The sequence below is a fragment of the Patella vulgata genome, chromosome 5 (assembly GCF_932274485.2).
Source record: "Patella vulgata chromosome 5, xgPatVulg1.2, whole genome shotgun sequence".
Lineage (NCBI taxonomy): Eukaryota > Metazoa > Mollusca > Gastropoda > Patellidae > Patella > Patella vulgata.
Genome location: NC_065883.2, coordinates 71011841 through 71156019, shown reverse-complemented (window position 1 = coordinate 71156019; position 144179 = coordinate 71011841). Strand labels below are relative to the sequence as shown.

The 144179-nt window shown below is 36.4% G+C and overlaps 4 long non-coding RNA genes across 4 annotated transcripts; 2 read left to right on the top strand and 2 right to left on the bottom strand.

Moving 5' to 3' along the window:
- The first annotated feature begins 27775 nt into the window (after nt 1-27775).
- On the top strand, nt 27776-31657 carry LOC126820640 (uncharacterized). Its single transcript, XR_007680044.2, has 2 exons — nt 27776-27825; nt 28491-31657. It is a non-coding gene; the product is annotated as an uncharacterized LOC126820640 (long non-coding RNA).
- Nucleotides 31658-59173: 27516 nt separating this feature from the next.
- On the top strand, nt 59174-103936 carry LOC126820631 (uncharacterized). The gene is made up of 3 exons (XR_007680029.2): nt 59174-59351; nt 101983-102138; nt 102949-103936. It is a non-coding gene; the product is annotated as an uncharacterized LOC126820631 (long non-coding RNA).
- LOC126820644 (uncharacterized) lies at nt 61319-63276 on the bottom strand. The gene is made up of 3 exons (XR_007680048.2): nt 63160-63276; nt 62041-62160; nt 61319-61540 (listed from the first exon to the last, which is right to left on the bottom strand). It is a non-coding gene; the product is annotated as an uncharacterized LOC126820644 (long non-coding RNA).
- A 33661-nt stretch (nt 103937-137597) lies between the features above and the next one.
- On the bottom strand, nt 137598-139172 carry LOC126820634 (uncharacterized). Its single transcript, XR_007680035.2, has 3 exons — nt 139083-139172; nt 138258-138317; nt 137598-137724 (listed from the first exon to the last, which is right to left on the bottom strand). It is a non-coding gene; the product is annotated as an uncharacterized LOC126820634 (long non-coding RNA).
- Nucleotides 139173-144179: the final 5007 nt, after the last annotated feature.

The window sequence follows — 144179 nt, the reverse complement described above, 5'->3', positions numbered from 1 at the left end:
TGCACGGAATAACTTGCGGTCTGAAAGTCGGTGGCGGTTTTGGATATATACAGGGAACTCGGGAGTTATTCTTAAAACCTGTAACGGGTTATTCTTACACCTGTAAACACACAATGTTAACACCTTTTAGACTTGCAAATGTTGAACACCCGGCCAAACTTTAACTTAGACCACCCTACTCCTTGTCGTCGGATCGACCCATTTGACTCATGATATACCGTGCAATTTATTAGACCGCAATGAATTGAATAATAGTAAAATAATAAGACTTACCGTGTTCGACATAATGTGATAGTTAGATCCTATATAAAATCTAGTTGATATTATTGCTATAGTTGTTTGTATTACGACTTAAAGCTATGATAGTTAACTCGCAGATCGGTTTCCATCCTTTTAAACAACTCTTAGTTCCCCATAGTGGAACGCCCATATTTAACAGCGGGAGGAGCCTACTTCAGATTTTTGTCGCGCGTTATCATGATGCCTGTCTGTCATTGGTCGTCACACTATGATTGACAGTTGTATTTCTTTAATCGCAACTGTTTTATATCTAGCTGAACAGGCAAAACATTAAGCCATGTAAATGTTGATTTAATTAAATTATATTTTTCTAACATGGATAAAATCTCACAAAGTTAATCCGCAACTAACCAATGAACAAATCTTCAAGATTAATTTGTTATTGGTTTTGTTTGTATAATTTTGTGGGGAAGTATATTTTAGATATTTTACATAGGAGTACGCGACTGTTCGGTTGAAGTGGGTATAAGGAACATAAGGAACGAAGGTCTGGGTGCCCGAATCTCTCTATTTTCCTGGAATATCCCCCATACCGATTTTGCCGAATATATTTATTTAAAGAATGACTTTTACTATAGGGTTTATTTCTGAAGGATATGAATATTAATAATATAAATGAAATGAAATGAAAAAAGGTTTAACGTCCTACTGTTCTGCTCCACATGGGCTAATGAAGACGAGCATACGCCATACAGTGTGCCATGAGGGAAATGTTGCCCGGGCAGCGGCGCTACCACATACTCTTATATCGAATTCCAACTGCCAAGGGATATTTTACGAGTACCCCAATGTGTGCTACAGTTGAAAGTTTGACCAGACAGGGAATCACGTGGCTAAGTGGGTAAGACGCTAGCTCGCTAGGCTGGAGGTCGGGTGTTCGATCCCTGCATTGGCCGAGAAAGTTCATCCAGATTTTCCGGCGTGGTTCTCCCTTGTCAGTGATGCAGGACGGGGGGGGGGGGGCTGACAAGGAAAGCTGTCTAGTCGTTCGGATGGGACGAAAAACCGAGGTCCCGTGTACACATTGGCATGCACGTAAAAGATCCCTTGGCAGTTGGAATTCAATATAAGTGTAGGCCGTAGTGCCGCTGTCCGGGCAAAATTTCCCTCATAGCACACTGTATGGCGTATGCCCGTCTTCATTAGCCCAGGTTAGGAGCAGAACAGTAGGACGTTAAACTCTATTTCATTTCATTTGACCAGACAACGGCACTATGGCCTACATCGAATTCCAACTACCAGGGTATTATTTTACATGCAAGCCAATGTGTACACGGGACCTCGGTTTTTCGTACACTTATTGTAAATTTATACAACAATACAAGTCAAGATTTTCTAGAGCTAGAACTTTTCAAATTTTACCCATTCAGTCACGTGTATACGCGCCTTTTTCCATTTGCAAGATTAAATTGTATAACCACTGTTAAAGGAGATGTGTTTTAATGCTAAATTGTTTATCCTACTGTACACAAATTTTGTACATTGAACAATAAGATAACACTACACACGCGTGGACAAGTTCGACTCGTCCCACTTCCTAGACTAGGCCCTCAAAATAATAAAATAAAAACAGATCGATTTACGTGGGTCTATTTTTTTCAGCCAGATACAATAAAAACAGATCGATATTTACTTGGGTCTATTTTTTTTCAGCCAGATATCTGTAATTATGTTGAGGCCGTTACAATCCCTGTAGGACGTTAAACCCCATTTCATTTCATTTCATTTACAATCCCTGTACAGTTGTATTATGTCGGCTGCTAAAATATTTTTGTGATCATCGCTGTCTTTTTCAACATTATATCATTATTCTTGAATGAACAACGCCCCGAAAACCAAATGGTGGTGGACCTTGAAAGTGTAGAAGAGCTAAACAAATAGCTATTACAAACGAAAAACAAAGCATCAATCAATAATAATTCAATTTGTGTTGCTACATTTATGTATTCACCAGTTTCAATGAAATGAAATGGAGTTTAACGTCTTACTGTTCTGCTCCGAACTGGGCATACAGGGTGCTATGAGGGTAACTTGGCACAGTGGCACTACGGCCTACTCTTATATCGAATTCCAACTGTCAAGGGATTTTTTACGTGCACGGGACCTCGGTTTTTCGTCCCATCCGAACGACTAGACAGCTGTCCTTGTCAGGCCCTCCGCCCTGCATCGCTGACAAGGGGGAACCACGCCGGAACATCTAGATGAACTTTCACGGCCAGTTTCTAAGATCCCAATACTGATAGGTATGTCACACGGTTCAATGACCATGTGGGTCGTTTTTGGTGTCACTGGTGCTGATTTACTTACTATAAATAATAATGAATTAATTTTGATTCAGTCAAAATGTGATTTGACTACATCGTTTGCTCGTACAGCTCGATAGTCACAAACATTGTACGACCTATTAGGTAGAACTTAATAGCCATTAAAAACTCACACTCTTTGGCGGGTCAATTTTGCCAAGCCTTTTATTAAAGGATTACACTATCTAGGTATAATACGAAAGTTTAAGACAACCTTGCCAAAGTTGTTTAGTGAGTTCTCCGTAACTGAACCAATAAAGACGCACATCTCGGTTTTTAATGTGTATGCACAAAATCAGTATTGTATTACTCGCAATGGAACAGTCAAATGTAAAAAGAATGTGTTATGGTTAGTATATGGTTTATGCCTTCCCTTAAATTCATATTGTGACCCAGAACGTAAATCAATGCTAAACTGTCTTTGTCAAGAATGTGAGTACTATTAGTATGCTGTTTGGAAATACGATGGTATATGTTTTGTTTGGTTGTGATAAATAACTAGTAAAAATACATTTTATAGATTAATTACGATTAAAATGAATCTGTCTGCCTGTCACACTTTCTGGGAAACAAAAACCCTCACTTCTAATTGTGCTAGGCTAAGCAGAGATACATATATAAATCTCCCTCTCTCTCTCTCTCTCTCTCTAACAAAAAATATCTTAAAGTGTAAATGGGCACAGCTCACCAAATATTCCTACTTTTTGGTGTAGAATCGAAGAAAAGGGTTTGAAAATACATTTTCTGCCAGGTTGTGGTGAATATTCATGATTTTGAGGCGGAAGGATGCGAGAGTTAAAGAGGTTGGAAAGGTTGAAATATAGGGTGGAAAATGGCATGGTTAATTGTCTTTACTATCAGTTTGTTTATCTCAAGTTTTCCATGGTGAACCTCATACGTGCCTTTGAGCGTTCTAACCAACGAAAATTTGGGAAAAAGTTAGAGTCGGTCTACGAGACGGTGCCTGACATGAGGATATAATAAGCAGGCGCACAAGTTACCCAATCCCGACACGAGCGCAGTTTAAAACAATGTATGGATAGCTATTTTCAGCCATGCGTAGTACAAGCAGCCGCGGTAATTACAGCTTGGACTAAACAGCTCGGCGTTTAGTCCAACCGATAATACCTCGGCTATCCCTAATTTCACGATTCTGCCTCGTTTTTCTCATTGACGGGAGAGAACCCGTCTGTTCCCACAAAACAATTCTACAGGTAAACGACAAAGACTGCCCGATTATTCGTTGCCTAATATCTCAGATATAATAAATTCAGTAAATGAGTCATTGTGTATCCCTATACCAGTGTGAAAAAAAAACCCGACTGTCTGTGATAACTCAATTTTAGATGATGTTTGTGCTGAAAAAAATAAACGAAATGAATGGGGATTTAAAATCTGATGTTCTGTCCCGACTGGGCTAATGAAGACGGCCATACGCCATGCACTGTGGAAATTCTGCGAGGACAACAGCGTTACGGTCTACTCTTCATCAGGGTTTTTAACAAAGTCGCTAAGTAATAAAACAGTACTAAAGCTACTACTTACTAAAAGGTAAAGTTCTACATTATGATCTCTGTTACACCTGTAACAACCACACACAACTGTTATACTTGCTAATACGCCCGGAAGTGCAATACACAAAAGGTATTATCACGTGATTGTTCATTGTGTGCGTAAATATTCCCATAAATATTCCCCGTCTAATATTTGTGACGTGCCACAAAACTCAATTCGATTGTCAAGTCTTTCTTTAAATTAGGAATACACTATCCAGGTATGCCATGAAAGTTTTTGACTGATTACTGGAAAGTAAGACAACCTTGTCAAAGTTGTCAGTGATAAAGAAGCGGGAGACATTCTCAGCGATCTCTACAGTGACCTCTGACCCCAACTCTGGGCCCCGTTTCTCGAAATCTTAACTAAAGATAAAATCCAATTTTAGTAGATACTTCGATTTTGATTGGCTAAGCACTAAAATCAATCTAATATTATCCAATCAAATTACTAAAATTTGGATTTTATCTTAGTTAAAATTTCGTGAAACAGGCCCCTGGTCCCAATAGTTCTCCTTTATTAAACCAATAAGACGCAGGGCTCGTTTTTTTTTTTTGCTTACCTCTTAGCTTACCTGAATCACCTCACAGAAGACACGGTGATAATTTTTAAAAATGTGTATGCACAAAAGGAGTATTGTATCACTGGCATCCAAACAGTATCTATCAATTTCCTTAGAGTAAAATATTAAAAGAATGCATTATTTTTTTGTATCGATTTTATTCGCCGGTTAAATTCTTGCTTTTAATTTATATTATCACTGAAAACGAAATCAATGATAAACAGCCTTTGTCAAGAATGTGAGTACTATGAAATGAAATGAAATGGGATTTAACGCCCCACTGTTCTGCTCCGAACTGGGCTTATGAAGACGGGCATACGGCATACAGTGTGCTATGAGGGATCTTTTACGCGCACGCCAATGTCTACAAGGGACCGCGGGTTTCCGGCCCATCAGAACGACTAGACAGCTGTCCTTGTCAGGGATCGAACATCCGACCTCCAGACTAGCGAGCCAGCGTCTTTTTTTTAAAATTAAAATCCAGATACATACATTCAAATGTTTACAATATAAAAATAAAACATTAAAAGACAATTATATCACAGATTGTAAATAAACGGTATACATGTAATTATAAGTAATTAATTAGTAAATAAATTGTCTAAAACATTTTCTGAAATAAATTCATTATGATAAGTATCTGGTCGTTACAGAAGTATTTTAAACCATGCAGGTGTAAGTTCATTAATAATTATATAAATAAGTGTCAGTTTCCTGTACCATTATAATCCCGGTTGCGTTTATTCCTGGTACCCCTTTACAGTCCCACATATCGCTATTAAGTATATCTAATTGTAAGTTTTCTACGTTATTAGTATTGTCATCGGTGTACCCAAGTTTGCGGAGATTTTATATTAAGCCTATATTCTAATGACCGTAAGCAGTTAATTGTTTGCTTTTTTCCCCGCCTTTCGAAGAAAGCAGGGGGCTATTAATGTGATTAATTAATATGTGTCATCTATTTATTTTGTGATTTAAGCCGGGAACATCCAGCTCACTGTTGGCTTGTTTTAATAGAGGACGGAAATGACATTTGCAGTTTGAATGAAGGATGAAATGAAATGAAATCGAGTTTAACGTCCTACTGTTCTGCTCCTAACCTGGGCTAATGAAGACGGGCATACGCCATACAGTGTGCTGTGAGGGAAATTTTGCCCGGACAGCGGCACTACGGCCTACTCTTATATCGAATTCCAACTGCCAAGGGATCTGTTACGTGCACGCCAATTTGTACACGGGACCTCGGTTTTTCGTCCCATCCGAACGACTAGACAGATTTCCTTGTCAGCCCCTCCGTCCTGCATCACTGACAAGGGAGAACCACGCCGGAAAATCTGGATGAACTTTCTCGGCCAATGCAGGGATCGAACACCCGACCTCCAGGCTAGCGAGCTAGCGTCTTACCCACTTAGCCACGTGATCCCCTGAATGAAGGATGAAACCGAGATGTTTATGTTCATTGACTTCTTTTATAGGAATTTGGTCAAATTTCTCTAGTTGATTAGTCCCGCTTTTGAGGGGTTAAAGGATATCAGCCTTTTTTAGTCCATCTATTTAGTTTTTCTAGGTCATTATATGGTATCGGCATTAGCAGTTGGATCATCAATTTTTAGATATAGTGTAGTGCGGTCGGCAAATACGCGAATTTTTGAATTTATATTATTTATGATATCATGTATGTAGATTAGAAACAGGTCATGTAGTGACTGGCAACGGTAGTTGTTTTCCCTATAACGATCAAAGAAGCTTGCTGCCAGTACTCACATTCTGGATGAAGTTCGTGCTTAATTGCTGAACATTTTGCAACAAATTTCATGCCGTTAGTAAATGAGCTAGTCTAACTTAGCTTTTGGGTTGGGGCAATTAAGAGCATCTGGCAGGGATACCCCACCATGGAAAATGTCTGGCATCGGCGATTTTCGACACATGTGGATATGCTGAATATTTTGCAACAAGTTTCATGTGGTTAGTAAATGAAAATGGGCAATAACTACAGATAAAACAATTAATTATATTGCCATATTATTGTGTATATAAAATTATTATTCTGATAAGATTACACATTAAAAACATTACACAATTACTGTTAAATATTGTCACTATTTTTTATCACAAAAAAATATTCGTGGACAATGGACGGCATGTGGCCGTAAAAAAAGGGATTACGTTTATTTGGCTCTTGTAAGTGATATAATGGCGCTGCAAGCGATATTAAATTTTCATAAGGCGTTACCCACGTGATCTCAAATTTGACCCATATAGCAACGTTACGTCATTATAATGAGCAAGGTTTTCATGACATTAATTCTCGCTCGGCATAAATCGACGCAATGTTTAAAGTAAAACTATTTGAATTAATAATATCAGTTCTAACGTTTATGGATTACTTGGATCACTTAAGATATTCTTTTGGATTAAGTTTGTATCATGAATTCTCAAACAAAGGTAAGCAGTTATACATGATAAAGTGAGCTATATAACAATTTTAAATATGGCCGTTGCACTTGTATTCTTTCCGGAAGGATTTAATCAATTTCAGCATACCACTATCGAGCCTACGTGAAATTCTAATACACTGTATTATATAATAGTATCTGGACAGACATCTGTATATAAACTACAGTAAATGAGTTACAGCTTCTACAAATTATGTCTGTAAACTATGGGTGGAGTTCGATCTTTCTAGTTATGAATACGTTTCATCTACCCGTCTTTATCTTCCCGGTTAGTGCAGAAAAGTAGAACGTAAAACTTAATTGTCTTATTTAAATTGACATAGGAATGACAAATAAATTATGTGTAGTCGTTTCTAACTTATACTTTGTATAGAAACACAAAATATAGGATGTATAGCGAGGCATGACAGGTAAAAGGGGCACGGCCCTATAAACAAAATAATATATAGGCCGTAGAACCAGTTCTAACTATATATAGAAACACAACCTTGACACAAAATATGAGAAGAACAGTCAGCCATTAAATATTAAATAGAAATCCAACCCTACAATATATAGTAGTCCAAAATGTGTTTAATAATTATTTATTTACAAATCAGTACACTGTACGTGGTTATGACAATTTTTATAATTTTAATTAATATATGTCATGGTTTACTGAAAACAAAAATAAATTGATAACAAGCGGTTAAATATTTATCAAAAATATGAAATTGTGGTTATCTCCCCTAGATTATATTTATTAGCTTTAAGATACTATACGATTTTACAAATGAAATGAACTGGAGTTTAGCGTCCTATTTTTCTGCACCGATTGGACAAATGAAAACGGGACAATTTTACAACAATAAGGCATATATATAAATAACATTGACCAACAATAATTTATCTACGTACAGTATACCAATAGATGTCAATGTTTATATAATAATGGAATGAACTAAATATGAAAGACATATATAACTAGGTCATCATGCCCGATCCCTGAGAGTATAATATTTCTAATGACTATATTGTAGATTGTAATCGGAGCTTCGATGTGGAACCAACACATTTTCATGGTAGATTGGCTGATATATTTAACAAAAAGTAGGATAAATTCAAAAGATCAAAAGTTCTATTAGATTATAATTTAGATTTAAAAATCTAAAGGTCATTCTCTGGGCGCTCATTTGGTCCACAATAGGGGACCCATTTTAACTCCTGGCTGTGGCATTCGATAGGGCTTAGTGTACACCCAGAATCGAGCCTTGTGTGTAATTTTGACGTTGACTTGAACTCAGCTTCTACGAGTCTTTTTTGATACCAAAAAATATCAACACAAGTCGATATGAAAGTTATCAATCACAATATCTACTGTAGACGGCTATAAGGTGTTCAATATTAATAGTGCCGGTAGTTCGTCAGAAAATGTAAAATCATTTATATATTAGTTATAATACTGGTGAGCCGTGGGTCGTAAACAAGGCGAGTTTTTCCTGTATCACCGGTGATTCAATATCAACAATAACAACACAATATTATTTTCGAACTATAGTGTATTACGAAATGTTATAGAAAACTGGAAAGTGGCCACGGTTTGATTACATGACACATATTTGATTTGGTCACATCACATATATTTGATCAAGTTTAAGTCAAAATTCAACAGATTCACCATATTAATTCAATCAGAATACATAATTATTTAGTTCACAATTAACCATAATAATAACATCAAATTCATGGTGCAAAACGATATCCTAAACCCCAAAACACACATACCCGAGGGTTTGGATCACCGTTCACCATGCGGCCGTTTTCACATCTCAGCAACAATATTCAATCTGCAAGCAACACGCGCTTTCATTCTCTTTCATCCAGACATACTCTTATATCCAGACGCTCGTTAACCGATGTTTTAAACTGGACTGGCTGGTATATTAACCTTGATTAAAGTTTCAAACTTATGTTCTAATACACTAATACAAAACATACACCTCGAAATGCATCAAATCCAATATATTTTTCACACTGCACCCCCACCCCCCTCTCCTAACACACAAGGTTAATCCAGCCCTGAAGGCAAATAACTGCACCAAGAGGGAGTGAATGGGGTTTAACGCTTATTTAACATACAACAGAACCAATTTACCACATTCACAATTGTTGTGTTCGTCGGATTATTCTTGCCACAGATACAAACGATGTATTCCGAATTCTTGAATGTTCCAATTCCACACGGCGAGTAACAGAAAACTCACGGATCGTAACAGAAAATGATCGAATTTCTATTTGGTTAATTACCATCTGACAGTTGTTTCCGGTGGGCATCTGGCTCTCCTGGCAACCGGAATAATTTTCAGGAATTGCCATATTGTCTGTAAATATAATAAAACAAAACTTACAAATTGAAGATGGGGGTAAAACACTGTATTTATTTGTAACCGTGAGATGAGATTAGCTAATTGACTTTAGTTTTAAACGGTACAAAATCCCCGCATTATAGGTGCACCTAGGAAGTAATCCGGGGCGGACGGCTGCGCTCTCTTGTTACCCTCATCGGTTTTTAGATGACGTTTATGCTGAAACAAAATGAAAGGGGTTTAAAGTCCTGCTCCGACTGCGCTAATGAAAACGGACGTACGCCATACAGTGTGCTATGGGGGAGAGTTTGACCAGACAATGGCACTATATCGAATTCCAACTGCCAGGGTATTTTTTTACCTGCACGCCAATGTGTACACGGGACCTTCGTTTTTTTTGTCGTTCAATCCGAACGACTGTACGCTGTGAAAAATAAAACCTCGCGACGAATTACCCGTTAAAACAAACCCCTCGGCCTACTGACTTGATTCATCAGCAGCGTTTAACTTTTTCCAACAAATTCCTGAGCAATAAAAGAATACAAAGGTTATACTTACTAAAGTAAAAGTAAAGTTCTGGTAATGATATTATACTTTACACGTTCAAAACACGACACTATGATATCGGTAACACTTGTAACCACACAAAGGTAACAACTGTTATATTTGCTATATATACAATCCGTGCATATATTAACACTGTCATTCATTTACGGGCTATCTATCTACTTATACCACACGAGTCATAGCGAGGCAAATAGCTTTTATCATGTGGGATGTGTAAGTTATTGACTGTTAAGACGTGTTCGCTAAAAGTGTTCAGTGATAGAGAAGCGGAAGATATTCACAGCGATCCATACAGTGTCCTCTGCCCCCCCCCCCCGCTCCGGTACCTATAGGTCTCCGTAATTGAACCAATAAGACGCAGGGCTCGTTTTTTTGTGCTTACCTTATAGTATAGATAAATTTCTGAATTACCTCACAGAAGATAAGGTAAAAGTTTAACAATTTGTATCCACAAATTAGTATTGTATCACTCGCATCCACAAATTAGTATTGTATCACTCGCATCCAAACAGTATACTATCAATATCCTGAAAGTCAAATGTAAAAAGAATGTGTTACGGATTTTATATCGTTTTTTTTTTGGTCAATTAAATTGTATGCTTTCAATTTATATTATCATTGAAAACACAAATCAATGCTCAGCTGTCTTTTGTCAAGAATGTGAGTACTGTATTAGTATGCTGGTTGAAAATAGGATGGTATATGTTTTGCGTGGTTATGATAAATAACTAGTCAATTTACTGTTTATATCCCAACCATTTTCGAAACATATTAACATTTTATACATTAATAACTATTACAATGGATCCGTCTGTAATGGCTGATTCTCAAACAACAAAATAATAATTTTTAAAAAACGGATAGAATAAAATAAGAAGACGTAAACGACTGTTGTTCAATTTGGACTGCTCATGTATTGATTAGATATTACAATCATTGTTTTAATAATTGAATATACATTCATATTACATTAATGTGATTTTAGATCAGTTTCACCTATTCTAAGATTTCAAAGTTAAAGGAGTACATACATTTCCTAATTACCCACAGCTTTTCAGATTTGACCCATTCAGTCACGTGTATACGCGCCTTTGTCCATTTGCAAATTAATATGTATAACCACTGTTTAAAGGCTCAATACCACTCTTGTTGTAACTGAATAATATGTCCCAAGCTTTATTCTGGTCAACAAATTGTACTATTTTAGAATATTTCAATTAATTGATGATACAAATTTCATCTTAACACACCTTATTTAAAAATTTTGAAAAATTCAACATAATGGTTTGAAACGTCTAACGTAAACCTTTTCAAATGAAACTTCGATTTAAAAATATTTTCGAACCCTCTGGACAAGTAAAATAGGATGTAATGGATAATTTACACAACAGGTAGGACACTTAAATATCTAATACAAAGATAGAGATATTATTTATTTTCTGGAGCTTTAAAGCCAGCAAGAGTGTTATTGTCCCTTTAAGGAGATGTGTTTTAATGCTAAATCGTTTACACTACTAACACGGAAATATAGCTAAGGCTATATCAAACGACATGATATTAAAGGTTCAATACCACTCTTGTTGTAACTGAATAATATGTCCCAATCGTTATTCTGGTCAACAAATTATACTATTTTACAATATTCTAATTAATTAATGATACAAATTTCAGCTTAAGCACCTAATTTAAAAAATTGGAAAAATTCAACTAAATGATTTGAAAAGCCTGACGTAAAGCTTTTCAAATGTGACTTGGATTTAAAAATATTTTTGAACCCTCTTGACAAGTAAAATAGGATTTAATGGATAATTTACACAACAGGTAGGACACTAACACATCTAGTACTTAGAATAAGGCTATTTTTTATTTTCTGGAGCTGTCAAGCCAGTATGAGTGTTATTGTCCCTTTAAAGGAAATAGGTTTAAAGACCCTCTTTCTTAACCAACCGGGATAATTAAGATGGACAGTGTGTGACTTCGAAACAGTTATAAAATAAACGAATATATACCATTTCACAACAAAACATTGCAAGCAACCTCGTGTGAATCCAAATACAAAACCCGTTGACACTATCTACATCTTCAAATATATTCCAAGGCGAAAATAAAATTTCACTGAGAATATAAAACTATAATATAATCCGATATAAAACTATAATAATAATCCATAGAAGAGTCCTGTTCTTTACGTCAGCTAGAGCACGACTATTTCAGTATAAAAATGTCTGAATTAGTTGTATTTTACGTCCGCTGCCACCGAGGTGATATCGCAGACAAGCAATATAAAAACGCACCAACACGGGTGCGACGATTTACCCAATACTACTGTATTTTATATATATCTTACCACTACACTCCAAGAAACGTATATATGCTTGTAACTGACTGTCTATGCATAATATGTCCACTGTAAACGTAAGATAACTATAAATATTTGGTGAGAAAGTATATAGATTTTTGCCTGTGCAATCCAATTCAGTTTACTGAATAAAATATTGTTTAAACTACAACACCAGACTATGATCTCTGTAACAATTAAACGCCAAGTTTCACTAACTTGCTTTATCACACCAACCAGCTCTAAAGTGACAAACTATACTACAAGTGACGTCACTACAACCCCAGACTATGATCTCTGTAACAATTAAACGCCAAGTTTCACTAACTTACTTATCACGCACCCCTCTCTAAAGTGACACACTTTACATCCCACTTCTACCCGTTGCCACTGGCAAAATTTGATAAAACTGTCCTGTTTAGTTTCAATACATGCTTAAAAGTATCCGTGTATCAGAAATATACAGAAAGAGTACTGTTCATTTCTGATACACCGATACTTTTATACTGTTTTAGATACCTATCAAGCAATAAGTAGCGGACGTTTAGTCCGATCCAGATCGCAACTGATAACGATGGCTCTATACAATGCACAAGAATATTGTACATGCAACAACTAGTCAAAATCATAGTAACAAAACAAACCGGGGGGAACTACATGGCAGTTCAAAAACATACACAATGACATTAAATTAACATAACAACATATTACAAAAATCAATTATTATACATATCAATTGGCATCTATTTCATTTTTGGTTTGATTTATATTAATATGCAAAATATATAAATTAGAATATCGAATAATTATTTTAATTAATTGTGATGATAGAAGGCGCAGTTCTCTTGCTGGACACTTCACAGGCATTGAAAATAAGCAGGGTGAAAAAAAACGCCTAGAAAGTCATAAACTTTATTACAAATAAATTTCAACGGAAGAACCATCCGCCGATGCATACTTTCAACAGGAATGACCCACGTTTCGCATTTCCTTTACACTACATTTAATAATATCGCAGCCCTCTACGGCATAGACAAGTTGTTTTGACGATGTGGTCTAAACAAACACGTGATTGTTTTACGCTCAGAGTATCATAGCAAGACGCACGTGTAAATACTACTCAGGTCGTCTCTCCACTGCGAAATCATTCTACCATGAAATGTAACGTGAGGCTCAGAAAGGGATAAATGAAAGAGCAGAAAGTATTTGTCACTTTTCGGTTGAAACGACTCGATAATAAATACTATTTTTCACATTTTGCTTCACAATACTCGATAAAATGTGATGTCAGTAACTTATTAGCACCTTTCCTCGGTGTATCGGTGAATATCAGGCCAGTTTTGGTCGGGAGCCGCCTCGGCTCCGCCTCGGCGGGGCCCCTCGACCAAAACTGTCCTGATATTCACCGATACACCTCGGAAAGTGTGCTAATAACTATTACATACTACACGGGACGTCAACATAAAGCTTCTGCTTTACAAGCTACTAGGGAGATATTGATATGACATTTAGTAACCACTTTATATACAGGGTAACACAAAACTAGCGTTGTATGTAAAAAATCAATGAGTTTATTTCACACTACGTTTAAACAAGTTCCTCTTGTCGTTCTCAAGTAATGACAGTATATAATAGCAAGAAATCAAATTATATACAACAAGGTAACAAAAACAATAACTAGAAATCAAATTATATTCAACAAGGTAACAAAAACAATAACTAATATGAAAGCTATTAGGGGTGACTTTTCATCGCAAAATAACTTTTATATCACATAGTGAAAATGCTCAAAACATTAATTCACAATCATTATTTGTTATCGAGCCCTATTGTAAAATGTCATATTTTATTAAAGGACGTTATTAAAAGGGGTGTTGTAACATTTATTGCTAGTATACAATTACACTGGGCCGTTGTTTTTTTATGTGGTTAATTGTACAGTAAATTTCGCCAAATGTTGATAACCGACCCTGACCCTCCCTCCATACGTTGACGACTAGAATATTCTGGGCGACCTTCGGTTGCACGGATTTTCGTACTGTAGCCGAGCCATCTGCATGCGAATAACATTTAGTTCATCCAGTGGTCGTGAGCAGCTGAACCATGCGATAAAACACGGTCGGGATAGTTCAAAGATGGCTGACAAAACTGATACTTGAGAAGATTTTCTGAAAAATATAATAAAATTGTCGATGCGTTATTTACACCTTGGTCGGTATTATAGGGCCCATGTTAACACCTGAATAGGAGGGAATGGGCATTGTAGTATAGATGTTACATTTGATTTTTTTTGACTTTTTTTCATGCATTTGACGGATTAGAATCTTCGTATTCGAATATATATAGGCACATAGGCACATAGACTAATCCTATTTGTAAGCTTGCTTTCACATCGCAGTGTGGAAAATTGACCAGTTTTTAAAAATACATGAGTAAATAGGAGAAAATATAGCAGGCGGAACAACTGACATCTAGGGCCATTTGCGTTTGGGTGCTGGTTCAGGCTGTAGTCGCGACTATAGTCTACATCCGAAGGTCACCCAGGGTGGCCGTGACTATTGTCAATGATGTAAGCGTCTGACAATAAACACGTGGTCAGCAATCTTTGTATAATTTACAATACATTACATGGTGTCAGAAAATCAAACCTGAAAAATAACCGATGTTTCCATCAGACAATTCAGATAAATACCATGTTTACCTGGGACAACCCATTTTACTCCCGTTTGTAATGTGCAACCAGGTCACAAAGCGATGTGATATTATTTTATTTTCTTGTTTTATTTACATTATTGTTTTCATTTCATGTATGAAAGACCAAAGGTCAATAGTGCAAAATGTCATCACAATTTTGAGAATAAACGAGATGAATTCAGGTTATCTTAAGAAATTACTCTAATAATTACAAAAAAATTGACTGTTAGAGGGAATATAAATATGATTGTAATTTACAAAAAACGATTTGATATGGCTGAATGGTTAGCATGTGCGCGCTGTATCATAAAGTCTGTCATCGAGTCAACTGTCGTGGTTTCGCTTTCTTGTACATGACAAGGAGTAGGGTCGCCTGTCCAACCTCGCGGGTTTTCTCCGGGTCCTCCGGTTTCCTCCCACTGCTAAAGACCCCTCCGCGCAAGCGAATTATTGAAATAAAATATAACCATATATAAGTCCCGTATTGACCTAGTTTGTGTCGAGTGGACGTTAAACCCCATCTCTCTCTCTCTCTTACAACATAATGTATCTTTAATGGGTAAATCCGGTTTCCCCCCACTGCTAAACACCTCTACGCGCACGCGAATTATTGAAATAAAATTGGACCATGTGTAAGTCCCGAAATGACCTAGTTTGTGTCGAGTGGACGTTAAACCCCATTTCACTCTCTCTTCATGGGTAAAATTTCAGCTTTTTTTGCCAAGTAATCCATATTTGTATCATATAAAGTGGTACTAGCTGATGGTGGTCGGAATAACTAAAATTAAACCATATGTTAGTCCCGAAATGACCTAGTTTGTGTCGAGTGGACGTTAAACCCCATCTCTCTCTCTCTCTATATATATATATATATAACTATATATATATATAGTATAAGGTTATATATATATATATATATATATATATATAACTATATATATATATAGTATAAGGTTATAGTTATAGCTACTCTTAGGTGTTAGATGTTCGAAATAAAGATTTTCAGGAAGAAAAAAACTAGGTTTTTGCGAGTACTTTCCACTTTATGAAGCTTCTTCAGGCAATACGTACTCGCAAAAACCTAGTTTTTTCTTCCTGAAACATCTTTATTTCGAATATATATATATATATATATATATAATGAATGAAATGTGGTTTTATGGCACGTCAGCTCCAACCGGGCTATATTGCGCCAAACATATGGTGAAAAATTCAAGACAAAATAAAGGAAATCACAGAAATATATTTATATCCATAAATAAAAACAAATATCACAGATAATATATAAAGTTAAAAATAAATATCAAATACTTTATGAATATAAACAATTAAAATGAAAGAAGATAGGATACATATATATATATACAGTTAAAACTTATAATAAAATTTTGTCTTTTTTAAAAAGTTTAGTATCTCACAATATAGCTCCGGTTGAGCAAATAATTGATGTAATGTCTGGCAACGGTAAAATTTAGATCTAATATTTCCAAGATACTTGCACTCGATCAAAATGTGCTTCACTGTCAAAGGAATATGACAGTGTTCACATTCTGGTTGAGGCTCTCGTTTCAAGATGAAAAAGTGAGTTAAAAAAGTATGACCAATGCGAGAGCGACACAAAACAACTTCATCCCTCCTGTTGGTTCTATAGGAACTTGGCCAGTCTCCTAAGAGAGGCTTGATATGATGAAGTTTATTTGTGCCTGCAAGATCCCAAGACCGTTGCCAGCGGTCATAAATAAAATGATTTATACATGCTTTAAAATCTTTATATGGTATTAAAAAAGGTGATTGGGGAAGATCTAAAGCAGCTTTGGCAGCAAAATCTGCTTGATCATTCCCCCTTATATCAACGTGACTGGGGAGCCAGCAAAAGACAATGTCCTTGCTGCTCAACTCGTAAGATAGTAGCAGACGATAAACATCTGCTACTAATGGGTGTTCAAGCTGTTTATTGTTAATTGCTTGAAGCGAGGACAGAGAATCAGTAAAGATGATGTGCTGTAGTAAATGTGATGATTGAATGAACTCCAAAGCCTGAAGAATGGCCTGGAGCTCAGCTGTAAATATTGAAGCAGCAGGTGGAAGACACACAGAAATGGTCTCAGTTGGCGTCACTGTAGCCGAAGCCACCCGATCACCATCTTTAGAGCCATCTGTGTAAATAGGAGCATAATCACCATATTTAGACCTTAGCTCTCTAAAAAGAGATTGGAACACCGTCGAGCTAGTATCTCTCTTCTTATGTTGAGTAAGATCGAAATCGATCTTTGGGAGAGATATAGCCCACGGCGGAGACCTAAAGAAAGGGGTATTCGCAATACTGTCAAGGCTGATACCAGCCTCCGACATGAGGGGTTGTATGCGAATACCGAATGATGGAATAACCTTAGTCTTTCGCAGATATAAATGCTCATGATAAGGTCTAAATATGGTATTATATGAAATATGATTTGGAAGTGATGCAATTTTCGTAGCATACTGCAGGGCAAGCTTATCACGTCTGTTGTGCAATGAGAGCTCGTGCGCCTCGACGTATAAACTTTCCACTGGAGATGTACGAAATGCTCCTAAACTGATTCTAAGTCCCTGGTTGTGTATGGTGTCGAGCTCTTTGAGATAAGACTCGCGGGCAGACCCATACACAATACACCCATAATCGAGTTTTGATCTTATTAATGCTCGATATAATCTGAGCAAGACCTTACGGTCTGCTCCCCAGTCAGTATTTGATAAGACTCTCAATATGTTGAGGGCTTTCAGACATTTCTTTTTTAGGTTTTTAATGTGGGGGATAAATGACAATTTCTTATCAAATATCAGCCCCAGAAATTTGGTTTCATCCACAACTGGAAGGCGGTTGCCATCCAAATAAAGTTCTGGATCTGGATGCAAACCTCGTTTCTGACAGAAATGCATGCAGACAGTCTTGGATTTCGAAAAACGAAATCCATTTTCGGTTGCCCATTGTTGAAGTGAATTCAAACAAAGCTGCAACTTACGTTCGACTATCCGCATGTCTGTAGAACCATAGCACATCTGAAAGTCATCAACATAAAGAGCGCCGTTTGTACCTGGTTTAAGGCACGCTGGGATAGTATTAATTTTTATCGCAAATAATGTTGGAGATAAAATACTTCCCTGGGGAACCCCCATTTCCTGAGAAAATGGGTCAGAGAATATTGGTCCCAGTCGTACCTTAAATGACCTATCTTCCAGGAAATTTTTAATGAAGACAGGTAAGCGACCTCGTAGGCCGAGGTTATGGAGGTCGCGCATGATACCGTGTTTCCACGTTGTATCATATGCTTTCTCCAGATCAAAAAATATTGCAACTAAATGTTGCTTCTGGATGAAAGCGTCCCTGACAAACGTTTCAAATCTAACGAGATGATCAAGAGTGCTCCTTTGGGACCGAAATCCACATTGGAGGTCTGTAATGAGGTTGTTGGACTCAAGGTACCAAACAAGCCTTCGATTGATCAATCTCTCCATGGTTTTGCAAATACAGCTTGTTAAAGCGATCGGACGATAATTGGTAGGATTCGTATGATCTTTACCGGGTTTAGGGATGGGAATTATTGTGGCTTCATGCCACGAAGGGGGGAATTTCCCATCAACCCAAATCCGGTTAAAAAGATCCAGTAAAATTAATAGAGTGGAAAAAGGTAGATGTTTTAGAATTTGGTAGTGTATTTCATCTGGACCAGTTGCAGTGTCCCGAGCTCGCTTTAGCGAATCCCGAAGCTCTGCAATGGAAAAAGTATCATTATAGCATTCATCATTACGGGACTTGAAATTAAGTCGCCTTTTCTCCTGCTGTTGTTTAATGCCTAGAAAGGCATTGGAGGAGAAATTGGATGATGAATTGTATGAAAATGTACTGGCCAGAGAATTAGCAATATCAGGAAATGTTGTTAAGGTGGTATTATCAACATTTAGATGGTTAACTGATAATGCACTACTTTTACCTTTAATCCTACGAATCCTATCCCATACCGATTTTGATGTTGTACGGGAATTGATCCTAGAGACGTAACCTTCCCATGAAGACTTCTTTGCTTGACGTATGGTTCTACGGGCCTTCGCCCGGACCATCTGGTATGCCGCAATATTCTCCATGGAAGGATGGTTCTTTAGTCGTCTTAGGATACGATCACGCTCTTTTAGAGCGGATTTGCAATCGTCATTATACCATGGTTTATTGAAACGTTTTGGTTCAGTCGTGGTTTTTGGAATCGCCTGCTCAGCTACATCTTGAAGAATTGAAGTGAATAAGGCCATGGGCTCAACTGCATATTCTAACTCCTTTATATCAAAAGAGAAGAGACACAAAGATTCAAACAGAGCCCAATCAGCCTTATGCAACTTCCACCTCTGGGGTCTTTCGACCGGAGAGGGGCCATTATTATCAATCAAGATAGGAAAGTGGTCACTACCACACAGATCTTCATTTACTTTCCATGTAAAATCCTGAAACAGGACCGGAGAGCAAATGGTGAGATCTAGGGAAGAAAAAGAAGCTGTGGCAGGATGTAGATAAGTAGGCGAGTCGTCATTTAATAAACACAAATTATTAAGGTTAATGAAGTCCGCTATTTGTTTACCTCTGTTGTTATCATTTGGACTACCCCAGAGCGAATGGTGACCATTGAAATCTCCCGTAATAATAAATGGGAGAGGAAGTTGTGCAACAAGGTCATCAAGATCTCTGGGATTAAGATGTAAACTTGGTGGAAGATATACAGAGCAGAGTGTTATAGGAATATGCAAAGTCACCCTTACTGCAACTGCCTGTAAAGGCGAGTTGAGTGTGACTTTACTTTGAGGGATATCTCCATTAAGAATAATAGAGACACCCCCATGTGCTCTACCATCACCAGCTGAATGATGATGGTAACCAACAAATTGTCTAAAAGACAAAGTGTCAGAATTCCGTAAAAAAGTTTCCTGTAAACAAATAGCTAAAGGATTGTGCTTTTGAATTAATAATTGGACTTCATTAAAATTTGGTTTTAAACCACGACAATTCCATTGAATAATGGAATTTACCATTGTCAGGGAATTTTATTTTTTGACGGCTTACCATGTGGGTCCGTATGGACATCCACGACGGCAATACCGTCCATCAGATCATCCCCATATCTATTATAGAGAGAGATTGGGTCTTTTGAACCCTTCTTCCCTCCCTCACGAAACTTTGCTAATTTATCTTTCTTTGAAGAATTACCCTTTAACTGCGATCCAGATCCAGTAGAACTGGAATCAAGGATAACAGCTTCAAGGGGAGGCGAGGGAGATGACCCCTTGCCATTCTGAGAGGAAGTGTTAGGAATGATCCCAACAACTTCGGATTGAGGCAAGGAGGATGAACCCTCGCCAGTCAAAGAAATAATAGTTTCGGTCGAGCTCTCATTTGTTTGAGAGGAGCTCGATACCCCTTTATTATGATCTGATGTTATTGTTCTAGGCATTTTCTCTTTTCTAGGCCAGGTTATATCTGTCTGAACAGAAATAGATTTTGTAGATGCTTTGACTGCACTTGAGAAAGTTTTCCCTTGTGGTGCAATGGGAAAAGGTGCAGTAAGTTCTACCTGTTTCTTGGCATCGAAGTATGATATCTTCCGCTCAGACATAATCTGTTGAATTTTCTTCTCTTTCTGCCATACTGGACACTCGCGGGAATAAGCAAAATGCTTACCCTTGCAATTTACGCAACAAAACTCAGCCTGACAGGTAGCGCTCTCGTGGCCATCATGGCCACAACGAGCGCAGGTGTCCTTACCTCTGCAGACAGTTTTGCTGTGTCCAAACTTTTGGCATTTATAGCAGCGAAGAGGATTAGCTATATAAGCATCAACAGGAATATTCAAATAACCTGCCTTGAGAGTCTTTGGAATGTCGGGACGATTAAAAGTGAGGATGTAGGTGCTGGTTGCAATCACCTTGTCTCCTCGGCGTACACTTATTCTTTTAACATGTTGGACGCCTTGAGATGAAAGGTATTCCACCATTTCATCCTCACTGCTGCCTTCAAGATCCCGACAACGAATAACTCCTCTACTTGAATTCAATGACCTATGTGGAGACACCTTGATAGGGATGTCTGCCAAAGATGTTGATTTAAGCAGCATGGTAGCATGCTGCTCCTTGGCACATTCTATCAATAATGTTCCATTCTTAAGTTTTTTGATAGCCTTGGGTTCACCGGCCAAGCCAGCGATACCCTTGGTTATCAAAAATGGGGAAACTTTAGAAAGGTCGGTAGAGGGACTCTCAATCAAGAGAAACCTCGGCCATGCCTTTGATATTTTTAATTTATTTGTAAATAAGTCAGAAACGTCCTCAGTATTAGGACGTTTCTGTTTTATTTTATTTTGTTTATTAATAGGTGGTGTGGGGGGGATTGGGGAATCCATGTATAATATGTTTTTGTTTCACCCCTCGTCGTCCCCCAGGTTACTGCCCTGCCTACTAAGGGGAGGACTAGCGCGGACATCCGGCGCATGGCCTCAGGGCTCGACGAGGGGTATACTCAAGCCAGAAAGTAAAAATACTTGTCTAACCTGATTGACCCAAGCCGCCGCTCTGTAGAATGTACTCAGGACACAAAGGTAAACTTGCTGAGTGAAAACAACAAAGCAATGAAATTGGAAAAATATACATTCTACAGAGCTAAAAACGACCAAAGCCGATTGATCAGAGTGGGCCACTCTGACCTCCCGTCTAGGTGAACCATGGGCCAAAGTAATGTGTTGCAGAGAAAGGGCTCGCAAGCCAAATCCCCACTCAATTACCAGGATTCCACTCTCCACCGACACGGGTCGCAACGCACGGCAAACACGTTGCCCCATTACATGGATCCTTTTAGTCGCCTTTTACGACACGCAGGACATACGAAGGGTATATTCTTATCACCCCCTACACCCCAGGGGGGTATATATATATATATATAATTCATTGACAGATAGATATAATATTCCAGGTCTGAATTTGATATTAAGTGGTGTAAATAATTAGGTATTTAATATAAATGTCCAAATTATCAATTATCACAGTATGTATATAATGATCTCTTGGAAACAAAAGAAAGCAACTTTATCGCTAAATATAACCCAATTTTGAATGCTAAGGGGTGATTATTTTAATTATGTTTGATATTTAATTAATGTTATTTCGTTTTAATTTTTATATTCCACATAGTCATTGTCCTCTGTTATGACGCAACGTTATTGTAACAGCATAGTAACGCATTAAAATGGCCTGACGATTCGTTTGATAACGATGAACGTACTAGCCAAAATTTAATTTTTAGCGTTTTTTCTCTAATACTTGAATTTTACTTATATATATAAATATACATCTATTTTTTACATTGATCATTGATAACTATTATGTAAACGTATGTACAATATACAAAATGGATATTAGTAAATTATTCAATTAGAATGTTTAGTTAATTAATAATTTAATACGTTTAAATTTACAATAAATACAAATGTACAAAGATATACTTAATAATTTAATATATCGAAGCTTCTTTTCATCCATTAAAGTATTCCTGTGACAAAAGGAATGGTAGACAAATTTTGATAGATTGATAATTGTTTCGGGATTTTTAAAGGACATAACATTCACATAGTTCGGGAGGTAATGTTAACAATATATTGGTTTAAATATATGAATTACAAAATTCGTTATAAGCAGTACAAGTAATTACAAAGTAACATTCGTCATTGATGGTATTAATATTGCATGACTTACAAAGTCGTTGTTCGTATGGAATGTGTTTCCATTTACCCTGCAGAATCATAAACATAATTTATTCTAAGTCTACATAGAGATTTTACATATTTTTGGTCGATTTTTAAATTAATTAGGTACATTTCCACCTCTAGAGTTAATTTATAAGTTGAAAAGTATTGCAATCTGCTATTATTTGAATATTACACTGTCATTCTTGTTGTCCAGCATCCTGTAGTCTTTGTTTGAACATATATAAAAAGACTTTGGAATTACCAACTGATTGAGACGGCCAAACATACCCAAATCCGTAGCGAAATAATAAATTTTTTATGTATGATGCCCAATTCTGTCCACCATTATGATCAATATTATTCAATATATTGAAATTGCCACACCATTCATGTACATCATCTGTATTAAGAGAAACTGGGCGTTATATACTATATACTCTGTTAAATGTATCAAATACTGGCTAAAATTATTGACTATCAAGACACCAGATTACGTAAACTGTTTTATAATATTGATCAAAATTTTCAGAAATCCGACATACATTTCGTTTTATGGATTATAGTGTGAAAAAGAAAACTCGGTATTGTCTTTCTGATCTTTTCTTTTCTAATATACGCATTAATCAATCTTTGATATAAAATTCTGTGTCAGTATTTAGCGTTGATTATCTGTTCTTTTCCTTATTTCTAAGCATAACATTCGTCAGGCTTGAGAAAAGTATTTGTTATAATACTTTCCGAATAATACGCCGAGAGGTTTCAATCATATAGGTGCGGGTGTGTGAACCTTCGTCGTCGTGTCTATTATACCACTATATGTAAATATGTAAGTATATGTAGATGTATATAAAAATACATTAATACATAGTCTCTGTCTGGCATATTATACTGTCACTTTGTAAAGTGCTCCTGATCTTCGCCGTGCTCCACTAACAGGTGTGGTATCACATTAACCAGCATGACCCCGTGAACGTTTTAGGCCATCAAATGTAGGTATACTTAAATGAAACAGGATGAGTACAATGTACTTCCTCATAATTTTTTTGATGTGTCTATGCTGTGTGGGGGGGTTGGATGGCTGAATGGTTAGCGTGCGCGCGCTGTATCATACAGTCTGTCATTGAGTCGACTGGCGTGGTATCGAATCCCCGGTTGTACGTGGCAAGGAGTAGGGTCGCCTGTCCAACCTCGTGGGTTTTCTCCGGGTTCTCCGGTTTCCTCCCACTGCTAAAGACCCCTACGCGCAAGCGTATTATGTAAATAAAATTAAACCATATGTTAGTCCCGAAATGACCTAGTTTGTGTCGATTGGACGTTAAACCCCATTTCTCTCTCTATGCTGTGTACATACATGTAACACCATTAATGAAATTCAATTCAGAAAAGGCGAAGCTGAAAACAACACAATAATGGACGAAATTCCTTTTCGTTTTAAATTTACATGGTTTCCAAGCTAGTGACAATTATGAAAATATTATATTTTTCTCCTGGAATGGGGTTAATATATCGGCCATCTTGAGACTCATAGATGTTAGTTTTATTTAAATTTATGGTTACGTGTGCAAAACTAGGTAGAATAATTTTGCCCGGGCAACGACGTTTCCGCAGGTCTCGAGCCGTGAATGTTTCTTTTACGCACACGCCAATGTATATGGACCTACTTACCGTGTCAGCCTCGCAAACACCAACCCTGACAATTGACGATCGTAGGCACAGATTACAATTATATCTTTTGTCAAATATGTGAAATTGAGAAAAAATTATCAATCTCACAAAATCTGTAGTAAATCTTTTAAGGTACCGATCAGTTTGTATCCATTTACTGGCCTTTATTTACAGGTGATGTCTTCAGAAAAGAAAAACATTTAATATTACAACCCAGAATGAATTGTACTTAGACCTTTGTTTAAGACACCTAAAAAACCTGATAACAACATTGTATATAATACAGACTGATAAATGTGTATCCTAAAATAGAACATTATATAAAAAGAAAAATTATTCCCTGGTCGGAATTATTCTTTCCGTATTTTTGGTACAGGACGAAGAGTCGGGATTATGATATGAAGTCAAAGGAACACAAATGTCTAGTGTATCTGCCCAGATCAATAACAGTGTCTGAAATGAAATGAAATGGGGTTTAACGACCTACTGTTCCGTTCCAACTGGGCTAATGAAGACGGACATACGTCATAGAGTACTATGAGGGACATTTTGCTCAGACGGCGGCGATACGACCTACTCTTATATCGAATTCCAACTGCCAAGGGATCTTTTACGTGCACGCCCATGTCTTCACGGGACCTCGGTTGTTCTTCCCATCCGAATGACTAGACAGCTGTCTTTGTCAGGCCCTCCGTCCTGTACCACTAACATGGGAAACCATGATGGAAAATCCCGATGAACTTTCCCGGCCACCAACGTGATCGAGCCCGCGACCTTCAGCGAACCAGCGTCGTACTCGCTTACTCATGGTGTCTACCAAAGATGACGGTATTACGTGAAGTCAGTAGTCGAGAAAATACGATATTTGACAATGATTTCACCCACAGTAACAATAATTCACGGGACCTTTCAATAGTTTGTAACACATACAGGTCACGTTTTCAGGTTAATGATAAATATCCGTTCGTTCGTTTCTGGGGTTTTACGTCCACTTCCACCTAAGGTGATATCGTAGACAAGATAAATATCCGTTCGTTCGTTTCTGGGGTTTTACGTCCACTTCCACCTAAGGTGATATATGGTTACCCATTCTGTCATAGGTTTTAATCAATTTAAAGCAGTGTGGCCTGTTTTCTAATTAAATGCTTATAATTCTTATTTTATTTTGAATAACCCTATTAGTTGGCATGGTGGGTTGAAGGTGTTGTCTCTATTATTTGAAACATATTATATTTTCGGTATTACTGCCTAGTTCTAAGTTAATAATAATTATTAAGTTGTGATTATTAATGTTGGTCTGATTAAGATGTTATATGGGGAAACCCTATTAAGGCTGACCTTTGATCTCTAGCACTGATTATCTGTGAATATCTAACTCAAGGGTCAGTCAATATTATTTGTATTATTTATTGTTATTGTAGGTGCTTTTAATTATTTTAATGGTTTCGTCTGATTATTAATTAAAGATACATTATGGGAGATTCGATAACGAGTTGACAGTTCTCACTATAATAGTTAAAACTAGATAATGTAAAGGCAATTTGCTGCAAATTTCAGTCAAATTGATCCACTATGAACCCAGAAATAAAGAGATCGAAAGTTCCGCATAGCCTCGGTCATCATTACTAAAGTCGGTACTTCAAAAATCATAGTCTCGATTATCCATTTAATCGTTAAATCGAGAAGGACAGTTATGCAGCAAATCGGATCATAATCCAACAAAATTATCTTAAGATAGCGCTGACATCGAGAGTTGATTATCTTCTGGATACGTTAATTAATGTCTAATAGTTTATATAACATTTCAGGCCTAAAGAAAGATCTGCAATAGACAGATTTAGCTCTTGCATAATGCATGTTTAAGTTGGTGAAAGCTACAATATGTATAAATAGGATGACTAGATGGATATTTATCATTAACTTGAAAACGTGACCTGTATGTGTTACGAAACGTCGTTATTAAATAACAGAGAAGTAGTTATATCCGTATATACCTTGTGTTGTGTTTTGTTATGAATAGTTAAACCGTGCTTCTAGGTGTCATTTCAAGAATTAATATAATATATTGACAAGTTAATTGCATATTTCTTGTGTTCCAACAGGTCCATCCTAGATAGTATATAAAAGTACCATTACTGATCACCCCCCCCCCTCCCAAACCCAAATAGAAGGGGAAAGTTTAAGATTAGGATAACCCTACAACAGTATACATAAATGAAGAATGGGGATATTTAAAACTACAGAGAATTAAAATGACAAACAAAAGTATATTAATGTGCATAATATCGTAAATAATGTTAATCCCGAGAGGCGTATTTATTGTAGGGAAGTTATAAATAAAAACAAAACCTATGTCAATAGAAAAGTATGATTAGGTCATCGGCTGTCTTAATATTTATATACTGTAAACTGAGCTTCAAGTGTCCTTTCATCTAATAGGGATGGATATCTAGTCTCTATCATCCAGAAAATTACTTTACGAATATTAGTCTGGATGCGTTGTCAACATTTGAGAAAATATTATGTCATTGGCTAGAGTATCTAGTATTTTAAATTATCATAAACAAAGTCTTCGGGAGGTAACTAGTCCTAAAACAAGATGTCGACGCAACTTGAAATTAATTTAAGAATGACATTTCAGAAAATCCATTTGATTGCATTGCCAGTTAAACATCCAACACTCTTGCCTTTTTATTGTAAAATTTCTCTTTTTATGGGCCATGTTTATGCTTTTTTTTATTTAATTTATCCTAATTCACGATTCATGTTAATTTATATTAATGCAAGAATTATGACATTTATTGCGGAAGGGGTGGAATCCTTACTTGATTTGAGCAAAGATACCGGATAATCAACCACATAAAAAAACAAACTCCCGGTTACGCATGAGCAATATTGACAACGGTCCCAGACCCTCCTCCGTACGTTGAAGACTAGGAGGTTCTGAGTGACCGAGACAAATAGCTACCATATCATTTGTCTTTGTACGCATATCCGCCACATAAGGAGACAAGAGACATATTATGTCTATTTTGAGTTGAAACCACGCGGAGGCCTCCCTTCCGATTCAACCACATATATTCTTGGTTCATTTTTGTTTTAGCACATTTACATATTTCTATTATTTCAGGTATGGGATTACGGTTGAAAGAGTGGAATGATGAACATGATATTATACAAGGACACGGTTGAAAGAGTGGAATGATGAACATGATATTATACAAGGACACGGTTGAAAGAGTGGAATGACTAAACTAGACAACAATTACTATGTAAAGGGCACGGTGTGTATTTATTATTATACATATATGCACAAGGCCCTTGCGTCTTATTATTTAGTGTAGCTGTTCTAAATGCCCCGTTTCATTTATCGTCAGGGAATAAACTTTAATTGAGTCCAGGTACATAGAACGATTACATCAATCATTTGCCTGTCTAGCAGTTACCATCGTAACACATTACAGTGGATTCTAAGACCTTGATTAACTTTTACATCGTGGCTCAGTATATCTTCTTCATATTGCCCTTCATCAGTCTGGTTTTACCAGGAAACATCTCATCGCGGAATTGGGCATTACAACGATGTCTAAACTGAGTAGCATCAAGGTGGTATGAGGTGGGGGTCAAGTAATCTCTCCAAACTGCACACTGGATATCAAACTACGCCTCATTCTGTCAGATCACAGAAAACCCTTTCCCTTAAGTCATACACTAAGCCGGCATAGTTTGTTTGGCGTCACTGCACTCAAGATATTTGCGTGGGATTTATGTCACATGCGATTCAAGTGGCTTGCAAGGCTGCTTAAATTACCCAAGCTATTTAAGTAATCTATCAACAGCAGCATTTATTAAATTGTGGTTAACCGTTCAGTGAATGTTTTGTTTTACGGATTCAGATTATTTCAATCTTGTCGGGAGGTGGAATATCCAAAATGTCTTAACATTCCAGATTGTCGGATCAGGTAAACAGCAGCGACCTTTCTTCCTGATTTGTCCGTTACCAACTCTTCATAGAACTTGAATACATGTGAGGTAATGTACATTTCACACACCTGTCGGAGTACATCCATCTGCACCGGCCACCCCTTCCACAAGAGCAATTAAGCGAATGACAGAATTACAAATATCCACACAGAGCCTCGTCTAAGGATTTGGTCGTGCGCGGCAATGTCGGGCGAATCCCGACCCGCGAGCACCGTAGGTGCAAGCCGCGCGAACACCGCAAGTGAGAGCCCGCGCGGGGGATCTGGGGGGCCCTGCCCCAGAAAATTTTGAAAATTGACTCCCTCAGACTCGATTTCTGAGCACTTAAAATAGTTTCGGAGATTTGATACACTATTAGTTTTGGCATCTTGTTGAACCATGGATTGATTAATACCCTGTAAAATCGAGATCAAAACACTGCTGCGTCTGACCCGCAGACAGAAATATACCCATAAAACAATCAGAAAAACGGTTTTGTAAACCTTAGCACCATGATATAGTATTGGCACATGGGAAAAACCTTGTCAGCGATTTTCAAAATGTATGTATGTTGCCGCCCAGTCTTCAACTTTTGGGCTCAGTTGGCGGCACAGATTGGCCAGTGCGCGGCGGCGGCGCCGCCTTGTCACCATGTTAAAGGAGGCTTTGTATCCACATTTTTTTAATGTCTACGATTCTATTTCCCTGGGTAGTATATTAATCCAAGAATTCTCATCTTAATTTAATTTTTCAGGTCTAGATTTCAAATCTTGATGACTCCAAGGACCGGCTTGAGTCGAAAGACGGTGGCATATAAATGTCATCCCTAATTTCTGTGACACCTTTTGAAATTAAGGGCATATCTTATTTTGTTTGGGTTTTAACTGAAGACCCCAATCGTGCGTTATAGTGGTGATTGAAAAAAAAACATTCTTCCGTATACTGTGAACTCTCGTGTGGAAGATAACATGTTTCGTTCTGTTATCTTGTGTTTATGTTTATAATAAGATAGGATGGGGAGGGGGAGAAAGGTTTGCACATGCGCGTTGCACCTAAGTCTATCTTTGAGTCAAGTGGTGTGGTTTTGATTCATCGGTTGTACGTAAAAAGGAGTAGGGTCGCCTGTTCAGCCTCGTGGGTTTTCTCCGGTTGAACTAAAATTGAACCATATATAGTCTTGCGAATCACAAATTTTTAATCTATTTGATCACGTTTTGTCATTTAAAACTGCTGCATCAACAGATCAAAACGGCCGACGAAAGTGTTCAAAATATAATATTACACCGAAATTACTAACGTATTCTCTTGTTCGATTTATATTGCATTTATATTATCTTTTTTACAGAATGCATTTATGGTAAAAAAAATCTTTCATCAAGAGTCATGTGCTTTTATCACTGACAAGGGGGAACCACGCCGGAAATTCTGGATGAACTTTCTCGGCCTGTTTCTGAGATCCTAATACTCATAGGTATGCCACACGGTTCAATGACCATGTGGGTCGTGATTTGATTTTGATTCAGTCACAATGCGAGTTGACTACATCGTTTGCTCGTACTGCTCAATAGTCACAAACACTGTACGACCTATTAGGTAGAACTTAATAGCCATTAAAAACCCACCCTTTTATTAAAGGATTGCACTATCCAGGTATAATACGAAAGTTTAAAACAACCTTGCCAAAGCCGTTTCGTGTGTTCTCCGTAATTGAACCATTAAGACGCAGGGCTCGGTTTTTGTGCTTACCTCTTAATATAGATACATCTCTGAATCACCTCACAGATGATCTGGTGATAATTTATAACAATTTGTATGTACAAATCAGAATTGTTATTAATTTCCTGAAAGTAAAATGTAAGAAGAATGCATTGTACTTTCGTATCAATTTTATTTGTCAATTAAATTCTTGCTTTCACTTTATATGATCACTGAAAACGTAAATTAATGCTAAACTGTCTTTTGTCAAGAATGTGAGTACTATTAGTATGCTGGTTGGAAATACGATGGTATAGGTTTTGTCGTAAATACCTAGCCAATTTGTTGTTGATATTCCAATGATATTAACATTTATAGATTAATTACGTCACACTTTCTGGTCCCGCGTGGTTCCCTATTTTCAGTGGTGTAGGACGGAGGGCCTGGCAAGGGACAACATATAGTCGTTCGGATGGGGCAAACAACCGAGTCCCCATGTACACAGATCCCTAAATAGTTTGAATTCGATATAAGAGTACACCGCAGGGAAAATTTCCCCTCATAGCACACTGTATGGCACATTGCCGAGTCGGAACAAAACAGTAGGACGTTAAACCTAATTTCATTTTTATGTCACCATAGAGGAAAATGCTGACTGGTTACTTGATGTTGGCTGATAAATCATGACATTACAATAAGCCGTTTAAATTCACTATTAAAAATTATAAAAGAAACATAAGGCTTAGTGTACCTAGCCTTCTATTCCTAAAGGTTTTAAATATCTAACCCCTCATACAAGATATGGGTGGTTTGACGCTTTCGTAATTCGTCACAGAATTTGTATAGCTCAAATAATACATAGATAATGTTTTTTAGTGTTTATTTTGTGTTTTTGAGCGTGACTTGATTATAGTTAGATAAAAGATTGTAGCAAGATTGTCGTTGCGACATTGTTTTCAATTTATAGGCAAGGAATAGAGAAATAAGATGACTTTATATTTCATTAATTAATGTATTTGGCAAATTAATAGTTTCACACATATTCACATATATATTATATATAGTGTGTACTTAAATCAACTTAGGGTATAAATGACATATTGTTATATAAAAAAGAATTATTTAGCCAAAACATGTGTCTATAAAATACCACGAGATATCGCGTGCATGGAAATTTGCCATTGCATCATTTGGCTTAATTTAACCAATCATATCGTTAATTGCACAGGTTCAGGGCCATGATGAAACTTGATTGTGCATGATATCCACAAGTCTTATAAAAGAAATCATAGTAAACTTTTAAGTCAGACTTCCATTACATTCCAGAGAGGTTCCATCTGAGTTCCTAGACAACCGAGAGGCTGGCTAGGGTGGAGAAATGGTTTTAGCTAGTATTGTAATCTGTGATTTTTCTTGTATACATGTATTCGGCTATGCTATATAAAATATAAAAACGAACTGTTGCATTGTTATAACTGAGGAAGACAAGCGTCTTACGAAACCAGTAAGAAGCAAACACACAGCGTGAAGGAGAAGCAAAGGCAGCTAGAGACAAATTCTAGACGATCACACGGCTACAGAAATATGTAGTAAGAAAAGATGCATGGGTAGTAAGAAAAGATGCATGGGTCGTATGTATTATCGCATGGTGCTACATGATGCAGCACATAGTGAAAAGATCGTATCGGTTTTTGGAAGTTCGACAGCAAGAGTAACTAATAATTACTTGTGCTGTGATCTTAAAGCGGGGGGGGGGGGGTATGTATTACAATAACTCTAGAATTACGGCATCCATTAAACTAACCCTCTCTTGACCCTTCAACTAAGCCGTTCGCAGTTTCAGCTCGTTACTTTAAAAGAACAATTCTGAACTTAGGCTTCTATGGCTTATACTTTAAGATAACCTTGTCGTTAATTCCATGAAATTGATTAAAATATCAATGCTTGTCATTCTTAAGCTAGACTGTCGATAAAGCGCCACAAAAAAAAACAAAAAAAAAACATCCCCAAGCCCACATCCTTGGATATTTAGGACGACACATGTGGTCACAAGGTATGAGGATTGACACTCACTGTGTTATTGGTAATGAACATTAAGGGCGTTGATAGGGGCGGAGCCGGGGCACGCCGCTGAGAGGATTTGTTGGGGGGGGGGTACCCCAAGAAAATTATCCGTCATTTCCTTGCATCTGTAGCCATTCCAAGAGCTATTTGGCTGATATTTTCGTCTAAGTAAACTTTCGGACATCGTTGAAAAAGAGCCTTACCCGATTCCACAAGATGCTATCATTGATGTCTGTCTATAGTCACACTGTAGGATTAGGGCACCGTCAGCTAAACAACAAGAATTCGTTTGAAAGTGGAAGCATTAATTAGACCAGACTGGTGTGTTTGAGTCGATGGTTTGAGTCATTTGGGATCCCTGCAACGGGTTGGGAACGGACATATTTTGGTCTGAGAAAAGGCATTTTCAGCAGTAAAAAAGGGCACTGTCGAAAATTAGGGGGGGGGGGGCTTGAGCCCCCCACCCTGGATCCGCCTATGGTTGAATAGTCTAAATCTACATTTTAAAGCTAGCACTCTCATTTTTGCGCTAGACTGTCCATAAAACAACATCCAAATTTTACGATCCTGCTTCGTTGTCCTCCTTCGAGGGAAAGAACCCGCCGCTTTTTCTGTCTAACTTGAAAGTAGTAGTGCTACAGGCCAAGAGTATTCAGTACATTTTCCCAAAACTTGGGTACATTCAGTAAACAACTCATTTAGTACCCTATTAATACTAGTGTAAAAAAACAGATTTTCAGTGATAACGTCACTAAAATTAATTAACTTCAGTACTATTAATAACCCGGTTAAATTTAATCTTTACAGGTTGACAGTATGTTCAATTTTCTACTCATTTTTAGATGACGTTTATGCTGACAAAATAAATCCTTGGGACGAAATACCCCCTTATAACAAACGCCCCGGTCTACGGACTCGAATTTTCGTCCCAACCGAACGACTGTACCTTGTGACAAAATAAAATCTCCCCTTAAAACGAACGACTCGGCCAACGGACTTGATTGATCACCAGGGCATAACGTTTTCCAACAAAAACAGTACTAAAACTATACTTACTAAAGAAAAGTAAAGCTCTGGTAATGATGCTATATTTACAAGTTCAAAACACCACACTACGATATCTGTAACACCCGTAACCACACAAACTTAACATCTGTTAAACACATTGATCTCTCCAACACCTGTATACAGTGCTAGGTCTATAACTAGGAAAATGTGCTAAATTATGGATGTTTGGGTTTGGTCCGGTTCACTGATTTGTATTGCTTGGTATGGTGATCGAAACAACATGTCGGTCTTGAGTAGCATTATTGCCCTATTATAAATTACATAAGCGTTGACAACTATGAACCGGCCATTGGGAGTATCAAATGACAACATTTTAATTTCTAAAATAAAAATCTCATTTTATATAAAGTCTTTGATATCATTTCTGGGAAATCAGTTGTTTAGTCTTCCAAAAACAAAGTTTTATCATGCGGAGCTATTTTTGTACGCCCACATTTTCAAGTGGATGTGTATTGAGTCGCCCCTGTCAGTCAACGGTTTATTTGTGGACACACACTTCCTTTCGATATTGGCATTTTATCCAAAGCTGTTCTAACATATCACCATTCAACCCTTATGATGGTTGAGTTCGAATTTCATGAAAATCTGATCGAAACTGCCCGCTCCTTCGCAAATAGTGTAAAAGTATGTAATACCAAGGTTGTGTACACTGTAGAGGTCACAATTTTTTTTATCCGCTTTTGATCAAAATTAAAATATATGTCTATATTCCACGGAATTTGGTTTCTGTCCATATTCGCACATATCGGTCCGTAACCTCCTAGATTATGGAGCCTGGTTGTACCAAAAATTTCGGGGTTTTTTGCTTGTGAACCTGAAGAAATCACAGTTTATATCCGATTTTAAAAATCGTTTAAATATATCACCGTTACACCCTGGGTTCGAATTTCGTGATAATCGGATCGAAGGTTGGGTCCCTCTAACGATTTGTATCCGATTTGAAAAAAACGTAATATATATGTTTATGTATCAAAGATCTCGGTTTGATGTTCGCGCATATCGGGCCTAACTTCTTGTCTCGTGTCCCCCTATTGTACGAGAAATCGTCTTTATTTTAGCTTGTCCGATTATATGTTCATATCCCAAAGCTCTGAGTTCCTGTCGATACTTCAGACCGTATCTGCCTGGATGATGACCCCATTTTTTTTAGCTTGTTCTTTGTCCATCTCTTGCGAAGTGTGGGCCTCTTTAGCATGGCAACCGCTTTTTTTCAGATATATTTCATATTGAAATTCACACTGTATATCAAAGTAGCTAAGTCTTTAACTCAATATCATCCACAGTCTTCCGGCATTGAAACACGAATTATTTGTCAATTTAAATGAACATTGATGTTGTGATTTTACCGGGAAAAGATAGGCCTATATATGCTTATGATATCCAAATTGTATAGAAGCCTACAACTACCATTCATAATTTATGCTTTTCGCCTCTTCAAAACACGAAAGTCGAAAAGTAGAAGTGACAAAAATGTGAGGCAACAGCACGCTATAAAAGCCAAAATGAACTCGAAAATAGGAAATTACGAAATGTTCATATTTTTGCACCAACATATAATGTTGGATCAAATTTTCTTTTAATGATAATTGTAACACTATCGTTAGTGATAACAGTAGACCAGTTTAGTAAATACAGCATTTATTTACAACGGGAACATATAACAGCTACAGTTACATACATACAACAACAATACGGTACTTAAACTATACAAGAACTAGTCTACGACAGGAACACATCTAACAATCTTGAATCAACCATTCCGCCCCTCTGCCAAGGCAGCGGCTGAACTCGGGGGTGGGGGGGAGCTCTATTCCAAGTCTGACTTGCTGTCAGTAAACGTTGCTTATAAAGCCTCTAACAATTAGCTGAGGTGGACAGAATGGATAATCATATATGGTATTGTTTATTATCAATTATGGTGTTTGTAATTAAACTGCATATTTCTTTAAAAGTCATTGTCAGGTCAAGGTATATATGATACATTCTCTTTGAAGTTCAGTCTAGTGTTACACGCGGATCATGTGTAGCTTGTTAAAGAACATCTTGAATAAAATAGATGTTTATTAAGAACGTGTCTTCAAAGAAGTTGTCGAGAGTTTAAACGTCAATTCAGTTATACAGTTATAGATCAGATTGTCACACCATGTTATTTATTAAAAATAAATAACGAACATAATATAAACGTCAACTTCAGGTATAAATCACTCTGTTACATAATTGATTAGTTCGTAAATAGCATTGTACAATAGGCTCAATAGGCCATTAATATTTCGATATTGAACCCTTTCTATGAAAATAAATATATAATTGGCAAGAGTTATACAACCATAATGTGCTCAACAACCCTTGTTTTACTTATGAATATTAATCTCCCCAGGAAAAAGTTAAAAAATCATTTAATTGGTTAACATCAAATTGGTCAATGTCAAAGTATATGAGTAAAATAGTGTAAGATATTTTATACCCTGGCTTAGACAAGATGCAGTAGATATTACATCTAATTAATAAGCTTATTATTACATTATGTAGTATTTGAATCAAATTTTTTTACTATAATAAATTGTTATTAAATTTGTCTATTTCTATGTTTAATTTGATTAGTTTTTCTTATTCTCTTATTCAATTTGAATTGAAAATCTCATAGAACCTGATTCCAAAACCATCTAGCTTTAGTTTTACATTCTAAATATAGAGCAGTGTAATATGCCACTTATACAATACACCATCTGAATAGTTAATAACTGGGCGATAATTTATTGTCTTTGAGAGGTTGATGACAGGATTCTCTTCAACAAATCTTTGAGGTCACATTCCCAAACTTGAAGAAATCGGGCTGATTTCTAGTTAGTCTTAAGACTGTTTACTTACTAAAGTAATGTACTGTGCGTATACTATGTCCCAGACTCAACCATCCAATCGGAGTTCTTCGATTGTCTAATATACTAAGCAGCAAAAGAAACGTCAGGCTGGTATGTTACTCTGAATAGACGCATTGCATAAAACTTGCCAAATGTTTTTATTGTATATTTGTGACCACATCTCCAACTTTATCTGAGCAATAAGGCTCCTTTCCAAACACATAATTGAACCCAAGAAATGTTCTCAAAAACGCAACCTGACTTCTTAGATGGTAATGTGTTCTCCATTATTTTCTTGTAACTTATGCTGCACGTGCTGTTCACCGGGACCAGCCCTATAAAATGCACCTCCATACCTGGTTGAATCATTCACACTACAACGTCAGCAGCATGCCACGACCCACGACAGTTCAGAAGAACCAAGTGTAGGAATACTAGACGCTGGCCACACTGCCCAAGCCGTTGCCAATCAATTCCAGGTAAATGTTCGGACCATCTATAGGCTTCAGCAACGCTTTCGGGCCACCAACACCACGGTTGATCGCCCCCGAACTGGTAGGCCAAGGGTTACCACAAGGCGACAAGACCGCCATGTCGTGCGACAGCACATGCAGAATCCCTTCACACAGGTATCTGAGACTGCACCTCAGACATTGGGAACGCTTGGAAGATCATTACATATACATTGAGAACATCAATTGCCGTAGAGCTTACCGTTGACCGATCCTCAAACGAACAGTCGACAAACGAGGATAAAATTCACAAGGGAAACGGATGGCAGTCTCCCATTTCTTGATGTCTTAGTGACTAAATCTGACAACAAATTCTCCACTGCTGTTTATAGGAAAACAACTCACACTGATCAATACATTCTCTATAATTCAAATCATTCACATCAAATAAAGAAATCCATCATCACCACTCTAACCCCACCCAACTAGTCAATGGCGTCATCATCACCACCATAGAGAACCAACACAAGCCAAGTACGCCAAATACTGACCACTCCGGTATCAGAATAGCCATCCCGTTTCACAGCAAAATCAAAAGGTTGATGAAACAAAAAGTGTGCATAGACGTTACCATCTCTAGTGGCAGAACCATACAGAATTTACTGCAAGCTAATGGTAGATCAACACAAACCAACCCCCCACAGCCCAAAGGATGTATCTACGAGATAACATGTTCCTGCTCCGAAAAGTATGCAAGCGAAACGAAGCGCCCACTTGATGTACGAATAAAAGAGCACAAGTCACTAGCTTCAACCAATCCCTCAGCCGTAGCAGAGCACATTGTTAACAACGAACATCATACAATCATGCGGGACCAAACAAGAACCCTTGCAGTACATCATCACCAGAAGAAAACCAGGAAACTTCTTGAGGCCATCAATATAAAACGCATTAAGCTCAAGTTAAACCGTGATGTCGGACTATTTATACCAAGGGCTTATGACCAACTTATACATTGATTCTAATACTTTATTTCTATTTCAGCGCTTATCAGGTTTTCACAGTCTAATTACACATCATACATATCTTGACTTTCAGCACTTACCCAACTTTACAGTCTGAGGATATATTTCCCATTTATTGGGTTTAGTTTATTAGAGAAATATATTTACTGTGTCCCTCGTCCAGATTTAAGTCTAATAATAACTTCTTCTCTCATAATTTTCAGAATTAACACAATCCAGTGCTTATCCAGTTTCACAGTCTAGTTATAAACTTTACATATCTTGGTTTGCAGTACTTACCCAGTTTTACAGTCAAAAAATACAGTTCACAATTATTGACCTTTAATACATAGAAATAATAGATTTACGGTTTCTTTCTTCCAGGTTTATAATCTCATAATAGGTTTTATCCTTCAGGACTTCCAGTTTATTGGTTCCCATACTTTTGTCTCTTTTTCAGTGTTTATCCAGTTTTTCACAGTCTAATTATACATTCAACATATCTTCGTTTTCATTACTTAACCAGTTGTTTATAGCCTGGAGATATGTTTCACTATCCTTTATTTTCAGTATATTGAATCAATAAAATTACGGCTTCCCCGTCCATTTTTTACAGTCTACTAACAAGCTTTAAATATCTTCCATGATTTTCTGCTCATTGAATTAATATATCAATATACAGTATTTTATATTTTTATAATTTTATTTTTTAATATATTATTATTTTTCTTTACACCTGCATCAGCGACCACTCTTGTTCACTTATACATACACACTTCTCTTTATATTATTTTTTATCTATAGCTCAGGGTTATTGATTTTCCATTAACATTGTTAATTCACTGATCTTTATAAATATAGCGTTCACCTCCTTTTAATCCCTGTAAGAGATTTCTGTTGTGTAGGTTTAGTTCCTAATGGCCCCCAATCAAAGGCGTTAAGATTTAATTGCATTTGATTATTATCTTTGTTGCATATTCTGTATATATTTGCCCACAATTCACATATTTGTATCATTTGCTTGATAAAGACGAGGGTATCCTCGTCGAAACGTCGCTTAGTATCAAACTCAGTAATTGTGTATCCATAAAATTGTACCTTGTCCTATAGAATCAATAGCAGGAAATTAGTTGTTTTTTGTCGCTCTCGTGTGTACATGTGTCATACTTATAACTCACATTTTCCTTTTGATGCGAGTGGCTCAACTAGAAGTGTTCACTGTCATGTTCCTTTAACCATCAATACGTCAATATATGAATTAAATATAAATACGTCGTGCTAATCCGCACAGTATTACTTAATTCAGTAAACAACATTTTAATGGGTCTTAATCCACCTTAATTACCCACCATTTATATCTATTTCATATAGCTGACGTATTGACGTATTTCGCCGAACATAATTCATTAGAAATTACAATAATTGTTTTAATAATTGAATATTCATTCATATCCCATTAATATGTGATTTTAGACCAGTTTCGTCCATTTTGAGATTTCAGAGATATAGGAGCACATACATATTCTAACCCAAACACTGTTTAAGGAGATGTGTTTTAATGCTAAATTGTTTATCCTACTGTACACAAATTTTGTACATTGAACAATAAGATAACACTACACACGCGTGGGCGATTTTGACTAGTCACACTTCCTACGGTAGATGTCACGACGACAGCTATGTAGCCATTCATCTATTGTAGGCCCTCAAAATAATCAATAAAAAAGATCGAGATAAACATCTCCGGTTATATATATTACTTGAGTCTATTTCTTTCAGCCAGATATCTGTAATTCTGTTGAGGCCGTTGAATATGAAAGATTTTTTTCTAAAACCAGATTGAAATTCATAAAATAGTTTGTATTTTTCAAAATATTCTCTAATTTGAGAACCAATGAGTTTTTTCAAATATATTTGATATTGTGGATAAGACAGAAATGGATCTATAAGTATGGTAGATTATTGTCTTCCTTCCTGTGCATTGGGATATGTTTAGCAAATTTTAATTGTTCTGGGAAACTATTTTTTGTTATGCATAAATTTATTATATTACAAGTTAATGATTTACAAATATAGTCTGTCGACATCCTGAGGAGTTTTGGACCTACAGAGTCAATACCTGTAGCCTTACTTGGATCGATCATATTCAGATATTTGTGTACATCTGCACATGGGATACAATTTATTCATGGTAAATTCTTTGTTAATAGGAATTTTATTTTGAACAAATTTATCAATATTTATTCAGGCTTGACATTGTCGGTAACATTGGTAAAATAACTATTCATAATATCAGATAAGTCATCTTCCTTTTTTAATCTTTCAAATCTTTATTCAGTATTTAAGGCCACATAATAGTGCAGTATAATATAATATATCAACTATGAAACATAATTATATTACAACAGATAACTAGTTCTTAAGCTAATAGCCTTAAATAATTTTGTACATTATTTACCATGTTTATATCCGACATAGCTTTTATATACAAGTAAGTGTTATTACAATAGGATGAGTCGATCAATGGCGTAAGTTGTAATCTAAGATCTTTAATCTTTATGCATTTGACAAGATACAATGAAGTGAATTTCATCTTCGATAGTCGTGCAGCCTAGATTATCCAGACAATATTTACATGTTCTGTCAGATCTATCTATATTATACCATCTTATATGGTATTAAATTGTTTCGAAATATTCTATAATGTGGAAAATATATATATATATATAGAGAGAGAAATGGGGTTTATGTCCACTCGACATAAACTAGGACATTTCGGGACTAAAATATGGTTTATTTTTTTATTTTCATAATTCGCTTGCGCATAGGGTCTTAAGCAGTGCGAGGAAACCGGAGGACCCGGAGAAAACCCAAGACGTTGGACAGGCAACCTTCGACATTGAAATCACGAATTATTTGTCAATTTAAATCAACATTGATGTTGTGATCTTACCGGGAAAATATAAATAAAATAAATAAATTTTATTCGTACACGAAGTACAATAAATATCAAATATAAATATATACAAGTTCTCAATTAATACAGAGTTGATTAATTATTTCATTTAATTTTACATGTTCAGATGGTGAACAATCTCTTAAATCTATGTATTCTCGTATAGCATTTCCTATTCTCTTATCATTTTCCTTCCAGGAACTTTTATCGTGACATTCTATTTTATCTACAATATTTAACAATGACTTCCCAACAACTGATATCCAATATTTAAGACAAAGAAAAACATTTTATCAATGGTACCATTTGTAATTAGGGACTCGAAGAACGAGGCTAGACATATTCCACAAGTCATATCAAACGGTGACCTCATATTCTCATCTGGAGAGCATGCGCAATAAATACTATCGGTGTAGACTGAAATAACCAGACTCGAGAGATTGCCATTCGATTGAGACTTCTGGCATATTTCGTCGAACATAACTGATTAGAAATTACAGTAAAAACAGAAACAATTGAATGTAAATCAGTTTATATACATTCATATTACATTCGTGTGAATGTCTAGGTCCCAAATATCAGCAATTTAGTTCCTTTAAAAACAAAACATATATACATTATTTACATTTCGAGATGACAATTTATGTAGAATGGCAGTGATGTCTCTGTGGTAATAAGGGACGTCTTCCTTTTCTGTAAATGTCCGATACTAGATACCCAAAACAGGTGTACATAATGCTTAAGCGACTTGACAGTATTGGTAGGAAAACATGGTGTACAAAAATAAAACTCTTATTGTGTTCGTTTAGGCTTTGGTTATGCTTGGACAGCCCAAAGCATCGGTAATAGAAATAATCTTATCAGTCCATTGAAAACACGTCTTACTGATATAGAAATTCAATATTGGTCGGCTAATCTAAACGACAGTAGCAGTTTAAATAAATACAAATGTTTCAAACTAAATCTTTGTCTAGAAGAATATTTATCATTAGAAATGAATTTAAATGTTAAAAGGAATATTACAAAACTAAGGTTGAATCTTTTACCATTAGCCACAATTTTGTTAAATAGGAAGATGAAAGATAATCCTTTGTGTCCATTATGTAAGATAAGCGATGAAGATAATATTCATTTTTTTATGTGTATGTATAAAATTGAGTCATATTAGATATAAAGATATACCTGTAAATTTGTTAATAATGTGAACAATAATAGATATATGTTCCATGAGTTATGTACAACTAAAAGTAAATCTCTTTTAATTTCACATTTTATCAATGTCGCTATAAGTTATAGATCAAACTACATTTAGAATTCTCCTTATGTATATATATTTATATGTCTACTATTTTTCGTATTTGTTAAATCAATGCTGTATATAACTAAAATTTGTAACTATGGGTCCTAGACGTACTTACTGGAATAAACTATTTATTTTTTTTTAATGTCGCTGTAAGCAATATTAAATTTTCATAAAGCGTATCTTTGCCACGTGATCTCAAATTTGACCCATATAGCAACGTTACTTCATATAATGGGCAAGGTTTTCAAGACATTCATTCTCGCTTGGGATAACTCGACGCAATTTTTAAAGTAATACTATTTGAATTAATAATATCAGTTCTAACGTTTATGGATTACTTGGATCATTTAAGGTGTTCCTTTGGATTAAGTTTGTATCATGAATTCTCAAACAAAGGTAAGCAGTTATACATGATAAAGTGTGCTATATAACAATTTCAAATATGGCCGTTGTACTTGTAGTCTTTCCGGTAGGACTTAATCTATTTCAGCATACCACTATCGAGTCTACAGGATACTCTAATACACTTTAATATAAAAGTATCTGCACTTTCTCTGGGAAACTTTCCGATGTAAGATGTAACCATATAAAAACTACAGTATGTGTTTTACAGCTTCTACAATTCTTTATGTAAACGAGGGGTGGAGTACCCTAGATACTAAACCTATGCAATTTATGCTAATCATATTAACATTTATCGATTTTAGCCTGGTATGTATTCAATGAGAATAGCAGGCGCGCGGAAGTAACACGATCCCGGCACAGGCGCAATTTAAAATGGCGTGTGAATAGCTATTCATGATTTAGAGATAAGCTCCGCCCCCTTAAATGAAATGAAATGGGGTTTAACGTCCTACTGTTCTGCTCCTATACTGGGCTAATGAAGACGGGCATACGCCATACAGTGTGCTATGAGGGAAATTTTGCCCGGGCAGCGGCACTATCGCCTACTCTTATATCGAATTCCAACTGCCTGGGGATCTTTTACGTGCATTCCAATATATACACGGGACCTCGGTTTTTTGTCTCATCCGAAGGACTAGACAGCTGCCCTTGTCAGACCCCCCGTCCTGCATCACTGACAAGGGGAAACCACGCCAGAAAATCTGGATGAACTTTCTCGGCCAATGCAGGGATCGAACACCCGATGTCCAAGCTAGCGAGCCAGCATCTTACCCACTTAGCCACGTGATCCACCCCCGCCCCCTTAAATAATGTTACTATTCCTGATAAAATAGCCCTTTCGTTTCTGCCAAACAGCGAGTCTCTCGGTAATTACAGCCCTATAGTAACCTATATATGAGTCCGGCCGATCCTGACTAAATTTTCTCCGGTGATCTAGTGGACAGAAATGGACGATCCCAATCCATAAGAAAACTTACTTCCACAAAACAAGGTCTGGAAGTGGATTAGTCGGACTATAATTTTGTGTACAGGAGAGGTAAACGAAATGGACTAGCCCAATATTCCTTGCAGACTATGTATCAGATCAGATTTAAATTCAGTAAACGAGTCATTCAGTACTCCAGTTAATACTACAATACGATTTTCAGTGATATATTCACTAATATCAATAACCCGGTTAAATTAAATCTGTCCAGTGGACAGTATGCCCATTTTTGTTCTCGATTCTAGATGACGTTATGCTGAGAAAAATAAAACATCGCATCGAAATTTCCTCTTGAAAGGCCTTGACCAACGGACTTGATTCACCAACAAAGACTTTGGGCAATAACACTAAAACAATACTTACGTAAGTAAACATAAAGTTCTGCCTGACACGTTAAAAACAAAACAGTATCATCTCTTCATAAACCTATAACGGCAGATCTCTTTATCTTGGGGGTAAATTCTATGCACGGAATAACTTGCGGTCTGAAAGTCGGTGGCGGTTTTGGATATATACAGGGAACTCGGGAGTTATTCTTAAAACCTGTAACGGGTTATTCTTACACCTGTAAACACACAATGTTAACACCTTTTAGACTTGCAAATGTTGAACACCCGGCCAAACTTTAACTTAGACCACCCTACTCCTTGTCGTCGGATCGACCCATTTGACTCATGATATACCGTGCAATTTATTAGACCGCAATGAATTGAATAATAGTAAAATAATAAGACTTACCGTGTTCGACATAATGTGATAGTTAGATCCTATATAAAATCTAGTTGATATTATTGCTATAGTTGTTTGTATTACGACTTAAAGCTATGATAGTTAACTCGCAGATCGGTTTCCATCCTTTTAAACAACTCTTAGTTCCCCATAGTGGAACGCCCATATTTAACAGCGGGAGGAGCCTACTTCAGATTTTTGTCGCGCGTTATCATGATGCCTGTCTGTCATTGGTCGTCACACTATGATTGACAGTTGTATTTCTTTAATCGCAACTGTTTTATATCTATAGCTGAACAGGCAAAACATTAAGCCATGTAAATGTTGATTTAATTAAATTATATTTTTCTAACATGGATAAAATCTCACAAAGTTAATCCGCAACTAACCAATGAACAAATCTTCAAGATTAATTTGTTATTGGTTTTGTTTGTATAATTTTGTGGGGAAGTATATTTTAGATATTTTACATAGGAGTACGCGACTGTTCGGTTGAAGTGGGTATAAGGAACATAAGGAACGAAGGTCTGGGTGCCCGAATCTCTCTATTTTCCTGGAATATCCCCCATACCGATTTTGCCGAATATATTTATTTAAAGAATGACTTTTACTATAGGGTTTATTTCTGAAGGATATGAATATTAATAATATAAATGAAATGAAATGAAAAAAGGTTTAACGTCCTACTGTTCTGCTCCACATGGGCTAATGAAGACGAGCATACGCCATACAGTGTGCCATGAGGGAAATGTTGCCCGGGCAGCGGCGCTACCACATACTCTTATATCGAATTCCAACTGCCAAGGGATATTTTACGAGTACCCCAATGTGTGCTACAGTTGAAAGTTTGACCAGACAGGGAATCACGTGGCTAAGTGGGTAAGACGCTAGCTCGCTAGGCTGGAGGTCGGGTGTTCGATCCCTGCATTGGCCGAGAAAGTCCATCCCGATTTTTCGGCGTGGTTCTCCCTTGTCAGTGATGCAGGACGGGGGGGGGGGGGGCTGACAAGGAAAGCTGTCTAGTCGTTCGGATGGGACGAAAAACCGAGGTCCCGTGTACACATTGGCATGCACGTAAAAGATCCCTTGGCAGTTGGAATTCGATATAAGAGTAGGCCGTAGTGCCGCTGTCCGGGCAAAATTTCCCTCATAGCACACTGTATGGCGTATGCCCGTCTTCATTAGCCCAGGTTAGGAGCAGAACAGTAGGACGTTAAACTCTATTTCATTTCATTTGACCAGACAACGGCACTATGGCCTACATCGAATTCCAACTACCAGGGTATTATTTTACATGCAAGCCAATGTGTACACGGGAACTCGGTTTTTCGTACACTTATTGTAAATTTATACAACAATACAAGTCAAGATTTTCTAGAGCTAGAACTTTTCAAATTTTACCCATTCAGTCACGTGTATACGCGCCTTTTTCCATTTGCAAGATTAAATTGTATAACCACTGTTAAAGGAGATGTGTTTTAATGCTAAATTGTTTATCCTACTGTACACAAATTTTGTACATTGAACAATAAGATAACACTACACACGCGTGGACAAGTTCGACTCGTCCCACTTCCTAGACTAGGCCCTCAAAATAATAAATAAAAACAGATCGATTTACGTGGGTCTATTTTTTTCAGCCAGATACAATAAAAACAGATCGATATTTACTTGGGTCTATTTTTTTTCAGCCAGATATCTGTAATTATGTTGAGGCCGTTACAATCCCTGTAGGACGTTAAACCCCATTTCATTTCATTTCATTTACAATCCCTGTACAGTTGTATTATGTCGGCTGCTAAAATATTTTTGTGATCATCGCTGTCTTTTTCAACATTATATCATTATTCTTGAATGAAAAACGCCCCGAAAACCAAATGGTGGTGGACCTTGAAAGTGTAGAAGAGCTAAACAAATAGCTATTACAAACGAAAAACAAAGCATCAATCAATAATAATTCAATTTGTGTTGCTACATTTATGTATTCACCAGTTTCAATGAAATGAAATGGAGTTTAACGTCTTACTGTTCTGCTCCGAACTGGGCATACAGGGTGCTATGAGGGTAACTTGGCACAGTGGCACTACGGCCTACTCTTATATCGAATTCCAACTGTCAAGGGATCTTTTACGAGCACGGGACCTCGGTTTTTCGTCCCATCCGAACGACTAGACAGCTGTCCTTGTCAGGCCCTCCGCCCTGCATCGCTGACAAGGGGGAACCACGCCGGAACATCTAGATGAACTTTCACGGCCAGTTTCTAAGATCCCAATACTGATAGGTATGTCACACGGTTCAATGACCATGTGGGTCGTTTTGGTGTCACTGGTGCTGATTTACTTACTATAAATAATAATGAATTAATTTTGATTCAGTCAAAATGTGATTTGACTACATCGTTTGCTCGTACAGCTCGATAGTCACAAACATTGTACGACCTATTAGGTAGAACTTAATAGCCATTAAAAACTCACACTCTTTGGCGGGTCAATTTTGCCAAGCCTTTTATTAAAGGATTACACTATCTAGGTATAATACGAAAGTTTAAGACAACCTTGCCAAAGTTGTTTAGTGAGTTCTCCGTAACTGAACCAATAAAGACGCACATCTCGGTTTTTAATGTGTATGCACAAAATCAGTATTGTATTACTCGCAATGGAACAGTCAAATGTAAAAAGAATGTGTTATGGTTAGTATATCGTTTATGCCTTCCCTTAAATTCATATTGTGACCCAGAACGTAAATCAATGCTAAACTGTCTTTGTCAAGAATGTGAGTACTATTAGTATGCTGTTTGGAAATACGATGGTATATGTTTTGTTTGGTTGTGATAAATAACTAGTAAAAATACATTTTATAGATTAATTACGATTAAAATGAATCTGTCTGCCTGTCACACTTTCTGGGAAACAAAAACCCTCACTTCTAATTGTGCTAGGCTAAGCAGAGATACATATATAAATCTCCCTCTCTCTCTCTCTCTCTCTCTCTCTAACAAAAAAATATCTTAAAGTGTAAATGGGCACAGCTCACCATATTCCTACTTTTTGGTGTAGAATCGAAGAAAAGGGTTTGAAAATACATTTTCTGCCAGGTTGTGGTGAATATTCATGATTTTGAGGCGGAAGGATGCGAGAGTTAAAGAGGTTGGTTAGGTTGAAATATAGGGTGGAAAATGGCATGGTTAATTGTCTTTACTATCAGTTTGTTTATCTAAAGTTTTCCATGGTGAACCTCATACGTGCCTTTGAGCGTTCTAACCAACGAAAATTTGGGAAAAAGTTAGAGTCGGTCTACGAGACGGTGCCTGACATGAGGATATAATAAGCAGGCGCTTATAATAAATTCAGTAAATGAGTCATTGTGTATCCCTATACCAGTGTGAAAAAAAACCCCGACTGTCTGTGATAACTCAATTTTAGATGATGTTTGTGCTGAAAAAAATAAACGAAATGAATGGGGGTTTAAAATCTGATGTTCTGTCCCGACTGGGCTAATGAAGACGGCCATACGCCATGCACTGTGGAAATTCTGCGAGGACAACAGCGTTACGGTCTACTCTTAAATCGAATTCCAACTGCCAAGTGTATATTTTACGTGCACGCCAATGTGTACACAGGACCTCGGTTTTTCGTCCTATCCGAACGACTGTGCGTTGGGAAAAAATAAAACCCCGCGACAAAATGACCATTTAAAAACAAACACCTCGGCCCACAGACTCGATTCTTCATCAGGGTTTTTAACAAAGTCGCTAAGTAATAAAACAGTACTAAAGCTACTACTTACTAAAAGGTAAAGTTCTACTTGACACGTTAAAAGCGAGACATTATGATCTCTGTTACTCCTGTAACAACCACACACAACTGTTATACTTGCTAATATGCCGCAAGTGCGTAACCCACCTTTTTTATACTACATTTTATCACGTGATTTGTCATTTTATCGGGAAGTCCCCTCGGTGTTGGCTAACTGCCAAGGGATCTGTTACCTGCATCACTGACAAGAGACCACGTCGGAAAATCTGGATGAACTTTCTCGGCCAATGCAGGGATCGAACACCCGACCTCCAGGCTAGCGAGCTAGCGTCTTACCCACTTAGCCACGTGATCCCCTGAATGAAGGATGAAACCGAGATGTTTATGTTCATTGACTTCTTTTATAGGAATTTGGTCAAATTTCTCTAGTTGATTAGTCCCGCTTTTGAGGGGTTAAAGGGTATCAGCCTTTTTTAGTCCATCTATTTAGTTTTTCCAGGTCATTATATGGTATCGGCATTAGCAGTTGGATCATCAATTTTTAGATATAGTGTAGTGCGGTCGGCAAATACGCGAATTTTTGAATTTATATTATTTATGATATCATGTATGTAGATTAGAAACAGGTCATGTAGTGACTGGCAACGGTAGTTGTTTTCCCTATAACGATCAAAGAAGCTTGCTGCCAGTACTCACATTCTGGATGAAGTTCGTGCTTAATTGCTGAACATTTTGCAACAAATTTCATGCCGTTAGTAAATGAGCTAGTCTAACTTAGCTTTTGGGTTGGGGCAATTAAGAGCATCTGGCAGGGATACCCCACCATGGAAAATGTCTGGCATCGGCGATTTTCGACACATGTGGATATGCTGAATATTTTGCAACAAGTTTCATGTGGTTAGTAAATGAAAATGAGCAATAACTACCGATAAAACAATTAATTATATTGCCATATTATTGTGTATATAAAATTATTATTCTGATAAGATTACACATTAAAAACATTACACAATTACTGTTAAATATTGTCACTATTCTTTATCACAAAAAAATATTCGTGGACAATGGACGGCATGTGGCCGTAAAAAAAGGGATTACGTTTATTTGGCTCTTGTGAGTGATATAATGTCGCTGCAAGCGATATTAAATTTTCATAAGGCGTTACCCACGTGATCTCAAATTTGACCCATATAGCAACGTTACGTCATTATAATGGGCAAGGTTTTCATGACATTAATTCTCGCTCGGCATAAATCGACGCAATGTTTAAAGTAAAACTATTTGAATTAATAATATCAGTTCTAACGTTTATGGATTACTTGGATCACTTAAGATATTCTTTTGGATTAAGTTTGTATCATGAATTCTCAAACAAAGGTGAGCAGTTATACATGATAAAGTGAGCTATATAACAATTTTAAATATGGCCGTTGCACAGAGTGAGATAGTGCCATTTAACGAAAACGAAAGATGACTAAGATGTCAAATAATTGTGAAAAGTGCGCAGTCGAGAAATAGTTGTAGATTGAGTATCATTTTATACATAAAACGTATACTAAGTATCGAAAGATAGTCCGGATGTTAGCTAAAGGTTTGTATGTATTATATGTACTTAAAATACAGATGTGACGTCACCCTTTGATGTTGGCGTACCATTATTTCAAATAATCGTACGGGCAACTTGCCAATCGTACCATGTCAAATATTAGACTCGAGTGACGTATTTCACTGTAAACGCACGTGCGGAGTGTCTGTATTTTAAGATGTTTAATGGTCTCGAGCTGAGAAATTGCGTAATATATTGTAAAAACACTCGGACCTGACGGTCCTCTTGTTGTTACAATATATTACTTAATGTCTCGCTCTCGACCATTAAACAATACATAGTTACTATAGGGTAACATAAATTGATTGTAGTTTGAACAATCATCCCACCATGTACGTAATCAATGGTATTAAAAAGCAAACAATATGTACACTTATGTAGGGAAGTTACAGAAACATATAAACAGCGATTGTATATCTGTATAGTAATTGATAATAGAAAAGAACTGAATATATACATATTTACAAGTAATCGCTTGGATTGGTTATCAATTTAATTGATAGTAACAAGTGAAAATTTTCGGCCCAGTTAATTAGGTTTAACATTTTGCGTGAACGTGTATCAGTCTTGGTTTAAATTGTCGGATATATTCAATACAAGATATGCATATACACTCTAGTTATAATTAAAATCTGCGGAGAAGGTGTAAATAAATATTTCGTAAATTAGACTTATATTTTTGAGGAAGGTTCCTTTTAAGTCGAAGTTGACACAGCACGTAGTCAGATGTCGGACGGGGGGGTTGGATGGCCGAATGGTTAGCACGTTCGCGCTGTATCATAAAGCCTGTCATTGAGTCAACTGGCGTGGTTTCGAATCCCCGGTTGTACGCGACAAGGCGTAGGGTCGCCTGTCCAACCTCTTGGGTTTTCTCCAGGTCCTCCGGTTTCCTCCCACTGCTAGTAGACCCCTACGTGCAAGCGAATTATTGAAATAAAATTAAACAATATGTTAGTCCCGAAATGAACTAGTTTTTTCGAGTGGACGTTAAACCCCATTTCTCTCTCTCTCTCGCTCTCTCAGATGTCGGACTGACCTGTATGTGACCTATATTTAGTCACATTGGGATTGTAGATTTTTAAAGGGGCGTTTCTTTCTTATATACATCGATAAAACAGATACGATAATTATAGTTGTTCGCTTTAAGACAACCATCTTTGTCGACAATATTTCACCGTTTTTGTCTAATCAGTTTAAAGTGATTATCGTTATGAAACGAATCCACGTTTGATTAAATTAAAGTGATTATAATTGTGAACATAAGGCATGTTCGTTTTTACAGGAAAGTCCGATTTATCATGGTCGTCAAAGAACAAATTTCATTTTAAATTTAAAGAGAGAGACTAGGTTAAGGCTCGAATGACTAAGTTTTACATGTCAGTTATAGTTCAAATATGAAGAGCAGTGTATAAAGTTTAATTAATTGATTTGTCTCCATCAACAATCATGGATCCCTCACATTCTGTTTGTAGCGTCTGTGAGCGGATCAATATTTTTAGTCTTGTGCTATCAAGTACACTTTCTAACTCCATTTTAGTTTTTATAACTTTGATATTATCGTCTCTAAGTTTTAGGAAGATGTTTCCATCACGTGTCCATGTGGAGTTTATTTTCTTCTCCTTGGCCATTTTTCTTGCTTCGAACGCTAGCTTGACCCTAACACGGGTAAGATCTTCGTTCGAAATTCTATGCTTATTTAGATGAGGAGGCGAGTCGTTCCGTTTTAGATTTTTAAGCTTTTTAGCGTTTATAATAAAATCACGTTTTGTAGAGTAGCCTTTGAAGCGAACAAGGATAGGTCTGGGATTATCAAATTTATCGTAGCGATCGGGCGGTCCAACTCTGACTTCTATTTATATCAAATTTAGATATTTCAACATCAAGAATTGTACCAACATCTACAACAATATCATCTGTTGATTCCTGATCTACTTCATTTATCCCCGATATTCTAATACCCTCCCGTCTAACATACTGTTCAAGATCATCTACCTTGTTATTTAACTTAATAATTTCTTCATTCTTCTCAGTAACTTTACCCTCTAGTTCTTTAAATGCATTTTCAAGTTCCGCCACTCGTTCGACAAGTTTTTGCGAAACCAGGGAAGCTACAGCATTTGCTATTTTTGAAATTATGGCATCGTTATAACATGTTTGTTGATTAGTTCAGGGACCATAAGTACCTCTTCTGTGCCAGATTCACTTGCCTTCTTTAACCGTTTTAGACTAGATTCTGGTGGACTAGAGGAACTAGAAGAGCTTGAAAAAAGCGCCGATCTTTTAAACAGTTTGTCTATATTGAAAATGCTAACAGTAACAGACAGGAATAAAAATGAAACTATTAAAAGTCAACTTACGATTAGGTCACCAAGAACCCAGAATAATCCACATAAACAAAATAGAATCTCTCAAACACAGAGTCAACGATCAGATTTAGATTTCAGAAACACCAAACAAGATTGGTTCAAGTATATTGTCTTGGCCAACCCCGTGTGAAGTCCGTGCAGCTCAAGACTAAAAGTCAGAATTTACTATACACATACATGTACGCATTTACATAGATTTTCACCAACGTGGTTCGATCATCAGAATCAACACAATATGTAAACATATTTAATGATAGATACACATATGTTTAAACTATGGCGGGCCTTTTTACTTGTTTTGGAGAGACCGAGCTACATGCGTCCGACACCTTCCGCCATTATATATAGTGGTGCATACACACGATGACAAAATACACACTCCTGGACGCTTATAGATAACCAACCACTCTAATAAAAGGGTCACAAAGCACTATTTTTTTTTATATTATTAGTAGAAAAGGAAAAGAAGACATAAATAAAAACAAAGAAAATTCAGAGTTTTCGTTTTTACACCATCCAAAAAATTTAAAACTGTAAGCCACCTGCCCGGGCCTTCCTTGTTCCCCTTGAGGTTCTTGGATTCCTGGACGTTATATTCAGAAACTTGTCCATGTCATTCATTCATGGCTCCGGATATGGGAAATTCGAATACAGATTATTTTCTGTTATTGAAACTGAACGTAACTGATTGACCTGGTTGGATAACAAAATATTGCAGTGACATACACAGATCTCCTTCACCTACGATGATTGAAAGCCGTCGCATCGAGTGTGACGGACTTGAGGAAGTGGTGATTTTAATGTATAGTAACTGCCTGCTGTTGCGGCCGAGAAAGACCATCTGTTTTTCGACATGGTTTCCCCTTGTCATTGGTGCAGGAAGGAAGGCTTGAGAAGGACATCTGTGTAGTGGTTCGGATGGGGCGAAAAAACGAGGTTCTGTGTATACATTGGCGTGCACGTAAAAGATCCTTTGGCAGTTGGAATTCCATATAAGAAAAGTCCATAATGCCGCTGCCCGGACAAAATTTCCCTTATTTCACACTGTATGGCGTAGGTTCATCTTCATTAGCCAAGTCGGGGCAGAACAGTAGGACGTTAAACCCCATTTCATTTCATTTATACAGCGGCGCTATGACCTACTCTGTATTTTCGACAAAACGGACAACTTTGGCTTTGAAGTGGTAAAATATCCATCATCATGACTCTTACTAGTATTAAACAATATTTTCTCTAGGTTATTTTCCTGATTGTGTGTTTTACAATTTTGATTGAAGTATATCACTACAGGCCCGGGACTGTACAGCACAATGGAAGCTTACGACTAGCCCCCGGATCCATTCACTTAATCTGATATGTACGTTTGTTTGTGATTTCTACGTATTGTGTCTTTTCCGTAGATTTGTTTTATGTAATTGTGTGTGGTGTAGTCTCCCTGCACTTACTATACAAAAGTATAATGCATTTTTTTTACATTTGACTTTCAGGAAATTGATAGGATGCGAGTGATACAGTACTGATTTGTACATACAAATTGTTATAAATTCACGGTATCTTCTGTGAGGTGATTCCCAGATTTATATCTTACTTTTACTGTACATGTTTTATAAGGACCAGTCTCTGTTTAATTGAACACGTATCTTACAGGAGAAATAATTAAGTGAATAAAATATATTTTAAATTACATCAATACATTAATGTTGGCAAAGATAAAACACGAAACATGTTTTATTTAATAGGTCAAACACGATTAATGGACATATTGTTGAAAAACGACGAACTCTGATTGGAGGAACTATATGACCCCAAAACTCCGATTGGTAGGGTGACCCACCATAAATAAATATCTCCATATATCTCCATATATCTCGACAATTACGCCACAATATTTATATATATGCTAAGCCTCAAATCAGTTTCACACAATTATAGTCACTAAATAAACGATCATGTTGTACTTAATAAGCTATGACCATTAATCATCTATAAATAATAGACTGAAAACTGGTTCCAATTGTCGTCCATAACATCCAGACACTTTTGAGTAAAAGATAGGTTACGTGCCCTTGTTTTGAAATTAGTCTCGCTTAACCAGTCTATCGACCATTCTACGTCTGATTGACAGGTCGGGATAATCAAGACTATTTTTTTTACGAAACATAACAGAAAGCTAGAACAAGAAATTGAATTTAGAAATAAGCACGTTAGGTAGCTCAACAATCGTTTTAAGAACCTTGTAAAAGTAAAATGAAACTACTGCTAGTATCATGTTCCTGTCTAACCCGAGTGATTCAGAGATATTATTTGTACTAAACCAAAAGATGCCGCTCTTAACGGTACAGTTAATGATAAAGCGATTTAAAAAATGAAACGAACGTAATTTCTAAATCTGCTGTAATAACCAAGAAGCTTAATTTCACTGCTATTCAAAATCGTCAACAATAAATTTTTTACGGCTGTAATAGTTGATAGATTTGTAGAGAATTGCACGTGCCATGGCTATTTATAGTATCATACTGTCAGAAAGTTGGTCTCGGCACGGCGAATGTGTACGCTTCAGTGGTAGTCTCGAACTATCAGCGGTGGACTTTATTTCTGTAGAGTACATGGGCCACCCTACGATTGGATGTCGTTGATGTCGAAACTTCTCTTCATATACGGTTACTATATATATATATATATATATATATATATATATATATATTAACAGTTGTCAACTGTGTATGTTTATAGGCCTAAGTGTTCAGTTATAAATCGCTTTATAAATCTGATTGAATCTAAGCCGGAATATCTAAAGTTTAAATAATTAATCTGAACTGTAATGTTCAAATTTGTTTAGTGTCTAAATTGTCCGAGTACATGAGTAAATAATTTCACTTAATATTCATGAGGTAATATAAACCGCTGGTGTGGCGGGAATTCTGGCAGTGAAAGCGTGAACACCGTGGTGTCGATTAGCGTGGAAGGCATATTGTCTTTTCACCGTGTATACATTATGTGTTTTTTTATTTTAGTGATTTTAAATTAGTATGAACAAAAGTGACTCTAATGCGTGTATTAGGGATTTAGTGATAAGTGAATAATTTCATGTTATGAATTGTGTGTTGTGTTTCATATTAGTAAGTGACTTTAATTCATTTTGCAATGAGACATTCATCGTGTGGGTGAATAGTTTTCAAGCAATTAAGTGAGCTTTATATCTTCTGACTTATGATTATTATCATCAAAATATAGACTATATATAGAACTTTATATACTTCAATATTAACTTTTGTAATCATTATATTGCTGAATATAAACTATTATTAATTATTAACTGTGCTGGTGTCTACTTTATAGAACTTTGTCTACTTCAATATTAACTTTTGTAATCATTATATTGCTGAATATAAACTATTATTAATTATTAACTGGTGTCTACTATATATATGTAAAGAAGGTTCTCACGAAGACCGCGTGTTAGATAAAAAATTTCCCCTGCTCTGGGTGTAACCTTTCCTGTGTCAAGGCCACAACTTTGGTGGTTCTTGACAATTCCAGAGATAAGAAATACGTATAGTATAACGAGTGCAAAACAATAGAAGATTTCACGCACTATCGGCACAGTATAGCCATTTTTCAGCTTTACATAATATGAACATAATCCTTTAGTGGCATTTAGCAATTGGAAACATAACAAGACTATACAGTTATATGGGACAACAATCACTGGTTTATTATACACAAGCACGACGTTTCGATAAGTATTCTCTTATCGTTATCAAGCACAATGACATTTAGTAAACTTGAGGGTCTATATATATATGTACAATGCGAAACCATTCTTATTACTAATCATTAGAAGAGTTCAACCAATTAACAGACATATTTAACATCAAAGACCTGAAAAGCACCGTGTGATGACAAGGATATAGTTGTACATGAACCTTAAAACCACCCTGATATTGAAAAAGAAAAATGATTAGGGGGAAACCATACATTAAACAAACAGTATATAACAGATAGAGCTTATAAACACACGGTCTTGTAAATAAAACCACATTCACAAAATGTTATGAAAACAAAGCATAATAGCACTAAGATAACACAATAAACTGATCCAAGGGTTTGAAGGATCTAATATAGGCTAATAATAATATACTAAGTTAACATATTAATCACGATTCAAGGTGTTAAAGTTCAGAGAATATATGTTATTAAAAGTTAATAACTGGGGGGGGGGGGAATCAAAAATATACATAATTAAAAGTGATAACTGGGGGGGGGGGGAATATCGGATAAAAATTATGACCTCTATGCGGCCATTTTGTCTGTTAAGTTTGGGCCGATTTTCACGAAATTCGAACTCAGTCGTCCTTATGGTGTAACGGTGATATAATACGTTTTCTTAAATCGGATAAAAATTATGACCTCTATAGGGTCCACAAGCTAAAAACACGATTTTTTGTAACATCAAGGGCCATAAGAGTAGATCGTATCGCCGCTGTCCGGGCAAAATTTCCCTCATAGCACTCTGTATGACGTATGCCCGTCTTCATTATCCCATTTGGAACAGAACAGTAGGACGTTAAACCCCATTTCATTTCATTTCAGATACTATTATCAATCTGGGTAGATACACTAGAAATATGCGTTCCTTTGACTCCATATCTACTACCGATGATATATGGTGCAGTCACTGCTCATGTTCACAAAAACCTTTTCCTTTACTATTTGCGCCATGTCCGATCTTGTAACCTAACACCTTGAAACGGCCAAACCGAAAACTTGGATAAAATTTTTCGGGTTTTACCAGTTCCAAGTTTTAGGTTGACTCGACGTTTTACCGAAAATTCGGGAAAATAATTCCGACTTTTCGTCCTGCACCACAAATACGGAAAGAATAATTCCCACCAGGAAGGAAATAATTTTTCTTTTTATATAATGTTTTATTTTAGGATACACATTAATCAGTCTGTATTATATACAATGTTGTTATCGGGATTTATAGGTGTCTTAATTTGCAAAGAGACAAAACGTTTTATAGTGTGTCTTTCTAAACACAAATACGTCATGTAGCCCCTATAATTCTGTGATCAAATAGTATTTACAAAGGGCAGCATAACATACAAGAGTTTACAAAAACACATTTAAGCTAATCACGACTGTCATCAGCTCATAAAGCGGTTTCTATAGTATATGCCGAACGGATCTACGAGCCCAAGCGAAGAATCGTTGCTTTAGAAGATTTTGACAAAATTACATCCATATTGAATCCAAAATGAGTAAGGTTTGGCTTTTACCGTTTGTCCGAATTTATCAACTCATTATTCGCATCATCATATACATTTCTAATTCTGTGATTTTCAGAAGACATGCATTTGAAATAGCAGTAAATGATCATTTGGAAATGAAACAGCAACATACTCCAGTACATTTATCAAATGTGGATGAACAGTAGATTGTTTCTGTACGGCATCTGGGCTACCATATTTTGTTATCTGATATTTTGTTCTAAATCTATGACATCTATTACATACCTAATTTACAAACAAAGGTCTAAGTACAATTCATTCTGGGTTGTAATATTAAATGTTTTTTTTCTTTTCTGAAGACATCACGGGTAAATCAACGCCCAGTAAATGTATACAAACTGATCGGTACCTTAAAAGATTTACTACAATTATTTCTCAATTTCACATATTTGACAAAAGATATAACTGAAATCTTTGCCTACGACCGTCACTTGTCAGGGTTGCTGTTTGCGAGGCTGACAGGGTAAGTAGGTCCATCATGGTATACATTGGCGTGTGCGTAAAAGAAACATTCACGGCTCGAGACCTGCCGAAACGTCGTTGCCCGGGCAAAATTATTCTACCTAATTTGCGCACGTAACATGGGGGTTTAAAATCTGATGTTCTGTCCCGACTGGGCTAATGAAGACGGCCATACGCCATGCACTGTGGAAATTCTGCGAGGACAACAGCGTTAGGGTCTACTCTTAAATCGAATTCCAACTGCCAAGTGTATATTTTACGTGCACGCCAATGTGTACACAGGACCTCGGTTTTTCGTCCTATCCGAACGACTGTGAGTTGGGAAAAAATAAAACCCCGCGACAAAATGACCATTTAAAAACAAACACCTCGGCCCACAGACTCGATTCTTCATCAGGGTTTTTAACAAAGTCGCTAAGTAATAAAACAGTACTAAAGCTACTACTTACTAAAAGGTAAAGTTCTACTTGACACGTTAAAAGCGAGACATTATGATCTCTGTTACTCCTGTAACAACCACACACAACTGTTATACTTGCTAATATGCCGCAAGCGCGTAACACAACGTATTTATACTACATTTTATCACGTGACACAACGTATCGATACTATATTTTATCACGTATCGAGTGATTGTCAGCTATCGGGGGAAGTCCCTCTCGGTGTTGGCTAACTGCCAAGGGATCTGTTACCTGCATCACTGACAAGGGAGAACCACGTCGGAAAATCTGGATGAACTTTCTCGGCCAATGCAGGGATCGAACACCCGACCTCCAGGCTAGCGAGCTAGCGTCTTACCCACTTAGCCACGTGATCCCCTGAATGAAGGATGAAACCGAGATGTTTATGTTCATTGACTTCTTTTATAGGAATTTGGTCAAATTTCTCTAGTTGATTAGTCCCGCTTTTGAGGGGTTAAAGGGTATCAGCCTTTTTTAGTCCATCTATTTAGTTTTTCCAGGTCATTATATGGTATAGGCATTAGCAGTTGGATCATCAATTTTTAGATATAGTGTAGTGCGGTCGGCAAATACGCGAATTTTTGAATTTATATTATTTATGATATCATGTATGTAGATTAGAAACAGGTCATGTAGTGACTGGCAACGGTAGTTGTTTTCCCTATAACGATCAAAGAAGCTTGCTGCCAGTACTCACATTCTGGATGAAGTTCGTGCTTAATTGCTGAACATTTTGCAACAAATTTCATGCCGTTAGTAAATGAGCTAGTCTAACTTAGCTTTTGGGTTGGGGCAATTAAGAGCATCTGGCAGGGATACCCCACCATGGAAAATGTCTGGCATCGGCGATTTTCGACACATGTGGATATGCTGAATATTTTGCAACAAGTTTCATGTGGTTAGTAAATGGTAAATGAAAATGGGCAATAACTACAGATAAAACAATTAATTATATTGCCATATTATTGTGTATATAAAATTATTATTCTGATAAGATTACACATTAAAAACATTACACAATTACTGTTAAATATTGTCACTATTCTTTATCACAAAAAAATATTCGTGGACAATGGACGGCATGTGGCCGTAAAAAAGGGATTACGTTTATTTGGCTCTTGTGAGTGATATAATGTCGCTGCAAGCGATATTAAATTTTCATAAGGCGTTACCCACGTGATCTCAAATTTGACCCATATAGCAACGTTACGTCATTATAATGGGCAAGGTTTTCATGACATTAATTCTCGCTCGGCATAAATCGACGCAATGTTTAAAGTAAAACTATTTGAATTAATAATATCAGTTCTAACGTTTATGGATTACTTGGATCACTTAAGATATTCTTTTGGATTAAGTTTGTATCATGAATTCTCAAACAAAGGTAAGCAGTTATACATGATAAAGTGAGCTATATAACAATTTTAAATATGGCCGTTGCACTTGTATTCTTTCCGGAAGGATTTAATCAATTTCAGCATACCACTATCGAGCCTACGTGAAATTCTAATACACTGTATTATATAATAGTATCTGGACAGACATCTGTATATAAACTACAGTAAATGAGTTACAGCTTCTACAAATTATGTCTGTAAACTATGGGTGGAGTTCGATCTTTCTAGTTATGAATACGTTTCATCTACCCGTCTTTATCTTCCCGGTTAGTGCAGAAAAGTAGAACGTAAAACTTAATTGTCTTATTTAAATTGACATAGGAATGACAAATAAATTATGTGTAGTCGTTTCTAACTTATACTTTGTATAGAAACACAAAATATAGGATGTATAGCGAGGCATGGCAGGTAAAAGGGGAACGGCCCTATATATAAACAAAATAATATATAGGCCGTAGAACCAGTTCTAACTATATATAGAAACACAACCTTGACACAAAATATGAGAAGAACAGTCAGCCATTAAATATTAAATAGAAATCCAACCCTACAATATATAGTAGTCCAAAATGTGTTTAATAATTATTTATTTACAAATCAGTACACTGTACGTGGTTATGACAATTTTTATAATTTTAATTAATATATGTCATGGTTTACTGAAAACAAAAATAAATTGATAACAAGCGGTTAAATATTTATCAAAAATATGAAATTGTGGTTATCTCCCCTAGATTATATTTATTAGCTTTAAGATACTATACGATTTTACAAATGAAATGAACTGGAGTTTAGCGTCCTATTTTTCTGCACCGATTGGACAAATGAAAACGGGACAATTTTACAACAATAAGGCATATATGTAAATTACATTGACCAACAATAATTTATCTACGTACAGTATACCAATAGTTGTCAATGTTTATATAATAATGGAATGAACTAAATATGAAAGACATATATAAATATTCTTTAAATGGCATTTAGTAATTGGATCATAATCAAATAACACACTATTTATGGATAACAATTACTGTGGTTTATTTCACTGCGACGTTTCAACAAGATTTCACAAGTCGTTATCAAGCATATAACACAAATAAATAAAATGAAAACAAAATAGCTATATATATATACACGAGCAGTGCGAACCCTCCAATGGGATGCAAAATCAGCAAGCATGAGCAACTGTCCCAAGCCGTTAAATAAACAATGTACATAGATGGTTATAAACTGTAATTGGTATAGATAAGTGCAGGAATGAAGCCAAAGGATCAAACAATTATTAGCAGGTATAATGAGTCACGAGCAACTGGTCCTGGCTGTAAAAACATATTAAATAAATCTATATATATATGTACAGTAATTAGTTATAGATGAAAGTAATAATAAAAGATGAAAGGACAAGTATTATGGGGGGTGAAACTGAAGCCATAAGCAGTTAATCCTAACAGTGAAGGCAATATGTAGTAAAGCAAATTGTAATTGATTTGAGGAGATGTACAAAGTTAAAAGCAATACAAATATTTAAATTAAAGGATAGTTCAGAGACGATGTAAACTACATTTTAATGATGCGATCATACGCTCTTGGAATGTAAATTCCTGGGTCCCTGTTTAGTTTTGGTTCATCTATACCAATTCAATCTGCAAGCAACACGCGCTTTCATTCTCTTTCATCCAGACATACTCTTATATCCAGACGCTCGTTAACCGATGTTTTAAACTGGAGTGGCTGGTATATTAACCTTGATTAAAGTTTCAAACTTATGTTCTAATACACTAATACAAAACATACACCTCGAAATGGATCAAATCCAATATATTTTTCACACTGCCCCCCCCCCCTCCTCACACAGGTTAATCCAGCCCTGAAGGCAAATAACTGCTCCAAGAGGGAGGGGGTGAATAGGGTTTAACGCCTATTTAACATACAACAGAACCAATTTACCACATTCACAATTGTTGTGTTCGTCGGATTATTCTTGCCACAGATACAAACGATGTATTCCTAATTCTTGAATTTTCCAATTCCACACGGCGACTAACAGAAAACTCACGGATCGTAACAGAAAATGATCGAACTTGTATTGGGTTAATTACCATCTGACAGTTGTTTCCGGTGGGCATCTGGCTCTCCTGGCAACCGGAATAATTTTCAGGAATTGCCATATTGTCTGTAAATATAATAAAACAAAACTTAAAAATTGAAGATGGGGGTAATACACTGTATTTATTTGTAACCGTGAGATGAGATTAGCTAATTGACTTTAGTTTTAAACGGTACAAAATCCCCGCATTATAGGTGCACCTAGGAAGTAATCCGGGGCGGACGGCTGCGCTCTCTTGTTACCCTCATCGGTTTTTAGATGACGTTTATGCTGAAACAAAATGAAATGGGTTTAAAGTCCTGACCCAACTGGGCTAATGAAAACGGTCATATGCCATACAGTGTGCTATGGGGGGGGGGGGGGAGTTTGACCAGACAATGGCACTATATCGAATTCCAACTGCCAATTTATTTCTTTTTTTATGTGCACGCCAATGTGTACACGGGACCTCGCGACGAATTACCCCTTAAAACAAACGCCTTTGCCTACAGACTTGATTCATCAGCAGCGTTTAACTTTTTCCAACAAAGTCCTGAGAAATAAAAGAGAACAAAATGTATACTTACTAAAGAAAGGTAAAGCTCTGGTAATGATACTATATTTACACGTTTAAAACACGACACTATGACATCGGTAACACTTGTAACCACACAAAGCCAACAACTGTTATACTTGCTAATCCCGCTCTGAAATATGCATCCAGAATAATGTACTGTTTCATCACATTGATCTCTCTATAATACTTGTATAATTGTTAAATGTGCGTATTATATCGCAGACTCAACCATCCAATCGGAGTACTCTGATTGGCAAATATAAGTCCTATGTCATACAATCCGTGCATAACACTGTAATTCATAAATATACGGGCTATCTACTAACACCACGCGAGTCATAGCGATGCAAATAGCTTTTTTCAAGTGTGATGTGTAAGTTATTGACTGTGAAGACGTGTTCGCCTAAGGCTGCTATTACATAGGGGAATACGATATATGGTCTTCGGTATACGGTATACGGGCACGGTGGTTTACACGACATATACTATACGTAGGTATACTGTATTTTCCCAAACGATTTTGGTACCCTCATCGAGGCTCATTCATATCCAAACAGAATGGATTCAGAAGAAGACGAAACTCTGACTTGGTTTTTACTTGGGGAGGCGTAAAGTATGGTGGCGTGACGGTCAGGCTTGGAGTCGGCTTATTCCAATATTGAGGGGGGGGGGGATAACTGGAAATCACTGTTCATGATAATCTAGAATAGTCTATCATGACTAGAGATATGTCCATCAATGTTCAGAATTTTTGATTCGAACTTTTTACAACACAAATGCCCCATTTTCTACTCATCTCATGGAATTTACTCCTCCATGAAGCATGTATACGCCGAAAAAAAAACGAACATGCACGATACCAGGTATACGCGTTGGCGTGCCCCTATACGCGTATAGTCCGCTGTAAACGGCTAAGCAAATTCCTGTTGTTCGTACACAAGTATTCGCGTATACCTCTAAACGTATACCGAATACCCCTATGTAATAGCAGCCTAAGGTGTTTATAGAGAAGCGGAAGGTGTTCACAGCGACCTTATACAGTGTCCTCTGCCCCCCTCCCCCGAACTTCGATACCTGTAGTTCTCCGTAATTGAACCAATAAGACGCGGGGCTCGGTTTTTGTGCTTACCTTATAGTGTAGATAAATTTCTGAATCACCTCACAGAAGATCCGGTGAAAGTTTAACAATTTTTATCCACAAATTAGTATTGTATCACTCGCATCCAAACAGTATACTATCAATTTCCTGAAAGTCAAATGTAAAAAGAATGTGTTACGGATTTTATATCGTTTTTTTTGTCAATTAAATTTTGTCAATTTCAATCAATGCTCAGCTGTCTTTTGCCAAGAATGTGAGTATTGTATTAGTATGCTGGTTGGAAATACTGTAACAGTGTACATTGACAAAATATGCAATATATTTTATTTTAGATATTTTATTCTTATGCATTTTAAAAAAATGTATATTTTATAGATTATATAGTTTATTTTAAATGTATATATGTTTATTAAAGACGTCGAGTCTATATTGCATAAATCAACCTTGACGCTGATTTGGTGTCAATAGATCTTAAGCATATTATATAATTGTTTACTGATATAGAAGAACTTGAATAGAGGGTCCTTTATTGGTTGTTTATTTTAAAGTAATTAAGTAAGATTAATGGTGACAGCTTTAACTTTAAAAACAATACCTAAGATTACACTGACGCTATTACTCGGGTAGTCGTTACCTGACATATTAAGTCAAGCGAGTCTAGATCCGGCCAATCAGATTTCGTATCGAGTAATGGGCGTCTTCCGTAAATGGTCTTCCACCAATCAAAAAATGAGATTAATCCAACACGTGGCATCTCTAATATTTGCCGGGATTTTTGGAAGATATAAATATATCTAGCTAAACTTTCACAATTATCTTCACTTAATAAATTACTTTGAAACGACAATATTGGATCTCACTTATATTCAGGTAAGCCTCTATGTATATTTTAATTGTTTAAACTTTATATATATTTTATTCTAACCTTTGACTTAGAATTATATCCTTTTATATCGAATCAATACGATTAGTAGAATCGAGTATTACATTAATAGATATTTCTACATCTACGTAAAATATTAATTAATAAACGGAAAAGTAAGAATTGATATGATTCATTACTTGTTTAATTACTTGAGAATATTTTACAATATATATATATTTATTAAAACGGAAAAGTACGTTTGTCGACGAAATACTTGTTTGTTTAAATATGTTTCAATAACAGATAATTAATAATTAGAAATGGTTCGCGCTAAATTAAACGGAAAAGTAAGGATTTACATGATTTATTACTTGTTTAACTTCTAGCGAATATTTTACAATATATATTTTTAATAGACGGAAAAGTACTATATATTCGATAGATTACTTGTTTATTAAAGAAATGTGTTATTTAGATTAGTGGAAATAATTAGTGACTAAAAAGTACGGTATATGTTATTTTCCATTAATACTTGTTGCTAAATAGAGAATAAAGATTTAATAGTTATATTTACTAAAGATTTCATAGTTATATTTAATAAAGATTTAATAGTTATATTTATTAGTTACATTTAATAAGGATCGTACATTTAAGAAATTCTACATCAGTAACTTGTACCTCTTCACAAGCGAGTTAGCTCTATTGTATTACATTGAAATTATACATATATTATTATTGTTCTTATATGCTACACCACCCTATGTATATATATTATTATAAGCTACACCATCCTTTACATAGTATTTACGTTATATTGTTATTAATGTTGAATTTGAATAATGATGATCTTCACTTCATAAATTACTTTGAAACGACAATATTGGATCTCTCTTATATTCAGATTAAAAACCACCGAAAACCACACTTTTACAATACGATGGTATATGTTTTGTGTGGTTATGATAAATAACTAGTCAATTTACTGTTTAGATCCAAACCATTTTCGAAACATATTATTATTATTATTATTATTATTATTTATAAGCGTTTATATAGCGCCATTTCCACAAAAGTGCTCAATGACGCTTTACAATAAAGATAATATGATTGACAGAACAAATATAAGATTAAAACATAAAAAGTGAATAATATACATAAAAGTTGAGTAAAAGGAAGTATTGCATAAAATATAAGTATAGTTATCACAGAGATGATTAATTAAAAGCCCTATTAAACAAGTGCGTTTTTAGAGAAATCTTAAATGATGACAGAGAAGTGCATGACCGAATGGAATGAGGAAGTTTATTCCATAGTTTGGGGGCAGCTACCCCAAAAGCCTTCTCGCCGAAACTGACGAGATTAGCTTTTTTCTCAATAAGTAGCAGATTGTCACCGGAAGACCGTAATTGTCGACGAGGTTCATAAAAACCTAAAAGATTACTAAGATAAATAGGTGCCATGTTATTTATACATTTAAAAACTAATAATAAAATCTTATAATCAATTCTAAAAATAATAGGAAGCCAGTGTAGTTTATATAGAATAGGTGTAATATGATCCCTATATACTGCTCCAGAAATAAGGCGAGCAGCTGAGTTTTGTAATTTTTGCAATTTTTCAAGATGTTTGAGGGGTGCACCGTACAGGACAGAATTAAAAGAATCAATACGCGAAGTAACTAATGAATTTATTAGTGTTTTTGTGGCATCTACTGACAGATATTTACGTATTTTAGCTATGTTTCTTAAATTAAAATAACTTATTTTGCAAATATTGTTTATGTGATTTTCCAAAGAAAAATTTGAGTTAAAAATTACACCAATATTTCGGGCTGATTGAGAAGGGGCAATGCAGCTATCTCCTGCTTGTATTGACAGATCGAAGTTCAACTTTTTCCTGTTTAAAGACGACCCAATAACCAAATACTCAGTCTTATCTGCATTAAGTTTCAAAAAATTGTTGTTCATCCAGATTTTAATGTCCACAATACAAGTTTCAATACTTAGCTTGGAAATGTCGAAGTTACTTTTGATAGGTTTAAACGAAATGTACAACTGTGTATCATCCGCATATAGATGAAATAATAATCCATGATGTCTTACTATGAGGCCAAGTGGTTTAGTGTATAGACTAAACAAGATCGGTCCGAGGACGGAACCTTGTGGTACACCGGAAGCCAGAACAGAAGGGCTAGAAGATATTCCGTTTACTACAACACTTTGTGAGCGGTTAGTGACATGAGAGCGTAACAGACTCAGAGCGTTTTCAGTAACACCAAAATCAGATTGTAGCCTGTGAAGCAAAATATTGTGGTCTACAGTGTCAAAAGCCGCGGATAAATCTAAGAGAACTAGAAGCACACATTCACGGCGATCTAAACTCATGTTGATATCATTGTGTACCCGAACAATAGCGGTCTCGGTGCTATGAAACTTCCTGTAAGCACTCTGAAACTCTTCCACTAGATTATTGTCACTGATATGGGATGTGAGTTGGCTTGCTATTACGCGTTCTAAGGTTTTAGATAGGAAACTCAGGTTAGATACTGGTCTGTAATTTTTCTCCAGATTCTGATCTAAGTTGAATTTCTTAATTAGTGGGAAGATGATTGCGGTTTTGAAGTCGTCAGGAACAGTGTTTTCACAAATACAAGTGTTTATAATGTCAGTCATAATAGGTACAATGGTTGGTAGGCATTCTTTTAACAATATTGTCGGGAGGGGGTCAAGTGAACATGATTTTGAGGAAGACTGATTTATAACTTTAGCCACTTCGGACACAGACACGAGTTTGAAATGAGAGAGGGTTGGAACTTCAGAAGACAAATTCTTATGATAGACATGTCCGCTGATCTCAGTAACCAATCCTTCACGAATCTTGACAATCTTCTGAGAAAAGTAAGCAGAGAATTTATCTGGGAGTTCCTGTACAGGCACAGTTTCTGGAAGCTTAGTGGCGCCATAGTTTGGATCAAGAAGTGTACTTGTTACTCTGAATAACTCTTTCTGTTTGTTTTGACCAGTCTCTATTTTATCCGAGTAGTAGGACTTTTTAGCCTTGCGTATTAAATGATTAACTGTATTCTTTTTACATTTAAATATCTGTTCATGTATTGTGAGATTTGTTTCGCGCCACTTACGTTCTGCTTTATTTCGAAGTTTCTTTGCTTCAAGGATATCATTGTTAAACCAGGCTGAATTTGGCAGAAGTCTGATTGTCTTTGTTTGTAACATTTTATACATTAATAACTATTACAATGGATCCGTCTGTAATGGCTGATTCTCAAACAACAAAATAATAATTTTTAAAAAAGGGATAGAATGAAATAAGAAGACGTAAAGTAAACGACTGTTGTTCAATTTGGACTGTTAATGTATTGATTAGATATTACAATTATTGTTTTAATAATTAAATATACATTCATATTACATTAAGATGATTTTAGATCAGTTTCACCGATTCTAAGATTTCCTAGTTACCCACAGCTTTTCAAATTTGACCCATTCAGTCACGTGTATACGCGCCTTTGTCCATTTGCAACTTAATATGTATATCCACTGTTTAAGGAGATGTGTTTTAATGCTAATCGTTTACACTACTAACACAAATGTTGTACACGGAAATATAGCTAAGGCTATAATATCAAACGACATGATATTAAATGAAATAGGTTTAAAGACCCCCTTTCTTAACCAACAGGGATAATTAAGACGGACAGTGTGTGACTTCGAAACAGTTATAAAATAAACGAATATATACCATTTCACAACAAAACATTGCAAGCAACCTTGTGTGAATCCAAATACAAAACCCGTTGACACTATCTACATCTTCAAATATATTCCAAGGCGAAAATAAAATTGCACTGAGAATATAAAACTGTAATATAATCCAATAATGGCAATATAATAATCCAATAGTAATAGAATAGGAATACACCTGTTCTTTACGTCAGCAAGAGTACGACTAGGACAAAGAGGCGTGGCTTACGGTGTAGGTGATTGACAAGTGGGCGAATTAACTTCAGTAATTGTTAGTAATGATAGGTGTGAGGCATCCATCTCTTTAATCGAGTTTAAAAACCCTGTTTGTCAATAACATTATTATCTAACGAGATGCATTTTGCTTTTCTAATAAATCAAGTTTGAAAATATGGACAATCTGCCACATTCCTTTAGCCATTTGCCAGATATATATCTCTTAGTTATACTGACACAATAAATTTGAAACTACTTAAATATGCCGGTTTATATTGACACACGAAATTTGAAACTACTTTATGCTGCTTTAGATTTACTATAAAGACAGCGGTGAATGTTGCGTTGTCGACTGCTAAAATATTTTTGTGATCATCGCTGTCTTTTTCAACATTATATCATTATTCTTGAATGAAAAACGCCCCGAAAACCAAATGGTGGTGGACCTTGAAAGTGTAGAAGAGCTAAACAAATAGCTATTACAAACGAAAAACAAAGCATCAATCAATAATAATTCAATTTGTGTTGCTACATTTATGTATTCACCAGTTTCAATGAAATGAAATGGAGTTTAACGTCTTACTGTTCTGCTCCGAACTGGGCATACAGGGTGCTATGAGGGTAACTTGGCACAGTGGCACTACGGCCTACTCTTATATCGAATTCCAACTGTCAAGGGATCTTTTACGTGCACGGGACCTCGGTTTTTCGTCCCATCCGAACGACTAGACAGCTGTCCTTGTCAGGCCCTCCGCCCTGCATCGCTGACAAGGGGGAACCACGCCGGAAAATCTAGATGAACTTTCACGGCCAGTTTCTAAGATCCCAATACTGATAGGTATGTCACACGGTTCAATGACCATGTGGGTCGTTTTGGTGTCACTGGTGCTGATTTACTTACTATAAATAATAATGAATTAATTTTGATTCAGTCAAATTGTGATTTGACTACATCGTTTGCTCGTACAGCTCGATAGTCACAAACATTGTACGACCTATTAGGTAGAACTTAATAGCCATTAAAAACTCACACTCTTTGGCGTGTCAATTTTGCCAAGCCTTTTATTAAAGGATTACACTATCTAGGTATAATACGAAAGTTTAAGACAACCTTGCCAAAGTTGTTTAGTGAGTTCTCCGTAACTGAACCAATAAAGACGCACATCTCGGTTTTTAATGTGTTGCACAAAATCAGTATTGTATTACTCGCAATGGAACAGTCAAATGTAAAAAGAATGTGTTATGGTTAGTATATCGTTTATGCCTTCTCTTAAATTCATATTGTGACCCAGAACGTAAATCAATGCTAAACTGTCTTTGTCAAGAATGTGAGTACTATTAGTATGCTGTTTGGAAATACGATAGTATTTTTTTTGTTTGGTTGTGATAAATAACTAGTAAAAATACATTTTATAGATTAATTACGATTAAAATGAATCTGTCTGCCTGTCACACTTTCTGGGAAACAAAAACCCTCACTTCTAATTGTGCTAGGCTAAGCAGAGATACATATATAAATCTCCCTCTCTCTCTCTCTCTAAAAAAAATATCTTAAAGTGTAAATGGGCACAGCTCACCAAATATTCCTACTCTTTGGTGTAGAATCGAAGAAAAGGGTTTGAAAATACATTTTCTGCCAGGTTGTGGTGAATATTCATGATTTTGAGGCGGAAGGATGCGCGAGTTAAAGAGGTTGGTTAGGTTGAAATATAGGGTGGAAAATGGCATGGTTAATTGTCTTTACTATCAGTTTGTTTATCTCAAGTTTTCCATGGTGAACCTCATACGTGCCTTTGAGCGTTCTAACCAACGAAAATTTGGGAAAAAGTTAGAGTCGGTCTACGAGACGGTGCCTGACATGAGGATATAATAAGCAGGCGCACAAGTTACCCAATCCCGACACGAGCGCAGTTTAAAACAGTGTACGGATAGCTATTTTCAGCCATGCGTAGTACAAGCAGCCGCGGTATGAGCTTGGACTAAACAGCTCGGCGTTTAGTCAGGCCGATAATACCTCGGCTATCCCTAATTTCACGATCCTGCCTCGTTTTTCTCATTGACGGGAGAGAATCCGTCTGTTCCCACAAAACAATTCTACAGGTAAACGACAAAGACTGCCCGATTATTCGTTGCCTACTATCAGTAAATGAGTCATTGTGTATCCCTATACCAGTGTGAAAAAAAAACCCGACTGTCTGTGATAACTCAATTTTAGATGATGTTGGTGCTGAAAAAAATAAACGAAATGAATGGGGGTTTAAAATCTGATGTTCTGTCCCGACTGGGCTAATGAAGACGGCCATACGCCATGCACTGTGGAAATTCTGCGAGGACAACAGCGTTACGTGCACGCCAATGTGTACACAGGACCTCGGTTTTTCGTCCTATCCGAACGACTGTGCGTTGGGAAAAAATAAAACCCCGCGACAAAATGACCATTTAAAAACAAACACCTCGGCCCACAGACTCGATTCTTCATCAGGGTTTTTTAACAAAGTCGCTAAGTAATAAAACAGTACTAAAGCTACTACTTACTAAAAGGTAAAGTTCTACTTGACACGTTAAAAGCGAGACATTATGATCTCTGTTACTCCTGTAACAACAACACACAACTGTTATACTTGCTAATATGCCGCAAGTGCGTAACACAACGTATTTATACTATTTTTTATACACATTTTATCACGTCATCTGTTTTTCATTTTCAATTTTTCATACAAATTTACCCACGTGATCTCAAATTTGACCCATATAGCAACGTTACGTCATTTCAAGTGGTTTGAGCAGTGAGCTATATAACAATTTTAAATATGGCCGTTGCACTTGTATTCTTTCCGGAAGGATTTAATTAATTTCAGCATACCACTATCGAGCCTACGTGAAATTCTAATACACTGTATTATATAATAGTATCTGGACAGACATCTGTATATAAACTACAGTAAATGAGTTACAGCTTCTACAAATTATGTCTGTAAACTATGGGTGGAGTTCGATCTTTCTAGTTATGAATACGTTTCTTTGTATAGAAACACAAAATATAGGATGTATAGCGAGGCATGACAGGTAAAAGGGGAACGGCCCTATAAACAAAATAATATATAGGCCGTAGAACCAGTTCTAACTATATATAGAAACACAACCTTGACACAAAATATGAGAAGAACAGTCAGCCATTAAATATTAAATAGAAATCCAACCCTACAATATATAGTAGTCCAAAATGTGTTTAATAATTATTTATTTACAAATCAGTACACTGTACGTGGTTATGACAATTTTTATAATTTTAATTAATATATGTCATGGTTTACTGAAAACAAAAATAAATTGATAACAAGCGGTTAAATATTTATCAAAAATATGAAATTGTGGTTATCTCCCCTAGATTATATTTATTAGCTTTAAGATACTATACGATTTTACAAATGAAATGAACTGGAGTTTAGCGTCCTATTTTTCTGCACCGATTGGACAAATGAAAACGGGACAATTTTACAACAATAAGGCATATATGTAAATTACATTGACCAACAATAATTTATCTACGTACAGTATACCAATAGTTGTCAATGTTTATATACTAATGGAATGAACTAAATATGAAAGACATATATAACTAGGTCATCATGCCCGATCCCTGAGAGTGTAATATTTCTAATGACCTATATTGTAGATTGTAATCGGAGCTTCGATGTGGAACCAACACATTTTCATGGTAGATTGGCTGATATATTTAACAAAAAGTAGGATGAATTCAAAAGATCAAAAGTTCTATTAGGTTATAATTTAGATTTAAAAATCTAAAGGTCATTCTCTGGGCGCTCATTTGGTCCACAATAGGGGACCCATTTTAACTCCTGGCTGTGGCATTCGATAGGGCTTAGTATACACCCAGAATCGAGCCTTGTGTGTAATTTTGACGTTGACTTGAACTCAGCTAGTAGACGTCTATATAGGGAATACTCTACGAGTCTTTTTTGATACCAAAAAATATCAACACAAGTCGATATGAAAGTTATCAATCACAATATCTACTGTAGACGGCTATAAGGTGTTCAATATTAATAGTGCCGGTAGTTCGTCAGAAAATGTAAAATCATTTATATATTAGTTATAATACTGGTGAGCCGTGGGTCGTAAACAAGGCGAGTTTTTCCTGTATCACCGGTGATTCAATATCAACAATAACAACACAATATTATTTTCGAACTATAGTGAATTACGAAATGTTATAGAAAACTGGAAAGTGGCCACGGTTTGATTACATGACACATTTGATTTGGTCACATCACATATATTTGATCAAGTTCAAGTCAAAATTCAACAGATTCACCATATTAATTCAATCAGAATACATAATTATTTAGTTCACAATTAACCATAATAATAACATCAAATTCATGGTGCAAAACGATATCCTAAACCCCAAAACACACATACCCGAGGGTTTGGATCACCGTTCACCATGCGGCCGTTTTCACATCTCAGCAACAATATTCAATCTGCAAGCAACACGCGCTTTCATTCTCTTTCATCCAGACATACTCTTATATCCAGACGCTCGTTAACCGATGTTTTAAACTGGACTGGCTGGTATATTAACCTTGATTAAAGTTTCAAACTTATGTTCTAATACACTAATACAAAACATACACCTCGAAATGCATCAAATCCAATATATTTTTCACACTGCACCCCCACCCCCCTCTCCTAACACACAAGGTTAATCCAGCCCTGAAGGCAAATAACTGCACCAAGAGGGAGTGAATGGGGTTTAACGCTTATTTAACATACAACAGAACCAATTTACCACATTCACAATTGTTGTGTTCGTCGGATTATTCTTGCCACAGATACAAACGATGTATTCCGAATTCTTGAATGTTCCAATTCCACACGGCGAGTAACAGAAAACTCACGGATCGTAACAGAAAATGATCGAACTTCTATTTGGTTAATTACCATCTGACAGTTGTTTCCGGTGGGCATCTGGCTCTCCTGGCAACCGGAATAATTTTCAGGAATTGCCATATTGTCTGTAAATATAATAAAACAAAACTTACAAATTGAAGATGGGGGTAAAACACTGTATTTATTTGTAACCGTGAGATGAGATTAGCTAATTGACTTTAGTTTTAAACGGTAAAAAATCCCCGCATTATAGGTGCACCTAGGAAGTAATCCGGGGCGGACGGCTGCGCTCTCTTGTTACCCTCATCGGTTTTTAGATGACGTTTATGCTGAAACAAAATGAAAGGGGTTTAAAGTCCTGCTCCGACTGCGCTAATGAAAACGGACGTACGCCATACAGTGTGCTATGGGGGGAGAGTTTGACCAGACAATGGCACTATATCGAATTCCAACTGCCAGGGTATTTTTTTACCTGCACGCCAATGTGTACACGGGACCTTCGTTTTTTTTGTCGTTCAATCCGAACGACTGTACGCTGTGAAAAATAAAACCTCGCGACGAATTACCCGTTAAAACAAACCCCTCGGCCTACTGACTTGATTCATCAGCAGCGTTTAACTTTTTCCAACAAATTCCTGAGCAATAAAAGAATACAAAGGTTATACTTACTAAAGTAAAAGTAAAGTTCTGGTAATGATATTATACTTTACACGTTCAAAACACGACACTATGATATCGGTAACACTTGTAACCACACAAAGGTAACAACTGTTATATTTGCTATATATACAATCCGTGCATATATTAACACTGTCATTCATTTACGGGATATCTATCTACTTACCACATGAGTCATAGCGAGGCAAATAGCTTTTATCATGTGGGATGTGTAAGTTATTGACTGTTAAGACAAATTAGTATTGTATCACTCGCATCCACAAATTAGTATTGTATCACTCGCATCCAAACAGTATACTATCAATTCCCTGAAAGTCAAATGTAAAAAGAATGTGTTACGGATTTTATATCGTTTTTTTTTTGGTCAATTAAATTGTATGCTTTCAATTTATATTATCATTGAAAACACAAATCAATGCTCAGCTGTCTTTTGTCAAGAATGTGAGTACTGTATTAGTATGCTGGTTGAAAATACGATGGTATATGTTTTGTGTGGTTATGATAAATAACTAGTCAATTTACTGTTTAGATCCCAACCATTTTCGAAACATGTTAAAATTTTATACATTAATAACTATTACAATGGATCCGTCTGTAATGGCTGATTCTCAAACAACAAAATAATAATTTTTAAAAAACGGATAGAATGGAATAAGAAGACGTAAACGACTGTTGTTCAATTTGGACTGCTCATGTATTGATCAGATATTACAATCATTGTTTTAATAATTAAATATACATTCATATTACATTAATGTGATTTTAGATCAGTTTCACCTATTCTAAGATTTCAAAGTTATAGGAGAACATACATTTCCTAATTACCCACAGCTTTTCAGATTTGACCCATTCAGTCACGTGTATACGCGCCTTTGTCCATTTGCAAATTAATATGTATATCCACTGTTTAAGGAGATGTTAATGCTAAATCGTTTACACTACCAACACGGAAATATAGCTAAGGCTATATCAAACGACATGATATTAAAGGCTCAATACCACTCTTGTAGTAACTGAATAATATGTCCCAATCGTTATTCTGGTCAACAAATTATACTATTTTACAATATTCCAATTAAATGATGATACAAATTTCATCTTAAGCACCTAATTTAAAAAAATTGGAAAAATTCAACTCTAAATGATTTGAAAAGCCTGACGTAAAGCTTTTCAAATGTGACTTGGATTTAAAAATATTTTTGAAACCTCTTGACAAGTAAAATAGGATTTAATGGATAATGTACACAACAGGTAGGACACTAACACATCTAGTACTTAGAATAAGGCTATTTTTTATTTTCTGGAGCTGTCAAGCCAGCAAGAGTGTTATCGTCCCTTTAAAGGAAATAGGTTTAAAGACCCCCTTTCTTAACCAACCGGGATAATTAAGACGGACAGTGTGTGACTTCGAAACAGTTATAAAATAAACGAATATATACCATTTCACAACAAAACATTGCAAGCAACCTCGTGTGAATCCAAATACAAAACCCGTTGACACTATCTACATCTTCAAATATATTCCAAGGCGAAAATAAAATTTCACTGAGAATATAAAACTATAATATAATCCGATATAAAACTATAATAATAATCCATAGAAGAGTCCTGTTCTTTACGTCAGCTAGAGCACGACTATTTCAGTATAAAAATGTTTGAGTTAGTTGTATTTTACGTCCGCTGCCACCGAGGTGATATCGCAGACAAGCAATATAAAAACGCACCAACACGGGTGCGACGATTTACCCAACACTACTGTATTTTATATATATCTTACCATTAGTGCATTACACTCCAAGAAACGTATATATGCTTGTAACTGACTGTCTATGCATAATATTTCCACTGTAAACGTAAGATAACTATAAATATTTGGTGAGAGAGTATATAGGTTTTTTCCTGTGCAATCCAATTCAGTTTATTGAATAAAATATTGTTTAAACTACAACACAATTAAACACCCTGTTTCACTATATTACACACTTTGCGCTTGGACACCTTATACCACACGTGACATAAAGCTTCTGCTTTACAAGCTACTCAGGTTAAAGTTATAATTGGTAACAAGTTTATATATTTTTTTTCTTTTTTCTTTTTTTTTCTTTCTTTCTTTCATTTCCCATATTCGTGTCCAATTACTTCTAATCTCGTTATGAATGTTATTTTCTATATTAGCTATGTGTTTTATAAAGGATAGATACTTCTAATCTCGTTATGAATGTTATTTTCTATATTAGCTATGTGTTTTATAAAGGATAGATATAGATAGTTATTATTTTGCGGAGTATTATTTTTAATTTTTTCGCTATAGATATAATATTTAGTTAAGAATAATAGATGGTTTGTTATGGTCCACTCTGACCTATTAAGAAATGTGCTTTGGTCAATAAATCCAAAGTGAATATTTTGCCTTTTCAAAACGATTTCTATATCTAATTTATTAATTAGTTTATGAAATTCAGACCAAATTTTACTAGAGTAATAACAGTAGTAGAAAAGATGTTCTATGTTTTCAATGGCGGCACTGCAGAAATCACACAAGTTAGCCCACATAACAATATGATGTTAATTTTACGTTACATTTACGTAAAAATGGTCAGTCAGTTTACCATCATTTTGCTCATCTTTTTAACGATAATTTTACGTCAGGAAATGACGTTAATCTAACGTAAACTTTACGTCATTTTTACGTTATATTTACGTCATTTTCTGACGTAAATCTAACGTAAACTTTACGTCATTTTCTGACGTAAATCTAACGTAAAATTTGCGTAAAGTTTACGTCATTTTCGTTAGATTTACGTCAGAAAATGACGTAAACTTTACGTTAGATTTACGTCAGAAAATGATGTAAATATAACGTAAAAATGACGTAAACTTTACGCTAGATTAACGTCATTTCCTGACGTTAAATTGTCGTTAAAAGGATGAGCAAAATGATGGATATCTAACCGACCATTATAACGTAAATCTAACATTAAATTAACATCATTTACGGATGCAATTCTAATGTCAAATTTTGATGACCAAAGTTACGAAAATATAACAAACCATTAAAACCTTCAAAATTATTCATTATTTGCGGCAGTAAATGGGAAGTACATTCAATCAATAATCAAATTTTCCTGACCCGTGGGTGAGGCTAAAAGTTGAGTGGTCCAACGTGTGCGCTTTAGATCATAAGGTCTGTCATTGAGTCAAGTGGTTTGTTTCCACACCCAACTTGAACATGGGTTTTCTCTGGGTCCTCCTACTACTAAAGATTCCTGGTGCGGATGAATTATTCAACTTGAATTGAATCACTTAGTCCCAAAGGACAGTTTATGTCTATTGGATGTTTTACCCCATTGCTCTCTATCTACCCATAACCAGTCAGAATTCTAAATGTATTGCACAGAAAAGTTAAAAATCTAGCAGAATAATATGACAAAATATACTACAAGTATGTATACATATACTTTATTTAAAAGACAAAAATATAATGTTATAAAATACAAAATACACATTTAAATATTAACAGTTTTTATCCACAGCTGTTTGAGAAATGAAGACGGGCATATGCCACACAGTGTGCAGAGCTATGGCGTACTCTTACATAAAATTCCAACTGCCAAGGGATCTTTCACACACACACACTTGAGTTTACACTGTACCTTGTTTTTTTGGTCCCTTCCGTATGACTAGTCAGCCATCCATGTCAGGTCCTCTGTCCGGCATCACTGACAAGGGAAAATGTTCAAGAAAAAGGGCTACATTAGCGCTATGAAAGTGCTGATATGCATATAAGAAAGAAAAAACTGGGATATTGACCAAATTGGGCCAAAACCTATAGCCTCTATCTTATTTGCTCAAGGTATTGATGGAATAGGAGTTAACTTTGGAATGAGTGAAATGAAATGGGGTTTAATGTCCTATTCCGACAGGGCTAATGACATGGAAATATGCTATACAGTGTCCTATTATGGAATTTTATCCAGACAGCGGCGCTAAAGCCTACTCTTATATCGAATTCAAACTGCCAAGGGATCTTTCACGTGCACACCAATGTGTGCACAGGACCTCGGTCATTCGTACCATCCAAACGACTAGACAGCTGTCCCTCCTTGTCAGGCCCTCTGTCCTGCACCTCTGACAAGGGGAGGAAACCAAGTCTGGAAATCACGAAGAACTTTCTCGGCCGACACTGGAATGGAATGTTGTGGAATGCTGAATATTGATAGGTTTCGGCCTCTCATGATTCCAGTGTGTAACACAAATTTGAAAAAGATCAATTAAGAATAAACACAGCATCTATTGCATTTTAAAAAGGGAGAATTAACCAAGGAAAGCAAAGTCCTGAAAAGCTGTATATTGATAATGCTTGTCCTCTCACAATCGGAATGATTCACATTTCACACCCAGTGTACGGACAAACAGGGCCAAAATTGATATGTGGGTGTATAAACAAAGATATATACTACACAAATATTACATGTGTTGCAGAATTGGTTTAACACATTTCAAATATAATTGTAACACGGATATTTGCAATGGTTGATCCATGACAAAAGATTTGAAATATTTTGAAGAGACGCAAAAGGTTACGCCATACAGTCCGGGCAAAATTTCCCACATAGCACACTGTATGGCGTATGCCCATCTTCATTAGCCCAGTTCAGAGCAAAACAGTAGGACGTTAAACTTTCATTTCACTAGCCACAGCTCTGTTTTCTTTCACCAAAGGGGGGGGGGGGTGGATGGCTGAATGGTTAGCGTGCGCGCACTGTATCATAAAGTCTGTCATTGAGTCGACTGGCGTGGTTTCGAATCCCCAGTTGTACGTGGCAAGGAGTAGGGTCGCCTGTCAAACTTCATGGGTTTTCTCCGGGTCCTCCGGTTTCCTCCCACTCCTAAAGACCCCTACGCGCAAGCGAATTATGTAAATAAAAAATTAAACCATATGTTAGTCCCGAAATGACCTAGTTTGTGTCGAGTGGACGGTAAACCCCATTTCTCTCTCTCTCTCTTTCACCAAAGGGGGGGATCAAGTGGCTAAGTGGGTAAGACGCTGGCTCGCTAGCCTGGAGATCGGGTGTTCGATCCCTGTAAGTTCATCCTGATTTTCCGGCGTGGTTTCCCTTGTCAGTGATGCAGGACGGAGGGACTGACAAGGACAGCTGTCTAGTCGTTATGGGACGAAAAACTGAGGTCCCGTGTAGACATTGGCGTGCACGTAAAAGATCCCTTGGCAGTTGGAATTCGATATAAGAGTAGGCCGTAGCCCCGCTGCCCAGGCAAAATTTCCCTCATAGCACACTGTATGGCATATGCTCGTCTTCATTAGCCCAGGTTAGGAGCAGAATAGTAGGACGTTAAACCCCATTTCATTTCATTTCATTTCTTTCACCAAAGACCACATAAATACTTCATTTAGCACTTGTCATTTGAAACAGTTATAGCCTATGTCTTGTCTGGAAGAGGGGGCATCATCACATTACCATACAGGGTATAAGTCGATGTTGAGTATAAGTCAAATTGCCAAATTTTACATTTTTCCGACCTACATCCATAATTAAGTAGAGGCGGTATATAAGACTAATGTTTTTCAACTCCACGAGTTTCGAGACTGTTATCCTAGTCTAATACCGTGCCGGTGTACGCCGAAGAAAAGTTGGGCCATATAAATAATGAGGGTCTGGGACAGTTGTCAATAACACTTGCATTTATAAACAAACATGAATCGTGATGACGAATTAGGATTCAATAAAAAAAAACAACATAGATATGGCCCATGAAGAGAGAAATTTTACAATAAAAAAAAATTAAGAGTGTTGGATATTGAACTGACAATGCAATCAAATGGACTTTCGGAAATGGCATTCTTATATAAATTTCATGGGCGTCAACATCTTGTTTTAGGACTAGTTACCTTCCTTAGACTTTGTTTATGATAATGTAAAAGACCGGATAATCTAGCCTATGACCGATTATTCTCAAATGTTGACAACGCAACCACACTAATATTCGTAGAATATAGAATATTTTTTTCTAGATGATAGAGACTAATAATATGCCAACATTGAAATGTGTGCATAAATATGGTATATACTTAACTACACCAATATTATACCTATGTCATAGAATTTGTTACAAACATTACAAATATAATCTTAATAGAGATCTTTGCTATGGTTGATCTATCAGTAAAAATTGGAAGATTTGTAAGGAACGCAAATGGTTATTGTTTACTGGCTGCAGCAGGGAGCAATAACAGGAACACAGATGATTTTCAACTCACTCATACAACTCAGTTTAAACTTTAAGCCAAAGAGCTGTTATATAATACTGTGACAGGATATCTGCTCTAAACTAACTAGTCATCAAAGAATTGACTGTCAAAAGTTCAGACAGAAAGTATTTTAGGCCTACAATGCTTGTAAAGCTTTGGCCTACATTCTGATGATATTTGTGCTACCATAGATACATATATATTTATATCATTACGTTATGTGACAAGTAGTAGTGTTTGGCAAGTAGTAGTGTTGTCTAACTATCATTATAAAGCCCATATAAATCTTTTTAGAACTTCTTTGTCATTACTGCCACCAAGGGTGCTCAAATATACATGTAGGATCTGTAAAAAAAAAAAAATAAATAAATAAAAAGCAACTTTATACTCCCCAAAAAAAACGTAATTGGGTTAAACGGCCTACTGTTCTGCTCAAACTGGGCTAAAGAAGTTGGACAAATGCTTGAAAGTGTGCTGTGATGGAAATTGTGACTGGACCGTGTGTACAAAAGAGCTTGGTTTTTTGTCCTATCCGAACAACTGTACATTAGCCCTTACCAGCCCCTCTGTCTTGCACCAGTTAAAAGAGGAACCATGCCAGAAAATCCTGATGAACTTTCTTGGCCACCACAAGAAAAAATAAGCAGGGGAGTAGGACTGAAACCTTTATGTACAAGTATGTACGGGCAAACTTGTTATTTAATGTTATAGGCCTATGTATATAATTAGAGTCTTGATTATCCATTTTTCAATTAAATTAAATCATTAACATTAACCACCAGTGTTTAAATCTGTGAACATCTCGAGTACCCGATGGCATTGAGACTTGATTATAGACTTAGCAAGTTAATACATTAAAATGTCTTATAAAAAATTTTAACATTTACAGTCTCAAGAAATACCTACTTAACCTACGTACAATATATAGATTTAGCTCTTGCATTATGCATTATTAAATTTGCAAAAATATCAGTACAATAACAACAAAAAAACCCAACCTGAAACACCCATAAAAATGTTTAGAAAATACTACATGTACTTATATTATAATTAGCACAGCCTGAATTTTAACAGTCTACATCATTAATAAATTCGTTATGTGTTTGATAATTTTTGGATCCAGATTTTTTAAAAACAATTTTGGAACCAGTATTACTTTCGATAACTTAAAGCAATGTTGATTTTGTTTATGAATAGTATGGTTTACGGACAATGTAACTGCATCGTGTTAAAAACAAATACTGACTGTCTGATATACAAAGTTGCGTGCAAACTTTTTCCACGGCCAGATTATTTTTTTTATCAACATTAGATCTATCGGTATACTGTCAACGGAAGTTCGCATAAAAAGTGCACTTACCTTCAACTTTACTTTGCTGAATCCAAAATCGTGTGTGTATGTGTGGAATAGCTTTATTTAACTTTAAATCACGGCATCATTTCTTCTTTGGGAAAAATAATAATTACATTATGCCGCCATTTTAAATCCCAGAATTCCGTACGTTCCGGTCAAACGAACAAACAAAAAATATTTAATAAATAATTGAAGCAATTTAGATAAATAACAACAATAACCGTAACCTATAAAAAAAATATTGTAATGTGAATAGAAATAATATGATATAAACCGATTTAAACACAATCATCAACCGTGAACAGATCGTGACCTTGACCTTGCCCGAGTCGATAAAAATATATTTTTACATCTATGTAGTTCTAAAAATGGCGGCTGTTCGTTTGAAAGGCCTGTAATATTTCTGATAATGAATCTATTCATATAATTTGTTTGTATACGCTCTACCATATTTTATATGAGGTTACATAATTATGTTATATTAAAAGAATAATCAAATCGGGGAATTTTAATTTTCAGAGATAGGTCTTTTATCGAGAGACGATAAATATATGGACTTTTTTAGCTAGAGTAGATCTCTATGTTAATTGACTGGGTCATTAATATGTAACAGGCATTGCCTGAGTAGAGCGAAGCTGATTATTGTCAAATATAAAACCTTCATAATTAATTTTCTCAAGTGATACAAAAAATGTTAAATAATTTAGTTTTTCAAAATTGATTTTTATTTAGATCTAAATTTTATACATTAATTTTGTTTTTAAAAAAAAGAACAAAAAAGTGTGAGAATTATTTTCATTGACGTAAAAAATATGTGACGTCATTGATTAGACGCATCATAGAAATAGTTCTATGAGGCGCGTAATCTTGCTTGGACGAGATTTGGTAAGTTGACATGCGCATTGCCTGTTTTCTCCAGTGTATCCGGTTTCGGTCTGAATTTTTTCTTAATCAACAGTCTGTGGGTAACATTTTCAATTACGCTCCTGTGTTACCGGAAAAGAGCTTTGCTCAAGCACCGCGCTTCGCGCGATGCTGTAGAGCTTCGCTCTATATTATCTATTTTTCAGATTCATAACTTAAAAAAATGGAACTAGTCTTGGTCCAACCTTTATTTTTATATGGTTTTACAACTTGTATAATTAAGTGTTGAACTTTTAAATTCGAAATAAAAAAACGGCACCAATCGACTCATGACCTATTTTATATATTAGGCGTTTTTGTGAGTCGATTAGATTAGGTTTTGATTTGCTAGTACGATTTGGTATGATTTCGATTTGATTAGCTATGGTCCACAAATGTGAAATTTGATAATTACGATTTGGTAAGATGGCTGCCACCACGGACACCGATCAGAAAAAAAATTGTCTCTGGTAACATGACGAGGGGGGCGTGTGTTTCACGTGTAGTCCAAGTTACCTACAGATTACAGTGACACTGCTGGCACCCAGAGGGCCTAAAATTGCTTAGAGCCAGAGGTGATCTAACATTCTTGTGGACTATAAAGTTAACATTAAAGGAGCTAAATCGCTAACATTTGGGACCTAGAAATTGACAAAAGTGGGTCGCAATGCATATAATACTGTAGTATGAATGTATATAAACTGATTTACATTCAATGGTTTCCGTTTTTACTCCAATTTCAAATCCGTTATGTTCGGCGAAATAAGCCAGCAGTCTCAAGCGAGTGCAAATTTCTAGCGTCTGGTTATTCCAGTTTACATACGCCGTTTGATTTGGTGCAATGTGTCTAGCCTCGTCCCTCGAGTCTCTTGATACAACTAGGGCTGAAGCGCATTATGGTACACGATTCGTGTACCAATGGTAAAATGTTTATTTTGTCTTAAATATTGGATATCAAAAGCCCATCTTTTCCCGTTAAGATCACAACATGAATGTTGATATAATTTGACAAATAAATCGTGTTTTCAATGTTGAAGATTTTGGATGATATTGAGTTAGAGACTTTAAACACATCAAATGCGTTTTAAAAAAACATTTTTTATGGAGAAAAACAACAATAAGCATTAAAAATTACTTACGATGTCGAACATTCCGCCATTTTGAAAACGTCAAATCTAATCGCCTAAACACCTCCTGGGACGATTAGGTCGATTTGCCTAATCAGTTGAGTTAAATCGTCTCACAAATGTAACGATTAGCATAATCAACTTGGTTCACAAATGCGTATAATAGCTAATCGGTCTAATCTAATCGGTTCACAAAAACGCCTATTGTATATGTAGACAGCCGCCATTTTAAATGACATTAACAACACACATTGATTTAAGCTCTGAGTGAGCTAATGAAGACAGGCATACACTATATACAGTGTACTATGACGGAAACTTTGCACGGATAGCGGCACTATATGGCCTACTCTGATATTGAATTACAACTGTCGGAGTGTCTTTTACGTGCATGCCAATATGTACATGAGGACTTGATTTTTCGTATGACCCGAACAACTATACCTTATCCCTTGCCAGATCCTCCGCCCTGCCACAGTCCATAGAAAATTTCCGTCATAGCACTCTGCATTGCGTATGACTATCTTCAATAGTCCGACTGGTGCAGAAAAGTATGAAAATGAATTTTAAATGGGGTTTGAACATCCTACTATTTTATTCCAAGTGCTCTAATGAAGAAGGGCATATGCTATAATGGTTAAAATGTTGTGATTTCGGGTTAAAATGCCGTGATGTTGGGTTATCGCCTTACGAAGGGTGATATCAGTCACCATATCTACTGGGTTTCTTTAATACTCATATTTATAGTATTTTATAGAGTCAGACTAGTGGACTAGTGAATGCACGGATTAGTGCACCTATTGGTAATGACTATATGCGGAAATGCTGCTCTCCAGGCAAAATGTCTTTCCTAGCACATCTTTATTAGTAAGTGCGGTAATGCTGCTGTCCAGGCAAAATTTCTGTCATAGCACATCTTCATTACTAATTTTGATAAAGCCACGGTGGCTAAGTGCGTAAGATGCTGGCTCGATAATCCAGAGCACGTGTTCGATCCCTGCATTGGTGGAGAAAGTTCATCAGGATTTTCCGACATGGTTTCCCCTTGTCAGAGGTGCAGGAACAAGGACAGTTGTATAGTCACTCAGATGGGACAAAAAACCGAGGTACCATGTATACATTGGCTTGCACGAAAAGATTCCTTGGCAGTTGGAGCAGAACAGTAGGACAATAAACCGATTTCATCAGGACAAATCTACATGAGGAAAAACCTACATTTCACAAACTTAGTAATTTGTAACGGGGGGGGGGGGGGGGTTGGATGGCTGAATGGTTAGCGTGCGGGCGCTGTATCATAAAGTCTATCATTGAGTTGACTGTCGTGGTTTCGAATCCCCGGTTGTACGTGACAAGGAGTAGGGTCGCTTGTCCAACCTCCGGTTTTCTCCCACTGCTAAAGACCCCTACGCGCAAGCGAATTATGTAAATAAAAATTAAACTATATGTTAGTCCCGAAATGACCTAGTTTGTGTCGAGTAGACGTTAAACCCCATTTCTCTCTCTCTCTCTAGTAATTAGTAACACACTGGCTAGAAAATGAGGGGTTCAATTTCCGTGTTGGTCGAGAAAAATGAAATGAAATCGGGTTTAATGTCCTACTGTTCTGCTCCTAAACTGAGCTAATGAAGACGAGCATACGCCATACAGTATTTATGAAGGAAATTTTGCCCAGGCAGCTGCGCTATGGCCTACTCTTATATCAAGTTCCAACTACCAAGGGATCTTTCATGTGCACTCCTGTGTGTACACGTGACCTCAGTTTTTCATCCCTGACTAGACAGCTGTTCTTGTCCGGCCCTCCGTCCTGTATCACTGACAAGGGGAAAACACGCAGGAAAATCTGGATGAACTTTCTCAGCCAATGCAGGGATCGAACACCCGACCTCCAGGCTAGCGAGTCAGCGTCTTACTCACTTAGCCAACGTGATCCCCATGTTGGTCGAGAAAGTTCCCTTTGTTAGTAGTGGTGTAGGACAGAGGACCTCAAAAAAACAGTGTCTAGTCCATCACGTGGGTGTGCACGTAAAAGAACCCTTGACATTTGGAATTTGAAATGAGAGTAGATCATTCATTCATTCGTTTTCTCTTTGTGTGTCACCTACAGTTCGCAACTATTAAAGGAGCTAGATCTCTATTCTTGGGCACTTAGAAATGAAATGAAATGAAATGAAATGGAGTTTAACGTCCTACTTTTCTGCTCCTAACCTGGGCTAATGAAGACAGGCATACGCCATACAGTGTGCTATGAGGGAAATTTTGCCCGGACAGCGGCACTAAGGCCTACTCTTATATCGAATTCCAACTGCCAAGGGATCTTTTACGTGCACGCCAATGTGTACACGGGACCTCGGTTTTTCGTCCCATCCGAACGACTAGACAGCTTTCCTTGTCAGCCCCTCTGTCCTGCATCACTGACAAGGGAGAACCACGCTGGAAAATCTGGATGAACTTTCTCGGCCAATGCAGGGATCGAACACCCGACCTCCAGGCTAGCGAGCTAGCGTCTTACCCACTTAGCCACGTGATCCCCCACTTAAAAATGGATATAAAATGTAATGAAATGAAATGGGGTTTAACGTCCAACTGTTCTGCTCCGAACTGGGCTAATGAAGATGGCCATACACCATACAGTGTGTTATGAGGGGAATTTTGCCCCGACAGTGGCACTACGGCCTACTCTTATATCGAATTCCAACTGTCAAGGGATCTTTTACATGCATGCCAATGTGTACACGGGACCTCTTCTTTTTTTTTTTTATCCCATCTGAACAACTAGACAGCTGTCCTTGTCAGGCTCTTCGTCCTTCATCACTGACAAGGGGAAAAAACGCCGGAAATCTGGATGAACTTTCTCGGCCAATGCAGGGATCGAACACCCGACCTCCAGGCTAGCGAGCCAGGGTCTTACCCATTTTTGTCCCATTTTAATGACTAGACAGCTGTCTTGTCAGGCCCTTAATTGTTAGTATCATGACATTAAACTGACATTTGTTTTACGTTTTACAACTAATATCAGGTTTATGTTAGAAAACTAACGTTAGATTTATGTTAGAAAACTAACGTTAGATTTACGTCAGAAAACTAACGTTAGATTTACGTCAGAAAACTAACGTTAGATTTACGTCAGAAAACTAACGTTAGATTTACGTCAGAAAACTAACGTTAGATTTACGTCAGAAAACTAACCATAAACTAACGGTTAGAAACCTGATGTAAAATTTACGTTAGATTAACGTTAGAATTATAACCAATAATACATATATAATTATTATGTCTGAATTCCGACTATATATCAATTGTTAGAATGTGCACACACTTGTAATGTTATTTAATCAAGAAGTATTCAAAGGGAAAAAAATTGGTTAGTAATCCGTCATAAAGTTTACGTTACATTTACGTCATTTTCTGACGTAAAAGTAACCATAACCATTATGACGTAAAGGTAACGTAAATTTAACCAAAGAATTTTACCATTATCGGACGCTAACCAAAATCTAACCATAATGACGTAAACTTTACGTAAATCTAACCATCAATGTTAAGTGGGAGAAGACTTTAATTTCCATTGGAGTAAAGTATCGTTTGTATATATTATATTATGTAAATACTTATACTGAAATGTTCTAAGTTTTGTGTCCGGTAAAATTTCATAAATTAATTTAAAATATTTATAAAAATCATCGATAGTGATGACCTCATTTAAAGACGTCTGCCATTTTGAAATCGATGTTGGGTTAGTAAGTTTTTCTAGGATTAATTTATTGTACACATCTTTAGATTTAATTTTACAGATTGAATTTTTGTATATTATGTTTAATATTTTATTAAGATAGTCACAGATTGATGTCGGGCTAGGATTATAGATACAAGTGGAAAGGTTTAATAGCTTTCCTACTTTCGACTTGATACCTTGAAAAGTTAATTTATTTTGTTCACTGTTATAGTTATCAGTATTTAAATCTTTTACATATACAATATTATCATTTAATAGATTTGAATTATATATTAGCTTGTTGTTTATTATTATATTTTTATTATTCCAAATTAGTATTGTATCACTCGCATCCACAAATTAGTATTGTATCACTCGCATCCAAACAGTATACTATCAATTCCCTGAAAGTCAAATGTAAAAAGAATGTGTTACGGATTTTATATCGTTTTTTTTTTGGTCAATTAAATTGTATGCTTTCAATTTATATTATATTATTCAATTTAGTTTATGAAATTCAGACCAAATTTTACTAGAGTAATAACAGTAGTAGAAAAGATGTTCTATGTTTTCAATGGCGGCACTGCAGAAATCACACAAGTTAGAAGACTTTAATTTCCATTGGAGTAAAGTATCGTTTGTATATATTATATTATGTAAATACTTATACTGAAATGTTCTAAGTTTTGTGTCCGGTAAAATTTCATAAATTAATTTAAAATATTTATAAAAATCATCGATAGTGATGACCTCATTTAAAGACGTCTGCCATTTTGAAATCGATGTTGGGTTAGTAAGTTTTTCTAGGATTAATTTATTGTACACATCTTTAGATTTAATTTTACAGATTGAATTTTTGTATATTATGTTTAATATTTTATTAAGATAGTCACAGATTGATGTCGGGCTAGGATTATAGATACAAGTGGAAAGGTTTAATAGCTTTCCTACTTTCGACTTGATACCTTGAAAAGTTAATTTATTTTGTTCACTGTTATAGTTATCAGTATTTAAATCTTTTACATATACAATATTATCATTTAATAGATTTGAATTATATATTAGCTTGTTTATTATTATATTTTTATTATTCCAAATTAGTATTGTATCACTCGCATCCACAAATTAGTATTGTATCACTCGCATCCAAACAGTATACTATCAATTCCCTGAAAGTCAAATGTAAAAAGAATGTGTTACGGATTTTATATCGTTTTTTTTTTGGTCAATTAAATTGTATGCTTTCAATTTATATTATCATTGAAAACACAAATCAATGCTCAGCTGTCTTTTGTCAAGAATGTGAGTACTGTATTAGTATGCTGGTTGAAAATACGATGGTATATGTTTTGTGTGGTTATGATAAATAACTAGTCAATTTACTGTTTAGATCCCAACCATTTTCGAAACATGTTAAAATTTTATACATTAATAACTATTACAATGGATCCGTCTGTAATGGCTGATTCTCAAACAACAAAATAATAATTTTTAAAAAACGGATAGAATGGAATAAGAAGACGTAAACGACTGTTGTTCAATTTGGACTGCTCATGTATTGATCAGATATTACAATCATTGTTTTAATAATTAAATATACATTCATATTACATTAATGTGATTTTAGATCAGTTTCACCTATTCTAAGATTTCAAAGTTATAGGAGAACATACATTTCCTAATTACCCACAGCTTTTCAGATTTGACCCATTCAGTCACGTGTATACGCGCCTTTGTCCATTTGCAAATTAATATGTATATCCACTGTTTAAGGAGATGTTAATGCTAAATCGTTTACACTACCAACACGGAAATATAGCTAAGGCTATATCAAACGACATGATATTAAAGGCTCAATACCACTCTTGTAGTAACTGAATAATATGTCCCAATCGTTATTCTGGTCAACAAATTATACTATTTTACAATATTCCAATTAAATGATGATACAAATTTCATCTTAAGCACCTAATTTAAAAAAATTGGAAAAATTCAACTCTAAATGATTTGAAAAGCCTGACGTAAAGCTTTTCAAATGTGACTTGGATTTAAAAATATTTTTGAAACCTCTTGACAAGTAAAATAGGATTTAATGGATAATGTACACAACAGGTAGGACACTAACACATCTAGTACTTAGAATAAGGCTATTTTTTATTTTCTGGAGCTGTCAAGCCAGCAAGAGTGTTATCGTCCCTTTAAAGGAAATAGGTTTAAAGACCCCCTTTCTTAACCAACCGGGATAATTAAGACGGACAGTGTGTGACTTCGAAACAGTTATAAAATAAACGAATATATACCATTTCACAACAAAACATTGCAAGCAACCTCGTGTGAATCCAAATACAAAACCCGTTGACACTATCTACATCTTCAAATATATTCCAAGGCGAAAATAAAATTTCACTGAGAATATAAAACTATAATATAATCCGATATAAAACTATAATAATAATCCATAGAAGAGTCCTGTTCTTTACGTCAGCTAGAGCACGACTATTTCAGTATAAAAATGTTTGAGTTAGTTGTATTTTACGTCCGCTGCCACCGAGGTGATATCGCAGACAAGCAATATAAAAACGCACCAACACGGGTGCGACGATTTACCCAACACTACTGTATTTTATATATATCTTACCATTAGTGCATTACACTCCAAGAAACGTATATATGCTTGTAACTGACTGTCTATGCATAATATTTCCACTGTAAACGTAAGATAACTATAAATATTTGGTGAGAGAGTATATAGGTTTTTTCCTGTGCAATCCAATTCAGTTTATTGAATAAAATATTGTTTAAACTGCAACACCAGACTATGAACTCTGTAACACAATTAAACACCCTGTTTCACTATATTACACACTTTGCGCTTGGACACCTTATACCACACGTGACATAAAGCTTCTGCTTTACAAGCTACTCAGGTTAAAGTTATAATTGGTAACAAGTTTATATATTTTTTTTCTTTTTTCTTTTTTTTTCTTTCTTTCTTTCATTTCCCATATTCGTGTCCAATTACTTCTAATCTCGTTATGAATGTTATTTTCTATATTAGCTATGTGTTTTATAAAGGATAGATACTTCTAATCTCGTTATGAATGTTATTTTCTATATTAGCTATGTGTTTTATAAAGGATAGATATAGATAGTTATTATTTTGCGGAGTATTATTTTTAATTTTTTCGCTATAGATATAATATTTAGTTAAGAATAATAGATGGTTTGTTATGGTCCACTCTGACCTATTAAGAAATGTGCTTTGGTCAATAAATCCAAAGTGAATATTTTGCCTTTTCAAAACGATTTCTATATCTAATTTATTAATTAGTTTATGAAATTCAGACCAAATTTTACTAGAGTAATAACAGTAGTAGAAAAGATGTTCTATGTTTTCAATGGCGGCACTGCAGAAATCACACAAGTTAGAAGACTTTAATTTCCATTGGAGTAAAGTATCGTTTGTATATATTATATTATGTAAATACTTATACTGAAATGTTCTAAGTTTTGTGTCCGGTAAAATTTCATAAATTAATTTAAAATATTTATAAAAATCATCGATAGTGATGACCTCATTTAAAGACGTCTGCCATTTTGAAATCGATGTTGGGTTAGTAAGTTTTTCTAGGATTAATTTATTGTACACATCTTTAGATTTAATTTTACAGATTGAATTTTTGTATATTATGTTTAATATTTTATTAAGATAGTCACAGATTGATGTCGGGCTAGGATTATAGATACAAGTGGAAAGGTTTAATAGCTTTCCTACTTTCGACTTGATACCTTGAAAAGTTAATTTATTTTGTTCACTGTTATAGTTATCAGTATTTAAATCTTTTACATATACAATATTATCATTTAATAGATTTGAATTATATATTAGCTTGTTGTTTATTATTATATTTTTATTATTCCAAATAAGTTGATCTTCAAGATTATCAATAGTATCAACGTGGCTTGTAAATACATCTTCCCAATTTTGATAGAGATTTTTATAGAATGTTGGTAGTTGTATTAGTGTCGATTTATAGTTACACATTGGCAATATATGTCCACCGTACTCTTTTAGCATAAGGTTGTATAGTATTTTCCAAGGTTGTTTTGCTTTATCATCTACAATTTTCGTTATCCAAAATATACATTGCGCCTTTAACATTGATTCAATATCAATCATTTTAAGTCCACCTTTTTCATAGTTTTGAATTAATACATTTCGTTTAATTTTATCATTTCCATCCCAGATAAATTTGTATACTATTCTGTTAAATTCTTTAGTTAAGTTAACAGGAATTGGTAGTGATAATGAAGGATATAAATTTTTTTGAACGGCAAATGTTTTTACAATCTGTATTTTTCCCATTAATGATAGACATCGATTGTTCCATTTACTTAAGGTTTGCTCGATTTCTTGATATTTATCGTTGAAGTTTAATTTAAATGATATATTTTCATCACAGGAAAAGTATATTCCTAATATTTTGATGTAATTTGTACATATTTTAATTCCGAGAGATTTGATTTCTTCATCATTATTAAAGTTTTTATAATTTAGATTATATATTTCAGTTTTTGTTAAGTTGATTTCTAAACCTGAAATTTTATAAAATAGTTTTAAGACCTCAAGTAGATGTCTTGCAGATTTATAATCTCTTAAAAATACTGTCACATCATCAGCAAAGGCTGTAACCTAAATATTTTGTTTTCCAAATTGTATTCCAAATATATACTATTCAAAAAAAGTAGGGGATATTTGATTTTGGGGGCATAATACTAAAATATGCAAATGACTACGAAAAAAGTCACTATAGAACCTAACAGAAAAAAACATTTCCAGTTACATGTGACGCCCAAACGCACCAATAGCTACCGCATGGAATGCAGGTGATGCTTGGGATCATCATGGGGGTCCAACCAAAGATTTACACGACTCTGACTTTGAATGTTACAGTCATTGTGGCATTGAATTCCAGGGTGGAAACATCAGTTTAATTGTTTTAGTGACCAGAAAACAAATTTTGATATGCGTCGGCTTACCCAAAATGAAAGGTTACGTGCCCTTGGCATGCTACAGATCGGCACAACACAGGCGGTTGTGGCGCGGACGATGAATGTTTCTCAGTCTGTCATAAGCAGGCTATGGTCCAGATACCGTGATACACAATCTGTACAGGACAAACCACGCCCAGGTCGACCAAGGGCGACAACTTAAGCCCAGGATCGATTTATCCGTACCTTGGCCTTGAGAAATCGTGTCATCACAGCAAATCAGATCAGCGCTCGTCTTCAAACAGACACTGGTGTGAGAGTGAGTGGCCAGGCGATTCGGAATCGACTGCATAGGGGTCACCTTCGCGCCCGACGTCCTCGCGTGATCCCTTGTTTGAGAGATCATCACATTCAGGCAAGACGTCGTTGGTGTAGGGATCGTCAACACTGGGATAATCGACGCTGGAGCAATGTGATGTTTTCAGATGAGTCAAGGTTCACTGTTGATTTTTTAAACAGACGTAGGAGGGTGTGGCGTCGTCGAAACGAGCGCTTCCAAGACGTTAACGTCATCAGACATGATCGATTTGGGGGTGGTTCTGTTATGGTGTGGGGAGGCATCACTGTTGCTGGAAGAACGGCTTTACATGTTGTTGCAGGGCGTGTTACAGGCCAGTACTACCGGGACAACATCTTGGCAGTCCATGTTGTGCCGTTCGCACGACGTCATGGCCGCCGTTTCATCTTCCAGGATGACAACGCAAGATGTCACAGGGCCAGGATCGTTACAGGTTACCTCCAACAACAGAACATCACCACATTACCTTGGCCAGCACTGAGTCCCGACCTCTCCCCCATCGAGCATGTCTGGGACATGCTTGGACAGAGGTTACGTCAACGTCAACAACGTCCTGCCAATGTCCAAGAACTTGCTGCTGCGTTGCAACAGGAATGGGACAATCTGGACCAAAATGACCTTAGACGTCTCATTAGGAGTATGCCACGTCGGATCAATGCTTGTTTGGCAAACAGAGGAGGATTTACCCGTTACTGACTTGGTTGTGATGCTGTGGTAACTTTGCTGTTTGACCCCGGGTATCATTTTACCCTTATAATGGTCCAGTCTGTGCCTTACTTAGTCTAACGATCATTTGGAATAAATCGATGAATGTGAACTTCATTTCATTTTGTCATTTGTTTCTTTGTCAGTTTCATTAGGTGACTTTAATAACACTTAAAAATCAAATATCCCCTACTTTTTTTGAATAGTATATTTATGTTATGCCTTATCTGATTTAATAGTATTTCAAAGCAAAGATTAAAGATACTTGAACCTAGTGGATCCCCTTGTCTAACACCCCGCTTAACATCAAAATAGTTAGTAGTAAATCCTTTGTTTAAAACTGCACATGTAATATTTTTGTAAAGAGTACTTATCCATCTGACAAAGTTTGATTTAAAACCGAATACCTTTAAAGTTTTAAAAATAAAGTCGTGAGAAATGCTATCAAAAGCTTTACGGAAATCCAATGCCATCAGAAAACCTGTAATTTGTTTCTTTTTAGAGATATGTATTAGGTCATGTATTGCCCTAGTATTTTCTTGAATATGACGACCTTGTATAAAGCCAGTTTGACATGGATGAATTAGTAGCGGTAAATTTTCCCTCAGTCGATTATTTAAGACTTTGCTAATTATTTTTACATCAACGTTAATTAATGTGATTGGTCTCCAGTTATTCAATAGTGCTTTGTCCTTATCTGTTTTTGGTATAAGTTTTATTATTGATTGTTTTTGTGATGAGGACAATGATTCATTTTCAAAGGAACTATCATACCATTTTAAAACATATTTTGCTATGGAAGGCCAGAATGATCTGTAAAATTCGATGGTAATTCCATCATTTCCAGATGATTTGTTGTCTTTGAATGATTCGATCGCCTTTTGACACTCTTCCCTCTCTAAAGTGAAACTATAATTCACACTTTGCGCTTGGACACCTTATACTACACGTGACGTTAACATAAAGCTTCTGCTTTACAAGCTACTAGGGAAATATTTATATGGCATTTAGTAACCACTTTATATATGTAAAACAATCACTGAGTTTATTTCACGCTACATTTAAACAAGTTCCTCTTGTCGTTCTCAAGTAATGACAGTATAATAGCAAGAAATCAAATTATATACAACAAGGAAACAAAAACAATAACTAAAAATCAAATTATATACAACAAAGTAACAAAAACAATAACTAATATGAAAGCTACTAGGGGTGACTTTTCATCGCAAAATAACTTTTATATCACATAGTGAAAATGCTCAAAACATTAGTTCACAATCATTATTTGTTCTATTGTAAAATGTCATATTTTATTAAAGGACGTTATTAAAAGGGGTGTTGTAACATTTATTGCTAGTATACAATTACACTGGGCCATTGTTTTTTTATGTGGTTAATTATACAGTAAATTTCGCCAAATGTTGATAACCGACCCTGACCCTCCCTCCATACGTTGACGACTAGAATATTCTGGGCGACCTTCGGTTGCACGGATTTTTCTAATGTAGTCGCGCCATCTGCATGCGAATAACATTTAGTTCACCCAGTGGTCGTGATCAGCTGAACCATGCGATAAAGCACGGTCGGGATAGTTCAAAGATGGCTGACAAAACTGATACTTGAGAAGATTTTCTGAAAAATATAATAAAATTGCCGATGCGTTATTTACACCTTGGTCGGTATTATAGGGCCCATGTTAACACCTGAAAGTTAGTGAATGGGCATTGTAGTATAGATGTTACATTTGATTTTTTTCGTCCTTTTTTGATGCATTTGACAGATTAGAATCTTCGTATTCGAATATATATAGGCACATAGGCACACGACAAAAAACTGTACGTGTGAAATGATCTTGGTTGGGTGACATAAATCCAATGAAACATATTTGTAAGCTTGCTTTCACATCGCAGTGTGGAAAATTGACCAGTTTTTAAAAATACATGAGTAAATAGGAGAAAATATAGCAGGCGGAACAACTGACATCTAGGGCCATTTGCATTTGGGTGCTGGTACAGGCTGTAGTCGCGACTATAGTCTACATCCGACGGTCACCCAGGGTGGCCGTGACTATTGTCAATGATGTAAGCGTCTGACAATAAACACGTGGTCAGCAATCTTTGTATAATTTACAATACATTACATGGTGTCAGAAAATCAAACCTGAAAAATAACCGATGTTTCCATCAGACAATTCAGATAAATACCATGTTTACCTGGGACAACCCATTTTACTCCCGTTTGTAATGTGCAACCAGGTCACAAAGCGATGTGATATTATTTTATTTTCTTGTTTTATTTACATTATTGTTTTCATTTCATGTATGAAAGACCAAAGGTCAATAGTGCAAAATGTCATCACAATTTTGAGAATAAACGAGATGAATTCAGGTTATCTTAAGAAATTACTCTAATAATTACAAAAAAATTGACTGTTAGAGGGAATATAAATATGATTGTAATTTACAAAAAACGATTTGATATGGCTGAATGGTTAGCATGTACGCGCTGTATCATAAAGTCTGTCATCGAGTCAACTGTCGTGGTTTGTATTTCTTGTACATGACAAGGAGTAGGGTCGCCTGTCCAACCTCGCGGGTTTTCTCCGGGTCCTCCGGTTTCCTCCCACTGCTAAAGACCCCTCCGCGCAAGCGAATAATTGAAATAAAATTAAACCATATGTTAGTCCAAAAATGACCTAGTTTGTGTCGAGTGGACGTTAAACCCCATCTCTCTCTCTCTCTCTCTCCCTCTCTCTCTCTCTTACAACATAATGTATCTTTAATGGGTAAATCCGGTTTCCTCCCACTGCTAAACACCTCTACGCGCACGCGAATTATTGAAATAAAATTGGACCATGTGTAAGTCCCGAAATGACCTAGTTTGTGTCGAGTGGACGTTAAACCCCATTCACTCTCTCTTCATGGGTAAAATTTCAGCTTTTTTTGCCAAGTAATCCATATTTGTATCATATTCATATAAAGTGGTACTAGCTGATGGTGGTCGGAATAACTAAAATTAAACCATATGTTAGTCCCGAAATGACCTAGTTTGTGTCGAGTGGACGTTAAACCCCATCTCTCTCTCTATATATATATATATAACTATATATATATATAGTAAAAGGTTATAGTTATAGCTACTCTTAGGTGTTAGATGTTCGAAATAAAGATTTTTCAGGAAGAAAAAAACTAGGTTTTTGCGAGTACTTTCCACTTTATTAAGCTTCTTCAGGCAATAAGTACTCGCAAAAACCTAGTTTTTTCTTCCCGAAACATCTTTATTTCGAATATATATATATATATATAATTCATTGACAGATAGATATAATATTCCAGGTCTGAATTTGATATTAAGTGGTGTAAATAATTAGGTATTTAATATAAATGTCCAAATTATCAATTATCACAGTATGTATATATATGATTTATATATTAGTGATAATGATCTCTTAGAAACAAAAGAAAGCAACTTTATCGCTAAATATAACCCAATTTTGAATGCTAAGGGGTGATTATTTTAATTATGTTTGATATTTAATTAATGTTATTTCGTTTTAATTTTTATATTCCACATAGTCATTGTCCTCTGTTATGACGTAACGTTATTGTAACAGCATAGTAACGCATTAAAATGGCCTGACGATTCGTTTGATAACGATGAAAGTACTAGCCAAAATTTAATTTTTAGCGTTTTTTCTCTAATACTTGAATTTTACTTATATATATAAATATACATCTATTTTTTACATTGATCATTGATAACTATTATGTAAACGTATGTACAATATAAAAAATGGATATAAGTAAATTATTCAATTAGAATGTTTAGTTAATTAATAATTTAATACGTTTAAATTTACAATAAATACAAATGTACAAAGATATACTTAATAATTTAATATATCGAAGCTTCTTCCAGTGATATTGGCTGATACGTACTACTTTTCATCCATTAAAGTATTCCTGTGACAAAAGGAATGGTAGACAAATTTTGATAGATTGATAATTGTTTCGGGATTTTTAAAGGACATAACATTCACATAGTTCGGGAGGTAATGTTAACAATATATTGGTTTAAATATATGAATTACAAAATTCGTTATAAGCAGTACAAGTAATTACAAAGTAACATTCGTCATTGATGGTATTAATATTGCATGACTTACAAAGTCGTTGTTCGTATGGAATGTGTTTCCATTTACCCTGCAGAACCATAAACATAATTTATTCTAAGTCTACATAGAGATTTTACATATTTTTGGTCGATTTTTAAATTAATTAGGTACATTTCCACCTCTAGAGTTAATTTATAAGTTGAAAAGTATTGCAATCTGCTATTATTTGAATATTACAATGTCTTTCTTGTTGTCCAGCATCCTGTAGTCTTTGTTTGAACATATATAAAAAGACTTTGGAATTACCAACTGATTGAGACGGCCAAACATACCCAAATCCGTAGCGAAATAATAAATTTTTTATGTATGATGCCCAATTCTGTCCACCATTATGATCAATATTATTCAATATATTGAAATTGCCACACCATTCATGTACATCATCTGTATTAAGAGAAACTGGGCGTTATATACTATATACTCTGTTAAATGTATCAAATACTGGCTAAAATTATTGACTATCAAGACACCAGATTACGTAAACTGTTTTATAATATTGATCAAAATTTTCAGAAATCCGACATACATTTCGTTTAATGGATTATAGTGTGAAAAAGAAAACTCGGTATTGTCTTTCTGATCTTTTCTTTTCTAATATACGCATTAATCAATCTTTGATATAAAATTCTGTGTCAGTATTTAGCGTTGATTATCTGTTCTTTTCCTTATTTCTAAGCATAACATTCGTCAGGCTTGAGAAAAGTATTTGTTATAATACTTTCCGAATAATACGCCGAGAGGTTTCAATCATATAGGTGCGGGTGTGTGAACCTTCGTCGTCGTGTCTATTATACCACTATATGTAAATATGTAAGTATATGTAGATGTATATAAAAATACATTAATACATAGTCTCTGTCTGGCATATTATACTTTTACTTTGTAAAGTGGTATCACATTAACCAGCATGACCCCGTGAACGTTTTAGGCCATCAAATGTAGGTATACTAAGACTATTCTATTTGTGTTTACAACACCATAAATATGACAGCCAATCAAAACTACATTCAGTGACCTCATTTTTATTCTTAAATGAAACAGAATGAGTACAATGTACTTCCTCATAATTTTTTTGATGTGTCTATGCTGTGTGGGGGGGTTGGATGGCTGAATGGTTAGCGTGCGCGCGCGCGCTGTATCATACAGTCTGTCATTGAGTCGACTGGCGTGGTATCGAATCCCCGGTTGTACGTGGCAAGGAGTAGGGTCGCCTGTCCAACCTCGTGGGTTTTCTCCGGGTTCTCCGGTTTCCTCCCACTGCTAAAGACCCCTACGCGCAAGCGAATTATGTAAATAAAATTAAACCATATGTTAGTCCCGAAATGACCTAGTTTGTGTCGAGTGGACGTTAAACCCCATTTCTCTCTCTATGCTGTGTACATACATGTAACACCATTAATGAAATTCAATTCAGAAAAGGCGAAGCTGAAAACAACACAATAATGGACGAAATTCCTTTTCGTTTTAAATTTACATGGTTTCCAAGCTAGTGACAATTATGAAAATATTATATTTTTCTCCTGGAATGGGGTTAATATATCGGCCATCTTGAGACTCATAGATGTTAGTTTTATTTAAATTTATGGTTACGTGTGCAAAACTAGGTAGAATAATTTTGCCCGGGCAACGACGTTTCCGCAGGTCTCGAGCCGTGAATGTTTCTTTTACGCACACGCCAATGTATACCATGATGGACCTACTTACCGTGTCAGCCTCGCAAACACCAACCCTGACAATTGACGATCGTAGGCACAGATTACAATTATATCTTTTGTCAAATATGTGAAATTGAGAAAAAATTATCAATCTCACAAAATCTGTAGTAAATCTTTTAAGGTACCGATCAGTTTGTATCCATTTACTGGGCTTTGATTTACAGGTGATGTCTTCAGAAAAGAAAAACATTTAATATTACAACCCAGAATGAATTGTACTTAGACCTTTGTTTAAGACACCTAAAAAACCTGATAACAACATTGTATATAATACAGACTGATAAATGTGTATCCTAAAATAGAACATTATATAAAAAGAAAAATTATTCCCTGGTCGGAATTATTCTTTCCGTATTTTTGGTACAGGACGAAGAGTCGGGATTATGATATGAAGTCAAAGGAACACAAATGTCTAGTGTATCTGCCCAGATCAATAATAGTGTCTGAAATGAAATGAAATGGGGTTTAACGACCTACTGTTCCGTTCCAACTGGGCTAATGAAGACGGACATACGTCATAGAGTACTATGAGGGACATTTTGCTCAGACGGCGGCGATACGACCTACTCTTATATCGAATTCCAACTGCCAAGGGATCTTTTACGTGCACGCCCATGTCTTCACGGGACCTCGGTTGTTCTTCCCATCCGAATGACTAGACAGCTGTCTTTGTCAGGCCCTCCGTCCTGTACCACTAACATGGGAAACCATGATGGAAAATCCCGATGAACTTTCCCGGCCACCAACGTGATCGAGCCCGCGACCTTCAGCGAACCAGCGTCGTACTCGCTTACTCATGGTGTCTACCAAAGATGACGGTATTACGTGAAGTCAGTAGTCGAGAAAATACGATATTTGACAATGATTTCACCCACAGTAACAATAATTCACGGGACCTTTCAATAGTTTGTAACACATACAGGTCACGTTTTCAGGTTAATGATAAATATCCGTTCGTTCGTTTCTGGGGTTTTACGTCCACTTCCACCTAAGGTGATATCGTAGACAAGATAAATATCCGTTCGTTCGTTTCTGGGGTTTTACGTCCACTTCCACCTAAGGTGATATATGGTTACCCATTCTGTCATAGGTTTTAATCAATTTAAAGCAGTGTGGCCTGTTTTCTAATTAAATGCTTATAATTCTTATTTTATTTTGAATAACCCTATTAGTTGGCATGGTGGGTTGAAGGTGTTGTCTCTATTATTTGAAACATATTATATTTTCGGTATTACTGCCTAGTTCTAAGTTAATAATAATTATTAAGTTGTGATTATTAATGTTGGTCTGATTAAGATGTTATATGGGGAAACCCTATTAAGGCTGACCTTTGATCTCTAGCACTGATTATCTGTGAAGGGTCAGTCAATATTATTTGTATTATTTATTGTTATTGTAGGTGCTTCTAATTATTTTAATGGTTTCGTCTGATTATTAATTAAAGATACATTATGGGAGATTCGATAACGAGTTGACAGTTCTCACTATAATAGTTAAAACTAGATAATGTAAAGGCAATTTGCTGCAAATTTCAGTCAAATTGATCCACTATGAACCCAGAAATAAAGAGATCGAAAGTTCCGCATAGCCTCGGTCATCATTACTAAAGTCGGTACTTCAAAAATCATAGTCTCGATTATCCATTTAATCGTTAAATCGAGAAGGACAGTTATGCAGCAAATCGGATCATAATCCAACAAAATTATCTTAAGATAGCGCTGACATCGAGAGTTGATTATCTTCTGGATACGTTAATTAATGTCTAATAGTTTATATAACATTTCAGGCCTAAAGAAAGATCTGCAATAGACAGATTTAGCTCTTGCATAATGCATGTTTAAGTTGGTGAAAGCTACAATATGTATAAATAGGATGACTAGATGGATATTTATCATTAACTTGAAAACGTGACCTGTATGTGTTACGAAACGTCGTTATTAAATAACAGAGAAGTAGTTATATCCGTATATACCTTGTGTTGTGTTTTGTTATGAATAGTTAAACCGTGCTTCTAGGTGTCATTTCAAGAATTAATATAATATATTGACAAGTTAATTGCATATTTCTTGTGTTCCAACAGGTCCATCCTAGATAGTATATAAAAGTACCATTACTGATCACCCCCCCCCCCCCTCCCAAACCCAAATAGAAGGGGAAAGTTTAAGATTAGGATAACCCTACAACAGTATACATAAATGAAGAATGGGGATATTTAAAACTACAGAGAATTAAAATGACAAACAAAAGTATATTAATGTGCATAATATCGTAAATAATGTTAATCCCGAGAGGCGTATTTATTGTAGGGAAGTTATAAATAAAAACAAAACCTATGTCAATAGAAAAGTATGATTAGGTCATCGGCTGTCTTAATATTTATATACTGTAAAATGAGCTTCAAGTGTCCTTTCATCTAATAGGGATGGATATCTAGTCTCTATCATCCAGAAAATTACTTTACGAATATTAGTCTGGATGCGTTGTCAACATTTGAGAAAATATTATGTCATTGGCTAGAGTATCTAGTATTTTAAATTATCATAAACAAAGTCTTCGGGAGGTAACTAGTCCTAAAACAAGATGTCGACGCAACTTGAAATTAATTTAAGAATGACATTTCAGAAAATCCATTTGATTGCATTGCCAGTTAAACATCCAACACTCTTGCCTTTTTATTGTAAAATTTCTCTTTTTATGGGCCATGTTTATGCTTTTTTTTATTTAATTTATCCTAATTCACGATTTATGTTAATTTATATTAATGCAAGAATTATGACATTTATTGCGGAAGGGGTGGAATCCTTACTTGATTTGAGCAAAGATACCGGATAATCAACCACATAAAAAAACAAACTCCCGGTTACGCATGAGCAATATTGACAACGGTCCCAGACCCTCCTCCGTACGTTGAAGACTAGGAGGTTCTGAGTGACCGAGACAAATAGCTACCATATCATTTGTCTTTGTACGCATATCCGCCACATAAGGAGACAAGAGACATATTATGTCTATTTTGAGTTGAAACCACGCGGAGGCCTCCCTTCCGATTCAACCACATATATTCTTGGTTCATTTTTGTTTTACCACATTTACATATTTCTATTATTTCAGGTAAGGGCTTGCGGTTGAAAGAGTGGAATGATGAACATAGATATTATGCAAGGACACGGTTGAAAGAGTGGAATGATGAACATAGATATTATGCAAGGACACGGTTGAAAGAGTGGAATGACTAAACTAGACAACAATTACTATGTAAAGGGCACGGTGTGTATTTATTCTTATACATATATGCACAAGGACCTTGCTTCTTATTATTTAGTGTAGCTGGTCTAAATGCCCCTTTTCATTTATCGCCAGCGAATAAACTTTAATTGAGTCCAGGTACATGGAACGATTACATCAATCATTTCTCTGTCCCGCAGTCACCATCGTGGCACATCACAATGGATTCTAAGACCTTGTTAAAGCGTTTTAGAATCTCCTCAGTATTACAACAGTGATTTGAAACAATAGTCCCGATTAGCCACATCTAGCCTTTACATCGTGGCTCAATATATGTTTCATCTTGACCTTCTCCACTCTGGTTTTACCAGGAAACATCTCAGGCACAAAGCCGGCATAGTTTATTTGGCATCACTGCAATCGTGGTCTTTGTCTCACCTGCGATTCTAATAGCTCGCGAGGCTACTTAAATTGCCCGGGCTATCAACTATCAACAGTAGAATTTATTAATTTGTGGTCAACCGTCCAGTGAATGTTTTTTACTGCTTCAGTTTATTTCAATGTTGATAGGAGGTGGAACATCCAAAATGTCTAACATTCCACATTGTCGGATCAGATAAACCACAGCGGTTTTCTGTCCGTTACAACCTCTTCATACAACTTGTAGACATGTGAGATAATGTACATTCCATACACCTTACGGAGCACATCCATCTGCACTGGCAACCCCTTTCATATGAGCATGTAAGTGAATGACAGAATTCCACTTATCCACAATTTTTTGAATGTCTATGATTCTATTTCCCTGGGTAGTATATTAACCCAGGATCACATCTTAATTTAATTTTTCAGGTCCAGATCTCAAATCCCGATGACTTTAACGCCCGGCTTGAGTGGAAAGACGGTGCAGATTAATTTCATCCCTGGTTTATGTGACACCTGTTGAAGTTTAGGGCGTATCGTATTTTGTTTAGGTTCCAGCTGAAGACCCCAGTAAGCGTTCTTTTAAGTGGTGATTGAAAAAAACCCAACACTCTTCCGTATATTATGACCTCTCGTGTGGAAGATAACATGGGTTTTTTTTCTGTAAGACAGGAAGGGGTGTAGGGTGGATGGCTGAATGGTTAGTGCATGCGCGTGTTGCATTTTAAGGTCTGTCATTCTGTTAACTGGCGTGGTTTCCATTCCCCGGATGTACGTGAGTAGGCGTAGGGTTTTCTACGGGTCCTGCGGTTGAAAAAATTGAACCACGTGTTAGTCCCGAAGTGAACTAGTTGGTGTCGAGTGGACGTTAAACCCATTTCTCTCTCTCTGTAAGCTATAGATACCTTTTCTTGAGTGAAGAGGGAAACGTCAATGTGCTTGGTTGGTAAAGTATTAGGTTCGAGACTTGGGTGTACGGATCACATAATCAGTGTATCTGAATTGGTCTGTGATATTACATAGTTTATTAGGGTGTAAGGATCTTCAATTGTTATACTGTTCTATAATCAGATTATGTGAACTTATTTGGCCTGTGTAAATACTGCTGGGGTGCCCAGCCATATCATTTTCATGTAAAAGTATATCACGTGTTGTAATTTTATATAAACAGATTATTTGAACTTATTTGGCCTGTGTAAATACAGCTAGGGAAGGGCAGACATTAACAATTTTACAGGCATTATGTATTCCAACATCTTAGATTTGATCACATTTTGGCACATAAAACTGGCCATGGAATCAAAACAGTCGACGAAAGTGTTCAAAATATAATATTACACCGTAATTACTAACGGCGTTTATATTGCATTTATATTATCTTTTTACAGAATATGTTAAATAAAATGTTCCATCAAGAGTCATGTGCATTAAATTTCTTTCTGAAAATCTGCAGTTTGTTGTAGGGGTCTTTAGCTGTGGGAAGAAACCGGAACAAGGATTGGGACAAGCGAGGAAAAATTTATAGCCTATGATGTTATAACCATTTAACATTAAAAAGTCAAAGGACAAATAATTTCTAGTCAAGGGTCTGATACAAAATTGCTTTTCTAGAAACATCAGGGGAGATAACTGAAAGTATTCATCACAGGTAGTGTTTACAATTTTTAGTGCTTTCTCCAACCCTTTGCATGGTGATTGATGTTGATTTTGTTGTCTAGAATCAACGAAAAGAGATTGATTTGAGATTTCCTGTCAGGAGTTGGTAAATATACACGATTCAGAGGCGGAAGGTTAACAGGGCTAAGAGGTTGGTTACGGTTATGTGTACGGTGGGTAGGTAAATGGTTAAGTTTGATACTTCAGCAGTCGCCGACCTCATACACACTTTATAGGAAAGACATGGTGATTTGTCAACCTCATACACACTTAATAGGAAAGACATGGTGACTTGTTGCTCTATCTGTAGTAAAAAGCGTTCAGCCCAACGAGAAATTGGGAAAGAGTTGGAGCCAGGCAAATTAATACTTGTCTGTCTCAATATGAGTTCTGGAATTATCCCCCTTTTTTTTCGAAAATCTGCCCCCACACTAGTAATTACATCCATTATTTCTATTAAAGATTCCTCTATGTCTAGCACCCCTCCCCTCACCAGGAATTTGTGGTCTTGTATGTGGGGGCGTTGGGGGCAACCTAACACAAGTGTCCACTAGGTTTGTTGCAGTTACATTAACGTGTAGTTACATGCATGCATTCCGCACACATGAATGTAACTACATCAAACCTAATTTGAAATGGGTTAGTATAAATAAGCGGGGGACCTTATTTGGTCATATCCGCGAAAGCAGTAACGTTACGACATAGTAACCGACTGGAGTTGATGACTGACCCAAATTTAAATGCGCTTTGTTGTCACCAAAAGGCGAAATATGGTAAGTAAAAAATGTAGTCTATACAGTAATTACACATATTATACACAACGTATCAAATAATTATAGTCTAGGAGCTAAACGAAGAATACAGCAAATGTTTGGAGATTACCAATAACGTACATTTTTGACAGATTTTGCAAGTACGACGCGGCATAGCCGGATAACACCTAATTCTCGGATATCAACCGCAATACGAGTCTACAATGGACGGAAGGGGCTGCACTGTCCAATGCTTTGAATATCCGAAGGAGGGCTCATCACTTACTCTAGCAGATGTTGTCCTCGGTCCAACCATGCTCTCATCGCTTTACCCGCAACTGAGATTTTCGGTGGGGGTGCCCTGATGTTGTTAATCAGGCACTCATGGCACTGTGAAGCGAAGTTCTCTATTTGTCCCCGAATATCAGAATACCGATTTTGCTATATAATCTTGAATATTGATATTAGTGAACCTCTAATGTCACGCCGCTGAGTAGAAGGAAGAACACGTCGATTCCAGAGAGTGGGGCTGATTTTCCCCGCCGAAATCCCAAAATAATTAGATGACACATATTAATTAATCGCACATTTATTTTTTCTTCAAGAGTATCAAGCAATCAAACTGATTATCAACTATATATTATAACGTCTTGACCAATCAAATTGCTTATCGCTCCTTAGCCTAAGCAGACAATTCTCATCATCGAACTTAGTCAAGGTAATGATATGATATGATGAATCTATACTTGGGTTTCATCACTGTCACTTAATTATAATCAATGTTATCGTGTCCAAAACCATCAACCAATCAGATTGCTTATCTCTGCTTGCCGTAAGCAGACGATGTTTATCATCGAACTCCATCAAGGCATTCTCCTAATGAACGCCTACACCCAAGTGTGAACATTCTACCTCAATTAGGAGAGTTATTGTGTTTCAATGTCTCAACCAATCAAATTACTTATTACTCTGCTTACTCTGAACAGAAAATGCTCATTATCGTACTTTGTCAAGGTACTGATGTGATACAACTATACACCAAGGGTCCCCACCCCACATAATTAGAACTAAAGTTAGCGTATCCCAAACCAGTAACCATCAAATCTAGCTCAATTAGAATGAGAGTTATTGTTTTCCAAAGTCTCGACCAATAAAATTGCTTATCGCTCTGCTTACCCTGTGCAGAAAAAGCTCAGTATCGAACTTAAGTCAAGGTACTGATGTAATGAAACTATACACCAAGTTCATCAAGTTATCGTGTCCCAAACAATCAAACTGCTATCTCTGCTTAACCCAAGCATAAAATGCTCATCTTCGAACTCTATCAAGGCATTGACCTAATAAACACGTGTATCAAGTTAGCAGGGTTATTGTTTTCCAAAGTCTCGGCCAATCAAATTGCTTATCACTCTGCTTACTCTGAAAAGAAAATGCTCATAATCCAACTTAGTCAAGGGATTGATGTGATGAAACTATACACCAGATTTCATCACTCTCACTTTATTAGAACTAAAGTTAACGTGTCCCAAATTGCTTATCTCTACTCCATCAAGGCACTGACCTAACAGACACCTACACCAAGCTTGAACATTTTAGCTCAATTAGGAGGAAAGTTATTGTGTCCCAAAAGGTGTCACGGACAGACAGACAGACGAACCCATTTTAATAGTCCCCTGCTTTCTTCGATAGGCGGGGGAAAACCAAATTTATTAGCAGTTACAAACAACCGCCGAGTATCCGAAAGGATGTTGACATCTAACTTCGATATGGACACAAACTAGTTCTACTCCACCGTTTCAGCGACAAAAGATGTAAATTATGTGATGATATAATCGCAGGAACCAGTATAACCATCTCCTCAACTAAAACATTTACAATTAGGTAAAACATGAATTATTGTTTAAAGAATGTGGTGTGCATGATGGTGTGTACTGGCTGGACGCAGTGAACGATACATTGGAAAGACTGACCACCAACTAATAAGTCGCAGAATTAATCAAGTATATTTTGGATGGCCGCATACCACGAGAGTTTTGGGTTTGTTTGTTTCCCTGGTATACAGAATTCAGTAATGAATTACCTAGGGTATTGCTATTTTCATTTAGCCTTTATAGTACACAGCCATTCACTGTGTGCGGTGAAATGATATATTGGTAAGACTGACCACCCAACTAATAAGTTACTTTGGCCTCAATATGTACGGTAAATGGACAGTAAGTGATGACACCTCCCTCAATCAACATAGCTCCTAAAAATAGTATTTTTATAACCATTAGACAAAATTCAAAGTCCAAAAAACGGTATAGGCAAAATAGTGTAATCAGCAAATGTTTGATAAATTAATTAATTTGGGTATGTTTTTAGTCCAAATATATCAGGAAATCACACAAGTTTGTACGCGGGAAGGTATTTTTACATTAGTAAAACGAAAAAGACTGTTAAATTTCAACAATTTCTGTAATAGGCTGGTCAAACGACGGTTAAATGATGGCGTACGTAGAACAAATTGCAACAAAAGATTTTTGTTTTCTATTAGACTCATGATGTCCTATATAAGTAAGGAAAAGAAAGTTAACCAAAATCAGAGTCCAAATAAGGACAGGGGATATGGCCAAATCCAAGATGGCGGCTGTCGATCAAATATCTCTAAAACTATTTGACTTAGACACCATATATTTTTGCGGACAGATAAGAAGTCGGTACCAGCGAGTCAAAAAACGGCGACGTCTCTATGACGTCATGACGTTAGATTTTGTCAAGATGTAAATTGAGTTATGGCACGTGATTGTTTGCGAGATTATGGGGTAGGGATTGTCATTCATCTGATGAACCTCTGTCTTTCTCTGTATCACGCACTTTCTGAATCGTTCAACCGGTGAATTCTGTTATTTATTTTGTGAATATGTGTCATTCGCCTGATGATTTATGTCGTTCACTTTGTCATTCGTCTGGTGAATCCATGTCATTCGTCCGGTGAAGCTGTGTCATTAACTGCTTCATTCGTCCAGTTCACCGGTCATTCGCCTTGACAAGGCGGCCTGGCAAATCCCTGACTGTTTCTTTGTCGTTCGATTTGCAGATCCTTGACAGTGTCTCTGTCATTCATCTGGTGGACCAAAGAAGCTTTAATGACTTGGGAGCGGCATGAAATCAATTTGGCAAAGTCATCGACGCAATATGGGTGAAGCCAAAATAGCATCTTTCTAATTCTGTTGGCGATATACCGGGTAGACGGGTAATGTGAAAAATAAGTAAAAATATAATATTACTTCGGAAAAAAATCCTTATGCCTTCTAGTCAAAACAATAAAGTGCCCGAAATCCCATGACTTTTTGGTCTGAAGCCAATCTACATCGGTCATTATTTAATTATTTTTTTCGGGAATTGAAATATGTTTAAATTGACTAATGCATAAAACGTTTCAATGCAGCCGATTCAGAAAGATGTGCATTGGGTTTAATTTATTTTACAAAGCCATATAATTAAGGATATATTTGAACACTTTCAGTTCACGGACCGAATTAGCACTCCCAACATATCCGCCGACGCGACCCCGAGGTATCTAATCAGGAATTTCTCGCGGACCGGAATGGCAGGCTAATGCGTTTGCAGCTGTCTAATTGCTGGTTACTGTATTCACGGACTGAATTAGCATCCCCCAACATATCTGCCGACGGAACGCTTTGCGATTTCTGACGACCGGCTTTGCCGGCCCCGAGGAATCTAAACGGGACCTTTATCATTTCAGTCAGATTAAAAACTGGACTATCAAATTGGGTTATGGCAAATAAAGACTACGACTGTCTAGTTATGTAGGGTGCCACCGTAAATGGACTCGTCCTCGGTATTTCATTCATAAAAGCCATAATAAAATGTTAACCAATAACAATATATCTAGGTCAATCCGCTTACCAATCAACTGTTTCAATTTGAAATTGTGTAGGGTGCCACCGTAAATGGACTCGTCCTCGGTATTTCATTCATAAAAGACATAATAAAATGTTAACCAATAACAATATATCTAGGTCAATCCGCTTACCAATCAACTGTTTCAATTTTAAATTTTTCATTGTTTCGGTTGGGAACAAAGAAACAATGTCGAAAGTTCTATATTTCAATACAGCGTGGCTTGGCCATCCAAACTACCGCGACTGGTTGGCACGAGATTCCGCTCACCGGGCGAGGTGTACTGTATGCCAGACGAGTTTCGATATCGGGAATATGGACGAGAGCAGAGACTGTTGCGAGGAGTCGGGCAAAGGGAGACAAACATGTCAGAATTCTTGAGCAAAGGAATGCAACCGATCGGAGAATTCTATACAGGGACTCCTGGAATCTGATAAATTAACTCCTGAAATTTTAAGTGTTCTGAGTTGTGCACACCCTGCAAGAAACTTCATGATAAATGGCAATCAGTAAATCTCGACATTGCTCGGAAAATAGTTCTCGCGGTTGAACTGGAACTAGGAAATTCAGATGATTTACAAAAATTATTAGATAGCTATGACGATCCTTCACAGAAACGTGTAAATTCTCCAATTTTTGGATGGGGATTTGTTATACATATTTTAACTTGCCTCGTAATATATTATTACATACTATGTAAATAATGTCATGTTGCCAGGTATACTGCGATAAATTGAAAAGTAGTGAACGTGGCAAATCGTTACTGACACATGTGTGAAGAGTTCTTTGATGGATCGGGTTCCATGGAAACTGACATATTTAAACTTTTTTGTTGAAACGTATGGAAACTATGGTTAAAAGATACACCATAATGTTTAGTGATAGCGACACTTTAAATAATTCGAAACCTTATGACAATTATGTTCACATTGAGAAGGAAGAGTGCATAAACCATGTGGCAAAACGAATGTACCGAGGCCTCTAGGAAATTACTTACCAGCGCTGCCAGACAGGATACGCCCACATTTTGCAGGCGGGTAATGAGTATATCTTGATGATGGTTGACCAGTTTTCGAAGTAGGTCGAATGTATCCCTCTACCATCGCAAACTGCGGAAGTTACTGCCAAGGCAGCAGTAAACGAATTCTTTTCGCGTTTTGGCTGTCCGTTTCAAGTTTTTATGGACCAGGGGAGAAACTTCGAAACCAATTTGTTTGCCACGTTATGCACTACCCCTTATAGACCGTCATCTAACGGACAAGTTGAACGTTATAATCGCACTCTTATGGAAGCAGTAAAGTGTTATATAGACGGTTGTTAAAATGATTGGGATATTTGTTTACCGCAACTTGCGAGAGCTTTACGATCTAGTGTTAATAGACAAACGGGTTATACGGCTAATAAACTAATGTTAGGCTGACCTTATGTATAGTTCACCCGTTGAGAATGCTGTTGACGTAGATTCGTTCGTATCAAAACTTGAACAGGCTTTAATTGAAACGCATAAATTGGCCCGCGATAAACTGAATACGAGCCAGGAGCGCATGAAAAGAGATTACGTTTTATGCGCGAATGTGAAAAAGTATCAATTAAATGACGCAGTTTATGTCCTGGATACCGCTACCAAAAAGGTTAAAAGCCGCAAATTATCTCCTACGTGGAAGGGGCTGGGGGTTATAACACAAGTAATCACACATATTTGTTTCCCATCAAAACACGCAAGGGCGAAACGGGTTTTAAATCACGACCGTATAAAGTCTTGCCATGATAGGGAATTGCCGCCGTGGATATTGAGATTCCGTAGGAGATCGGAATCCAACATGACCATTCCGGTCGATAACCTGGACACTGACGTTTACTATATTTGTAAAAAAAACCGGATGACGGCAGTCCGATGATATGTTGTGACCGATGTGATGATTGGTTTCACTACCGGTGCGTCAATATAGATCCGGATTCGGATTGGAACGATAAGGAGTATTATTGTCCGAACTGTCTTTAATTAGACTTTAAAGCCGACATAATGTCGAAATAAGGGGGGGGAAGATTTTAAGCAATTCAATTACTGTCTTTACCGCATTTAACGGTGTTAGTTTTTATATATTTTGCAGAAAAATGGATTATCCCGCAGGCATTCGATGGAGTCTTGGTCGGAGCCACGTAAGGCTCCACCGATTGGATAACCGGACCTGAAGAATTAACGTCCAGGGGAGTACACCGTGCCGATAGGGGACGGAGATTTCTCGCGAAACCAGAAGCTAGAGTGGATAGGCCCATTTCTTTTTCAACCAGGACATTTAATCCCCCGAATGGATATCTCCAGCTGAAAGGATCCACCGCACCCAAGGGTGGAGCCAAATCTGCCCACTCTGGGCCGTAAAAAAATTGACAGAAAAATTAAAAGGCATTGTTTTAAAGAACATCTGCCCTATTGCTTTATACATGAAACCACTTAGATGAGGGGATTCTCTCTAATCAGATAGAGATTATTTATGCCATTTGGTGGGGAGCACCCCGTTCGATATAGCTTTCGCGTATAATGAAAGGGGTCTCATAAAAGAGGGTTCTTTAAGGGAGGCTACCTTCCCTACTCTTAGGGCTATATCCAGAAGGTATGGCTGCCCCGAATGGGACACTTGCACCCTAGTCCCTTTAAATTACCCGGCCGACTTGGTGTATTGGCGTTGCCTTATCCTACTTATGAACAAACTATCCCCAAGGCAAAGAAATCAATTTAAGTATTTTGCAGGTACTGGACCTGTGGCGACCACAGTTTCACAGAATTCCACCCCGGAGGACTGGGAACAAGAATGAATAAAATGTTAAAATTAAGTCAAAGGATTGTACCGGTGTGATTGGCTGAATGTTACGGTGTACCTGTATACCACTACCGGTGTGATTCTGTGAGAGCGAGATGTCATTTTTAAGTTGTTGGGGAATTTTTAAATAGGATTATGTTTTTAGCTTAATGGAGCCTCGCCTTAAAAAAAACAACCGGAAGAGTCATGTTGTATTTTTGCTGTTGACCGTATACTACGGTGTCTATTGAACGGGGCCCGTTCAGTAACCGGGCCTATAACAGACCAAACCTAACCAAGCTACACAACTTACACCCCACTTCTACCTCGTTGCCAGTGACAACCTTTGATAAAACTGTGCTGTTTATTTCCAATACAGGCATAAAAGTATCCGTGTATCAGAAATGAACAGTACGCTTTCCAGAAGGTGTTCTGTTCATTTCCGACAAACGGACACTTTTATACAAGCATTGAAAATAAGCAGGATGAAAACAAACACCTAAAAACTCATAAATTTTATTACAAATAAATTTCAACGGACGAACCATCCGCCGATGCACACTTCACCAGGATTGACCCACGTTGTGCAGTGTCCTTTACATAACGTTTAATTTAATTGCAGTCCTCTACGCCAGGGACAAGTTGTTTTGACGATGAGGTTGGCTCTATGTTCACCGACTTCGTCAAAACAACTTCGTCTTTCAATACGGAGTGCAGTCTGAAAAAAAAAACACGTGACTGATTTACGCTCAGGGTAACGCAGCAAGACGCACGTGTAAATACTACTCAGGTCGTTTCTCCACTGCGAGATCAGTCTACCGCGAAATGTAACGCGAGGCACAGAAAGGGATAAATGAAAGAGCAGAAAGTATTTGTCACATTTCGCTTGACACGACTCGATAATAAATACAATTTGTCACATTTTGCTTCACTACACTCGATAGAAATATGATGTAACTTATTAGCACCTTTCCTCGGTGTATCGTCCTGTTCTTCACCGATACACCTCGGAAAGTGTGCTAATAACTACTACATAGTTCCCGTATTACTAGGTTGGGCTATAAATAGATTGACCGTCTTCTTTTACTCAGATTTCAAGTCTAGAGACAAACCGATTGTCACAGATTAATTACGGTAATTGGATTACATAAATTACGGACATTTTTCGGCAGCCAAGTTGGCTGGCAAATTCTATAATGTTTAAATAGATGTGACACAATTACATTCTATCAGGTTCTTTATATCAGGTTCTTGATTACAAAACTAGTTTAACATCTTTTAAAATACAGATGTGACGTCACCCTTTGATGTTGGCGTACCATTATTTCAAATAATCGTACGGGCAACTTGCCAATAGTACTTTATTCATACCAGTGAGATATTGGACTAGTGTGACGTAAAAGCTCGTGCGGAGTGTCAGTATTTTAAGATGTTTAATGGTCTCGACATTGCGTAATATATTGTAAAAACATTCGGGCCTACGGCCCTCATGTTGTTACAATATATTACTTAATGTCTCGCTCTCGACCATTAAACAATACATAATACTTTTATTCTTCTTCTAACATATGTACAAAACTTAAGACTCCGTAATTAGCTTGTGTTGAGGGAGCCATGTCCTAGCTTGGCATAAATGTGCCAACTCTCAGGCGCTCTCCCTCGTTCTGTCTCGACCCGTGCCTAGGCGCCCATGGCCTGTGCTCACGTGTACTGGCTGGACCTAACTCGATTCGTTTGTTATCTGGGTTTATAAACCCTTCCAAACAAAGGATCTTATTGGGCATCTGGCTAATGTATCATATATCATATCAGGTTTAACATTCGATACATGCTAATCAGACAAAGAAAGTTTAAATAAAACATGCCATCATTACATAAGATTACATAATCATACAAGAAAGGCTTCCAAGAACTCCAGGGGTCGGACAGGTTGATATTAAAATCACTTTCATGTGTCAAAGTGGCAGGAAGCGTCTATAACATCTGTGATTATGTAAGATAGAATGCGACCTGTCCCATTTTAAAAATAAAAAAAATCCCAGAGAAACATTACTAAAAGATATGTGAACATTTTATAAATTTCTTCAAACATTTAAACAATGAAGGACTAGAGTGATAATCGTGCTAGTGTGCGTGGCCTTGTGGGTGTAATTGGGTGTTCACCTAACAATCAACCAATCCAAAAATGTTAGGATTCTGACAAGTCTCAGAATTCAGACAGCTAATAAGGCATCTTGTGAAGCACAAAAGGAATCAGAAGGGTTGTGCATGAGGTTTGCACTTTCATGGAGCAGATAACGCAACCACAACTCTTATATATAAGTTTAAATGTTAAGGTAAAACTGGTTAACACTGGCGAACAACATATTTACTTTTTCCGCTTCGTTAAGAGACATGATTCATAAATGAAGAACTGCGCCTATTATTTTGTTAATATAACTTAATGGGGTTTTTTTTATTTGAGGGGCATCCTGATAATGAACATGTTTATGTGTAGAGGAAATCCAATCAACACAAACTAGGTCATTTCGGGACCAACACATGGTTCAATTATATTTCAATAATTCGCTTGCCCGTAGGTTTCTTTAGCATTGGGAGGACCCGGAGAAATCCCACGAGGTTGGACAGACGACCCTACTCCTTGTAACGTACATCCGGGGATTCGAAACCACCCCAGTTGACTCAATGACAGGCCTTATGACACAGCACGCGCGTGCTAATCATTCGGCCATCCAACCACAGAAAATGTCTCTAACCGCCACGATGGTTAAGTGGCAAAGACACTGGCTCGCTACCCTGGAGGTTGGCTGTTCGATCTCTGCATTGGCCAAGAAAGTTCATCCAGATTTTCCGGCGTGGTTCCTCCTTGTCAGGAATGCAGGACTGAGGGCCTGACAAGGACAGCTGTCTGGTCGTTCGAATGGGGCGAAAAACAGGTCCCGTGTACATATTGACGTGCACGTAAAAGATCCCTTTACAGTTGGAATTCGATATAACAGTAAGCCGTAGTCCGGGCTAAATTTTCCTTATAGCACACTGTATGGCGTATGCCCGTCTTAGCCCAGCAGAACAAAATGAAATGGAATGAGGTTTAATAACCCACTTGTCTGCATTCATCAGGGAGGAAATTCCAACTGCCAAGGGATTCTTTTACGTGCATGCCAACGTGTTTGTGGGGCCGAGGTTTTTCCCGAAAATCCTCGAACACTGAAAGCTAAGGTGATGTCCCAAGAAGCAAGCGTTTATTTCTGTTGACGATCTGTCCCTGATTAAGAATATACGCATTATTTGAGACAATCCAGAGAATCCGTTGCTGGGAAACAAAGTTTTAGAATTCATTACACGTTGACGTTATAGCATTTGATTGTTTTGAAGGAAATTACTGCTCTGAGTCTTAACTGGTCCAAAGTGTTCTGAATTGTCCATAATTAGGCGTGCGTAACTAACTGGAATATGATTTTATACAGAATAACATTTATTTTCTTTATAAATATACATTTTGGTGCACAATAATAAATGTATCGTTCCGTACAACTATATGATTTAAGTTATGAAAAGGATCATGTATAAGGCAGTCCATGGGTTCTTTTACTCGTCCATGGGTTCTTTTACTTTCTAGAACCTTCCGATGCACATCTTTTATCTAAATATCTTAATTACGTTATAATTTGACATATAAACATTTTATTAAAGTTTCAGTAGTGGGTCGAAGAATCCCTGGGACACCGCAGATCTCAGTGATGAAGCAACCCGAGAGTAATCCCAAAATAAAATCCCCTAGCAACACACTCAGACAAGACTTGTAGCAGGGCCGGCTGTAGAAAATGCGGTGCCCAATTTGAGAGGCCTGAAGTTACATTGCTGGATATGAATAACTTTAACTAGGCATATAATCATTTTTATTAAAGGCCCACTAGGCTTTGATTCATGATTGGCAATTGATTAATACTTGAAAAATGCCATACCTGGCAGTCCTGCTGCCAGATTGCCTGGACAATTTTTAATTTGGTGAGCTGCAGGGCTCCTTTCTAGTGCGGTCCCAATGTGGGGCAGTTGGTCAAATGTACCAAAAAACCGACCCTGCTTGTAGAATAATTATGTTATAATTAATTCCACGTGCACATATGACACATTTGCCCATGAAGGTGCAATGGGAGACAATCACAAAATGAACTTCTGATTACTGCCCTTTGAATCTGACGAAACAACAAAGAATCACGGAACGGATTTGTTGTAATCAACCACGCTTTAACCTCTTGTTCGTGATCCCAATCTTTCGATACACAATACAAGGGAACAAACCATCACACAACAACTTAGCAAAATTAATACGCCATAAATGTCAGCTAACTGGAGTTGCTTTGTCTTGATTGGGTCGTCACAAAACCCCTCCTCTCGAAGGGGCATCCATTTCTTCAATAAACTGTTTAATATTCCAGATTCATGTAGATACATCATGCTATTTGAATATTTAAAAAAATTATATTTAGTATTTGCACTTTAAATATTATTGTAATAAACCCTCGTTACATCTTAGTGTTTAAATTTTAATTGCACAGTAATATTCATTATGTAATAAGTAAATCCAAAGTAAACGATGGATGTATTCTACAGTACTTGTGTTAATCAAACAAGTAATGGTGGCCCATGGCTGCTATACAATTTCATCTAAAAAAAATACTATAATTTTTAAAAATGAGATTTTTTTTTAAATTCATCTAATAAAATTAATTTAGGTTTTTTTTTAAAAAATCACAAAAAATAATAATTTTGATTTGAAATAAAGATATATTAGCAATTAAAACGTTTTACTTTTTAAATCTAAAAAAAGTGAAGTATAAAATGGAATTTTCTCATGGACAAATCAGAGTTATCTCCCATAATAGGCGAGGTAACTTTCAGTTATTTTTACGCCAATCAATGCAAATTAGATATTTACTTTTATTTTCTAGTATTCAACAGCAATTATGTTATCATGCTTCACCAACTACATCCCAAGTAAAATTGAACAATAAAAATTAAATATGTTTCTCTCTCGGTGTTGGCCAAGAAAGTTCAACTGGCAGTTTGATTTCTCCAAGCCAGTGGCGCAGAATACATAGTCTGGATATAGTTGGTCAAATATGATTACTTATTTGCCATTGAATAATAAGACAATAAAAGTACATATTTAATTTGCAAAAATTAGCGTTAAAGTAACTGAAAGTTACCTCGCTGATTATGGGAGATAACTCTGGCATAGCAGACCCTGGGCCACGTGTAAAATTTGTATTTCATTCTATTTAGAATTGTGGCCGTCATGCGCTCAACACAAACAAATGATCGTGGCACTGCTCCTGGGGGTCGGGAATGCACCATAATCTATAGGGATCGTGGTTGGGATATACGGAATAAATATGGGAAGTGTCAAGACGACCAGTTAAGAATTGCGACCCACAGACACACCTCCACCCACAAACATGTGGACGTAAAACAATTGTATGGCAGTCCTGGGCCACCATAGACGGCATACTTTGCGTGAAAATTGCTATTAAGTACACTTACACTCGCTCAAGGTCTTGTCGTATTGGCGATTTTTTGGGTGTACACAGGGCGTACATAATGGTATACAGAATTCTTTCAAAGCGTACAACATCACAGTTTTGAGAATAAAAATCTGCCATGGAACTCGTTTCGGTGAAGAACACATGATTTCCCTGTAAAACATTGCGTAGTTGTGTGCCACGTTCTTTACTCAAATGTCCATCCTTGATCAGCTTTTGGTATAATTTTCTATAGACTGGTATTTTATCATTCTGCAAATGAAATGAACAGGTTTTATATTCAAAGGTTTTCTTAAAGTTAAATAAAAAATACTTAATTTTCCCACTTATCCAAGTGTCTTACCTTAAAAGACAATATTGGTGTCAGTCATTATCACATATGTGATAGAACTGGTTAAACATGTTCCAAATATAATTTTAACACAAAAGATCATTGCTACGATTGATGCATTATGGCGATTTCAAGAAAGGGGAGTGACGAACGCAAAAGGAAAACACGAGTTATCCTTTTTTATAACTGACTAAAGTGACGTGTGATAACAGATACACGGGAGAATTTCTGCTCACTAATACTACTAAACTTAAAAACAAATACTTTAAAAAATTTATGGCCGTCATATTGACTTGATTAGTAAATATAACATGTGTCTTTCGGCTATTATTCTAGATATATTTAATTGACGCGTCTACTATCTTCCGGATTATGTATACTACATCCGTTAACACTTCATCACGTGCATTTTACATACGGATAGTCCATTGGCCAATTACGCTATTTTAATGAGATTTCGTCTAATGGTTTGGATGCAGCTATGACGGGTGTGGCGCCAGTCAGGGTAAGCAAGTATAGAACAAATAAAAACAAGGGGATATACTGACTATAGTTGTCATTTCTAGGAAAATGTTCGTCGAATATCATATTGTAAGGCATGAAAATAGTATGACTATAGTTTATGATAAAGTATGATAGCATGCATCCGTTGCCGGGACAGTTTTCGTAGACTTTATTAAAAAAAATTAATTTCAATTGCAGTTTCAAGTCGTGGTATAATGATAGATATTGTAAACTTTATTATTTTAACAATGTATAACGACATAAAACAACATGTTAGCGATACGCAAGGTCCTTTGACTTTAAAGTTGGGTTGTACAAATCATTCAATACCACTCTTGTTGTAACTGAATAATATGTCCCAATCTTTATTCTGGTCAACAAATTTTACTATTTTACAATATTCCAATTAATTGGTGATACAAATTTTATCTTAACACACCTAATTTAAAAAATTGGAAAAATTCAACTAAATGATTTGAAAAGCCTAACGTAAACCTTTTCAAATGTGACTTGGATTTTAAAATATTTTCGAACCCTCTGGATAAGTAAAAATTAAAATAGGATGTAATGGATAATTTACACAACAGGTAGGACACCTAAACATCTAGTACTTAGAATAAGGCTATTATTTATTTTCTGGAGCTGTCAAGCCAGCAAGAGTGTTATTGTCCCTTTAAACAATCTTATCATTTGAGAAATTCATTGAAATTGTGTAACTGCCACGTTAGAATCCGATAGGCCCGGCGTTGACGGTATATTGTGTGTATTCCTACCCAAATAAATAGTACCGATTAAAACACAATAGGTAAGACAAGAAATTAATTGTAAATCATTGGTGGCAAGCTTCGGTCAGTAATCATCATATAAATATATATATACGAATACAAGAACATGCCGCAAATCAATACTATATTGTTAATCTTCAATTTGCTGAAACTCGCGATGGAAAGTCATTAGAATGTAAAATGTTACAAATGAATTTAACGCTGCAAACTTTATTATATGACAGTGGTGGAAAACATGATTAAGCAATACGAACATGATAAATGATCAGAAAAAAAATCCTTGACCAGATGACTATGTACACTGATCCTGCTGTTGGTCAAAAAAGTTTCCCTCGATATTGCAGCATGTACTCCTGAGAAAAGAAGTCATTATACCCTCGCTTAACTGTAAGGTACCTCCAGCCACTAGAAAATCAAACAGCTTAATTTTACGGGAAAACATGAAACTTAACCTTGCCTTTGAATACCATTTACCCCTAAATTACAGGAAGTAAAGTCAAATATAGTAGTTAAGTGACTATCTTAGACTTATGATATCCTTTGAATACGGACCCCGGGCTTTAACAGCACTCCACAGATACCTTCGCAGTTCTTCTCGTATTCGGGTTGCAGATGACGAAAGCATACTGGATACGTCAAGCTCTAGGGTATATCAATTTGACATCGAATGGGATAATAAGAATGTATAGAAATTAGTCTGGAGGAGGTGGTAGAATCAAGTTCATTGCACAGATTGTATTGATGCAAGGGACTTAACTTAGCACATTTGTCCGAGACTCGACCTGGTTAGGCCAATCCTAATGAAATGAAATGGGGTTTAACGTCCTACTGTTCTGCTCCTATACCGGGCTAATGAAGACGGGAATCCTAATGAAGTGGACAGAAACTTGTCCAGTAACGTAAGGATCATGAATCCGAAATTTGATATTATTTTAGGATTTTATTTTCATCAAATAAAATATTTCTGGAACACGCTCAGAAACGCAATGATCGTGAGATCAACAACGACAGCAGACGTGTCTACTGCAACTCAGACGAAAATAAACATAATTTAGGAGTTTTATCTTCACGGGTCTATACCAGTACACATAATGACCCCATGGGTGTTTAGCAGTACTCCCCAAACCCCGTCAGATAGGTAGCAAAAATGAAGCCTTGAAAGTGACCGTTGATGGAGTAAGGTTTCAGGGGGTTAGCCCTTTCTTAGGTACTAATGAACAGTGTCTTCTGGAAATACAGGGAAAACGCAAATATCTGCTTGTCAAATTCAAGAAAAATTATAAAAATGTATTATTCCGCTAATGAACCGATTTATGTAAAACAACAACCGGTCTATATTGTGTAAAATGTTTCTCAAGAATAAATAGTGAATTACTTAATTTATTGGAAGGTAAAATGACATCCTTTCCAAGGATTTGTCAGTCTATATTTCGTTTGTTTTTTTATACTTTCGGTGGCCTCTACTATATGCAAATCTGACAAGTTATAGTGCGAGGTCGTGCCATGGGTCATACGATGGGCTTTCGACCCTATGACGTCACACATTGATTAATCAATCAGCGTTGACGTTTCTAGTGGTTTACCCACAGTTCCGTGCAGAGCACGCCAAGAACTCGCCGTCAAAGACGATTTTATTGGTTAATTCCTCACATCAACTAGAACGCGTGTTATATAACAACTCTTCCGGATCCTAATGTTGAGAAGACAACTAAAACGAACGAAATTTAGAACCATAAAAAACGAAACGAAATAGGATCTGTGTTTTGATCAGATTGAGTGTTTGCCGCTCCTATTTTCTTCCAATATATGAATTATCATGATTTTAATGTCAAAAACCCAAGGTGAATTACTAGATTTATTTGATAAAGAAACACAAGACAAATTTAGCTCTTGTATAATCCTTATTATGATGATTTACTTAGAATATATTTAGAAGAGCTATACTCTAAATTACAGTAATTTGTCGTAAAGATTTTACCTTAAGACTCTGTAACAGAGATGAATTTGCAATTGCACCCAATGTGTAACTGCTGCTGATCATTTCGTCTAGGCTGTTGAATGGTACAACCGTTTTCGAGGCCGTTAAACTTGCCACTAAATTAGCTCTGTAGATGGAACCTATGATGATACTTAAACTCCAAAAAGCTGCGATAAAGATTCGGCTTCTGTGTGCATGGGCCCTCATTGTAATACCTACAAAATTCAAAGAAACGTCCATGGAACTTAAAATGGTTTAATGATAATCCCACAATAATGTTAGATTTCCTTATTAACAGTACATGTAGTTCGGTGGAATTCTAAAGTGAAATCATTTTTTTTATTCCTACATACCCCCACTGATTCGAACTGTCTTCCCTGAACCGTTTTGTGTTATTTTCTGATGTACTCTTTCTTGATTAAAATACAGATCTATAAGATGGGGACGTATCAGCATGTTGTGTTGCACTACCGACGTAAGCAAGGTCTTATTTTCTCACTGAAATGTGCCTTTACATTGTTTAGGCGTTCAGAGAGACCGATACACGATCGTTTAGCAGTAAAAATTTACCCAGTAAAATTGACTGGGGGCCGATTTATTTTCGACAAGGATTCAATAGGACGGTTCCTGAACGTACAGGACGAGAAAACGTTCGCCACAGCCCCATAATTGCCGTTTTCCAGTGAACTGGGTATAGAAGCAGAGTAATGAAAATCGGAATTTAGAAATAAAAACACGAAACAAGAAATTGCTGCATTCATGGCAGGCCTACATAAATAGCTTTGATCTATACGTCTTGACTTTTAAAGTACATAAAGCTGTTTTATTCATCAATGGGCTACTATTCGAACTCGGTGTAAACGAATGATACTACAATATGACACGCATATATGGAAGAACATTCAGAGCGAAATCAATGTCGGACATGCCGTCCCTTTCTGTGGATGCCATATCGAATATGGAAAATACTTTGACTGCTAGACGAGTGTGTTCTATGACGTCGTGTCACGTGATCAAGCGTCAGGTCATTATTTGTTGGGTGTTTTCCGACAGTGTGTTTTGACGTTATATTTGACTAAAAATATTTTAGAATATAATTCTGAAATGCGTTACACGGTGAACTTAGTAAATGATAAAATTAAATTTTTTCTATATAGCATTCTCCTTTAATGATCCATAATTACACCATCGTCAGAATAAAAATGGTTATCAATGAAAACTGATAATGTACATTTCCTTGCTATCCTAGCAGCCGTTAAAACTCACCGAAGACAACAAAGGGGTGGTGGTGTGGAAGGCGGGACCAGCATTTATAGGGTTATTACAAAATTCCGCTTTCTCTCGGTGTTTTTAAAAAGGGTGAGTTAAACCTACCAAAACCGGCGAATCTTAGTAATATGTCGTTTCGAGTGGGGGTCGAGTGGCTGTATTCGGAAATCTAAATCATTACACGTACCCTGATTAAGAGCAATTCCTATCACATAGAAAACGATCACGTGTATTGTGTCTGGCTTTTCCCCATGTTGCTGTATTAGATTTGGATTGACCTTCACCTTTCCCAAACACCACAGCATACCAGAACCCACGATACATGTTAGAAGTATTAAAACCAAGACAATGACTTGAAAAGGTTTAGCATCTAACCAATAAGAAGGAACTGGCGAATCTTTTCTGTAAATAGCATGGGTTGTTTCAATCATATATGGCGGGAAAACATAATCCACAACTGCAAGACGCCAAGAATGGACCGAAGATGGCGAACAAAGAAAATCAAACTCCTGTAATAAATGAAATGGCGTTTAATGAACCGGTTGGTAAAGTATTGCATACACATAGTCTCTGTCATTCAGACAAATATTCTATGAATATTAGTATGCATGGCTTTTCAACATTTGAGCATATCTTGGTTATTGGCTAGATTATCCGGTCTTTAATGGTCATCACTAATGAAGATTGGCAGTTACTTGTCAATATTATAATTCCTAACGGCAAAAATTGTATAATACATATAGGGTTTAAGGTGCTATTTTTCAGCACCGACTGGGCTAATGAAGATGGATTTACGCCATGATTTGCAATGAGTCCAATTTTGCACGTAAGGTCTAGTCTTATTTGGAATTTCAACTGTCAAGGAATATTTTACGTGCACGCCAATGCGAACCCGAGACCTGGTTACCGCGCAGACAGACGTCTTAATCACTTTCTCAGATACTAAAAGAAACCGAATTACTATTTATAGTATTTGATACTTACCCCATTCTTCATTTTAAGAAAAATCCCTTCCCATGTTTCGTTTACTAATCCAGACCAAGTGCTCTCTTTATCATTGTAAAAACTATAGCTACAATAGTATGGAAGAATTAAACACAAATTACAACAAAATTACCACTATCTTAAATGGGCTCATAAGAAATCCGTGCCGATCAAATAACGCATTTAAACGTGGTCCTACATTGTCAGCATTTACCAATCTGATTAAAATACAGATCTATATTTCGTTTCGGTTTTTTTTTATACTTTCGGTGGCCCACACTATATAAAAATATGACCAGCTGTACTGAGAGGTCGCGTCAGTTGTCATACGACAGCTTTTGATCCTACGGCGCCAGACATTAATTAATTAATCTGCGTTGACGTTTCTCGGGGATTGCCCACAGTGCACGCCAAGAAATCGCCGTAACAGACCGTTTCATAGGCTAATTCCTCACATCAACGAGAAAGCGGGTTATATGACAACTCTTCCAGATCCTAGTGTTGTTAAGACAAGTAAAATGAAATTTTGAACTAAAAAAGGAACCAGAGGCAACCGAGGTATGCCGAATGGCCTCTTTTAATACCAAGCGATGTTTTAAAATGGCGTTCATAGTAACGGCTTATACGACTCGATTTACAATACTATGATTCGTACCCGTTTCAGATATGATTATATGCTTAAATGTAGTTGAATGTGGCGAAAATCTTATAAATAACAATAATCAATCGTTGTTTCGATGAAAAAAAATAAAATGTCATTTTTGCTTATTAAAGGCGGACTTGATGCAAGGTTAAACGATATAGTACCATCTTGTATCTCGAAACACGGAGGGTTGATAGATGAGGTTTCTTATCTAGGTCGTGGTTCCCCCTGTCAGTGATGCAGGACGGAGGGCCTGACAATGATAGCTGTCTAGCCCTTCGGATGAGACGAAAAACCGAGGTCCCGTGTATATATTGGAATGCACGTGAAATATCCCTTGGCAGTTGGAATTCGATATAAGAGTAGGCGATAGTGCCGCTGCCCGGGCAAAATTTCCCTCATAGCACACTGTATGGCGTATGCCCGTCTTCATTAGCCCAGTATAGGAGCAGAACAGTAGTACGTTAAACCCCATTTCATTTCATTTATCTAGGTTGTTTGTGTGTTGTGTGGTCCTCCTGTAATTGCTATTTATTTCTATCATAGCCATGTGGCCAATATACCGGTGATAGAATCACGACATGATATATATGTCAACCCCGCAGTCGTTCTGTTTTGTATACTTACGTGAAATTAAGATTCTGTGATATGATCTCCATGATATCGACTAAATATCCTACAAATATCTTTGTCCCATTTTGATCTATTTCATCCATTAAGGGTGGCCACTGAGTAAACAAGAAGATAATTTTTCAAATGCAATAAATTTTCTTAAATGCAGGCTAACTGATAAATGCCCTTGTCTCGGAAGTTAGTGGTAAGGTAAAATCTCATAAATGATGTTAAATGATACATGTTATACTAATCAACAAGTCTTTGGTGCCGGATCTAGATCGCAGTGCAGCTTATAAATATCCTTGTCTCAGAATTTAGTTGTGAGTAATAGGTCCCAAGCTAAAATACGGGAAATGCCCACTTTCTATCGTATACCCGGTAAGAAATATAGTTGATACAACCACACCCATATTTTTACCGCAGTTGAGAGTATGATTAAATGCCCCTGTACATACGCTCATGTAGATTGACTACGTTGATTTTGGTTGTGCTCTAATAATTATTTTAGTCAGTTGACTTCACTATATTCGATCCTAGTGCTTGGTCATTGGCCTTCACTATACTTGACTCGAGTTTTCGATGGTTTTAAAGTTATTATGACTCGCGTTATCGGTCATGATTTTACTAAAGTCGCATTATCGGGTATATGACTTGACTAAAGACGCGTTATCGTTCATATAACTTTACTAAAGTAACGTTATCGGCCATATGACTTTACGAAAGTCACGTTATCGGTCATATGACTACTTAAATCGCATGATCGGTTTTATGATTTTACTCAAGACGCGTTATCGGTCTTATGTATTTCCTTTAGTTTCTAAGGGCGAATGAAAAGCTTTTCACTTCACTATAGTGTAATTTTCCGTCATGTGTATTCACTATAATGTAGCATTGTGAGTTAACGATCTTCAGCGATCTTTTGACTACAATTTGTCGCATTTTCGTTAATATATTTTTCGAAAATCGAGTGTAGAACTATTCAGTTCGCTCTAGCGTAGCATTACGACATATATTTTCAGATTATATTGTATAATCCCACCATTAGATAAAGATTGTTTGATCTGCAGTTTTACAATACTGGGTCCTGTTTCACGAAATTTTAACTAAGATAAAATCCAAATTTTAGTAATTTGATTGGATATTATTAGATTGATTTTAGTGTTTAGCCAATCAAAATTGAAGTATCTACTAAAATTTAGATTTTATCTTTAGTTAAAATTTCGTAAAACAGGGCCCTGATCAGATAATACGATTTGCAATGATATGAAGAGTGCCGTTGAGAAATGAATATTGGTGTGCCATTGATAATTCACAGCATTTCACATATGAAAAAGAAAATCGGTAAATGTGTTATACATTACAAGATATGTAAAATCTTACAGTTTTCGTCAGCACGTCCATGTGCCTTCCATTATAACCATATGCCATATTAGGAAACAGTACAAAATGACGTGACGTATCAACGGAAGTAAACACGGAACCACGTGATGACATTACAAGCGTTAGCACTTCATATATATTTGGATTGGTACAAGAATTCTCACCATCCTTCTAAAATGGCAAAATACATTATAATTACATTCGAGTATTGTCTCTCGACGACTGAAGGATAATCTATTTATGCCCAGGAACATCGACGTTTAGAAGGTATCCTAACATATTTATTCTATTTTAATCTCAATTATAGTATCTAAAGAACGTTTTGAAGAATTTTTGTTTTGTTCAATTTAAATGTTATAGATAGGAGATAGAGAGAGAAAAGAGGGAGAGCGAGAAGAGGGAGAATGGGTTTTAACGTCCACTCGACACAAACTAAGTCATTTCGGGACTAACATATTGTTCAATTTTATTTCAATAATTCGCTTGCGTGTAGGGGTCTTTAACAGTGGGAGGAAATCGGAGGACCCGGAGAAAACCCACGGGGTTGTACATGCGAACCTACTCCTTGTCACGTACAGTCGCGCTAACCATTCTGCCATACAACTCCGCTTTAAATGTTATAGATGAAGAAACAATAAAAGTACGATAAGATCATGATCAACTAGATTTGCGAATGTAACAATTCACAAAATGCCCCCCCCCCCCGACCACAACTAACCTTTTCACGAAGTTTGACTAGCGCCATATTGTCAAAAGTGTTTGTCAACTTTTCCAGTAGGTGATACTCTGTCAAGTGATGAAATATGAGCCATGTTGACCAATGTCTGATGTTTGTAGATTTGTTAGAATTCTCATCAATATAGTTTATCTAATTCAATAATATTCAGAAACAAATATTATCATTAAAATCATTCAGTGGAAAGTCTGCGTTTATGGAAGGGGTAATCTTCAGCTGGCTAGTTTCACAGAACAAATATGTTCTAGTCAGACTTGTCCTCACATTGTCTGCTTGTTTATTCAATGATATACATGCAGCAATTTGCATGGATGTAATCATCACTGTATTGATTTACATACGCGCCATGTTCATAGGCATAGAAGCCGGGGTTGGGGGCTGCATTTACCGGGAATTGTATTTCCGTTTTTCGGTCACAAACATCAAAGAATGAGACCATATATCATAGAAATATAATTGTAAAATGAAATCGCTTCCAGTAATTAAAAGTATACTGTTCTACTGTAAGTCTTAAATGTAACAATAACAGTTTCAAACATTACTGGTGGATTATTTGTCGAAATTATATTTGGTTTTCTTAGACCAAGATACATTTGGTGTGTGACTGTGTGACAGAAACCTACATTTTATATCATAAAAGACGACACTTACATTCGTTATAGTATAATATAAATTTTCCTCTTCTAAAAAAATTTTATAATTAAGATAAATTCCAGAATTTCTCTGGGTGTAATCTTTTATACATGTAGTCCAGTTGTACCACGTAATTAGGTCAATGTTGATGTATAAATACTTTCTGTAATCCTCACCTCCTGTTAATTCTATTATCTCAGTTGCAAACTTTTCTTAAATAAAAATAAACACTAATACAGAAAAGCTTTACAAACATACGTAGAGAGAGAGAGAGAGAGAGTAATGGGGTTTAACGTCTACTCGACACAAACTAGGTCATTTCGGGACTAACATATGGTTCAATTTTATTCCAATAATTCGCTTGCGCGTGGGGTCTTTAGCAGTGGGAGAAAACCAGAGGACCCGGAGAAAACCCATGAGGTTGGACATGCGCTCCTACAGTCGGGGAATCGAAACAACGCCAGTTGACTCAATGACAGACCTTATGATACAGCGCGCACGTAACCATTCAACCATAAACACCCCCAGCCCCCACGGATTATGCGACTTACAGAACGTGTTATAACATTGAATCAGTTGAAATTACTCCGTTTAATCCTCATAAACCATAACCAAGGGAACTAACTATGTCGTCCAAAACCGGGTATACGTTACCTGTTTTGTTTTCGTATATGATCACATGATCAGAAGCAAGTCCACTGATTATGTGACTTAAAGGGCGTGTTTTAACATTCAGCCAATTAAATTCCTGGGTTGTAGTTTCTGAAATAATAAAAGCACCTTCAATACGCTTGACACCAATCATAAAAATAGGTTACATCTGGCGGTTGGACATGAACCAATATATATAGGTACAACCCTATGCTGGATCATTCCGAATTGGATCCAAATCTGTTAATAATTGCAATATGTATATTATTTACAAAGTGTCAACAAAAAGTGGGTGTGGCACCGCGGAAAGGGCAGGGGGGGGGGGCGTGCACCAACATCAATTGTTGTCGTCATCAGGTTTTAAGGAATAAGTATACCAAGTTCCATGATAATCCATTCAGAATTGTGGCCTTCGGGCGCTAAATGCACAAATTGGGCGCGACTCGGCCCATGGGGGTTGGGACATCCACCAAAATCAATAGTTCTCACCCTTAGGCTATAAGGAATACATATGCCAAGTACCAAGCTAAACCATTCAGAATTGCGGCCTGTAAACGATAAACACTGTACTGTGTATGCCCGTCTTCATTCGCCCAATCGGAGCAGAAGAGTGGGACATTAAACCCCATTTTATTAGCCAAGATGGTGTATAACGTTAATTGGATATAAGAGTAGGCCATAGAGCCGTTCTGCGGGCAAAATTTCCCTCGTAGCGCACTGTATAGCCGTTGTGCTGGCAAAATTTCTCTCATAGCGCACTGTATAGCGTATCCCCGTCGTCATTAGATTTGACGGAGCAGAACAGTAGGACGTTGCCAAAGTAATAATTAAATCTGCACTTACCTACAAGTATGTATCCATTCAAATGTAAGTAAAACACAATTAGACAGATCCTTAAAATAGTTCCCAACATGATTATCGTAAAGTCAATCGATATATGCCTGATTTTACGTATGCCCCTAAAATAAACTAAAAAATCATTTTAGCTCTATTTGCGAGATAATTCAGTGGCCGTGTCTTTCGGTTAGCCTAACACCCTTGACCAAAAGGTTCTGATGTGATAGTGCTCCGTACAGATATTAGAATAACATAATTTAGCTAGTAGATATTAGGGACCTTTCGCATCGGTACGAAAACGAACGTATGTTTCGTAACCTCTTAACACGCGGTTTCGTAATCCGACGTACGATAATAGCTAAATGGCGTTTATTTCCACTCCATGAAGTTATCTGTACAGGAAAGTTTTCAATCGATTTTTTGGCAGATGTACAACAAATCAAGCGGAATATTGCATTTGAACACATTCAACGAACTCTACACAATCAACAATATACACAAAGCCTCGAAAAATTGTGGAAAGTTCAATATATGAGACAAGAAACATTTTCGTTTGCATACCTACGTGAATCCAGCTCCAAACGCGTAACGTTTTTCACTGGCCGAACACTCATTACGGATTGACGTCACAAGTACACACGAATCTATGACGTTTTCTTACCGATGCGAAAGGTCCCTAATATAACATTACAACCAGAATGTCGTTTGTTAAGCTAATTATAGTACTAATTCATCCGTAGACACAAGACATGTAAATTGAACAATAACTTTCACTAAAGGCCGATTCCCACAGTCCATGGATGAAATTTGATTTCAGTCGAAAGCCACATGACGTAACATTGTTAATTTCGTTTGACGGCGGTGGTATCCAATGCGATCGCCTGAAATGACTATGAACTATACAAAAACAGTGATTTTTACATCCGAACTCTCAATTTTCACACAGTCCATAGACCACATTTTAGTTCAGTCGTAATTGTTAATTTCGTTTGACGGCGGTGGTATCCAATGCGATCGCCTGAAATGACTATGAACTATACAAAAACGGTGATTTTTACATCCGAACTCTCGATTTTCACACAGTCCATGGACCACATTTTAGTTCAGTCGTAAGTTACATGGCACGCTAAACGGTTAATATCGTTTCACGGCAGGGGCATTAAATCCGATCACCTGAAGATTAACTATCCTAACCAGGCGATTTTAGTATAGGACAAGTGCCAGAACAAGTGGAAATGACCTGAATTAAATCTCATTTCGAAACTCACAATTGTGTTCGATGTAACAAAATCATGGCTTAAAGATACATTATGGGAGATTCGATAACGAGTTGGCAGTTCGCACTATAATAGTAATAATAATAATAATAATAATAATGTTTATTCAGTATGGAGATCTTACGATCTATAGATACAAATAACATTAGAACATATATACATAGTGATAAATTTTCAGGTAATTATACAGAATTTAGTATATAATATTAATATATTAACTATAATAGTTAAAAACTGGATAATGTAAAGGCAATTTGCTGAAAATTTCATTCAAATTGATCCACTATGAAACGAGAACTAAGCGGTTGAAATTTCCGGCTAGCCTTGATCATCATTACTAAAGTCAGTACGATAAACAGCATAGTTTCGATTAACCATTTAATCGTTTCATCGTGAAGGAAAGTTATGCCGTAAATCGGCTCATAATCCACTAAAGATCGCAGGCTAGCAATGCCATCTAGAGTTGATTATGGTCTGGATAGGGTAATTACTGTCTAATTAATAATTCAGATAACATTTCAGGCCTAAAGAAAGACAGATTTAGCTCTTGCATAATGTATGTTTAAGCGATCAAATTTTCGAGAATTCACACATCAGTTTCTTGACATTTTATTAAAGGCTCAATACCACTTTTGTTGTAACTGAATAATATTTCCCAATCTTTATTCTGGTCAACAAATTGTACTATTTTACAATATTCCAATTAATTGATGATACAAATTTCATCTTAACACACCTAATTTGTAAAATAGGAAAAATTCGACTAAATGATTTGAAAAGCCTGAAGTAAAGCTTTTCAAATGTGACTTGGATTTAAAAATATTTTTGAACCCTCTGGACAAGTAAAATAGGATTTAATGGATAATTTACACAACAGGTGAGACACTAACACATCTAGTACTTAGAATAAGGCTATTGTTTTATTTTCTGGAGCTGTCAAGCCACCAAGAGTGTTATTGTCCCTTTAAATTGAACAACGAGGTCCACCATGCCTACATTGGCGTGTACGTAATCACTGAAATGAAAACCACCAAATGTCAGTCCCAGAAGTACCCATGGTTTGTTTTGAATAAACACATGTAATGGGTGGCAGTAGGAATCGATAATAACTGTTTAAGCAATTAAACGTACATTATGCAAGAGCTAAATCTGCCTATTGCGGGTCTCTCTTTAGGCCTGGAATGTTATCTAAAATATTAATTAGACATTAAATTATCCAGACCCTAATCAACTTTCAATGTCATCCCTAGCCTGCGATATTTACTGAATTAGGATCCGATTTGCTGCTCAACTTTCATTCATGATTAAATCATGAAATGGATAATCGAGACTGTGTTTTAATCGTACCGACTTTAGTAATGATGATCGAGGCTAAGCTGAAAATTCAATCGCTAAATTTTTGATTCAGAGTGAAGCAATTTGACTGAAATTTTCAGCACATTCCCTTTAAATATTATAGTAAGAACTGACAGCTCTTTATCTAATCTCCAATAATGTATGTTTAAATACGTGGCAGTAGGAATCGATAGTAAATGTTTGCTCGATTAAAACAAGGCTAAATAATCTATATTGTTATTGATATTTGTGATACAATAAATATAAATATTCCGCTGGAGTGTCCTCTAAATATGTGTCTGTTTTTAGCGAAGTAAAAACAAATTGATGTTTATATACATTTTATTACGAAAGTCAACAAAACACATTTAAAAAAACAAACAAACAGATGCAATATTTTACATTAACATTGAAGTCAATGGGGAAATTATTGGTGACCTGCCACCAAGTAGTGGCGTGCAGAGAGGATTTTGAGCAGGGGCACAGGGAGCGAAGACCTAGGGCATCCATTCAAAGAGTAAATAAAAGTGTTTGTTTTAAATTTGAAAATATCGCTGATAGAAGTAGGTGATATCCTGAATCAAAAAGTGTGTATCTATGACTGGGATAGAGACCTTTTAATATGCATTAATCGTACAATATACATTATAAAATTATTGTGAGATACATGATTGCTTTAACCTGATTACGCGTGTCTGTGATATTGCCTCATGCATGAGTTCTGGCTAGGTGTAAATAAGGTTAGGGCACGTGTTAGGGTAAGCTTTAGGGCTAGGTCCAGGTTTAGTGCTGGGATTAGCGCTAGCGCTAGCCCTGTTTACATCTGGGGACCCGTGAGAAAACTTGAAGTTGGCTGCATGAAATAGATCTAAGCAAGAGTTCTGGAAAACTTAACTATTTCCGTCTGATGCTGTAATTTATTAGTCCATGTAAATCAAGATATATCGTGTGCCAATATATCCCCATTTTAATGTTTGTTATATAAACAGAATCGTATTTACACGTTAAATACATACACATTACCACGTTTCTTTCAGAAAATCCATTAAAAACATTCTTATGTGTGTGAGTTAGTTGTATTGATCAATTAATAACTGTTTAAATTTTATTTTGCTAAATCGCTTTTATTATATTTTGTTATGATTTCCTGTCTACGGCTATTGTTGTAATGCATTCTATTGGACGTTAATGTTATGAGTATAAAGACTCCAAATTGATTTAGTTATAATATTTATCTTGCACCGGTTTACATGTGAGTAAGCCTGATCGAATTAATAGCTAAACGAGTAAGCTAGCTAAATGAGTAAGCTTAGTCGAATTAATAGCTAAACAGGTAGCTATCTCCGAACTCATGAAGGTGGAGTGCTTCTGGAGGCGAGGGGTTAACTTCTCAACCATCTCTTGGAACAGGTCAGGTGTGATTCTGAGGTAATTTTTGTAGCCCCTTCGATCTTCCTTGTGGAGTTCAGTCAGTAAACTGTCATACTGTCCAAACTCTTGCCTTCTGGTCAACCATTCCCTGACCCACACTCTCCTTTGTGTCTTTCTTCGAGGTGGGGTTGCCTTTTCTTGCTCTTCTAGCCTTTTCTGCTGCTCTTGAACAATGGCTAGAGCAGCTGCCAGGTATAGGCATCTTCTCTTCCCTGCAATGATTGTGTCTGACATTCAGCATGTTGTCTCTTCCACAGCCAATCCAAAAATGACCAGGGGTTGGGGAGGCCCCCTTTTTTATATGGCGTGCCCAAGTCGGCACGACACCGTCCGAATTGCGCAAACTCGTCGTACCAATGCTGGAGGTGCGTAAACAATGCGCAAACTATGCGTGAACTCGTCGTGCCAGTTCGTGTTAAGGTGGACACTGATGGGCACGCAATCGTGAACTAGTCGTGAACAGTGCGGGAGCCTCCCAGTTCGTGCCCCAAAATGGCACGACTTGCCACAACAAAATCGTGGCCAAAAGTCGTGCAAGTGCCAGCCTGGCTTAATTGTGTGTGTGTGTTCATTATATAACTGTGCATTTCTATTACTACGCACAAAGCCAAGTTTCGTTATGATTTTATTCATTTTTCAAAAACCTAAATTAACATATTAATTAATCTAGCTCGAGGTCTCAATGGCAGTAGATATGTTTTGCCGTTTTCAGGAACTGGGCCTTTGCAATACCTAAATCTTGGGATATGTGGCCCATGTTTTCCAATTAATTTCCAGTTCCAAACATTAGTGTATGTTTTAGCTGTTTAAAATTTTGTTTTAATTCTAATGATGCAACCAATATCTCTGTGTATTTTGTATTTCCATTCTTTTAAAGGCTCAATACCACTCTTGTTGTAACTGAATATGTCCCAATCTTTATTCTGGTCAACAAATTGTACTATTTTACAATATTCCAATTAATTGATGATACAAAGTTCATCTTAACACACCTAATTTAAAAAATTGGAAAATTCAACTAAATGATTTGAAAAGCCTGACGTAAAGCTTTTCAAATGTGACTTGGTTTTAAAAATATTTTTGAACCCTCTGGACAAGTAAACTAGGATTTTCTGGAGCTGTCAAGCCAGCAAGAGTGTTATTGTCCCATCTCTGTGTATTTTGTATTTCCATTCTTTTAACAGCAATTGGATCTACATGTAATTCATCTTTTTGTTGGCTTTATCAAGATGGTGTTTACAGTTATTAAATTGGCGTACAGTTACCTAATTAAAAGCACTAAAGGTTTTATATAATAGTAACCTAATGTAGATCAATAAAAGAGACTACAGTCGTAACATTCCCGACGTGTACCTCATATGGGCCTTTGCCATTTGAAGACAACCGGCAGTCAATCCCACTCCCCAAGAAAAACCCTGGGATTAAAATCAGAACACTTGAGTCAATAACAGACCATATGATTCAAAGAGCTAATACATCACAAAAATTAAATTTGTAACACTTTGTGCTGAAACCGTAAGGAATGTGTATTTAAAGGAGGAAAGTCGCTAACTCAATATCACCCACAGTCTTCGTGAAAGATGGACTTCTGATATCAAATATTTAAGAAAAATGAAAATTTTAAAAACTGAAACACGAATTGGGTGCCAGAATGCTTTCGGGCGCCAAAGACTTTTATTCAATTTGGAATCTTCGCGTATTTCGCCGAATATAACTGATTAGAAATTACAATAAAAACAGAAACGAGAGAATGTAAATAATTTTATAGACATTCATATTACATTATTGTATGCGTTGCGACCCATTTGTGTCCATTTCTAGTTGCCAAAGAATATGTATATATATCCCCTTTAATGTATAAGGTATGCTGCATATTTTATTCCTTCGGGTTTGCATGATTAAATAATAATTATATATTATGCATCTTATGTAATAACGTTTTGTGTTGTTTTTTTTAAAGATATTTATTAATATTGAGGGTTTAAAGAATGGTCTTTCTGGGGGACAAGCATTGCGTTGATAGTGATACTGAATGGCTAACCCCTCTTTTCAAATTTTGATACGAAAATAAGCACATGCTGTTCTATATGTGCATACACGGATTGGAACGAACGACTGGGATAGTCCGTAGATACGAAAGCGAATCTCTAGAAACACCAGGGGAAATAACTTAATGTGTTCAAAGGAGACCGTGCCCACGATTTTCAGTGCTTTGTCTTAGCTTTTACATGAAGGCTGTTGTTGATTTTGTCGTTTAGAATCGACGAAGAGGGGCTGAATTAACATTTTCTTCCGGGTTTTGTTAAATATTGATAGTTTGGAGGGGAAGAGATGACCGGGCTAAGAGGGTGGGAGGTAAGAGGATGGTTACGGTGAACTGTTCGGCGGGAAGGTAAATTGTTTTAGTATGCTACTTCAAGTTTGTGTTTCTGACAAGTTCTGTGATCAACCTCATATAAACTTTATAGCAAAGACATGGCCACGTGTTACTCTATCTGTAGTGAAAACTGTTCAGCCCAATGAGAAGTGAGAACTAGGCAAATTAATGGTGGTCTGCGTCAATATGGACTCAGACTAGCAATTATTTGCCCATTGACTTCAATGCTAAATGGCTGTAACATCACAGGCTGTAGCTTTTTTCTCAACATTCCGTTGGTTCCAATCTTTATAGGCACAATGGGGACAACATTTGGCAATCTCATCATAATTTTATAGGGGGTTGACCATTTAGATTTTTTGCTACACGGATTTGAAGTTGACTGGGGTGAAATCTCACTTCCGACACAATGACTGCTCTGCAGAAAGACACTTTACACCCCCTATCCCTCCGCTGTAATATCATCAGTATTACCCAAAACTGCTATGAAATTGCAAATTTGATCCCTTTTCTCCAATTCTAGACCAAAAAGTCAACCCAAAAATGCAGGAAGAGGGGAGAAAAAAATTAAGGGAAAAATTGTCTATTTATAACTCGCACTACGATCATGAAATAAAGGGAAATAATTACTAGTCTTAGTCCTATATACCTCACATGTTTCTGCAGTTTAAACAAATCTGTTGTTATCTAATAAACAAACATATATGCAATTCCCTGGCCAAAGATTATGAAAATCTATGCATTTTCAGATGAGCTGTGCAGCATTCTGCAAACACTATAATACATCAGAAAACTGCGGAATTTCAGACAGAAATTTAAAAGCACATGAATTTTGAATTAAACAGAACATTTTTATTTTTGAACAAAAATGCATTCTGTAAAAAGATAACAAAAATTCAATATAAATCAAACAAGAAAATCCTTTAAAACAGTAATTATCATGTAATATTAGATTTTTTTTAACATTTTCGTCGAAAAGATCTTAGTTTTTCTCTCTTAACGCAGTTTCAAGAGCCAAATTGTGGTCAAATCTAAGATGTTGAAACATGCAGTGCCTATAAATTTTAAAATGTCTCTTACTTAGCTGTATTTACATAGGACAATTAAGTTCAGATAATCTGATTATGTAACACTACAACAGTTTTATGATCCCCACCCCCTAGTATGGAATCTGATACATGGCTGACCAATCATAGTTTTCACTCTCCATTCTGGTCTGTCAAATGATTTACAATGTTGATGGTACCTACAACTTTCCTGACCCAGAGATATGCACAACAGTCAACATACAAGCCATTTATGTTATCTTCCAATATGAGAGGCCATAATAAACGCAAGGCTGTCTTTTTCAAGCTCGGACATGAAGTCAACACTAAACAGCAACGTTTACAGGGGTCCTCGGCTGGAACCCAAACTGATTATGATTTGCCCTCAACTTCCACAGATGTCACAGAGATCAGGGATGAAATTCATATACATCATCTTTCTACTAATGCCAGTCCGGGAAGTCATCGGGTTTTGAGATGTAGACCTGAAATGTTAAATTTGGATGAGACTGAGAATTCTGAGGTGAATACTATCCAGGGAAACAGGATTATAGACATCCAGAAAATGATTGAAATGTGGAATTCTGTCATTCGGTTACATGCCCAGGGGAGAAGAAAGGCCTGTGCAGTACCAAATTTCCAGCCTGTTAGTGAGCAGAAGTGGGGAGCGGGTTGGATGTACTCTGTAAAGTGTACAAAATGTACATTTATCTCACCTGTCTACAAGTTGTATAAAGAGATTCCAACTGGCAAACCAGGAAGAAAGGCAGCCGCTATTAATCTGACCCTACAATCTGGACTGTTAGACATGCCGGTTGGAAACACCAGAGCTCGGCTGCTGTTGACAGATTTGGATATTCCACCGCCCTCTCGCAGTGGCATGCAGACTCTTTCTAACCAAGTTAGTGCTAAAATGACATGGTTGAACACTATTAACATGAGGGAAAAAATAGAAGCAGTCAAATCTTTTAATCAGAAGGGAGGGTCAGTAAACCCAAGTATAATAAATGTTGCAGTGGATGGGCGTTACAACAGCATAACCATAGGCCACAGTAAAAAGCCAGGGCAAGCAGCCTCGCAAGCCATTGGAATTGCATGCGAGACAAACACAAAGCACAAATATATTCTGTGATGCAAAATAAACTGTGCTGGCAAGGTGCCTGGCTTAAGGGAAAAGGTTTTACTGTCAACTGCCCTGGGGGACACGAAGGCTGTACTGGAAATTTACCAGTTCACGCACCATTATCTGAGTATGACATGGGGAAAAGCATTGGCACAGAACGAGCTCTCCAAAACGTCCTCATCAAATATGCAACAACAGATGGAGATGGACGATCAGCTGCTGGAACTGAAGATAGTTTAAAAATTTTGCATCCGATGTGGAGTGTGGAGCGACTAGCTGACCCTTCACACCTGGCTGCCACTCAATTTAGGCACTGCTATAATGCAAAATTCAGCGAGGAGATGTTTCCTGGTAAAACCAGACTGGATAAGGGCAAAATCAAGAAAATACTGAGCCAAGATGTAAAAGCTAGATGCAGTCTAATCATGACTACATTGTTTGAAAATCACTGTGGTAATACTGAGGAGATGAGAAAACGCCTACCAAAAGTCCACTATCATGTGTTACGATGGCGACTGCTCAAAGTGCCGCCTTCATTCTGTTGTGTGCCGGGGTGGGATAACAAATAACTGGTGGAACCGTTCCATGTATCTGGCCTCAAATAAAGTTGATTCCCTGAAAATGAATGAAAATGACAAATCAATTCTAAGTGAAATTTTAAAAATCCGAATAAGTGAAGCAGCTTTAGAAAAAACCAAATTCCAAACAAATACACAGAAATGTGAAGCAATCAACCGCTCGTTGAGTGTTTCATTTCCAAAGAATGTAAATTACGGAAGAAATGCGATGGGTTGACTTTCCTCAACAATATTGAGAAGCAATGATGGAATAAAGAGTGCCACTGAGCAGAAAGCTAAACTCCTTGGGGCCCCTCTTTCTCCAAAGACAAGATATTCCCTGCGGCAAATAGAAAGAGAAAGTCTGTACCACAGAGAATACCAATCCAGACCCGAAGTGCAAATACAAGCACTTCTGCTGCGTGGACGAAAGCTTTATGAATTCCGCGAGTACAAGAATTACTGTGCAGTTGAATCCGGCTACAAAAAGGGCCATTTAGACCAGCCATCAACAGCAGATGACACTTTACAGGATCACAGCTATAGTAAATAAGCAAGACAGACAAATGCAAGCCATTGTCATATACCCACCTTTTGCCTTAATACTTGTGTTGAGGTCAATCATACCACTCTTGCACAGTAACCTGACACCTGAAATGAAAGAAAGATGGAAATAAATATGCAATAAAAAAAAGTAAGAAAATAATAATAATAAAAAAAAAATATGTGGTTGAATAAGAAGGGAGACCTCCTCGCGGTTTCAACTGGAAATAGAAATAATATGCCTCTTTATTTCTAGCGAACACCCCTTCAGTGCCCCCCCCCCCCAACAAGAAACCAGTTAACAGTCAGTAAATAAGTAAACCTTGAGTGTCACATAAGTCTAAACCAATCTCAATGGTAGACACCATGTTTCCAGGTTTGGTCTAAATATTAAGGCCAACTGCAGGTTTAGTCAAAAGTCACACAGGTGTGAATTTTGGAGTGTACATGTTAACATTTCATTGTATGATGTCAAAAACATGTTAGGTCTAAATATTAAGGCTAACTGCAGACTTGGTTCAAGGTCACAACATGTAAATAGGGTTAGGGCACATGATTTTTTGACACAATTGTGGGTTAGGGGTAGGGTCAGGACTAGGTCTTGGCTTAGGCCTAGGCTACATGCTTTTTGAAAAGATTGTGGGTTAGGGTTAGGGTCAGCCCTGTTTACATCTCGTGACTTTAGACCAAATCTGCAGTTGAGTTGGCCTTAATATTTAGACCTAACCATGTTTTGATATCATTGTGAACAAAATGTTACACATTTACAACCCAAAATTCACACTCGGCCAACGGATACCCCCAATCATGGCTATTTTGATACCAAATAGTCAAAAAACTTACTCCTGGGCAATAAAAAAGCAGTATCCTTACCATTTCTGACACTTTCCATTCAAAATTTCAGGAAATAGGCCGTTGAAAAAATATCAACATCCCGAGCCGGCCATGCTTCTTTATATCATCAGGACTAGCAATTATTTGCCCATTGACTTCAATGTTAAATGGCTGTAACATCACAGGCTGTAGCTTTTTTCTCAACATTCCGTTGGTTCCAATCTTTATAGGCACAATGGGGACAACATTTGGCAATATCTACTCATCATAATTTTGTAGGGGGTTGACCATTTAGATTTTTTGCTACACGGATTTGAAGTTGACTGGGGTGAAAATCTCACTTCCGACACAATGACTGCTCTGCAGAAAGACACTTTACACCCCCTATCCCTCCGCTGTAATATCATCAGTATTACCCAAAACTGCTATGAAATTGCAAATTTGATCCCTTTTCTCCAATTCTAGACCAAAAAGTCAACCCAAAAATGCAGGAAGAGGGGAGAAAAAAATTAAGGGAAAAATTGTCTATTTATAACTCGCACTACGATCATGAAATAAAGGGAAATAATTACTAGTCTTAGTCCTATATACCTCACATGTTTCTGCAGTTTAAACAAATCTGTTGTTATCTAATAAACAAACATATATGCAATTCCCTGGCCAAAGATTATGAAAATCTATGCATTTTCAGATGAGCTGTGCAGCATTCTGCAAACACTATAATACATCAGAAAACTGCGGAATTTCAGACAGAAATTTAAAAGCACATGAATTTTGAATTAAACAGAACATTTTTATTTTTGAACAAAAATGCATTCTGTAAAAAGATAACAAAAATTCAATATAAATCAAACAAGAAAATCCTTTAAAACAGTAATTATCATATAATATTAGATTTTTTTAACATTTTCGTCGAAAAGATCTTAGTTTTTCTCTCTTAACGCAGTTTCAAGAGCCAAATTGTGGTCAAATCTAAGATGTTGAAACATGCAGTGCCTATAAATTTTAAAATGTCTCTTACATAGCTGTATTTACATAGGACAATTAAGTTCAGATAATCTGATTATGTAACACTACAACAGTTTTATGATCCCCACCCCCTAGTCTTAGTCCATATGAGTTCTGGAGTTATCCCCCCTTTTGCGACCGGTTTCCTCTAGACTGGAAATTACACCCATTATCGCGATTAATAACTCCTATATTTGTAGCACACACAATTTCATAGGAATGTTTGGTCTAGAATCGGAAGAAGAATGTTTGAGGCCACTCCCAGATAACTGAACCAAGATGGCCATGCGCGGCGAATTCGTTGCACAAAATGATTTAGACTATAAGCCGTCACTCAAGGGCGGATCGAGAGACCATGGATAGGGGGCACCGAAGGAGCGAAGCGCACTACGGGGCTCCGGAAAATTTCGAAAAGTAGTGATTTGAAACAAGAATCCGTGATTCTGTTTGTCTGGATAAACCCAAATAATCTTATCAACTATAACTTATAGCATTCATGAACACAGAAACGTTATATAATCAAAAATTGTCACACAGAACATGCTCGGCACGATTGACAGAGCGGGTATAATATCGTCTGGCCGCGAGGTGTTAAATTGACAGCGTCAGGGCGTACTCCAATCTACGACCGACAGTCCGTAGTGGAGATGACCTCGACCATGGCCTGGGGATCGTGATTACTTGCGCAGCAGCCGGCAATCTGGATCCATATGCCACAAGAACTACTGCTTTAAATCGATCTGTAACTCGTATATAAGTGAGACGGCCCACTCGTGCACCCCCAACTTGTACTGTCTTGGCTTGCCACTTCCGTAGCTTTACAAATTTTAAAATATTACTTGGATGGCAGTAATTTTTGCGAGATTCTGTATGGGATTTATTCATCCACGAACTCGAAAACACGACCACCATTTCTTATCTTAGTCGCATTATTAAGACCATCGTTTGAATCATGTTGTGAAATAAATTCGTCGCGTAATGAGAAAATGAATTCAGATAGATAAGACATTATGTTAAAATATATATAAAAATAATTTGATATGAAAATTAAAGAAAATACGGAAGCTCAAATACGAACTATTTTTTGATTTTTTCGATTTCCTATTTGTATTTTTAATTTTGAAAAAATAATTTTTAATTTTGTAAATTAACTTTTAATTTTGTAAATTCATTTTCAATTTTGTAAATTCATTTTTAATATTAAAACCTTTATTTATAATTTTGAACTTATAATTTTATATTTTAATTTCTATTTTGTAAAATAATTTATAATTTTGTTTTTTTCCCGAGCACCATTCGGCAAACCTCGGCTTTTCTTAATTCTGATTATGTCCATGACATTGTAGCTCGTTTGTAGAACTAAATACTTATTTCTATGGTCGGTACGCAAGTAGCTTGATATGCGTCTCTGTTCTCAGTCTGCCATTATGGTACTTTACTTATTATGAAAACTGATTGCTTAACAAAAAATAGTTCTTAAAAAGGTGTCGTTAGGAGATTTTACCTTGTCTTTAAACACAACGCCTTTGGAAGGCGCAGCCCGAGGTCAGATTGGAAGTACAAAATAGCCGAGGTAGGCTGAATGTGCATGCGTCTTTTGAGCCTACCAACAAAATGGCTACAGGGGATTGCAGTAGGGCTATTACTGTGGATGATGTTAGTAAACCGGGGCAGTTTTGGTTCTGAATACTAAAGTGATTACTGATTAGGTGTTTAATAAGGAGCTAGCAATGACATTGCAGTGTTCGGCCAAATGATGGCAGTAGTGATGATCCGATAATATCGGCGTACGTACTAATTTACATTAAGTTAAGTATCGGGTTTGCCGATATCAGATTGAGATAGGCTATTGGCAGCGAAATATATCGGCCTATACAGATACAATTACCCATAGTGGTTGATAATTGATGTAAATACATGTCATGGTTAGTCGGAAAAGGCCTAGTGGTACTATTTTACCTCGGGAATCAAACCCGACGACCCGGCGTGATGTTATTTGAAACTAGAATGTAAGTCTGTCGGGTTTCTGGTGGTATGTGTGGGATTCCCCGCCCAAAATGCCATGCCCCCCAACTAGTCTAGATTAGCTCAAAAGTGTACCACATGAAAATCGCACAGCAATGTACCGTACATCTTCAGGTATTACAAAAACACTCTGACAGACATTTCTAGTGGTGGGGTACCCCTGACTGAGCTATGTAATTGCCAGACATTTGTAGTGATGGAGTATCCCTGACAAGAGTTATCTAATTTCCAGACCAAAGCTAGGCTAGATTACTAGTAGCTGAAATCTGTACCACCTAAAACAGCCTTACGTTCTGATGATACCAGATATACATACATTGATACCATAAAGGAGAAAATTGGTACACTTTTCAGCTAGGTTGACCCCCTGGGCTCCCGGTCTAAACTGAAAGTGAAAGAAAAATTAAGTCACGATGCCATCACCACAGTCAATAATAAACTTAATTACATTTGCAGTATTTGCTGTATGATTAATTAATTAATAAAGTAGATGATATCAGTTTATTATAATTCAGAATAGAATGGGCTGGTTTATGCGATTAATGATAAAACATCATAGCGATAGCTTCCCTTCTGTCAAGTGTTTTCAAGTTAAAAATTAAACCATCTATTGTCACCTGACTGTATGAAAATTCTCGTTTTTAGCTTGTAGACTCTCGATGTCACACTTTTTATCCTATAGTATTTTGATGAAACTTGAAATGTATACATGTATCCAAAAGATCTCGTCTCCTTTAGCTTGTGATCCTTCTAGAGGTCACAAGTTTTATCCGATTAAAAAAAAATATTTGAAAATATCACTGTAACACCATAATGGGGTTCACAACCTTGGTATTACATACTTTTACACTCTGCGTACAAGGGGCAGCCATTTTGTTGGGTAGTTTTGGTCCGATGTTAACAAAATTCGAACTCAAACATCATTAAGGTGTAACGGTGATATATTTAAACAATATATTATTTGTCCGGCAAATGAAACTAATGAACAGGATAGAGATTAGATTTCTTGAAGGCTTATCAAATTTGGTCAACATTCAAGTTTTCTTTCAGATAGACTGCTGTCTATGGCTATATTTTTTTCAAGAAATAGGCCTACCTGCTGGGATTGTGTATATCGAGGCTTTACGTGACAGGCAATTAAGTCATGGCAAGTGAATCTAAGACATAAATTTTTATTTGCATATTTTGTTTACTAATAGTAATAGAAGGTACACACTTATTTTCAGGTTTGTTCATTTCTTAAAGGAAGGCAGATTTCTTTAGAAACAGTTACAAACTTTATGACTCAAAACGTAAGTTTCATTACGATCTATACATTTATTTTTATACGCCAACATTGTCATGTGGACGTATATTGCTGAAGCTCCTGTCTGTCCGTCCAGACATCCGTTCACAATTTGTTTGTGGACCCTCTACTTTTTTATCAGATTTTGACAAAATTTAAAATATAGGTCTATCTGACAAAGATCTCTGATCCTTTCGAAATTGGCAGGTATCGGATCATACCTTCATGGATTATGGCCCCTGATTGTTCGAAAAGTCACAATGTTTATCTGATTTTGATGAAACTTGAAATATATGTTTATAACGCAAAGATCTTGATATATCGGCATATGGGACTGTAACTTCCTTGATTATGAACCCTGATTGCATGAAAAATATCACGTTTTTTTTAGTTTGTGGAACCTGTAGAGGTCACAATTTTTTATTGAATTTAAAACAATTGTTTAAATATATCACCCTAACACCATAATTATGGTTAAATTCAAATTTTATGAAAAAAAGGACCAAAACTGTTCAACAAAATGGCTGTTACTTGTACGCAACTATGTAAAAGTATGTTATACCAAGGTCACAATTTTTATTTGATCTTGATGAAACTTAAAATACATGTTTATGTTTAAAAGATCTAGGACTACAACTACCTAGATTATGGCTCCTGATTGTTTCAAAAGTTGCATTTATTTTTAGCTTGTTCTCTATCCATCTCTTGCAAAATATGGGTATATTATTTCGCCTGGCAACCACTGGTTTTATATACCAAACAATACAATTGAACCTCTGGATAGATTGATTATTACTGATGCTTGAAAAATAAATACA